The sequence below is a fragment of the Rhinolophus sinicus genome, linkage group LG10, assembly GCF_036562045.2.
Source record: "Rhinolophus sinicus isolate RSC01 linkage group LG10, ASM3656204v1, whole genome shotgun sequence".
NCBI classification, from domain to species: Eukaryota; Metazoa; Chordata; class Mammalia; order Chiroptera; family Rhinolophidae; genus Rhinolophus; species Rhinolophus sinicus.
In genome coordinates, this window is record NC_133759.1 from 77,850,712 (window position 1) to 77,994,890 (window position 144,179).

Sequence of the window (144,179 nt, forward strand, 5' to 3'; positions counted from 1 at the left end):
AGTGAGTACACTCCCTTCTCTGAGCACCTGTCCGCTTAGCAGGCACTTCTCTGGGTCCCTGCTCTGCTGGACAGAGGCAGTGTCTCACCTGCCTTTGCAAGAGGCCCCAATCTGAGGCCTCATTCACAGGAAGGACCCAATAAGTCCTTGTTGGCTATTGGATTGCTTTAAATACATGTTTCTATTCGCCCCTCACCCAACAGGTTGTTTATGCTGCCAGGGCTGACCACACAGGATCTATCAGTGACTAATAGGCAAGAGGCCCTGCCTAACTTGGGCAAAGTTTGGGGGTACATACCAAAGTAGAGGCCAGCCTGGGGATGGGATGGGGGAGTGGGGAGTTTGTAGAGCCAAGACAGCTGGGTTTAAATCCCAGTTCCACCACCAATAGCTGAGTGACCTTGGGGAATACACTTTACCTCTCTGTGCTGTAGTTTTCTATCTGTAAGATAAGGATCATATGACCGGCCTCATATGGCTGCCAAGAACACACACACACACACACACACACACACACACACACACACACACACGCAGCAATTATTACTGTCGGTTTAGTCCCATTTGGAGCCACAGCGCTGTTAGATCTCAGATGTCACTTAGGTGAACTCATGGAAGAGCAGTATGGAGATCTGGGATATTCAGGGCACAGCCCAGCTGCTGAGGGCAAGGATTGCTCTTTACAAACAAGTGCAGGGTGGGGGTGGGGGACGCAGTTTGCCTTGTGCAGCCATGTGGTCCCATGACCCGAGTTTGGGCCGGGGGCTCAGGCACAGTGGCAGTGTGACAATAGGATTAGCTGCACAGACCTCACTGCAAGTCTCCTCTGACAGCTTACAGCCAAGGGGAGGGCTCGGGACAGCCTGCAGGCTTCCCCCCTCAAAGAATAATTTCATTTTTGGTAAATTTTACTAGCTACAAATTTGTCTTTTGAAAAGAAAGATGTATGTGTGCATTTCAAGCGGTTCCCTGCAGTTACACGTTTTTTTTTTTTTTTTAAGTAATAAGCTGTTTTCTTTTCCCCCTGTAAACATGAGGCTGACATCAGAGAACAGTTTTTGATCCCAGTTTTAAAACAAGCTGGGTGGTTTGGAGCTGATGGGAATCCCAGGCAGCTGGTTGGCTCTTTCCTTCTGTTTCATTGAAAAGAATTTCTTCAAGGAGCCCACAGCTCAAGGGCACGATGCACTTAGGATTATTGAAAGTTTAGAAACATTTAGGTGATTATGGTAAATAATTCACGCAAATCCTGCCCAACGCAATTTATTCTTTTGTGCAAACACAAGGAAGAGCAGAAGTCGGCTGTCCTTTCCTCTTTACTTCCCAATCCTTTCAGCGCCATCTAGTGGAAGCTCTGCGCCAGACACCGGATTTGCTGCTCTGGTGTTCCTTAGCCAAAGCTCAGGAAATGCCATTTAAATGCCTGGAAGCCAGGGGGTGGCTCAGGTGGTTGGAGTGCCCAGCTCCTAACGCAGAGATCGCCGGTTCGATTCCCACATGGGCCAGTGAGCTGCGCCCTCTACAGCTAAGATTGTGAACAACGGCTCTCCCTGGAGCTGGGCTACTATGAGCAGCCGGAGGTTGGCATGAGCTGCCGTGGGCTACTGTGTGCTGCCAGGAGCGGCCAGCGGCCAGCAAGAGCTGCCATGAGCTGCTGTGAGCAGCTGACTGGTGACCAACTGTCTCAGCCAGGGGGCAGTGCAAGGCTCATAATACCAGCATGGACCAGGGAGCTGTGAAAAGATAATGATAAACTCTCTTTTTTGCCAAACTCTAATTAAAAAGTAGAAATATGTAAGCTAGACCCAGTAAAGATCTTGGAAAAAATTTTTTAAAGACTTAATAACACCTTACATTTAGGAGAAATTTGGAAAAATCATCTTTTAGGTTTGAGTTAGAAGTAATTGTCTTTTCATGGAAGAGTTTGGTTAAAGAGATAGAAGCGTCTTCTATGCATTTTAGGCAAATTTAGATGAAGGCCAAAGTACAGTCTGAAGCAAACAGTATCTTTGTTATGCTGAGTTTATGTAATAAGGGTTTAGCTACTCTGGTCCAGCTGGGATCTTTTGATTTAAATCTACATCCCTCAACACCCACAGCTGCGAGAAGGCATGTAAAAGCTGGCAGCACATCTTGGGGACCTTGCAGGTGGCACCTTGCCCTTGGAAAGCTCCTGGCACCAGGGCCCTGTAGGAATGGCACCCTGTCCTGTAGAAATGACAGTTCCAGTACAGCCCTCGCAGAGCACTTGAGGCCCCTGCAGCCCCATCTGGCCAGTAGCCTCGGGGCACTGGGTCCAGCCTCGAGCCAGAGAGACCAGCAGGAAGGGGCAGGTGGCAGGAGAGTGCTGGCCTCAGAGTCTGAAGACCTGGGCTCTAGTGCCAGCTTGCCACTTGCCATCCGCCTGGCTTTCATTATGTCTGCTTCTTCATCCATGAAATGGGAATAACACCCTTGCGCACGTGTCACAAGGATGAGAGACTTTACATGAATTCCCTCCACCCACCATTAGGGCCTGAGGATGTCCCCCTTTCCCGGCTGCAGTGGCTGCCATGGTGCTGCATGGGTGTGGGCTGCCCCACCCAAGTCCCCCCATCCTGTGACGAGAGAAGCCAACTGACAGGTCACGGGCACAATAACTCAAAATACGTCACAATAACAGTTTAACATTTTACTAAATCAATTCACACAAATTCCAAATTTGCAAATATAATTAAGGACAACAGATTCTGTTCTGCTTTTTAAATCTTTCATTTTTCAAATCCATTAAGACAAAAAGTAAACAAAAATTAAGTCTGCGCAAATTCATGATTTTTCTTCTTGAGGAAAAAAAAAAAGGAACATTATAGTAAAAAAGAACGCCACTGGGTGTACAAGAAAGCACCACAACACACGGTTACACAACGGGCTTCTTGGGTCCGGCCACACGTAGACACTGCTCTCCCCGCTGGTCGGCGCCAAGCAGGATTTCATTAAAATAAAACTATAACATCTCCTAGGTTACACTAAAGTCAGACACGGTCTGGAACACAGTGCTTAACACCAGTAATGCCAACTATCAGTGCTAACGTAAAAACATTTTAGAAGGTCAAAAACAATTAAACTGGAAACCAAAACCTTATTTTCCCTAGATGAGCAAAATTGAAAATGAAAGGGTTCCCGCCTCCCAATAGGAGTGAAGGGTTTTTTTTTTCGTTTTTTTTTTTCTTCTCTTTCTTTCAAATCGGAGGCCGGGGACGCGGTGCGGGCTGGCTCTGTGCTTCCTCAGGCTAGTTGGCATCCAGCTTGGCCATTTCCTGCACGTAGATGCCTATACTCTCGCTGTCGAAAAGCACGAAATACACCGTTTTGATGGAAGAGGACATTGTTGACACGAAGTAATTGGAAATGGCCTTCAGGATCAGCTGGGCTGCCGTCTGCTTCGGGAACCCGTTCCTGCAGGAGCGAGAACAAGGGCTCAGCAATGAGGGAGGCCACAGCGGCTGCAGGACCGCGTCTGCCCACCCACCACCTCCCTCCAGGAGGCCCTGAAGGCCGCGTGTGTGGGTCAGTGTCCACGAGCAGTGTTGGGTCCTGCAGATGCTCACAGATGTGAGAAAGCCCAGTGCCCACCAGACAGGAAGGACAAGTGGGCAGAGAACTGGGACCCGCGGAAAACTGTTCTCTGTGCTCAGAAAGGAGGTATGCCAGCAAGTCGCCTTCTGAAGGGCAGTGAACAGCGGACGAGATCTGGGTTCTGTGGCATGTGAGGTGCATTAAGTCTCCCGAGGCAGCGCAAGCTCCCACGGCCCTTTTCCCAGCACCACTGTCACTAGGGTGGGGCTTGGGACACAGCCCAGGCTCCCAAAGGTCCCCTGTGGGTCTCAGCGCCAGGGGACGGCTGGAAGCTGGCACTTCTCCAGGGAGCACACTAGCCCCCTCCACACAAGGCAGGATGCGCCCTTCACACTGGCCCTTAGATTTCACGGGCGCCAGGCCGCTGGCCAGGAGCCCACTCCCAGAACACACCAGCTTGTATGTCCCCAAAGGCCGGGGTGTCAGGGAGCTGTGGGTGCAGGGGAACAACTCCGGGCCAAGTGGACTCTTCATTTCAAGGGAAAGCATCCAAGTCTCCAAGCCAGATTGGGGTGAATTCACATACATTTCCATTTAAAGAAAATGTGACGTGACAATTTGGGAAGTAAGGCCTCAGAACTTAAGCAAGAATCTGAAATCGGGATCAGAAAGGTTGGCACTCTTTGCTTCGTGTGAGCCCGAGGCTGTTCCTGGTCAACACCACAGATGCCCGAACCAGGTGACCCCGAAGAACAGTGGGAGTCATGTGGCAACTTGCCTAGGCTGGTGTAAATAACGTGGGCTTTGGAGTCAGGGAACCTGGATTCAAATCCTTCATTGACCCCGGTTGATAGCTAACGATGCTGAGGACGAGAGCTTGGGGCCAGTGTTCATGGGGATGTCTCTGTTCCTCAGCAGATGTCTTCACTCTGCTCTGAGCCTGTGGATCTGCTGGTATCGGAAGTGCTGGACCAACCTGCCGGTTTCAGCTGGGACTGTCTGTCAGACTGGGTACCTGCTGCCAGGTGAGAGGTTTCTTAGAACACTCCTCGCCTCACTAAGTGCCAGGAGTTCTTACCCACCTTAGCTGTTTCCTTTAGAGCCACACTCGTTCTGCTGTCCGTGCTCAGAGCATTTCGGAGGCACAGGAGAAAACTGTCCTGTGACTTGCATCTGATCAAACAGGGTTTCACCCAGCTTGACAGTGGGCCCCTAGTAGCTTCTAGATGCTTTAGAAGTCAGCCCATTCTTAGAAGACAGGGGTGTCGCCCAGGGCATGTCCCCTGGAGTATGTGCAGAGGAGCCAGTGGGCGACATGGGGTGCCACCGGGAGCTGGAGCTCCTCCTCGGCCACTAGGCACACCTGCAAGGCAGCCACACACAAGACTGCCGAGGGGGCAGCAGCCCAGAGGTGGAAGGAAGCCTCAGAGGTGTTCCAGCCAGGACAGAGTATCAGACAGGCAGAGCTTCCTCCCAAGCATGCCCTGGGGGCTCTACCATCAGAACTGGGGTGACCAATAGGTGGGCTGGGCTGGACAGGGGGACAGTGCAGTGAGAAGGGCTTTGCTGGGTGTGAGAGGTGGGGACCCCACGTGGCAGGTCATTCCCCTCAGCCCTTCCCCACTCTGGGATCTGCAAGCCCAGTCTGGGAAGCAGCTGTTCTCACCACACCTGGCGTAGACGCCTTCACTATTTCACAGGAGTCGAGGAGCACACAGGATAGGAAGGGCCTGAGGAAGTAAACTTCACCTTCCACCCTGGGGGGCATCTCTCTGGTGAGCATATTCTTGGGAGAATGTGTGCAAGGGAGTGTTGTGGGGAGCCCACCTCACCCCTGTAGGGTCCACGAGGGACCCACTCCTGAGAGAGGGGCCAAGCCAGCTTTTGGGGAGGAGAATACAGAGGCAAAGGGTCACGGGGTCATTGGAATAAGGGCCCATTTTAAGTGTCTCACAAAGCAAATGTTTATTTTCCTGCTGTAAAAACAGCTGCTCATCCCACTGGTTTCATCCCGGTGAGAACGGCCTGAGGAGGAAGCAGCCCGTGGCCAGACAGGCAGCAGTGGGAATGCAGGGAGGGTGTGGCAGCACAGGGAGCCCGGCCCCCTGCTGGAAGCTGCCTGTACTCCAGCCAGGGGAACGCGAGGGCTCCTGGGCCAGGCAGAGCTCGGTCTGCAGACATGACCTGGCCGGGTCGAGGTTGAGCAGAGCTGTGAGAACTTGATCGCTACACGAGAAGCCCAAGACCATGCTCCACTCCCCCCACAAGGGTACCCTCCTGCCTGTCTCTGCCTCTCACCTGCACAGGTGCGCTGGGCTGAGGTGAGGCCCTGTGGAACTTCCTTGAAGAGCAGTTTGTTGTGTGGCCTGATGGCATGGACTGTCTCCTGTGGCCCCAGCATCCTCTGCCCAGCACTAAACACATGCCAGTCACTCCCGCCTGTGCCCCGCACTTTCTGACGGACTTCCTCCCACAGCTCCCCATTCCTCTGCCAGGGGCCCCGGAAAAGGGCTCTGTGATTCTTGGCCGGGGCATGTCCTTTCCTGCCCCTCTACATCAAGTTTTCAATGTGAGCCTGTATCTGGACTGCAGAGGGCCTGTGGGGAGTCTGACTCAGCAGGTGTGGGACCACCCTGTGGCACCCTCTGTTCTACATGGAGCCCACATACAGTCTGAGCTCACAGGCTGGGCCCAAGGTGAGAGCCTGCAGGTGGACGGGGCAGGGATCAAAGGTTTTAGACCCGCAGTGCCACCCCTACGTGCCCCACTGTGAATGCAGTGTAGGCTGGTTTGGCCTTGTCCGTCAAGGGGGCTGCTGGGTGAGCGTGAATCTGATTTGCTTCCAGGAAAGTGTCTTGCTGATGAACCTGAGCCTCTCTGCTAGGCAGCCACAGCCTAAGGAAGAAACCCCGTCAGGGGACTGGCTGCAGTGGACCGCCCAGGCCGCCAGAGGGAATGCAGGTAAGCGCTTCCCTCATGTTTGCAGGTGGGGCCCAGGGTGTTTGCTTGTGGCCACAGCAGGTGCTCCCACAAGAGTGCTTCACAGTCAGAGCCCCGTGCCCTCGAGATGTGCGGCTGGGGCACACAGAGCCGAAGCCACAGGATCTGAGTCTGCGCGCTGCCTCTGCGCCTCGTTTTCCCCCTGGTGAGACGAGTTAGGTAATCAAAGTACCTATTACCTGGGGCGGCTGTGTGTACTGAACAAGATAAAGCACAGAGCCCTCAATCCATGGTGTTACTGTAAACAGTGTTCTGGAAGGGTCTTTCCAAAGGTTCACACAGTGGAAAACTGCCTCCCTACCCCAGGCCCCATGACAACTGACTGAGTGACTGCTGCTGTCACTGCACGTACCCTGTGCGAAGTGTTGGCACCAGGCCCGCAGACAGCTGCTATCCGGGTCTGCGATGCCCAGCCCATTGGGAGGGCAGCAGGGGCCGCAGCAGGGGTTCCCCGGTGAGAGCTGCTCCCTCACTGGCTGCACAGGCACAGCTCCGCTCATCACCTTCCCTGCTTGGCCATGTTTCTGTGCCTTTCTCCATCATCTCTGGCCCACTGCCTGTGATAGCCACTCTGGCCTAGGCTGCACTCACTGTGTCTGCCTTCTGGATGAGGCCAGATGACACCTCCTCCGAGACACAGAGCAAAGAGGGCAAGGGCTTCCGCTCTAGAGTCACATTTGGGTTGAATCTGATTTGGACTGGGGCGTCAACCTCTCTAAGCATTAGTTTCCTCAACTGGAAAATGAGTCCCTTCGGGGTACACATGGTGATGCCCCTCACACTTCCCTGGGCCCTGAACTAGCCTGCTGTGGCTATAGCATGTGTCTTACGTTCCTCTGTGCCACGTGCTTCGCACCCCACACGGAGTTTATCTTAGACTTTGACCTTTGTTTTCATTGGCCTTACTTTGAGCAGACTAAGATGTCTGAGTTTCCCCTGAAGTCCTTCCAGTTGTGTCAGGGACAGTCTCTCCCAGTGCCTTGGGCCTCAATTTCCCTAGGCTGGTGCAAAGGGACCCCATGGGCTATCTCCATCTGCTGCCCTCTTGGGCCAGCCTCCTCAGTGGTGGCTGGGGGCTGGGGACCGTGTACGTTGGTTGCTTGTCCCGCCATCCCATGTGGATGGCAGAGATTTGGGTTCATAAAGCCACAGCGCAGAAGAGGTGTCCATTCCTCTAGCTCTGCTCAGCCCCCTCCTTGTGCAGGGCATTGCCACGCATCCCTGTGCCTGGTGAGCTTGCCCTCCAGGGCTGGGCAAGGCAGACGCACAAGAATCAGGCCCAGAGCTGTGCTGAGCAGGCCAATCAGAGACCTGGGGGGAGGGGCTGTGTCTGGGGGTGAGGAAAGTCCACGTGGGTTTCCTGGAGGAGACAGACTGGGGGCCTGCCCTTGAAGGCTGGGTAGGAGTCAACGTGGATTCTAGATGGAGTCTGGTTCTCTCGCTGGCCCAGTCCACCTGTCTAAAGTATGGCTATTTGGGAGATGGGTAGGGCTGGATGTCTTGGAAGTTTGAGTGACTCGGGGAAAATGTCTGTCACCTGTGTGGACACTCTTCTGCTGGTACTAGGTGTCCCTCACACTGTGTTCCTCACCCCCTCCATTTTTCTATGTTCTGACTTGGAGTAACTGCCTGTCTGAAGTTGCCCCAGCCGGAGGCCACTCCATACAGAGGCAAAGACCAGGCCATCAGGGTCCAAAGTTGAGAGCAGGGGCTACAAGAAGGAGAAGCTAAAATTCAGAAGGGCACGATGGGCCATCTGCCCCCCAAGGCTAGAGAGGAGCCCAAGCAGCACACCTTAAAAGAAGAAGCCTCTTACCATCTCTCCCTCAAGGGCTCGCGTGTTTTGGGTTGGTAAGTAATTCTCCCCAATTCAGTTTCTCCCTGTCCTTCATATTGCTCTTCTAAGGCTCATGCCTAGGGGGTGCCAAGGCTGATGGCTGCACCTGGTCAGGGAATTCCAAGTGGTGTTTCCAAGGCTCCCTAAACCCACTCAGAGACAGTGCAGGCAGTGGGGTGATCCTCCCGTGGGATGCGTGGAGATGGGTCTGCTGACCCCCGGGGGCAGGGGTTCCAGGTACATCCTCTCACGAACGCCTAAGGCAAGGGCCGCTGACCAATGCTGCTGGCCCTACCATGCTGTGTGACACTGCTGAGTGTCTCAGCCCCTCTGAGCTTCCGATACTTTGCCTATGAGTGAAATTAACAGCACTCCCCTTGGAGGCTTGTTGTGAGCAAATGCAGATAAAGGGTTGAGCACAGTGCCTGGGACTCAGTGAATACCCATAAATGGTAGCTTGAAAAAGACAAACAGGCTTTCCTTTTAAGCTCATAAATCTAAGGAGAGTTTAATCAAGGCCCCAAACTAGCTAGTCCCTATGTACTGCCCCTCCGGAGAGGGGTCACCCCCTAATGTCAAACAGAGCTGAGGGAGTGGGGGTATCCATAAATATTGTGACCAGACTGCCCAAGGACAGGATGTCCAGATGCCTGAGGTGGCTTCCAAGGCTGGGGTTCCACCCCCAGGTCTCATTTGCCTCCAATGGGCGTGCAGATTGGCCTGGGGGCCGAAGGGCTGAAGGAAAGGTGTGTAGGGCCGTGGTCATCCTCCACCGGGCAGACACCGGACCTCAGCACAGAGAAAGTGAGCCCACTTCACCACCATGTTTGCATTTATATTGTTTTAATTCCAACATGACTTTTATGTTGGAGACATTGGATGCCACAAACAAGCTGTTTTATTTCCCCTCCTAAAACCCACTGTGATTTACTGGCCGGCTCTGGTGTAATCCCATTCTTTACTCATGAAAGAGAGGGCAGCTGTTTACATGGCGCTGTAGGGCAGGTCTGCCCGACAGATGTGGGCCCGGTGGCTGTGCACATGTGCTTACCGTTGGAATTCCGCCCTCTTAAAAGCTTTCAATTGATTATTTCTTAAAACATTTTACTCCGTGAAAAATGTAAATAAGTTTATAATAACAGATGTTCTTTTATGAGAATTACTTTTATGCTTCAATTAGAAATGTCCCAATAGCCATATGAAAGAGCGTGAAATTATTACCTCCAATAAGGGCCCTCTTGCTCTCTCTTTGGGAGCACCTTTCATCAGAGTAGATCAAAGTGCATCTGAAACACTAATTAACTGGACCTCAGAACCGTCTGTGAGGAAGGGCCAATCCTAGCCTCACTCACTGATAAAGCAGGCCAGGGACAGAGAGGGTGATTCATTTACCAAAGGTCACACAGCAGCTCAGTGCCAAAGAACAGACCTTGTGAGAGGTGGCGGCATGGGAAGGTGGAAGAAGCTGGTTATTTACGCTCTGATCCAAAAACATTTTGTTAAAGAAAAGGTCCTGAGTTGACTCTGGGACTGACCCTGGCACCTTAGGGAACCCAGGCTGCCTATGCATGTCCATGCCTTCCTTGGGGACTGGGAGGGGCTGGTGGCAGAGACCCAAACAGACTCACAATCTGAACGGGGAGCCCTGGGCTGTGGCCCCTTTTGGGCCCAAGATGCCAACAGCTGCAGCTCTGAGGCCAGCTTCCCTTTGCTCAGTGGCCAATCCAGATTGTGAGCCTTCCCGAGGCCTGGGACGTAGACCTCAGCAGGAGACCCTGGTGATATGGTGGGGACCTCAAAATAACACAGCCCCAACGGGTCCTCACATCCTCATCGCAGCAAGAGTTCTCAAAGCCCCCTCCCTCTGAGAGCCCCTTGCATTTCCAGAGCAGCCTTGAGAGATTGCCTGAGGGATTACCGCTTGTTTTACAGGACAGGAGTTGGGCTCCAGGTCAGGGTAATTTATGTGCCATCCCTCAGCTGGTTAGTGGCTGAGCCGGAACTTAACTCAAGGCCTGACCCCATACCAGACCACGGCGCTGCTCTGATAGGCAGGGATGTGGCTGGTGGTGGCTGCCCTGCTGGCCCCAGCAGCTGTTCAAGGACTACACTCATCCAGTGGTGGCCCTCAGGGTTGTGTGTCTGTCTGAGGGGCAGTTGTGCTGCTCCCCGGTGAGCCCACCTGGGGATTTTGCAGGGTGGGAGGTGGGATAGGCCCAGCCCTGTTTCACTCACATAATGGCCCACTCAGTTCCACCAGGTCTTGTGACAGAGGCGGGACAAGCCGGTTTGGGGAGGTGAAGGACGTTTGGGAACACAAAGTTAAGAGGCAGAGGGCTTTGCCCAGAGACGGCTGTGGGTTGGGGACAGAAGGGTAACACAGCTACAGGCTGGTCCTGGGACGGGTGCTCTTACTTATAACCCTGCATTCACAGTTCCCTGTCCTCCACTCACTGAAGGCTCAGTGTCCTTCAGGAGTCACTCTGAACCATCATGTCTGAGGTCACGGTCTGTGACATACTGTCACAGCTGAAGTTCTATATTGTCCTTATGCTTCCTGTGTCATTACATCTCTTCAAGCCATCCCTCACCGTTGCTTAATGTTTGCTCTCTTCCCTATTTCTTGCTCCTGGTCTCTTAGATGGAGGCAAGTGCTTGAAAGCAGCCTCTGCTGACCTTGCACACAGTGAGAGCTCCACAATTACAGGCGAAACATGCAGAGAATACATCCCCGACTGCCATGGTAACAAGCCGGTTGCCCTTACCTGCCACTGCCAATAGATGGAAACGCAATGGACTTCAGCTTCTTATCGTCTGCCAGGGCCAAGCAGTTCTTCACTGTCTTTTCCAGAAGCTCCTCACACTTGTCTGCACCCCAGACCGGACTGTTACAGTGGATCACAAACTTGGCAGGCAGGCCATGGCCTGCGCTGACAGCAGCTGGAAGGGATGAGACAGGAACAGTGAGTGTTGCCCTCTGCAAAGCACACAGCACAAGATGCCCACACAGACCTTCTCTCCAGCTGCCTGGGCCCTCCGGGGAGGGCCACCACTGCGTTGTGGTTCCTAAGCTCGAGCTGGAAACTGCTCAGCAGTCAGTCTTCTCTGACTGCTGAGGGGGTAGTGGTGCCAGGCCACGACCCACCCTCAGAAAGCTGGCATGAGGATGCATCACCCCCAGGAATTTTAGCCAAGACTGTAGTAAGCCCTCCCAATACCCTCCCAGAAGGCAGAGCCGTAGCCATCGAAGTTGGCCAAATGTGTCAGAATGTTTGCCTTTTGGGGTCTCCAACTCCCCTTCCTCAAGTGGATGGACTCGCGTGCATACATAATTATGACGTATCTATAAATCTCCCAGGCACCTATTAGGAAAGCAACCTGACTAGCACATCTGCCGTCCTGTTCTTCTCCCTGACTAGTTGATCCTGTTTAGTTTGGACAGAATTCCTGTGTTTAGGACGGAACTGTTTTCTTTTCCTAGAAGAAGAGCCTTTTTCCAGCTACACGTTTCCATGGCAGACCCGCCTCTGCATCTCTGCCCCTTGTCAGATCCAAAGACAGTGGCCTTGGGGCTACTGCTCACCAGGAAATGGAACACACCAGCCCAGTGTCTCCCAGAGCATGTTCCAGGATTCCTGTCCCCAAAGATGCAATGCAAACAAGGTGGTTCCAGGTCCCAAGGGTTTGGTGCAACACGGCCTGCTCTGCTTCCATCTAGGCGCACACTAACGTCTCCACACCATTGTGACACTAAGACACCCAAACCTTTGGGTTAGATTGTTTCCTGAACCCATTTTGTGAGGAGCATCCGTCAGCACTAGCCAGGGGGCATGGGGCGTTAAGATCGTCTCACTAGTAGAGACTGGTGATTTGTGGGTAGAGTCTCATGGTGCAATAGCAACAGCTCTGAACCAAGAGTCACGTGTTTGCGTTTGCGCCCGCGCTGCACTGACTAGAGACCTCTGGGCTGAAGTGTTGACCTATAGAAACATAAGATTGGGGAATTTAATCCATTGGTCTGTCCACATGAGAAGTCACTGCTAAACTATCCCTGGTCAAAGACTGGAAAGCAGCATGTGGACAGTGGAGCAGGGGTATGTTTTTATTCTTTATACTTTTAAAAATATTTTAAAACATTTTCTAAAATAAATCTTAAGAACAAACATGTTTTTGTTATTGAAACGAGCACATCTACAGCCATGCTAAAGCTAATGGGTGTGCACCTGCTGAGTCTGGGGCACAGTAGCACCTCTAGTCACACCTCATGCTGAGGGTCACCAAAGGGGCTCGAATTGGAGCACCGGTGGGAAGGCTCTCCGGGCTGGCTGGCACAGAGTCGTGCCAGGGAGGGGCTAAGGAAAGGCCAGGAGCCCTGGCGAGGTAGTTATGCAACGTGTCCTCCCTCGTTCTAGGTGGGATTGCCTGAAGAGCTTGAGAACTGTTTCCCCCCACCCCCTACACAGTGCCATGCCCCTTGTAGGCAAAACAGACCTGATAGAGCAGCAAAGAGAATGGCATCCTCTTATCCCCACCGGCCCCATGACTAGCCCAGGCTGGCAGGTCGTGTGTAGTCACTGGGGAAAGCGGGGTAAGGCCCAGGGTACCCTCTGAGAGAGGGGTTGTGCGGACATCACAAAGTAATTGGTGATGCCCGTATTTAATTAAGATTCATTCGAAAAACAAGCTGGATTTGAAGACAGAATGGCACTAGTGACGCTCTAGTGAGAAGAGAAACCAGAGCCCAACGAGAGGGCAGGAAGGGCCTGTCCTTGCACAGCTGTGGGCTGAGCCAGGCCTTACCCGTTGTCTGGACTCCCCACCCTCAGGAAGCCTCTGCCCACCTGACATTCCAAGCTCTGGGCTGGTGGCAGTAAGAGGTACCCCTCCTCTAAGTTCTTAACAATATTTCTCCCCATATCAGATTTCAAGTCATTTTCTTATCTCCTGTATCAGGAAAGGTAGAACTGGCAAATGAGAAGTGTATATTTATATTTTTCCCATTAAAAACACAGAAGGCTGAATAAAAATGATTAATTTGCATCTCTTACTAGCAGTTGAGCACATGGCTTAGTATCACTGTCCCTAATACTCAGATCTTAAATTTGCCAAGATCGGCTTCTGTAGTTCCTTAAAATTTGAGGTCTAGACATCAAACATTTAGAAGCTAGTTTAAGTAATACAGAAAAAAATTGGAAAGGCAATTTTCACAACCGTTGAACTCCCCAGACTCCGCTCATAGACGCGTCTGCCTTGCCACCTCTGAATTCCAAGTTATCTCATAACACATTCCCTAATTCTGCCCATGGCACACTCAAATGAGCCCCGTGCTGCCCCATCTTACCTCCAGCTACTTCCAAGGGCCCATTCTTTTTCCGGAGCTCCAAAACAGCTTCTACAAACTCCTTGCCACCTTTCTTCTCCAGCGTGTTTCCTAGACAAGGATGGGGCGAGGTCAGACTGCCATTCTGGTGGCTCAGGGCACACAGACACTTAGCATGTCAGATGATTTCATACTTTATATGATCTGACCAGCTAAATTTCCAGATGGCTGCAAAACAGGAGCTAAGCCTTGGCTGGGTCACAAGAGTGAGATTTAGAAGGGATTCACCGTCGGCCAGTCACTACTCCAGCATTCAGCCCCTTATTTGGGGGGTGACTCAGGGTGATCCTGGATGAGCTGGAGATGGGAGACGCCTGTCCTTTGCGAGCATGCCTGTCCTACATGCTTTTTATCGGCATGAGAAACCAGATGGTGCTGGCTTCCAAGGCTGAAGCCTTCCCTGGATTTTCTTCTCTATCTCTGGGGAAAACCCCCAAATAAGGAGGTTTTAGAAGAAGCATACCATGCCCCCATCAGGCAGCTAGCTCTCCTCCTGGCAGCAGGCCCAGAAGAAAGCGTTCAGATCTGGCCACCTTTGGACCAGTGCTATTACCATGCTTAGTTTCTATTTTGCAGCTTTGACATCATACGTGAATACAAAAAAAAAAAAAAAAAAGGAAAAAAAAAGAAGGCCTCAGACAGTATTTCCTTAATCACACTAATGATTCAGCATCATTTTAGGTAAAGGAGAGCAACATCAGAAGCAGAGCTTAAAGATGAACTTGTATTATATAAAAGCTTAGAAAGAAGGATGACTGTTTGGGATCAGATGTTTAAAATTGCAGTGGAGGTAGGGAGCAGCTTTCCTTATGCATTACGGTCCTTGCTAAGTACTCGACTTCTGCTTATGGCAGCCAAGTTCCCAAACAAGATCCCCAACACCTGTAAGGACGGTGGGTTAAATGTCTCGTGTGGGACAGCAAACAGCACCAAAGTGAGAAATTAACACCGTTTCAAGCTTGGCCAGAATGGTGTCTCAGTCTTCCTTAAGCTCTGATTCCTCCGTTTTGCACATTTTAAAGGACTTTTCCTCACAAGAGGGCAGAATACTCCCCTTAAGATTCACCATTTGCCTTGGAAAATTCAAGGTGCACCTGGCACATTCTGGGATGGCTCGGCCAGGGTGCGTGGAGTGCAGCAGCCCACCGTCTCCCTAATTCACTCTGTGATGTCTATGGCTGAGTGTCTTAGAGAAACCTGACTCCTCTGTGTGCTGACCCCGGGAAGTGTCCGGAAGGAAAGGCAGACAGGCTGGGCCCTGTCACCAATAACAGCACCAGGGCTAACAGCGCGCACTGACCCAGAAGCCGCCTGACTCTAGGAAGTCTGGGGTGCGTGCCAATGTGGCCCGCGGGCCGGCACCCACAGGAGCTCTTGGCTAAGAGAAGGCCTAGCTTTCAGAGAGATGAACGTGGGATCCTTGAGGTGGGGATCCAGCGTGCCTCCTCATTCGCCCAGACTGTCCTCATGCCTTCCCGTTTTGGAAAGCAGTGAAGGAGGCGTTACATGGCAGAAGTGGCAGCTGCTGCATGTTTCTGACTTTCTGACAAAGTTCAGCCTCAGAGACAGTGGCGGAGTGGGCTTGAGGGAGCAGGCTCGCACCTCGTGGCTCGGAGACCCCATCCCATAGGGGAGACTTTTGAGGACATAAGGCAGGTGAGTGAGGCCTGATTACAGGTTCACCTGACATACCCATGCGACTGAGAAAAGCGAACCTAGTGGATCCCAAATGCTGCTGCCCAGCTGCACCTGCTCTAGCTTTCCCTCCTTTTAATCCAGTCTCCAGCCTGAGGACACAAGTGGGCTCCAGGCAGGACTACGTCAGGCCCTCATTTTCCAGCCTACGTACCCTTTGGGGAGAGCTGGGAAATGTGGAACGGAAAATCAGGACTATGAATACTATCAACTCCTTTCTAAAATATAAGCTATTTCTTAAGAAAATGGGCTGGTTTACAATTAAAGGTGTCTTATCTTAGGAAGAGCGTTTACTTTAAAATTTTTACTTATAATTAAATCTTGCTTTAATTAGAAGTGAAATTTGTGAATTAAAATACACTTAATGCATTTCCCAAACTTAAAAACTGAACCCTAGATTGCAGGCAACCCACCCAGTCAGGACTTGACCTCTACACACACACATGTATGCACACGTTCATGTAGACACACGTGTACTTTTTAACAAGAAACAGGCCCATTTCAACTGTATTGTCAACACTCTTAATGTAAGACTCTTGCTTTTCAGGCTTAACTTCAGGGTTAATCATGAAGCAATTGGCTTATTTGCCCCCAAGCATAAACATGTGTTACTCCCAAGAGAACAAGAACATTATTTCATGCTTAGAAAGCAGGCATCAATATCAGTGTTCAAAACAGCCTAAGCGAAAATTTAGGCTTGGACAAATGTCAGGCTAAGCCTGTGGTCTATTTCACTGTTAGAAAGAACTTTCGATGGTAAAGTTAATCACGGGGCTAAGCATTCCTGCACTCGCATTCCCTCTTCCAGCGGTCTCGGGGCTCGGGAATTCACTCCAAATACGAGAAATGGAGTGGTTACATCCTAGCTTCCTCGTTTCCCCTCTCACACATCAAAGTGGGAGCTGGAACCAATTGAGACCATGTATGAATCTGGTTGCTCACTGGTTTGGGATTGTAAAGGAAATCTGGGTTCAGTACTAGATTGGACTGGTTCACGGAGAAAAAGCACAGAGGTGGGCTTTAGAAGACCTGGGTTCTGCTCCTGGCACAGTCTTTCCTCCTTGGCCAGTCAGGCTGTCTGGACCTGCTGAGGTTTTGTCCAGCTGTGACAGTGTCAGTGAGTAATGTGACCTTGGGCAAGCTCTGGGACCCGGGTTCCTTAGATGTCACCGATGTCATATGTTTACTCTGTACTACCAGTGGGCTGAGCACAAGCAGACCAGAGGCAAAAGCATTATTAGCACTGTCATTATTCCAATGAAACCAGCTTCGGTCACAGTTCAGGAAGGACTGGGCTCTTGGGGGGGGGGGGGCACAGTTAACTGCCTGTGACCCTCCCAAAGCCTCCAGCTTTACCCCCTAGGGTGGCTAATCCTGCTGAATACACACCTTCCCCAGCCAGCCAGCTGCCGCAGGTCAGCCAATGCTCCTCTCCCTGGGCCCAGGCAAAATACTTTTACCCAAGAACTTTCATAATTTCCATTTCACCAAATATCCTGGATGGCAGGATGAACCCAGGCCTTTGTCACTCCTGGTTGAAAAATAAGTCCTTTGCTGTTTATTTATATATATTCCTCCAAATAAGTATTTCCCTCCCACCAAATTTTCATTTGGTTAAGAAAGGACGCAGCCTGACTGAGGAGTGCTTACACTCCTCTAAAATCTTGTCAAGGGGGAGTTTATTTTAATTACCTACAGCCTGGTTTCACTTTGCCTGGCAGACTTGGCGAATCCTGACTTTCCAACCGGTCTGTCTTTCCATTCATGTCCGAAATCCAAAATGCCCGGGAGAGCAATTAGCCCAAATCACAGTGCCTGGAGCAGACTGAACAGCAGGCTTTGCTAGTGACATGAAACAGAGCTGGACAGCCACAGAGTGCTAAACTGCTGCCCTTCCGGTGTCCAGGACACTCAGGAAAATCCTGGGAGCCTCGTCCTTCAAGATTGAGTTCACTTTTGCCCTTATTAGAAACGTCTCCATTCTCTCTGGAAGCTGGTGTTTGAATCTACACTCAGAATGCTGTTCTCGGGACGAGCACATCTACTGTAAAAACCACACATATAGATGAGAGCGAGACCATAGGTAAGGCGGGCACCAAACAAGGTGCTTTGCCTATTATGTTATTTAAGGCAATTCCCATTGGCACCACTGTTTTACAGATAGGGAAACCGAGGCATCAGGGTGCTCATTGACTTGCCCAGGCCCCACAGCCAGTAGATGGTGAGGCTGGGATTCAGCTCTGTGCTTTTATTGCCATCACACCGCTGCCGCCTCCTTACGTCAGCACCTGGGCACGTCCTTAAAGCACTATCTGACGCTCCTGCAGCCAGTCAGCACCCCGCGTGCTCTGGGCCTCAGCCCACCCTCAGCTATTTACCACCAGAAGCCAACTGGTGATCTGTGTCAGCTGCTGGGGACAGGGCTTTGTGGGTCTAGGAGAGTGTTTCCCAAGAGTGGTCTAGGGACACCACATCAGAATGAGGTGACTTTCGGACATGGAAGGCCTGGGAAGCCCTGGGTGTGGGAGAGTGCGCTGGAAGTGCCCTGTGGACCCCTGAGGCTGTACGGCCATTGTCAGGGATGAGTGTGCTTCTGACACAGAGAGGTGTGTGGGGCGGAGGGCTGTGCAAGGGCCTCTCTGTGTGGTCTAGGATGCACTCGACCGATCACCCTTGCAGCTAAAATCATGCGTGAACCCAGTCTCCACCAAAGCTGTGCCTTGTGAAGCCAGTGAAGCCAGGCTATTACTGAACCCGTTTCCGAACCAGAAGCGTGCCCGTCGGGGAGCTCCACGATGCTCCCTGGCTGACAGCTCGCTGTCTTTCTCGCCTTCGCAACCCGGGGCCAGGAGACCTTGGGAAGGTCAGGACAGCTGGAAGTGTGAAATGAATGCAGCCCTGTGTAGCTGTCAGAGGATCAAGCTGTCTGCGGCGGCCGCCTGCCCATGCACACACACACGCGGCAGCACCCACTAGGCATTACCTACTTCACCACCGGTGTTGAAGTCAGTGTTTGTCGGGTGAACGACAGCATCACTGTCGATCGAGGCAATGTCAGCCTGTACAACTTGCAACTATAACAGGTAAACAAATGGATATCAACTGTGTTGGACCGAGACCCACGCACAGGCACATTCAGCAACGCCCCATGGCGGGGCTGGCCTACCTGGTCGATTCCAAGATAGGAGCCCAAGGGGCACCGTCCACGAGGTGTGCGCACATGTGGATGGGGGTGAGGAGGAGGAATAGCAAACGTGACATGTTGAAAGTAAACATTTGAATGACAAGTCCAAAAAAAGAGAAACACACACATGAGATCATTTCCAAAGGTTAAAAGAAATAAAACAACGAATGCCCCAGTTCACTTCGCAAAAGCCTGTAAAGCTGGCACCCCACTGAGAAGGCTACTAAAACATGGCGTCTGTTTGTTTTAAAAAAAAAGTGGACTATGAGGCCGACCAAAACAATAAGTTTCTCCATTTTGGCAGCAGCAGTCAACTTTCCAGGTTTGATTTTTATCCTTGGGATATTCATCGGTTTGTCTACCTTCAAGGGACATTTCTGGAAAACTGAGAAAACAGTATAGGTATGCACGGTGGACTGCCTTTATTTCCCCCCCTCAATGTGTAAAACTATTTTTCCAGGCTAACTTCTTATTCTACGTGTATTTTTTTTTAGCTAATCCTATTTTTATGTGTTTTACATATAACAGAATAGGATCCTTGCAGTTTCTAGCTTGTAGCCTCCCCCCCCCCAAGTACCTGTAAAAGGCAGAAGAAAAACAAATCAGAGCAGGGCATTCTTGAGTCCCAGTTCCAAGGTTGTCAGCCCACTACTGTACCCAGTTTGTATGGTTCTCGCCTGGGCTCTAGAAAGAGCATCTCTCCCAGTAAGGAAATCTGCCGTCTTAAAAGGCAGCCCAAGGTGGGAGCTAAAGGTACACAAAAGGCACACAGGTCAGCATCAGGCATGTGGCGGCCTCGGGGCGGGCATCTGCCGGCTTGCTGCCCCTGGCAAGGCTCACAGCGAAGAGGACAGGAGCCTTTACATGCAGTGCCTCTGAGCTGACAATTCCTCTGTGCAAAGATGAAGCCACAGAGTGGGACGCCTGAGGGGTAACCCTCAGCTGGCCCTGAAGCCTCCACCCTCCTGAGCAGGGAGATCCCGTGGCCCTGGGACAGAGCCTTCCTCCATAGGAACTGGTGCAGAAAGAGACACTGCCCTTCTGCTTAATATCGTCCTCTAGCCAAAAAAATCCATTAGGTGGCATTCAGTCATATACTGTTTTCAGTTGTAAATAAAGTGGAAGAAGTCACAATAGGTGGTAAATTTTGGGGAAAACCAATTTGCTGGTAGATTAAAGACAATTACATACTGATGCAGCTTGTCTCTGTTTTCAGGTGATTTCAAGCTTTGTTTGAGCGTCATTTCTAATTAAGGCTTAAATGGAGAAACTATCATTTTGTAGTTACCTGAGATTTTTTTCAGTTCTACAAAAAAAACAAAACCAAGTTTTTAAAAATCCCCCCAAGTAACCAGCAGTCAGTGTGATCATTATGGAAGAGAATTTAGACGGCAACATATTTACAATCAAGGGGAAAACAGCCAATCGCACTTAATGAAACATTATCAGATCACTTCCATCTGGAGTAGCTTGAAGTAAGTAGACATTCAATGCCTACACTCGAACATTCATGTTGGATTTGGGAGTCTGGCTTGACCATCTGGAGTTCGAGAAGATGAAGAGCCTAAATTCTGGGTTCCATAACTTTTCACCTGACAGCTGGTGGCGCCAAACCCCATCCCCAATTACCTAGGTCATCTTTAAGGTCAATGTCAGCATTGGTAGGATTGATTATGGCCTCCACCTCAAAGCCGGCTAAATTACTGATTTCACTGTGAATAAGGTTCAGCTGAAAAGAAAAGCATGAGGTGGAAAATAACAGGACAGCCGGGAAGTCACAGAGAAGTGAGCCTGGGACACAGACGAAGGGCAGTGAACACTCCGAGTGCACTGGGCACAAAGGGGAACAGGGAATTACTAGCTAAAACGGATCCACTTCTAACAAAGGACTCAAATGTCAGGACGTTGAAAGGAAGCAAGCTAGGCTGAGGGTCCAGAACCTGGTGGGTGATGCTTGGGGCAAAAGAGAGGCATAAGCTATATCGGACTGATGGATCCACTTCCCTTTAAAGGAACTTGTGATCTAGGGGCCAAAGAAAAGCAGCTATCAGGACCCGGGACCAGAGTACTCATTGCTGGGTGAGCGTGCCATATGTGACTGTCGTCTCCTTTGAGTACTGGGATGGTGCGGAAGTCACAGCTGGTCTGGGTAAACCCCTAGCAGCTCTGCCATCTCCTCCAGTGGCCACGGGTCTTTAAGGCTGTCCCCATCACCGTGACTACTGGCTGGCTGGCTCCCCTGTCCTGCTCAGGGGTGGCGAAGAGCAAGCATGGTCTTTTGCTCAGTAACATCTAATTTTATGTGTCTATTAGTCATGTAGTGCTGAAGTGCTGATGAAACCCTGGGAAGAGAAACAGCAGTTCTCTAGTGAGACCCTATGTCCCTTAAACGGTTTTCACCTTGTTAGTGAGGTTACTCAGAGGCCCAATGGGTCCAGCATTTTCCTTGAGTGTGTTTTATGAGCACCCAACCAACTGGCTCCTTCTAAAGAGCCAATGATGTCCTTCCTCGCCACTGTTATTCTGCTGCCATAGCAACCTTCAGTATGAGAGGAATCCTAAGTGTAGATTCGGCTGTCGGAGGGGAGATGGGAATTAGCTGGTCCAGGACTACTGTCCTGGGTGCTATTCTTCCCCTTCTGTTCTTAGCTACCAGTGCCTGCGGCAGAGCTCTCTCTCTCTCTCTCTCTCTCTCTCTCTCTCTCTCTCTGAAGATGCTCGTTCTTCAGTGACATAAATTCCTAACAGCTGCACCAAGAGCCCGCAGAGGAGCCAGTGCCCAGGCCGGCTGAGATCCCAGCTGGGAGAGCCGACTGCAGCCCGCAGGGCAGTCACCTTGCTCTAGGCTCTCACTCCAAGGACACTTGGCAGGAAGACTCATGGCAATGGAGCTCCAAGTCACTGCATTTCTGGGACCAAAGATTTTGTTGAAAACAAAACCAAACAAAAACCCTGACACTCTAGAAGCATCAGAGATATAAATCTACATTTCTGACTCCCAGAAACAGTCAGTAGATTCTCAAAAAAGGGACCTGCGTAGACTAAAAGCCATCATCCTTTGGGAAAGAGCAGCTGTGGAAATAAATTTGGTCATATGGCCGGGGAAGGACTCTGACTAGGCCCTGCCACAAGGCCGTGGTCGGCATTTTCAGTTTGGACGCAAAGAGAAAGAACACGTTTTCTCCACTTGGACTTTTTGGGGTGATGGTTCCCAGCACTGCAGGGTGGTTTAGGGGCCACCCACACCCCCGGAGCCAAAGGAAGCCCACTGGGGGGATCTCACATGGGGAAGCTCTCGGAAGCACAGGGCCCTGGTGCCAGGACACAGGCACAGAAGACAGACGAGCGTCAGGGGCCAGGGTGCTAACTGCCTGGTTCAGGGAGAAGCGGGGTGAGTGGGCACAGATGGGGGTCTCAGTGTAAGGTGAGTGAACGTTCAGGATTCAGGACAAGGTAAAGGTTGATTACGATATCAGGTAAGTACTGTGTTTGACTTCAAGCAAATACTGTTTATAAAAACTCAAATTAAGCCAACATTCCCTGCCCCCCCACCCAAAACAAACAAACAAAAGAACCCACATTGTGTGAAGCGGCAGGAGGTTATGAAGGTAGGAAGGAGAAAAGGGGGAAACACCTCACTTGGTGTGGTGTGGATGAATATACATCTGTGAGATTCCTTTTTGGTTTGTTTCTAAAAACTGCACACGTTCAAATCCTTAAAATTCACACTGTATTTTTTTCCAATTGTATAGCTGCTTCTGGACTTGTACTCAGACATGCCTCACTGGAAAATCAGCTATTTCCATGGACTCCAATTCAACTAGCCAGGCAGACCACAGTGGCCTGTCTCTGATGCTGCCTGGGGAGAACCACCCCTCTGTCTATGGAAGGGGCTCCCTAGGGAAACTGGGGGACTTGGAGGCTTTGCTGAAGTGAGGAAGTGCTTGCCAACAGAACTCAAGTTTCTCGGAGAGCTCCCACTGCACTCTGGACTCGGCCTCCCTCCTGACCGGAGGCAGTGGCCCTTGGAAGCACAGAATACTGCAGCTCAGGGAGCCACTGCCACCAGCGCAGGAGCTGGGTCACTCCGCACACCTGAGTGTTGATTTTCCAGCTGTGCTCTGCTGTGAGCCAGGGTGAGCCCCAGAGCAGTTCTGCTGCTATTGAATGTGTACAAATACGTATTAAAAAACAACAACACACCTCTGAATTATAATATGAAGCGTGTGTTTGGTGGGGAAGGGGTCTGCGTGTGGGTGTCTGCGTGGGAGAGCAATGGGGAGGGGAGAGGACAGACTGCTTCAGGCACTCTGGAGAGATAAAGGGGTCATCAGCTTGGCTTGGACAGGCGGACGCCAACGGTGAGATGATCATGAACAGAGACAGTAGCTGCCCTGGACAGGAGAAGACAACCTATGAGCATGGGGTGCAAATGGGCCATGGAGGTGCATCTGAAAAGGTGTGTCCAGGGGACACACGCATAGGCCTGGGAGGGGCAAGACATGTGCCAGTCCTTGGAGGTCCCTAGCCCCCCACCCCTACCACCCAGGATCAAATCCGACTGGGCCTCTCAGCCAACAGGGCATGTGGCTGTCTGAAGCACATGGCAGAGCAGGGGAAATCCGATTCCTGGGGAACTGCGAGAATCCCAAGTTCAGTCTGGTTTTCCATGAGGGAAGAGGGTCACAACAACTTCAGAATTAGAATAAGATGGCCTTCTTTGTCTCATCATTGGGAAAGATGGAAAGCTAAATTTCAAACCACAGCATGGGGGCGTTAAAATATCTGTGAAGACTATTGTCCATTGGAGAGAGTGACCAAAGGGTATTGCCAGTTATAGAGCAGAAGGGGGTCCCACTAGGCTGCGGAGGTGAAAGAACCGGCCTTATGCCAAGCATCCTTCAAGATCCCTTCCAGCATGGGGACCTGCTGATTCTAAGCCCAGCTGGCTCTGCTGTCGCCACCTCTGATGTCCAGAGCACCCAGGTCTTCACGCTAAGTGGGTAGGCCCACGTCAACCCCTGTTCTCTACTCAGGATGTGAACCTGTCAGAGAACAAGCTCCTTGAGGGCACAGAGTGGATTGCCTCCTACGCCGAGGGCCACACAGTGCCTAAGACAGTGCTCAGGCTTCTGTAGGCACACAAAGAGAGTTGGAACTGAACGTCCAACATCCTGACAGAAGTCTGACATGAAATGAACATCTCCCTTCCCTTAAAGCAGGGCTAATGGAAATGCCAGCTCAGGAATTGGATCCTTGGCCTGGCTTAGACCTGAGGGGGCTGAGACAACTTGGCCAGCCTGGAAAGGAGGCTGGCACCCACCATTTAGGACAAGTCAAGAGGTGGCCTGCCAATAATAGGGAGGGAGCTGATGATGGCTTGGCGCTACTGGATGGACATCCAGGCTGCCTTGACGTGACCTACTTGGCTACAAAAAATAATACAATCTTTTTTTTAATGTAATACCATGTTTCCCCAAAAAGAAGACCTAGCTGGACCACCAGTTCTAATGCATCTTTTGGAGCAAAAATTCATATAAGACCTGGTCTTATTTTACCATAAGACTGCGTCTTATATAAGATCGGGTATAATAATATAATATAATATAATATAATATAATATAATATAATATAATATAATATAATATAATATAATATAATATAATATAATATAAATAATAAAAATAATAAATATAATTAATATAATTATAATATATTAATACATTAATTTTTGCTCCAAAAGACGCATTAGAGCTGATGGTCCCACTAGGTCTTATTTTCAGGGAAACACGGTATGATCAGAAATTTAATTTTAGGAAATGAAAGTGATTGCTATAGACTATCCAGTTGACATGTTTAGACTCGCCTGTAACTGACCATTTTGGTGTCTCTCACTCCTTCCAAATGGACAAGGCGGGGGAAGACTGGCCGGTCTCATTTCCCCATGCTAATCACATGGAAGGCAACTCTTTCCTTGTCCCCAAAGTCTGCTCCAACTAAGCAGGATGGGAAGGGCAATGTCTTCCCTAGAACTGAACTAAACTCCTCAGGGAGTACCACTTTTCTCTGGCCCACTTTCAGGCCCACTCTCCTGCCTTGCCTCTGGGATGACAGGACTCCTTCATTTCTACTATGCTGTTCACCCTGCATGCATCCCAGCCCAAATTCCTCCAGAAGCCTCAGGTTTCAGGCTAGAACGTGTCACACAAAGACAAGGACACATGTGGGCGCTGATGGAGGCCCAGGAGCTGAATCACCACTCTTCATGGCTTAGTCAGTTTCCTAAACCACCTCAGACGCCAACAGTCAGCCACAGGATGGAAAGCCCTTTCCTCCTCATTGCTGCTCCAAGAGCTGCCTCTCTCCTTCCAGTTTTCCAACCCCAGAAGTAGGGTGGCAGAGGGATCTGAGGGAGAAGAGCCATGGAACGCCACCCCTGCATTTAGTGGCCTACAGGCCTGCAGATGCAATTCTGATGGACCGGGCGGCATGAAGCTTCACTCATGCCCTCCTTACACTGCCTTCCCAACTGCCTCAAATAATACTGACCCTACTAAATTTACTATCACTGACACAGATTTATAGAAATACACATTGGAGGTATTTTTTTTTAATTAAACCATCAGGTTTTTAAATCTCTGAAAAGGGGCTGCAAATCTCCATTGAACCACAAAGCAAAAACATTTAGTCAGTTCAGAGTCATAGCAGTTTTCTTTTTGAAAATAATTAAAAAATGTGTGTGAACATTGGATAAAAATCATAGAGTAATGAGGACGATTACTCCTGAGACTTCAGTATGTGAAATATATCATCAACAACAATGAGATGCCAGGCTCCTAAGCCGGAGCCGGCTTCTCCTGTGAGTAGCTTAGCAACCATGCCTTATGTGACAGTAGGGAGCAGAGTATCACCTTTCTCCACCCAGCTTGCTTGCAATATTCAAGCCTTGGTTTCGCTGTCACAGGTGGAAAAAATAAGACTCAGAGAACACAGGGTACCATACAGTCATCGTTCTGAAGTACCTTTTGGAAACATTTCCTAAAACCCAAGTCACAATTAATTCTGTAATAACATTTTTAAAATGTGCTTTATGTAGATTCATTATGTGTCAGTTTTATGACTCTTGCCCCTCTGGCACTATATGCCATGACTTTCACCTCTAAGTAATGGCCAAGAAAGGGCCACAAAGAAGTACTTCAAAATAATGGTCCAAACTATAAACACTCATCCATCTCCTGCTGCAGGGGCCCAGGGGCCCAGAAGGGCTGCTAGCACACTAGCGTCTAACACTGGTACCCAGGCTGACTTGAGGTGCCGCTTTATTCTGTGATGCCTCATTTGAGGGGACATGGTTCACTCTGCTAAAGGGTGTCTGCAGTGTTAGAGTTGGGGGTCCCTGGTTCTGGAGGTGGGAGGCGTGGGTCATTAATCTGGAAGCACATTTAACGCAAAGGGTGGTCCCATGGTAGCTTAGTGTTTCGTTCTCATCGCTGACACATAACTGCTATGGGAAAGAAGGCAGGTGGGCAATCAAGTTCTGTCCTCAGCCCCTTCTCTTACAGCTCACCACTCTACACTGCGTTCCAGCTCAACCGATTCTCCCTCCAAAAGTCAGACAGGCACATTACTTTCGTTTGTCAAACCTACTTCTTCCATTTTCCTCTATGTCTTGAATAACATTAGATGACATGTCTGTAAATGATTCGAGTATCAATACTGCTCTGTAGCTTCTGGACTCTCCCCTCCCCAGCCCTGAGTGGGGTATAGTTAGTATTGGCTGGATTTGTACTTTCTGGTACGTTCATGCCTGTGGTGCCTGGGCCTACGGCCTGAGACCAGGTGTGCCCAAAATGGAGACAATGATGCTTCTGGTCGCAGAGGAGCTAGCAAGGGTGTGTGTAGCCTTTGCCGCCTCCCTTCTAGGGTTCACGTGCAACACAATCCAGACAGGGCCTCAATCCCAAGATCAAGGAGGGCAGGAAGGGCATCTCCATTGTAGGGCTGAGTGCTGCTATTGTAGAAACATTTGAGTTCCCCCGGCACGGGGTGTGAGGCGTTCTGGTCTGAGGTTGGCTTTGGGGCAGCCAGCAGGAGGTGGCAAGAGCACTGGGAAGGGAGAGGCCAGGGTCGCAGCACCCAAGGCTGGGGTGGGGGGAGGGAGGGACTGACATATGCTACCTGCTTAACAGGCTGCCAAGCCTGGCTGATCACATGCATCAGGGATCTGAGGACACAGGGGTGAGTCCTAACGAGCAGGGGTTTCCACACACTTTCGTTCGAAACAAGGCAATTTAGATGACAGGTCCCATTAACTTTCAATATATGACCCAATGGGGGTGTTAAAGCGTGTGCAAGAAGACCCCGGTGGTTGCCTTCACTGCTGAGTTGGCATTTTCTAAATAAATAAAAAAGACTTCAAACAAAAACTTTCAAAGCCCCAGACAGATGACAACTAGTGCTGCTTATTTTTTTCCTTTGAAAAATGCATACAAAATACAGATACTGGTTATAAAAGGTAAACTGCAGTGGTTATTTGCTGGAACACAGAGTCCACCATTGGAATTGCACCAGGAGAGCCTGCCTTGGCGACAGGGAGCGGGAAGGGGAAGGAGGAGCAATGACGTGAGCAGGGGCTGTGTCACCGAGATGCAAAAGAAAACTGACAATGAGGTGGTAAAAATGATGCAGCTTCAGAACCAAGTTGTTAACCATTCAAATGAAACACAATTTACATGGGAGGTCAAATTCATGTCTTTAATCTTTTTTTAAAAAAATTTTAAGATGAAAAAAATTAAGAAAAGTTTAATTCCCTTTCTCTCCATCCCTATTTTTTATTTTTTTATTTTTTTTGTGTGTGTGTTACTAGAGAAAGATTAATTAACTTTCACTCTCAGGTCTTAAAAGCCTTTGCATCATTTTTATTTTCAACAAAAGCGAATCATCTTTTACAAAACCATGGCGTCTGGAAGGTTGCGTCACTGGGGCAGCTGAAAACATATTGCCCACGGTTAACAAAACCAAACGATTGGCTCGAGGAGTCGTCAAATGGCTCAGTGCACCCCTTCCGTACATCTAGAAACAACCCCGCCCCCTGGAGAAGGGGGCTCTACCTTCAGTGCCCACCAGAAGGCATGGGGTGCGTGCTGGATCGTTCCTTTTCCAGGACCCAGTTTTAACTTCTGGCAGTTTTTCTACTCAGGGCTCTGTGATGAACAGATTATCCCACGTAGGCAGCTCCTTCCAAAGACTAACTGGGGTGTCCAACCCCCCACAGGAGCCTTTCCCTCTTCTTTACCACAACCTCCTTTTCCCGCCTGCCAGTCTCCCCTCAGCACTCCCGCCACCACCCTCCCCGAGGCTCCTCCTGAAGCCGCCCCCAATCTCTCCATCCACATCCATGAAGCCTGAACCCCTCTTTCCCAGGGCCCATGAACAGACAAGAATGAAAGTTTGCCTACCTTCTGGCCCAGGAAGAGGCTCTTGGTGGAGAGGACTGTGAAGCCATCAGCGGGTGTGCCCTCGGTCGTACTGTCGGCACTGGCTGCCTTGCTGACTTCTCCCTGCTTCTTCTTGCACAAATAGAAGAGTCAGTATGTGGTGTGCACAGGCAGAGACCCCATGAGTCCTGGCTTTTCTAATAAGGAGGCTGCTCAAAGGCCTTGCCCATAATACTCTGGAGAAAACAGGAGACTAAACCCCAAGCAGTTCTCAGCAGTTCTCAAAGTGGGAGCTACAGGCTTATTTTGAAATCCAACACTTCTATGATGAACGTTAAGTTGTATTTTCAACACGTTATATTTCTTTAAAAGCTATTTAAAGGCAAAATTTTACAAAACTTTACAAAAACTTAGAACAGAACCGTTTTCATAAATTTAGACCAAGTAAATGTCTCTTAATGTCTCTTAATTAAGGGTCTTCACTTCCTAGATGTCTATACACTATTCAAGTTTGGGGGGGGCGGACAAGCTGTTCTAGGTCATTGGTTCTCAAAGATCCACAAAGCAGACCAAGGACCATAACTGTCCACACCTGCCCCCACCCCAGGAGGTAAGACACTCCCACTCTCCTTCATGAGACTCAGCCTTAGAGCAGGATCCATATAGTAGCACTTGGTGAACCCATCTGTCCCCTGGGGACCCCCCCACCCCTGTTAGTGGGCATGGATCTCCACATGCTTCTGGGCCTCTAACCAGCATGACACAGAATGAAATATGTGTACCCTGGGGTTCCCAAGAGCCTTCCAAGGGGTATGTTTCCAGATCCCCAACTTTCTAATGTACTTTTTTCCTAAAACTGATCTTCCCTAAGAGTGAATATGCCTGTGGTCAAGGTTTCATGCCAGTTTCATGCTGGGTCTCCTTGCACAACCACCCTTCTCCAGCTTTCCAGAGTAAATATTAGCACGACATACTCCTGGAGGAGGAATGCATGTCATTCCCAGTCTTACATATTTCTATTAAGGGTGAGGCTTTTATTAGAAATGGATATTTTGAGTCATTTGGAGATTGTCTGCATTCAGATATATTGTACAGTGAGTAGAGTGGGGACCATGGCAATTTTTGTTTAGATACTAAACCTTTTCTCTTCCCCCAATTATTATCAAAAAGTACATCAATCCTGAGGGAGGGTCCAGTGGGAGTAAATCAAAAAGTAGGACTTCCCGCAGTAGTCACAGCCAGTCCTCACTGCCAATCAGATTGAGGCTCAATCCCACCCATTGACATGACAACAGCAATCAAGGTTTAACTACAACAGGAGGGCACACACAACCCACACAAGGGATACCCCTGGAGGACACAGCTCAGGTGAAAAGGGAGACTGTGCCACTGGGCCCCTCAGGACACCTACTACATAAGGCCACTCTTCCAAAACTAGGAGACATAGCAGATCTGATATGTAGAAACAGACTCAGGGAGGCAGCCAAAATGAGGAGACAAAGAAACATGTCCCAAATGAAAGAACAGGACAACACTGCAGAAAAAGAACTAAACAAAATAGTGGCAAGCAATCTAGCAGATACAGAGTTCAAAACACTGGTTGTAAGAATGCTCAGTGAACTTAGGAGAAGAATAAATGAACTCAGTGAGAACTTATACAAAGAAACAGAAACCATAAAAAAGAATGAGTTACAAATGAGCAATACAATAACTGAAATGAAGAATGTATTTGATGGAATCAACAGCAGATTGGATGAATGAGAGGATCAAACTGTGATCTGAAAAACAAGGTAGCGGAAAACACAATTGGAAAGGCAAAAAGAAAAAAAAAACTTTAAAAAATGAGGATAGTTTAAGGGATCTCTGGGACAACATGAAGTGTACCAACATTCGCATTATAGGGGTACCAGAAGGAGAAGAGAGAGAGCAAAGTGTTGGAAACCTATTTGAAGAAATAATGACTGAAAACTTCCCTAACCTGGCAAAGGAAATAGACAACCAAGTTCAGGAAGCACAGAGAGTCCCAAACAAGATAAACCCAAAGAGGCCCACACCAAGATACATCATAATTAAAATGCCAAAGGTTAAAGACGAGAGAAAATCTTAAAAGTAGCCAGAGAAAAGCAGTTAGTGATGTACTAACTGCTCCCATAAGACTTTCAGATGATTTTTCAACAGAAACTTTGCAGGCCAGAAGGGATTGGCACGAAATACTCCAAGTGATGAAAAGCAAGGACCTACAGCCAAGATTACTCTACTCATTTAGAACGGAAGGAAAAATAAAGAGTTTCCCAGACAAGGAAAAACTAAAAGAGTTCATCGCCACTAAACCAGTATTATAAGCAATGTTAAAGGGACTTCTTTAAGAAGATCAAAAATATGAATAAGAAAATGTAGGAAAGAAAATAATTCTCACTGACAAAGGCAAACAAATAATAAAAGCAGTGGATGAATCAACTATAAGGCTAATACAAAGGTTAAAAGGCAAAAGTAGGACAATCATACGTAACTACAAAAATAAATTAAGGGATACACACAAATACACACAAAAGAAGTGAAAAATCGTGACAAAGACATAAATATAGAGGGGGTGACCAAAAATTGTAATGATTTTAGAATGTGTTCAAACTTAAGTGACCATCAAAATAGACTGCTATAAACATAGCTTCATATATAGGAAGCACATGTTAACCACAAACCAAAAATCTATAAGAGATATACAAGAAATAAAGAGAGGAATCCAAACACAACACTACAGAAAGTCATCAACATAGAAGAAAATAGAAGAATAACAAAGGAACAGAGAAGAACTAAGAAAAAAAGAAAAATCAGAAAAAAACAATGAATAAAATGGCAATAACTACATACCTATCAATAATTACTTTAAATGTAAATGAACTAAATGCTCCACTCAAAAGATACAGGGTAGCTGAATGGATAAAAATACAAGACCCTACATATGCTGCCTACAAGAAACCAACTTCAGATTGAAAGAAACACACAGACTGAAAGTAAAGGGAGGGAAAAAGCTATTTCATGTAAATGGAAATGAAAAAATAATACTGGGGTAGCAATACTTATATCAGACAAAATAGACTTTAAAACAAGAGAAAAAGGAAGACATTTCATATTGATAAAGGGATCAACCCAACAAGATGACACAATTCTCATAATTCTTGTACCCAATGTAGGAGCACCTAAATGTATGAAGCAAATATTGGTGGACATAAAAAGCCACAGTAGGGGACTTTAACACCCCCTCGACATCAAAGGATAGATCATCCAGACAGAAAAAAAAAGCAAAGAAGCAGCAGCCTTAAATGACACATTAGACCAAATGGACTTAATTGATATTACTATTTTAAGGACATTTCACCCGAAAGTAGAAGAATATACATTTTTCTCAAGTGCACATGGAACATTTTCTGGGATAGAACACAAGTTAGGCCACAAAACAAGTCTCAATAAATTGAAGAAGATTGAAATATCAAGCATCTTCTCCAACGACAGTGGTATGAAACTAGAAATCAGTTACAAGAAAACTGAAAAACACAAACACGTGGAGGCTAAATAACATGCTACTAAACATGAACGGGTTAACAACGAGATCAAGGAAGACATCAAGACACCTGAGACAAATGAAAATGAAAACACGATTCAAAATCTATTGGACACAGCCAACGTAGTTCTAAGAGGAAAATTTACAGCAATACAGGCCCACCTCAAGAAACAAGAAAAATCTCAAATAAGCAATATTACCTTACACCTAAAGGAACTAGAAAAAGAACAAGGCCCAAAGTAAGGAGAAGGAAAAAAATAACAAAAATCAGAGTGGAAATAAATGAAATACAGTCTAAAAAAAAAATAGAAAAGATAAATGAAATCAAGAGTTGGTTCTTTGAAAAGATAAACAAAATTGATAAACCTTTAGCCAGACTCACAAGAAAAAAAGAGAGAGAGGGCCCAAATAAATAAAATCAGAAATGGAAGAGGAGAAGTAACAACTGAAACCACAGAAATACAAAGGTTTATAAGGATATCCTACAATTATATGCCAACAAATTAGACAACCTGGAAGAAATAGATGAACTCCTCAAAACATACAACCTTCCAAGGCTAAATCAAGAAGAAACAGAAATTCTGAACAGACTGATAACTGCTAATGAAATCAAATCAGTAATCAAAAAAACTTACAACAAACAAAATCCCTGGATCAGGTGGTTTCACAGGTGAATTTCACCAAACATTTAAAGAAGAATACTGATCCTTCTCAAACTATTCCAAAAAACTGAAGAGGAGTAAAGGCTCCCAAACTCATTTTATGAGACCAGCGTTACCCTGATACCCAAACCAGCCAAAGACACTACAAAAAAAGAAAACTATAGGCCAATATCCCTGATGAACAAAATATTAACAAACCAAATCCAGCAATACATTAAAAAGATCATACACCAAGTGGGATTTATTCCTGGGAAGCAAGGTTGGTTCATTATCTGCACATCAATTATTGGAATCCACCACACTACATAACAAAATGAAGGATAAAAATCATGTGATTCTATCAATAGTTGCAGAAAGAGCATTTTACAAAATCCAACATCCATTTATGATAAAAACTCTCAGTGAAGTGGGGATAGAGGGAACATAATAAAGGCCATATATGACAAACCCACTGTTAACATCATACTCAACGATGAAAAGCTGAAAGTTTTTCTTTAAGATTAGGAACAAGACAAGATGTCCACTTTCACCACTGTTATTCAACATAATATTGGAAGTCCTAGCCACAGCAATCAAACAAGAAATAAAAGGCATCTGAATTAGAAAGGAAGAAGTAAAACTCATTATTTGCAGCTAAGATGATACTATAGAGAGAGAACCCTAAAGAGTCCACCAAATAATTATTGGAATAAATGAATTCAGTAAAGTAGCACGGTAAAAAATTAATATTCAGAAATCAGTTGTAATACACCCATAACAAACTATCAGTAGGAAAAATTAATAAAACAATCCCATTTACAATTGCAACAAAAAGAATAAAATGCTCAGGAATAAATTTAACCAACGAACAAAGACCTGTACTCAAAAACTTATAAGCCATTGAAAAAAGAAATTGAAGATACATCAAATGGAAGGGTATACCAGGCTCATGGATAGGAACACTTAACATCATTAAAATGTCCATATTAACCAAAGCAATCTACAGATTCAGTGCAACCCCTATCAAAATATCGAAGGCATTTTTCACAGAACTAGAACATATGATCCTAAAATTTATACTGAACCACAAAAAACCCCAAATAGTTAAAGCAATCTTGAGAAAGAAGAACAAAGTTGGAGGTGTCATGATACATGGTATCAAATTATACTACAAGGCTATAGTTATCAAAACTGCACTTTACTGGCATAAAAACAGACATATAGATCAATGGAACAGAACAGAGAACCCAGAAATAAATCCATGCCTATATGGTCAATTAATCTATGACAAAGGAAGCAAGAATATACAATTGGGGAAAGACAGTCTATTCAATAAATAGTGCTGGGGAAACTGGACAGACACATGTAAAAGAATGAAACTGGATCACTTTCTTATACCATACAGAAAAATAAAATAAAAATGGATTAAAGACTTAAATGTAAGACCCAAAACCATAAAACGCCTAGAAAAAAACGTAGGCAGGAAACTCTTTGGCATTGTTTTTAGTAATATTTTTGTGGATATTTCTCCTCAGGGAAGGGAAACAAAAGGAAAAATAAACAAATGGGACTATATTAAACTACAGTTTTTGCACAGCGAAAGAAACCATAAAAAAAGAAAGAATAAGAAAGAAAGAAAGAAAGAAAGAAAGAAAGAAAGAAAGAAAGAAAGAAAGAAAAGAAAGAAAAATGTACTGAATGGGAGAAGATATTCATTCATCAATGATACACATAATAAGGGGTTAACATCCAAAATACATAAGGAACTCATAAAACTTAACACCAAAAAAATTATAATTAAAAGATGGGCAGAGGACTTGAATAGACATTTCTCAAAAGAGGACATACAGATGACCAATAGACATATGAAAAGATGCTCAAAGTCACTAAGCCTCAGAGAAATGCAAATTAAAACCACAATGAGATATCACCTCACACCTGTCAGAATGGCTATCATCAATAAATCAACAAACAACAAATGTTGGAGAGGATGTGGAGAAAAGGGAACCCTCGTGCTCTGTTGGTGGGATTGCAAATAGGTGCAGCCACTATGGAAAACATTATGGAGGTATCTCAAAAAATTAAGTATAGAACTACTATATGATCCAGCAATTCCACTTCTGGGTATTTATCCAAAGAAACCCAAAACACTAATTCAAAAAGATATATGCACCCGTATGTTCACCACAGCATTATTACAATAGCCGAAATATGGAAGCAACCGAAGTATCCATTGGTAGACAAATGGATAAAGATGTGCTACATATATACAATGGAATATTACTCAGCCATAAAAAAGAATGCAATCTTGCTACTTGCGACAAGATGGACAGACTTACAGGATAGAGTAAGTGAAATAAAAGAGAAAGACAAATGTTGTATGATTTCATTTATATGTGGAATCTAAAAAACAAAATAAACAAACACAACAGAAACAAACTCAGATACACAGAACAAACTGATGGTGGCCAGATGAGAGGGGGGTTGGAAGGATGGGTGAAAAAGGTGAAGGGATTAAGACGTACAAATTGCCAGTTATAAAAAGTCATGGGATGTAAAGTGCAGCATAAGGAATATAGTCAGTAATATTATAATAGTTATGTATGGTACCAGTTGAGTACTAGACTTATCACGGCAATCACTTCATAAGTACATAAATGTCTAACCACTGCACCCAAAGCTACTATTGTATGTCAACTTTATAAGAAATTTTTTTTAAAAGATAGTAGTAGGAGAAAAACATTACAGATGGCCATGCCTTTCTGCAGGACGAATCTTTATAGTCAATGCAAAGCAAGGCTTGTGCCCTATTCATTTGCCCACTTAGGATGCAAATTCACTAACATACTAACATTTTTACTTACACTGAAAAATAAGGTCTAATTTTGCTGAGTGCTTTAACAATAAAGACTGCTTTGGCATTTAGGTTATATGGCTAACATGGAACATTTTTCCATAAATTAAATGAGCTAAATCTGAAGCACTAAGGTTTTAATATAAATAAGACAAAAAGCACTTTATCAAGAAAAATGGTAGTAGAAAAGATATATTAAAGTTACCACTATTTTGGTTTTCCTAATTCTTTTCAGTGGACAGGTTTGTTTGATACATGAAAGAGAAACAGGTATAATCAATAATTGCATGGTAAGAAGTCTTGGTAAAGCTTTTTTGATATCCTTTCCAGGAAACAAGAAAGGGGCAAGCTGGATAACAAATCTTTTCACAAGTCAGCTGTTTCTAATTCTGTGTTTTCAACAAAACTGAAGAAATACTAAATTGAGTTAACAGCTGATAGATCATTAAAGAATAGATTGACGGCGCTTAGTTAATGGCAATGTACCAGTGCTGGTCTCTTAGATGTGACTAACACACCAGGGTTATGTAAGATGTTAACAATGGGGAAATTCTCCGTGCTGTCTTTGTAACTTTTCTGTAATCTAAAACGATTCTAAAATAAAACATTTACTAAAACAAAATGATGACAGATTACTATGTGATTTTTGGCCTATAACTCAGAAAGAGTTCAGGGGATTGAGTGACGTTGCTCTAACAAAATCCTTTCCATTCCCATTTAATTATTTTTTTGTGAACAAGATTTTCCAGGCACTTACTTATACCTATAAATACAAAAATACAGGATGCTGAAATCTGTCTCATTTTAGCATTTAGTAACATTCATCTTTGAATAGGTGAGTTAATTGAAAAAACTCTATCTCCATCCATCCCATTATAAGATACAATTTCAAGAAAACACTTTACTTTTTCCTTAAGTTATTAAAATTCATAAAGTATTTTTCAGTTTGATCAATTGCATATTATTAAATGTTATAACTATCCAACCCTGTAGAATTCATAACATTTAGTGCTTTTCTGAAATTTTTTCAAAATAAGTTTAAATTTATATACACTATTTTTGTTGAGATCAATAAAATAGTATAAGCATAAAAATCAGTTACATTAGGATAAAATTTTGTATAGCAAGGAAAGGGAAATAAGGGCTCAAGGGAAAAAAATGTCAATTTTCCAACTGTTACAAAGAGTCTGTGTTATTTTTTAAATGATAGTATATCAAATCATCACAGTATTTAGATTTCTTTGGATACACTTGAAACAGTTTTCTTTTTAAATGTCAATATTTATTATGTACCAAAAATTATTCCCTTTGCAGATATTTACATTTATTATGAAAAGTTCAGCTGTCAATTTTGAATGTGGGTGATACAAAGATTTTAAAAACTCTTTCAGGATGTATGCAAGTAAAAAATAAAAACCACTGCCCTACTGAGTGAACACCACACATACAAGAGGTGCTCAGTAGACACTCAGGAATGGGATGCAGTTGATAGGTAGACAAGGATTTAGCACTTCTGCCCAAGGACACTTAGATTTTAAAAGGTGAGAAAGTCCTGACAAAATTTCAGCATCCAGGAATTGGAGCTGGTTTTATTGGGTGGAGGAAAGCCTGAGAGCTTCCCTGTACCCAGATACATGTCAGCAGCTGCCTATGCAGCCAGGTTATAAGATTTAATCTGTGATAATTAATACTGGTGACTTTCAGCAATAATACACACACACACACACACACACACACACACACACACAAACACCCTCCCCACCCCACACACATACACATGAATATTATTCAGCTACAAAAAATAAGGGAATCCTGCCAGGAAGCCCAAGGAGTTCCAAATAAGCTGAATACAAAGAAACCCACACAAAGACATAATACTTAAAATGTCAAAAGTTAAAGACAAAGAGATAAACTTAAAGGCAGCAAGAGAACAACAACTGGTTACATATAAGGAACCCCCGTAAGTCTATAAGCAGATATTTCAGCAAAATCTTCGTAGGCCAGAAAGGAATAGCACAATATATTCAAAGTGCTGAAAGTTAAAAAACAAAAACAAAAAAATCTTCCAACCCAGAATACTCTACCACCCAGCAAAATTGTCCTTCAAAATTGAAGGGGAGTTAGTTTTCCAGACAAGCAAAAGCTAAAGGAGTTCATCACCACTAAACTGGCTTTATGGGAAATGTTAAAGGGACTTCTTTAAGCTGAAAAGGAAAGGTGCTAGTTCGTAACAGGAAAACATATGAAAGTATAAATCTGACCGGTAAAAGTGGTGTATTAATTACTTACAAAGCTAATGTGAAAGTAAAACACAAAAGTACTAAAAATAAGTATAACTACAATAATTAAAGGATACACAAGATAAAAAGATGTAAAATATGATATCAAAAACATAAAATGTGGTGGGGGACAGTAAAAATGTAGAGAGCTTTAGATGTGTTCAAAATTAGGTTATCAAAATATAATAGACCATTATAAATATGAATTGTTATATGTAAGCCTCATGGTAACCACAAAGCAAAAGCCTTTCATAGATACACAAAAGAGAAAGGAATCTAAGCATACCACTAAAGAAAATAATTAAACCACAAAGGAAGAGAGCAAGAAAAGAACAGAAGAACTTCAAAACAACCAGGAAATAATTGACAAAATGGCAATAAGTGCCTATTAATACCTACTTTAAATGTAAATAAGTATTTATCAATAACTACTTTAAATGTAAATGGACTAAATTCTCCAATCAAAGACACAGAGTGGCTGAATGTATAAAAACCTAAGACCCATCTATATGCTGCCTACAAGAGACTCACTACCGATTTAAGAACATACAGACTGAAAATGAAGGGATGGAAGAAAATTTTTCCATGCAAGTGGAAACTAAAAGAAAGCTGGGGTAGCTATACTTATATCAGGTAAAATAGACTTTAAAACAAAGACTGCAGTAACAGACAATGAATGGCATTATGTAATGATAAAGGGATTGGCCCAACAAGAGGATATAACATTTGTAAATATTTATGCACCCAATATAAAAGTACATAAATATATAAACCAAATATTAACAGACCTAAAGGGAGAAATAGTAGGAGACATTAATACCTGACTTTCATCAATGGAATGATCATCCAAACAGAAAATCAATAAGAAATCATCAGTTTTAAAAGGCATTATATCAGATGGACTTACGGATATATATAGAAAATTCCATCCAAAAGCAACAGAATACACATTCCTCTCAAGTGCATATGAAACATTCTCCAGAACAGATGTGAGGCCACAAAACAAGTCTTAATGAATTTAAGAAGAATGAAATCATAACCAAGCATTTTTTCTAACCATAATGGTATAAAACTAGAAACCAATTACAAGAAGAAAGCTGGAAAATTCACAGATAAGTGGAGATTAAACAACACGCTGCCAATGGGTCAAAGAATAAATCAAAAGAGAAATAAAAAAATACCTTGAGAGCAATAAAAATGGAGCTACAACATACCAAAACTTATGAGATGCAGCAAAAGTAGTTCTAAGAGGGAAGTTTATAGTGATAAATGCCTACATCAAGAAACAAGAAAAATCTCAAATAAACAACCTAACTTTACAACACCTCAGGAAGTAGAAAAAGAACAAATAAAGCTCAAAGTTAGCAGAAGGAAGGAGATAACAAATAAGGAAATAACATCAAAGTGGAAATAAATGAAATAGAGTCTAAAAATACAACAGAAAAGATCAATGAAACTAAGAGCTGATATTTGAAAAGATAAACAAAATTGACAAACTTCTGGCTAGATTCACCAAGAAATAAAGAGGACTCAAATAAAATCAAATGAAAAAGGAGACATTACAACCAATACCACAGAAGTACAAAGGATCATAAGAGACTACTATGAACAATTATATGCCAAAAAATTGAACAACCTAGAAGAAATGGATAAATTCCTAGAAACAATCTACAAAGACTGAATCATGAAGAAATAGAAAATGTAAACAGATCGATGACTCATAAAGAGATTGAATCAGTAATCAAAAACCTCCCAAAAAACAAAGTCCAGGACCAGATGACTTCTTGGCGAATTCTACCAAACATTTAAATAAGAATTAATACCTATCCTTCTCAATCTCTTCAAAAATATAGAAGAGGAGGGAATGCTTCCAAATTCATTTTTCAAGGCCAGCAATACACTGATACCAAAACCAGTAAAAGGATGCCCCAAGAAAATTACAAGCTAATGTCCCTGATGATTACAGATGTAAAAATCCTCAACAAAATATTAGCAAATCAAATTCAACAATACATTAAAAGGATCATAATTATGATCAAGTGGAATTTATTCCAGGGAAGCAAGGATAGTTCAACATCCACAAATCGATAAACGTGACACAACACAAATGAAGGATAAAAATCATATGATCATCTCATTGGGTGTAGAAAATGCATTTGACAAAATTCAACATTCATTTATGATAAAAACTCTCAACAAAGTGAGTAGATAGGGAATGTGCCTCAACATAATAAAGGCCATATACAAGGTCTGACAATTAAGTTTGTGAACTCATCCTAGAAAAAGTGCTACATACCTCATTGCTGAATATCACTATGGTCACCTTCGATGTACTCCCCTTGGGAATCTATGCACCAGGCCAGTGCCTAGTCCACCCTTCAAAGCAATTTTGGAACTCTTTTTCTGGAATGGCCATCAGAAATGTCGTCGTATTACCCTTGATGTCCTGAATGTCATCAAAATGTCTTCCTATCAATAGTTCCTTTATCTTCTGGTAAAGAAAGAAGTCACTGGGGGCCAGATCAGGTGAGTAGGGAGGGTGTTCCGATACAATTATTTGTTTACTGGCTAAAAACTCCCTCACAGACAGTGCCGTGTGAGCTGGTGCATTGTCGTGATGCAAGAGCCATGAATTGTTGGAGAAAAGTTCAGGTCGCGTAACTTTTTCACGCAGCCTTTTCAGCACTTCCAAATAGTAAACTTGGTTAACTGTTTGTCCAGTTGGTACAAATTCATAATGAATAATCCCTCTGATATCAAAAAGGGTTAGCAACATTGATGCAACAAGTTCGTAAACTTAATTGTCTGACCTCATATGACAAGCCCACAGCTAACATCATACTCAATGATGAACAGCTGAATCCTTTTCCTCTAAGATCAGGAACAAGACAAGGATGCCCATTATCACTACTTTTATTCAATACAGTATTGGAAGCCCTCGCTATAGCAATGAGGCAAGAAAAATAAAAGGCATCCAAATCAGAACAGAAGTATAACTCATTATTTACAGATGACATGATATTACATATAAAAAACCCTTAAGACTCCACCAAAAAACTGTCAGACCTAATCAACAAATTCAGTAAAGTTGCAGAAACAAAATCAATACATAAAAATCTGTTGTGTTTCTATACACTAATAATGAACTATCAGAAAGAGAAATTACAAAAACAATTCCATTTACAATTTCATCAAAAAGAATAAAATACCTAGAAATAAATTTAACCAAGGAAGTAAAAGACCGGTACACTGAAAACCATAAGATATTAATGAAAGAAATTGAAGAAGACACAAATAAATGGAAAGATATTCTGTACTCACAGATTAGAAGAATTAATATTATTAAAATTCACACTGCCCAAAGCAATCTACAGAGTCAATGCAATCCCTAGTAAAATTCCAATGGCAATTTTCACAGAAATATAGCAATCCTAAAATTTGTATGGAACCACAAAATACTCCAAGCCAAGCTAATCTTGAGAAATAAGAACAAAGTTGGAAGCAACATGCTTCCTGTTTTCAAACTATATTACAAAGCTATAGTAATCAAAACAGTATGGTATTGGCATAAAACAGATACACAGGTCAATGGAAGAGAACAGAGAGCCCAGAAATAAACCCATGTATATTTGTTCAATTAAGTTGTGACAAAGGCACCAAAAATATATAACAGGGAAAGGATAATCTCTTTGATAAATGGTGTTAGAAAAACTGGACAGCCACATGCAAAAGAATGAAACTCTATCCCCCCTATCTGACACCATACACAAAAGTCAACTCAAAATGGACTAAAGACTTGAACTAAGACCTGAAACCCTAAAACTTCTAGAAGAAAACATAATGGGTAAGCTCCTGGGTAAGGTCTTGGCACTGATTTTTGGATTTGAAACCAAAAGCAGAGGCAACAAAAGCAAAAATAAACAAGCAGGACGACATCAAACTGAAAAGCTTCTGCACAGCAAAGGAAACCATCAACAAAATGAAAAGACAACCTATGGGATGGGAAAAAAACATTTGCAAATCCTATATCTGATAAAAGATGAACATCCAAAATATACAAAGAACTCATGCAACTCAACAGCAAAAAACAAGAACAAAAAAAATTCAAAAAATGGAGAAAGGACCTGAATAGATTATTTTTTCCAAGGAATACATACCAGTGGCCAACAAGTACATGAAAAAGTGCTAATATCACTAATTATCAGAGAAATGCAAGTGAAAACCATAGTGAGATATCACTGCATATCTGTTAGGAGGACAAGTATTATCAAAAAGACAAGAGATAACAAATGCTGGCAAGGACATGGAGAAAAGGGAACCCTTGTGCACTGTTGGTAGGAATACAAATTGGTACAACTACTATGGAAAACAGTATGGCAGAGGTTCCTTAAGAAATTAAAAATAGAACTACCATATGATACAGCAATTCCACCTCTGGGTATTTATCAGAAGAAAATGAAAACACTAATTCGAAAAGATATATGCACTCCCTCATGTTCACTGTAGCATGATTTACAATAGCCAAGATATGGAAACAACCTAAGTGACCATCGATGAGTAAATGGATAAAGAAAACATTTTGTGTGTGTGTGTGTGTGTGTGTGTGTGTGTGTGTGTGTGTGTGTGTGTATATATATATATATATATATATTACATATAGTATATATTACATATTTTTATATAATGGAATATTATTCATCCATAAAAAGGAAATCCTGCCTTTTGCAACAACATGGATAACCCCTGAGGGCATTATGCTAAGTGAAATAAGCCAGATAGATAGACACATACCATATGATCCCACTTACATGTGGAACCTAAAAAAACAGAAACAAAACAAGCTCATAGGTACAGAGAACAGACTGGTGGTTGCCAGAGTTGGGGGGGTAGGTCAATTGGCTGAAGCAGGTCAAAAGGTACAAACTTCCAGTTATAAAGTAAATAAGTCATAGGGGTATAATGTACAGAATGGTGACTATAGTTAGTGATGGTATATTGCATGTTTGAAAGTCACTAAGAGAATAGCTCTTAAAAATTTTCATTGCAAAAAAATATTTGTAACTATGTATGGTGATGGATGTTAACTGGACTTATTGTGGTGATCATATTGCAGAACAGTAAGTCCTCAATGCCATCGATAGGTTCTTGGAATGGCAGCGAAACAACACATAACAAGACTAATTTTACCACAGGCTAATTTATATAAACAAGAGTTAAGTTCCAAAAGCATCTCTTAATGTTATAAAACGTTATTCATGTATCTGCTGTATATACCAATAGCAAGTCATTATGTTTTACACATAAAACTAACATAATCTTATGTGTTCATTATATCACAATAAAAAAGAACTCTTATCCATAACATAAAAGGAACTCCTGTAAGTCATTAAAAATGGATAACCCAATTTTTTAAAAATGTATAAAACATCTGTACAAGAGAAAGGCCAAAATTCATTTGAAAATTTGCTAAAGCTAATTGGACATCAGGGCAATACCCACCCACCAGGCTGGCTAAAACTTAAGCCTCAAAATACCACTACTTCGGCAAGAATGTAGAACTGGAACTCCCATATGCTGCATTAGGATCATATATTTTACCATCATCCGGGAAAACTATTTGGCACTACCTACTAAAGCTGAACATATGAATACCCAAGATACCACAGTTCCACTCACAGCTACACTCCAAACACAATGTAACATGTGTGCACCGAAAGGTGTGTGCTTTTGCAGCAGGAATATTGGTCGGAGCCTCAAACTGGAAACAAAAGTCTCTCAACAGCAGAATGGATAAGCATGATGTGGTACACTCAAACAATGAAACGCGCAGACCTGGTGCTAGCTGCCACATACAAGAACCTAGATGAATCTCTCAAACACAATGTTAAGTGATAGAAGACAAAAAGAGAATATAGACCCCAGCAGAACTGAATTTACTATGAAGATAATAAAGGCCCCTTAACTTGCTCAGCTTCCAAGGCCCTGAACCTAATTTTGTATTTAGAGTTTTATAGTTTATTTAAATAGGGTCCCCAAAATTGTTTAAGCTTCAGACCCTCATGAGAAACTTCTTTCCTCATGCTGTACAAAAAATAAAAAAGTCGTGGAATACATATATGAGGATACACAATGGAGTATTCAGCCATAAAAGTGAAGGAAATCCTGCCACTTACGACAGTATGGATGAAACTTGAGGGTACTATGCTAAGTGAAATAAGTCAGAGAAAGACAAGTACTATATGATCTCACTTATATGTGGAACCTTTAAAAACAACAACAAAATCCAAACTCATAAAATAAATCAGATTTGTGGTTTCCAGAGGCGAGGAACTGGGAGAAGGAGAATTGAATGAAGGTGGTCAAAAGGTACAAACTTCTAATTATAAATAACGACTAGGGATGTAATTAATGTGCAACGTGACTATAGTTAACATTGTTGTATGATATACCCAAAAGTGACGAGCAGATCCTAAGAGTTCTCACCACAAGGCAAAAAAACACTTTATAGATAAGATGACAGACGTTAACTTATTGTGGTGATCATTTCACAATTTATAAATCAAATCATTATACTGTGCACCTTAAATGTATACAGTGATGTATGTCAATTACATCTCGGTAAAACTGGGAAAAAGAATGCTGCAGAGGGTGAGAGGTAGAAATTTTAAGCAAATATATCTCATGAATACACACATTTCATGAGGGACCAGAATGTGATATTAAAAAATTATTTTAAGCTGTTGCCCAACTCAGCCTGCAGTAGGTGACTTTGCAGCCCTCCACCGTCAGAACAGAGGGGTTTCTGCCAAGGGAAGTGATCCATGGTCACAGGACATATATGTGATACTATGTTTAAACTCTGAAGTTCTGCATTTGACTTCTGGTCTTACTAGCTGCATGACCTTGGGCAAAGCGCTCACCTTCCCAGGCCTTAGATGCCTCATCAGGAAATGCGACTAAGGCGAGGGAAGTCCACATTAAACAAGGGGCTGAGAGAGAAGGCGGTCAAACCCTGCAAGACAAGCCCTTCCTTCCTTCCTGGTTCTCTGCAGTCCATCCAGGGGTACTTTAGGTCCGCAGCTGTCTTGTGAGATGTCAGCACATTCAAATCATAGTAATTATGCCCTAAGTTTTTCATAAAGCCTGTAGCCTGGGATTATGCCCCTTCCTAACTTTTTGGTACTAAAACGCCCTTTCTTTTATGATGAACTAATGATGGTAGGAGGTAGCTTCTTTTCATATTCTAACTTGGCGGGAGGGGGAGGAAGGTAGCAAGAAAAACTCTGCCAATCTCCAAAATGACTGACTTTTTAGAAGTTTATATTGTTCTACAAATCCCAAAGCTCCCATGTATTATACACACACCCAACTTTGTTTTCAGCAGCAGAAAACCCATGAGGTCAGAGTCAGTGGGAGACATATTTAAGAACTGGAGAACTGAGTATCCAAAAAGGCTTACTACGTAAAATCGACCCAAGCTTACCTATGCTGTGTCTTTCACTCTGATGTTTGAACTGCCAAAAATCTCATTACAAAGCCAGCAGAATCTTACAAGGATGGCAGCTTCTTAAAAGAACCAATCCCTTTCTTTGGCATCTTTACCAGAACACTCATCACTCAATTTGCAACTTAAATATTTATTTCTCAGAAAAGAGGTGCTCTACCAAAATCATCTTGGGCTTTGCCAGGCGGTAAGGAGCAAGCCTGTCTTCATGATCCAGGAGGGTGATTTTCTATGGGGTGGGGGCAGTTGGAATGTTGGTACTAATAAGTGTTTGGTTGAAAAATCCTAGGTGAGATAACTGTTCATCCAAATTCTTTGGCAAAAAACTATCTTCTTGTAGATTCCCTAAATATTATCCTAGGACTCCTAGTATTATAAATACTCTGACCTGGGGGATTCAGGCATTTGAAACTTTATCTTGAGAAAGGTCCCAGGCTTCCCTGACCACCAAAGGTGTCCATTATGGACACGGTAGGGTCCTCACATGAAAACTCGGTCCCGTTCTCTGTGGGAGGAGTCAGGCGTGCTCCCACCTCAGGCCCACTTGCTGCACCTCTGTCAGGAGCTCTCTCTTCCCAGTCACTTGAATGCCCAGATACCTTACTCCCTCAGGTCTCCATTCAGGTGTCACCTTCCCAGAGAAGGCTCACCTGACCGCCTATGGAAAATAACACCGCCTACGCCATCACTCCACTTTATTTTTGTCATAGCACCTGCTCGCCACTCCCCAACCTTCTGGAATGTCTCTGTCCCCCTCACTAGCTCAGAGCTCACTGAGCACGGGAGGCAGGCAAGGGCCTTTTGTTCAGTGCTATACCCCACTACTGAGAACAGTAACGAGCACGTGTAGACTTCATAAATACTGGTCCCATGAATGCATCTTCTTTAAACAACTCGGTGAGAAACATGACAAAAATGAGGTGGCTTTTGAAATTTCTTAATGGAAAAAATGCTCTCTGTGTGAGCAACAGCCATTACAGTTGAAAATAGACTGCCCCGCGGTTTAGCTTGAAGACGTTATCTTACAGAAACTCTTGTCCATGAGCACAGACCCACATACAGTGATGGTCTCTGTGGTACTGCCTGTCAGAGTGCATGCCAGAAACAACCAGAAGTCCGTTGGTAGAGAACTGGGGACACTGGTTTGGCACACCATGGAAGTAACGAGAGTCACACTATGAAACACTCAGCAGCTCTACATGCCCAGACATGGCAGCACTCTGCTAAGGCAACAGCAGCAGCTGTTAACATTTGTGCCAGACATTGCTATAAGCACTTTACATGTACTCTCTCTTAAGGTTCCCAACCACCCTGTGTTATAGCTCCATTTTACAGATAAGGAAACTGAGCTACCAGAGAGGTCAAGTCACTTCCCAAGGTCACACAGCCAGGAAATGGCAGAACTCGAATACAAAGCCAGCTGTGCTGGCACCCTTAATTACTATGCCACCCTGCAAATACAGTGGGTAACATGATTTATATACATATATATTTTTAAGGTAGAGAGGATGGGGAAGGCTTTACATATTATATGCTTTTACATGCATACTTTCTGCAAGGATACATAAAAACTCATTACAGAGCCTGCTCTAGAGAGAAGTCGGGGGACTGTGGTAGGAGTGAGATTTTATTACTACGTACTGTTTTGTACCATGCAGATTCTTACCATATCACCTAGTCAAAAACACATTATGGGAATATTCATAGTCACTGAATTTTAAGGCTGGGATGGACCCAGTCATTTTATTGGGAGAGGTGTAAACTGAGGCACAGACGTGCCTGAGGCCACCCAAGTAGGAAGGCAAAACCCTAAGGCACTGCCAGGGCCCCACACTCCTCGCCCCGTGGGTTCTGTTGCCTTTTCTATTCTCTCACCATTTCCACTATAGCTGACTCAGCTGTCACAACTGGAGACTTTCAAAAGCTTCCAATTACGTAGAATTGGGGGGAAAATTATGATTTGGAATTCAAGTGTTGACACTTGAAAAATACCAAGTCCCTTTCACTACAAGTGCTTTAGCATGTTACTAAGGCTTTCTCTGCAAGTCTCTGGAAAGGTTATTTTCAGAACATTCCACTTAAACGTGGAGATGCAGGGTTCTCCACTGTTTCTGGGAGCTGACACCACAATTTACATTAAACAAATGTTTTGAAAATTAGCTGTTCACGGTTCCAATTTCAGCATCCCCCAGGGTTTAATGTTAGCCAAATACTCATACAGTAAGCAGACAATGTGTTTTATTGTGTGGAAGAAAAACAGACCACCATAACAGACTTCCTGCTTTTGTAATCAAGGGAAATGTTGAGTGTTCGAGTGATTATTGGCATATGGTTATTAGAAACACTGAATTCCAAATATAGCTACTAGGAGCTAGACACACACACACACACACACACACACACACACACACACACACACACACACACACCTTCTATATTTCAAGTCCAAAGAGAAAGAAAAAGCCCTCCTAATTTTTGGTCAATTGGGAAGTTCAGAAAGTCATCAGCCCAAACTACTAGGGGAAGAATCGGGTGAGAGGGAGCAGGGTTCAGCCCAGCGTTGTTGGACACACTGGAGTCAAAAAGGCTGCTCACACATCAACGAGCAGGGGTTCTGAAGGATGGAGCGCCATGGCTCTGGCCACGGCTACAGGAAGGCGAGGCTGAGGGACTTGTACCTGCCCTGCTGGCCCCCAGTGCCCAGCACAAGGGGCCTTGCTCTGGGGGCAGCCAGCTCCCTGGGTCCGTCATCAAGAGATGACAGATTTGGCATCTTCACCTTCCGTTTTAACATTTAAAAACGGTTGCACAGGCCCTTTCCCTGCCTTCCTCATCCTGCTCCTCCCAACTACAAATGTTGAAAGGGGGAAAAGAAACAGTTCAATGCGCTAATTTTATAGTTAGCAGAAATGAGAACAGTGCATTCTGCGAAATCCCCACCTGGCGCCAAGCCTTCTCCAGGACTTGTGAGCTCGGTGGACTGCAAGCGTCTGGAAATAAACTTATAGGATGCTTTTCAATATCGGGTTTCTCTCTCAAAGACCTGGAAGTGATTCAGAGCTGGGTAGAGTGGGGCGGGTGGCCTGTTGGCAAGAGGAATTTGGACTCTGTTTGTTTTCAGGGAAGCATTTGTTTGTACGCAGAAGGATGTACCAAAAAATATAGCCTCTTCCACCTGAACTAAAGAAGGCCCACAGTGTGGATGGGAGGTTAGAGGTCAGGGAAGGTGCCCCCACGTGGTGAAAGCCAGTCCGTCTGAGGCACAGACAGGCCAGGGACCTGATCTTTGGACCGGCTCAGAGGAGGGGACATGCTGGGAGCGTGGCTCCAGGTCAGGGCTCCTGGAGCCTGTCCTGGGAGGTGACCTCACCATGTCACTCTGGTGCGAGGCTTTGGGCTCCAGTAGAAAGAACATCCTGAAATGGCAACCTTAGACCCCATGAGGCATTTCCAAGTTTTTATTGAAGGTCTTACAGAATAGGGAGGACACCTTCTGCCAGATGTCATTTCCTCCTAGTCTGGCTGGAGGCCAGAAGGATGACTTCTGAGGGGCACCACAAGGCAGGGCAGCCTTAGGATTCATTTGATTAAAGACGGAGTCTTAAGTGCACCAAACCTAGTTTGTTGGCCCTGGAGCCAACTGTGTCAACAGCTGAGAGGCAGGCCCAGCGACAAAGGAACACCCTAATGAGAGGGTTTCTCTCCCCACAGAAACAGCAGCACTGAGGATCCAGCCTCAGTCCAGAAAAGACCTGAATAATGCCTCTGTGTTACTCCTTCATGAGGCAGTCATTCTAAAAAGCAAACTGCCTGGTCTGTCTCTGGAACATGCTCAGAGGAGGACACACAGCCATGGCCACACAATGTTGGTACTGAGAGTGCCAGGGGCAAGTGGGCAGCTAGCTGGCACCTCTGGGCAGGACTCCATGGCAGCTGTCCTAGGACAGGGGAGCTCCTAAACACACAGGTCCCTTCTCACAGGTGTGGGCACCCCCTGCAAGGCCAGGCACAGCATCCTCCCATCCTGACCTGCATGGCACACTCCCTACATCCCTCTTACCCCAAATGGGGGAGCCCAGTCCCCCGCATGTGTCCAGACTCTGGCCACTTGAGCAGAACTGGGCCCTCTGTAACCAGCTCCCAGATGCTCCTCCGTAGTGTCTCACCCCATCAGTGTTAGGATAAGCCTTCAGCAGGAAGGGGGCTCCTGGACCCCACCTACTCACACCTGCCCTGCTCCTCCCCACACACCACTGCCGAATCACATACCTTGGATTTCCGGGCCCCTTTCTTGCCTCCTGCTTTCTTAGACACGGGCTTCTTCTGGGACGGCGACTTGGCCTTTTTGGCAGGGGGTGGTGTGATGATGGCTTCCAATTTCCCTTTGGATCCTCGTTTCTTTGCTAGCAACTCGGGGTGGATGTTTGGTAACACGCCGCCACTGGCTATGGTGACTCCTTTTAGCAGCTTGTGGAAAAACCAAAGTGGCAGATGGTGAGCCAGACCACCCTGCCCTTGGCCTTGAAGAAGTCAGCCCTGCCCACCCATGCTCTGGATTTTGGCTGGTAGGGCTCCTCTCTCCATGGCATCTACACGATGCTGACAAGACCCAGACTCACTACACAGGGAGCAAATCTTCAGAGTCCAAGCCACACACCTTATTTCCTCCCCAACCCCAAGCAGGCATCCAGGAAAACCACCACGGGGAGGGGGACAGGGAAGCTGCTAATAGTCCAAAATGCAGTCCATGCTTTTGATAGCCAGCCAAACACCAACCTCCCTTTGCACAGACAGCTCTGTCTCTCGGGGTGCATGAGTGCCTGCTCAGGTGTCTGGGGTGGGGGCGGCTAGGAGAGCCCCATACCTGATTTAGCTCTTCATCGTTGGCCACAGCCAGCAGGATGTGCCGGGGCGTGACCCGTCCCTTCTTGTTGTCTCTCGCTGCATTGCCAGCCAGCTCCAGAATCTCCGCTGTGGGGAGCAAAGGGGAAGAGCATAAGGTCAGAGCATCCGAGGATCGCGGGCATCCTCCTGGCCCCCACTCACGGTGCCGGGAATGGGCGCAGGCAGCGGCTTCACGAGGCAGCTATGCTGAGGTGCAAAGCTGCAGGCGGTCTGCCCGGCACACTTTGAGTGGAGTCGCAGAGGTGCTGAGTCAAACCCCTGGTCCAACCCTTTTGTTTTGGTGATAAAGACACAGAGGATTAGAGAGAAGGGACCAGCTAAAGGTCCCTCAGTAAGAAGGGGCAGGGCTGAGACTTGAACCTATTTCCCAGAATGGGGCTGCCTGCAGTCGGCAGCCAAACGTCACCAGGACCAACCCCGAGGAGACAATGGTGTGGCCCCCAAGACTGAACGTGCATCCTGAGCAACAGGTCATGCCTGGGTATATGGGGCTTCAGGGGGCGGGGGCACATTACAGGTGCTGAGTAAGTCTCTGCGGATGGAGTCCATGTTGAATGCCTGCACATTCGCATTCAAAACTAGAAGGATCTGCCTGGACTCTGCACAGTCAGCGTCATAAAAACATAAAACGGAAGAGGTGGGGTGTAGCAGGTGAAAAGAGGCTACAGAGACATAACAACCAAATACAATGTGTCAATCTGCCATTGGATCCTTATTATAAAACAAGCTAAAAATGTCATTTTGGAGACAACAGAGATTTGATTAGACAGCGGGTGCCAAAAAAAATGTATACACATTTTAAGCAAGGAAAAAAACTGTATTAAAATTGTAATACTTAGTATATACCGATAATCAGAGGTATACATTTTTTTGGCACCCTAGTAGACTGACTATCAGACACTAGCGGATTATTAATTTTCTTGGGTGTGACAAAGGTGTTAACACTCTGTAGGGGACATCCTGTTCTTAGGACACACGTGCTGAAGTATTTAGAGGTGAAGTGTCTTGATATCTGCGATTTACTCTCAGATAATTCTGAAAAGTCTACAGAGTAGAGCAATTATGGTGAAATGTTGACAGTTGTTAAATCTAGGTGTACAATGTAAGAGCATTCCTCTTTCAGCATTCCATAAATTTGGCATTTTTCAAAATTAAAAAAAATAAACCATAGTAGGATATGAGCCTACCCCCTATCTGGTGCTAAGTAGCGTTTATTCACCTGTCTTTTGGGGCAGGCTCTCACAGGACAGAAAGACACCACAGCACCAAAGATGGGGAAATGAGAAGTGACCTCTGTTTCCTCCTTGGGGGCACAGTTCTGGTCACTGTCAATCTCATCCCCTCATTTCCTGATGAGAAACACAGACTGTCTCAAAGTGTATCTTACATGCCCATTTCTGCCATGGCTCTGCTGTCACGTCCTTCGAGTCCACCCCACTGGGCCCAGCTGAAGTCGGACCTCTTCCTGGTACTAAACAATTTCTAATATTTAGGTTATGTTGCAAACACTAGATGTCTCTGGCAAAGTCAAAATTCAGAATCATTTAAAATAGCAAAAAAATTCTAGCTACATGAAAATTAGGTGTTTAAAATTTGTAATATTACAGGTATTCCTTGTTAAGGCAATAGCTGAACCCAATGTGAAAACTGCTCTGTGTATAAAGCTGAAAAGCTGCTTGGCTACTCCTGCAAACTCTCATGTTGGTGGGGATGAAAAATCAGTCCTACCTTGAACACCAGGTTCCTCCCCTAACTCCACGGCAGGAATTCACTTACTCGGTAATCGCCACACTGAGGACAATCACTTACTCGGTAATCACAGGACACCAGTGGCACCTGCCTGCTCCATGCTCCGAGGCCACAGAGTCCCCCACCATGGAACTCACATGTGAAAGTCACTGGAGTGAGGCCCGTGAAAGAAGGGGAGACAATCAGGACCTCTCTGACGTTCACCCGTTAGTTTCAACAGAGCTGTTCCCCCTACAGCCTGTAGTTTCACTGAAGCTTCCCTACAGGTGGTCGTGGCAGTGAGTCCCAGTGCCCCACAGAGACGGTTCTGTCTTAGCCAAGCAGAAAAGGGTGCTTGGGATGCCTACAAGACATGACCTTAGGCCTCAGGTGCCCTGAATGTGGAAATGCCTGCCTGGCCAGCCCAGCCTGCCTTTCCTTCTATGTTCACGGAGCAGGTAGCACACCTGCAATGCTCTTGCCCTGACCCCCGGCTGGTAGGGAGCCAAAGCAGGGGTCTGACCTGACGTGAGCACAGACCTGGGAGCGAGGGCACAGGAAGGAGAGCCAGCCACAGCTGTCACTGGGCTGGAGCCTGTGCAGTGCGGCACGAAGGCTGGAGAGGGGCAGCTGGCAGAGCAGAGCTGGTGCCCACTTGGCTGACTTCCTAGCCTCCACCATCCCACCCCCTCCCCAGCCTTCCCCCAGTTTCTGAGGCCACTGGGAAGCATGTAAGGGCCAACAGTATCTGGAGAGCCAGAATATACAGGAGTCAGGAGGATTACAAGCTTTTCCCCATAATGTGCTAAGAATGCTTCACCTGGCAGAGAGAGGGAAGGAGGGTGGGAGGGAGGAGGGGGCGGGGGAGAGAGATAGAGAGTGAGGGAGGGATGAAGAGAGAGAGAGAGAGAGAGAGAGAGAGAGAGAGAACAACCCACAGTGATGCCCTAAGCGCATGCCTGTGGCAAGAAGATAATTTGAAATTCAGTTTCTCAGGAAAGTGGAGAGGGCCTGTTTCCTCTTCCTGCCTGGAGTGTTAGTGGAAGGCTCTCCCCATGAGAGGCACAGTGGCTGCTGGTGGGATACAGGAGAGGAGGGATGTGGTCTTTACATTTTCGGCAGTGATGCTCTGTTTTTGTGCAGGGGAGATGGTGGTGCTGGGTGCAAAGACCTGGAGGGCGAGAAGGGGTCACCAGAACCCTGAGCGTTTGGCCCCGATTTGGGTAGCAGACAGGAAGTATGTAACACAAGGAAGTAAAGCCAAGGAGTGATCTGTAAGTAGCACCCATGGCTGAGAAACCTGAAGAGCAATTCTCCAAGAATTCCCCGACTTCTGTGAGCTTTTTTGCTTTTTATTTTTCCCCCTGAACTCTCACTTTGTGGCTGAAACTTCCAATGGCTTGAGCTTCTCCACTTGGGAAATCGTCAGGACTGTGCTCACTTACTGCTACCACGTTTCCCCGAAAATAAGACCTAGCTGGACAATCAGGTCTAATGCGTCTTTTGGAGCAAAAATTAGTACAAGACCTGGTATATATTATGTTATGTTATATTATATTATATTACATTACATTATATTACATTATAAGACCTGGTCTTATATTATAGTTAAATAAGACCGGGTCTTACATTAATTTTTGCTCCACAAGAGCATCAGAGCCGATTGTCCAGCGAGGTCTTATTTCCGGGGAAACACCATCATTCTGTGGGTTGGGGCTGCCAGCCTGGATCCAGCTGGGAGTGACCATGAGGTGGCTGTGGAAGGCTGAGGGAGGTGTGTGCAGTGCAATGAGCCGTGTTTCGCTCGGGCCATTCTGCTGCCTGCTTCACCAAGGAGCCAGAAAATCCAGGGCCCTTCCTTTTTGGAAAACCCCAGCTTACCTTCGAACAGCCCTCAGCCCTGTGGGGAGGGAGGGGAGCTGTGCCAAGTGGGGAAAACAAGGAGGGGCACAGCTCCACACTCCTGCTAGTTGAGCAAGAGCCTTATCTTCTGTTCACTCTCGCCTGTTTGCCAGAGGGACAGTTACCATAGCAACTCCTTCCTCAAGGGACACACGCAGAAGACAGAGCACCTCAGAGACACACCTTGTATGAGGAGTGTGTGCCCTGCCCCGCCCCGCCCCTACATTGCAGCAGGCAGAGGGCTGCCACAGCCCAGGAAGATGGAGGACGCACTCTGACTGCTACCCTGTTTCTCCGAAAACAAGACCTAGCCAGACAGTCAGCCCTAATGCGTCTTTTGGAGCAAAACTTAATATAAGACCCAGTCTATATTATGTTATGTTATATTATATTATATTACATTACATTATATTACATTATAAGACCTGGTCTTATATTATAGTTAAATAAGACCGGGTCTTACATTAATTTTTGCTCCACAAGAGCATCAGAGCCGATTGTCCAGCGAGGTCTTATTTCCGGGGAAACACCATCATTCTGTGGGTTGGGGCTGCCAGCCTGGATCCAGCTGGGAGTGACCATGAGGTGGCTGTGGAAGGCTGAGGGAGGTGTGTGCAGTGCAATGAGCCGTGTTTCGCTCGGGCCATTCTGCTGCCTGCTTCACCAAGGAGCCAGAAAATCCAGGGCCCTTCCTTTTTGGAAAACCCCAGCTTACCTTCGAACAGCCCTCAGCCCTGTGGGGAGGGAGGGGAGCTGTGCCAAGTGGGGAAAACAAGGAGGGGCACAGCTCCACACTCCTGCTAGTTGAGCAAGAGCCTTATCTTCTGTTCACTCTCGCCTGTTTGCCAGAGGGACAGTTACCATAGCAACTCCTTCCTCAAGGGACACACGCAGAAGACAGAGCACCTCAGAGACACACCTTGTATGAGGAGTGTGTGCCCTGCCCCGCCCCGCCCCTACATTGCAGCAGGCAGAGGGCTGCCACAGCCCAGGAAGATGGAGGACGCACTCTGACTGCTACCCTGTTTCTCCGAAAACAAGACCTAGCCAGACAGTCAGCCCTAATGCGTCTTTTGGAGCAAAACTTAATATAAGACCCAGTCTTATAGTAAAGTAATAGCTAGCATTATATATTATATTCTGTCATGTTATATTATGTTATATTATATTATACCCAGTCTTATAGTAAAATAAGACCAGGTCTTATATTAATCTTTGCTCCAAAAGATGCAGGAGAGTTGATTGTCCAGCTAGGTCTTATTTTTGGGGCAAGATGGTAACAAAAGCAGGAACCCAGAAATGAACTCACGCTTTGCCAAGTACGCAGTAATACCCACCCTGTCATCCTGGTCTAGGTGTGGAAGCAGAGATCATCAAGGCTTCCCTGGAGAAGGGAGGGCTGCCTGCTGCAGGAGACAGGGAGGTGCAAAATGCCTGCACTGGACAAGATGGAACACTCCCCCCATCCGCCCTCCAGGGCCTGCTCCAAGGAGGGAGCGAGGGTGCTGGCTGGGAGGAATTAGGGCAGGGCACAGCCACCAGAGATTTACTGATTAAGCTTCCTTCCTAGTAAGTGATCCTGAGCTTGGTCATGGAAGGCCAGGCTCCGGGCCAGCCACTGCGCCCCGAGCCCCCTGGCATGGGCCCCCCACCAGCAAGGGGGCTGCCTCCTGGGCTGGGCCAGAGCCAGCTTCAGCTCTGCTGCAATGGGATGGACACCACACCTACCCACAGGGAGGGTTTCCTGCACTTGATGTAGCTTGTGCTTTGCAAGGTTTTATGCATCTCTGAAACGTTTACCGCTGACTGGCTTAAGAGAACAGGAATCCTGAGCAAGAGAAGCAGGAAAGCACCAGATCTACAGATGCCAATCCTTTTCTCCACAGTTTCCAGAGCGCAACTCTTGCATCCGCCCTTGGAGGGAGACTTCAGGAGCCACAGCCCTAGGGGCTGTAACCAAAACAAATGGAATCCATATAAAAGCACTGGAGGAAACTGGAAAGAGCAGTCAGGAGAGGAAACAGACCCCTAACCAGCTTCTCCACCTTTCAAGCCAAATCTTCCTGGCCAGTGACAGTCTCATTTTGTTACCAGTGACCGACACTGGACTGGTTTGGGGCCCAAAGCACTTGGGGTCAGCTCTGGAAAGGACCCTAAGTGTGGTTAAGGTCCCCCAATTATAAGCGCTGCCAAGGGGATAGGTTGAATGAGTAACCCTGGCTAGCTAGTGAGTGCATTTTAAAGATCTTTTTGTTTGTTTGAAGATCTAATTTGCAAGAAACCCCAGCATCTCTGGTTCCCACTCCAGTCTCTGGCAAGCCCTGGGCTGATGGCGCCATTTGTAGTTGCCTGGACCAGCGCTGCAACCTGTTCTGTCCTCAGAGCAGCAGGCGTTACAGAGGCACCCGTGGGCCCAACGTTCCCCAGACGCAGTGAGCACTGTCGTCTTAAGGCCGCTTGACAAGATTCTCACAGCCTTGAATAATGGCATTATTTGGCAGCCTTTCCAGCTACAGACCAGCTGTCTGAATGTGAATACCTTTGACAGGTCTACTTTCCAAGTTCACCCAGAGACCAAAGGCTTAGAGTCTCCCCCCCCCCCCCAAACATCTTGAACTGAACCATATCTGTTGTACTGAAGCATTCTGTCTATCTTCCTTTGGGGAGATGAAGTCATGGTTTGCAGAATTAGACTCCTAACAGCTAACAGGTGATGTATGGAGGCTGCGCCAAATTCTAAACACAAACCTTGCAAAGGAGAGTCAGGGGCTTCTACTGAGCTGTTTGAAGCGTCTCCTCTAACAAAAGAAATATTGAAAATAACAAGCAGAAATCAAAGAAAAGCCAATGTTCACGTAATCCCAAGGAGAAAACAGATATTTGCTACAAAGCCAACAACATGACAAGGAATCTGTTTATTGTATTTCTTTAGACTCATCAGGCTTCCATCAGCAGTTCACAGAGTTCAGAACTGTTATCCACCTTCCCTGAAGGCTTTAACCCAATCAACCCCAATCGGAGAGTGAGCGCTAAAGAGTTTCCTGTGGCCTGACTGCACCAGGGTCCTTCAATTCCCTCCTGCCCAGAACCCACTGGCCCACACCCCGCCTTTTCAGGAGATGAGTGGCAGGGTCTGAAGCCTGCTGAGCTCCGGGCCCAGGCTGGTGGCCACAGCACGGCTCTCCAGTCTGCCTGTCCCAGCGGCCTCCCAGGAACCAGAGATTCCACACAGAAAATAAAACCGACGGCCGTAATCGAGGGTGGCGTTTTCTATGCACAGTATAAGGTATTTCTTTTTTAAGAAAGAGTCATTCTGTTGCTTTTCTGCAGATGTTCCAAATTGGACACGTTTGTCCATTGCTGTTGAAGCCCCCATTACAGACCCCGTGCCCCTAAGGACCCGTGAGCCACAGGTCTGGGGTCAGCATCTGATCCGGTCTCCCACCTTCCCCACAAACTCTCCCAACGAGATAGAAACATGGCTTACTTGGGGAGTTTCTCAAGTCAGCTAATTGTTTTTCATATTTCAATGTAAAAAATAACTTTGCATTATACACATTCACAAAGAGGAGATATTAGGATTCTTGGCAAACATTACCTTCACCTAACCCACCAGCCCAGTGCATGAAGACCTTCCCTTTCAGGAAAGCCTTTCTCTACCTTCCCCAAATCTCTAGCGCTTCTGTGTAAGCTCACCTCCTTGGTCTGTCTTCAGCGGAGGGCAGTGGTTACAACTGGGGGCCTGCTGTCAGACAGCCTGCACCCCAGGTGTGCACCCCAGCTCCCGCACCTAGCTGCGAGGCTCGGCAAGACATACCTGAACCTCGCTCAGTTTCCCATTCTATAAAAGGGGGGGTGATAATTGAGGTCACATCTAGGCTTATGAGGATTAATGAGTTACCAAGTTACATGCTATCCATGAGGCCACAACCATACACTTTATCTTTTAAAAAGTATAGCAGGCTTGATTTCCAGGGGAAGAAAACTAGACTTGCTTTTCCTCAGTTCCCTTTATCAAAATAACTGATGGCTGGCTGGGTAGATGGATGTGCATGAGAGCAAGAGGAGGAGAAAAGCAATATAGAAAACCTCCCCCCATAGTTTACTCTTTGCTGTTACACTTAACAGTTTACATGTGTTTGAAAAATGCACTTGAACCCGCTTAACCTCAGCGCTGCCAGACGTGCGCTGATGGAACACAGCACCCAGGGGGGCCCCACAGGCAGTCTCTGCCTTGCGATGGGGTCTGGGGCTTTTGTGTGACCCCAGCAGGGTGTGCCATGCACGGCAGGGGCAGCACCAAAGCCAGCTGCTGAGGCAGCACAAGTCAAGGCCTCAGGAAGGAAGGTGGAAGGAGGAGGTGCCTTGGGAGGGCACAGAGAAACCTGCTGTAACCCAGGGCCCGGCTGACAGCTGGCCAAGGCCCTCTGCCCCACCCGTCACTTGCTTTCAAGGACTCTAAATTAAAATACAAGGAAATGGTTAATATGTATGTTTGTTTTGATATGGAAAATCACAGCCATTTGTTCTTAATTCATCTCAGGAAGGGGTGAGCAATCAGAGATGTCTGCTGAAATGAAATGATTTGAAGAGTGTAATGTGAAGAGGAAACTCACTCAAAGAGCCCTGACATGGTGCCGGTTCCCAGATGGACTCTGAAAAGGGGAAACAAGTTGCAGAAGGGCGTGTGTGGTGGGCTGCCACCGTGCGGGGAGCAGAGGCTATACCTGTCATCCATGCTTACACATCCTTCATGGAGACGTGGCAAGGCTCTGCGTCCTGGGAGTGCATCGGGGCTAGATCAGAGGGACACAGTTTGCTCCACCCTCTTGTGTGCTGTTTATCTTGTGCACAGTTTATCTTTCCAAAATGTAAAAAGTAAAATGAAAACACAGTAAATGAGAAGAGGCCGCTATGCGGTACCCACCCGTTTGGCTTTTGCAACTACATGTCCCAAGCCCCCTCCTGCCCTGACACCTGTCCCAGCCTGCTTAGTCCTGCTTCTTGAAGAAAGCTCTGAGCACATGAAGACTTCTGTAGTTCTTTTCATGACTGATTATTTTTAGAGCAATGTGAGTGTGTCACAGTTGGGGAGGCCCACAAGAGGGAATGCCACTCCTGAGGTTATCTGTAATAGCCCAGCCCAGGCCCAATCTGCCCAAGTTCATTCCCAATGTCGAGGGCCACTTGTCTAGAGGTTTGCCCAGGCTCTCTCACCCAGGATTCCACCTCCCCTTCGCTAAGGGGGCAGTGAAGAGACACCAGGCAAAAAGCTTCTGGCCCTGCCATCCACCCTCCGCGCTGCTGAGAGATACGAACCCCCAACACCCAACCAGGCACTGCCCACCCCCTCCGAGGATTCTGGCTCCTCATGGCAGCCCTCAGGCCACCTCTCGCCATGAGTGCTTTTTCCCCAGGACCTCACTTATCCTGTTGCTGCTACAGCCAGCACCTCCGACCTGATCAGACTGCCCCTTCCCTAGAGCCAGCACACGTCACTCCACGGCCATCACCCCTCTTCTGCTCATACCCACCTCCTTCCTAAACTTTCCTCCTTCCTGTCAGTGATGACTTGTCCTTCCAGGCTCCTCCCTGAAGGACCTCTGTCCTTGGTCCACGCCAGGCCACAGGCTTGTCTCCAGCCTTTACAGCCCACGTCTGATATGCCCTTTGGTGATCCCCTGGGCCCCTCAGGGCCTGCCCTGTCAGGAGTCCATGCTGGCTCCTCAGCCAGGCTGTGGCTCCGTCGAGGACAGGACCAGCCTTGGAAGACTGGGCACGTACCATCCTCTTGAGACATCCACTGAAGAGAAAGGAGATGTAACATGGACAGAGTGGCCCTGAGTCCCAGGCCTCTCCTTCTCACTGCTGAGGTCTCAGCTCTAATAGCGAGCCTGAAGGAAACGCTCTTCTAGAGATGGGTTACGGGGCTGAGTGACTTCGGAGAAATTATTCAAACTCTCAAAGCCTCAGTTTCCTCCTAAGCAAAATAGGTGGTTTGAAGAGTCAGCGAGTTACTAAATGTGAAGCATGTGCTCAGTGCCTGGCACACAGTAAGTGCTCAATAGATGACAGATGTTTTATTAAATTGCTCTGTCTTTGCCTAGCACTCAAAACACCACCACAATTACAACAAGCCACAATCTGAATCTAAAACAGAGACTGCCAGGGCCTGGGGTGGAGGTGGGAGGCAACACACACTCGCGCACGCGCGCGCGTGCTCTGCTGCTCAAGCTAAGTACCCTTATTTTCCGAATGAATAGCAGATATTGACTTTCAGCAGTCAATATCCAGATTTACAGAAGCAACAGATAAGTGTTAACCAAAGACCACTGCAGTTACCAATTACCACGAGGAACATCAGTCAGGATACTGATGGCCAGGGAAGCAGATTAGCCCTGGAGTTCCAAATGGTTCCTGCCGGCAAGAAACATGAGCTCTGGCCGGGAAGGAGCCTCCTTCTAGAAGGAGGACATTTATAACTGTCTTCTCTAATGGCCTGTCGACAACGTCCCCTTGAGACAAGTGGGGGTGATATCAATCCCGTGAGAGGACACCTGAGTGTCAGGCACCATCGCCAGCCTCTGAAGTACCAGGCAACACACACTTTCTGGCCACTGGATGGAAAGCACTTGCTTAAAAAGGAGGAAGGTGGGGTGGAAATGAAGGAAGAGACGGAGGGAGGGTCAGCGCTGTAGGCTGGCTGAGCAGCCTGGCCAATCTGAGGAGTCTGTGTCCTCTTCTTGGCAACCAGAACCAGAGGGGGCGGTAGGAAGAGACAGGGAGATGGAGGGAGGCTGGCTGTGGCTAATACCCTGTGGGTTTGTCTTCTTGCTGGAACTTATTTATAGCTCTGATGAGCGGCTTTTTACTTTCATGATATTTTATTCTGGGTTGATTACACATAGAAGCCCTCAGGTAGAGAAAGCAAGCAAGGGGTCTATTAATATGTTTTATTAGTTTTGATATTTTAACAGGAAAATATTGGGAGAGAAGATGTGTCGAATTCTTAACCCGTTTCCTTTTCCTCTCAGTAAGTAAATAGTTCTTTTAAAGCCACTCTTGATGGTCACCCACAGAAGAACCCTGAGATGCTGCTATTTTCATCGGTTGGGCAGCTCCTGGCTTCCTCTGCTTTTCAAGGCATAGCTGAGACGTTCTCAGTGGCTTTTGTGGCAGAAGTGAGAGATCAGCCCTTGAATACATCCAACCCTTCCTGTTTGCCACCAACAGCTACCCTTCCACTTGCCTCTCCTCAGGCAGGTCCGGCCCACCATACCCTGATGTTAATTCTAATTATACTTCATTAAAAAATATCCAGGGTCTAATTCAGTTCTCACCCTCATCCATTTCCTGGTAGCATCTGACATTACCAACCCTCCCTCCTCCTAAAACTCATCCACTTCTAACCGGTCCTCTTATCTTTCAATAAAAAAATCTATTTACTGAGCGGCTGCAAAGGTCAGACTTGTGCTGGGAGCTGAGTACACAATGGTAAGAGAGGGGTGGGGAAGGCCAGTCCCAGCCAGCCCTGGGGTCATGAATACGGCCTGGGATATGCCGGGCCCACCACAGACACTCAATACAAATCTGCTGAAATCATCAATGATTGTTTCAACCCCCAGCACCCAGCTCGGCACCCTGCACTTGGTCAGAGTTTGGTTAACTCTTTCGTAAATAAGTCATTACAGATGAATAACTAAACAAGGGAACCAGGCATTGCAGCATTCAAGTGGCGAGGAAGGAGGGACGTGCAGGGACATTCTCAGCACACTGGCCTGGGAATGTATTAGAACATGTATTAGAACAAACACTCAGGATCCATGGCAGGCGGTGTGAGCTACAAAGCTGTCGTCCCAGGCAAAGGCAGCCGCGTGATGAACCAGGACCCAGACAAGCCTCACTTCACAGTCTCAGGTCAAGACTCAAGGTTGACAGAAGGGACCGGGGCGGCAGGGAGGTTAGGAGCAGATCAAGGATCATCAGATTCTTCCAACCAAGATTTTGGCTTAAATTTAAAGGTCATCCTCTGTGTATCACATGTACCCATTATCCTGATTCACTATTTTTTGACATTTCATTTTCTAGATATATTTTGAAATGAAAAGGGAAAAGAAGAATCTTTAGATAGATATATAACACAGATAAGAGACAATAACGTTGATTGTCTCCTGGGAGAACTGGGTGTGCAAAAGAGCAGGGAGGGAGATCACGTCTCACAGTATGTCCTTTGGGAACACGTGAATCTTACCATTCGTATGCAACACCTATTAAAGAAAGTAATTACTCTCCATAAAAGTAAAAAAGACAATGAGAGACCCATCAGATATGAGAAAGATATTATTAAGTATATTACAGGACAGACCAAGGAAAGAGAAAAAGTCCAGAAATAGCCCTAATTATATCAAAAAACTTCATGTATGATAAAGGTAGCATTTCAGATCACCAAGGAAGAGGTGGATTATTCAATTAATTGTGTTGAGATAACTGGGTAACCACCTGGAATAAAATTAAGTTGATCCCTATCTCACACTATACATCAGGATAAATTCAGAATGGGTCAAAGTAAAAGTGTAAAATAATTAAACCACAAAAATACAAAGCAAAAGCATGAAGGAATTCCTCTGTAAACTTGGAGAGAAATAGGATTTCTGAACAATGTTAATTCTAATTATACTTCATTAAAAAAAAAATCCAGGTCTAATTCCAAAAGAAATAGACTCATAAAAAATTCAGATATTAGGATTGTTCAAATAAATATGGTAATCATTTCACAATGTATACGTATATCAAATTATCACATTGTACACTTTAAATGTATGTAATTTTGTCAATTATTCCTTAATAAGTTGAAAAAAAGACTTATTCTGATAAATATATAGCTACGTATAACATATTTAAAGCAAACTTTGAAAATGAAGAGGTTATAAAGAATGACCAAGCAGATTCAAAAAAGAACCAAATGGAACTTGTATAAATGAAAAGTATCAAAACTGAAATAAAAAATTCAGTGACTGAATTAAACAGCAGATAAGACATAGATGAAGAGAGAATTAAACTGGTAGACAGTTCTGGAAGATTGGTCAAAAATAATCATCCAGAAAGAAGTCCAGAGAGACGGAAATGAAAAATATGAATGAGATGAACAGATATGGAAGATAGACTGAAACCTTAACATATGTTTGTGTTTCATAAGGAGAAAGAGACTAGGATAGAGGCATTGAAGAAATAAGAGCTAAAAACTTTATGGATGAGATAGACATGTTCAAAATCAGAGCCTGAGAAAGTTTATCACCAAAAACCCTCACTAAATAAAATTCTAAGGGATGTACTTCAATCGGAAGTAAAGTGATCCCAGATGGAAGGTCTGAGATGAAAGAGCCACACTTAGTTTCGGTCGCACCTTTTTCCTTGCCTGAATCCAGAAGCAGGTTTTATAGTGCTTTTCCATTGGTCCCAGCAAAAACAGAACCCTTGATATGAAACTTGTCTATGCACGTGCAGACCCCAAAGGCAGAAAGGAAAGTTGCGTATTACCCTTCAAAGGGAAATCGTGAAGCAACAGTGCAACTCCTTGACCATTGAGGATTTCTATGCAACATGGTTTATCTTTAAGAAAGCCGAGAGGTTTTCAACAAATGGTGCTGGAACAACTGGACATCCACATGCAAACAAATGAATCTAGATACGGACCTTACACCCTTCACAAAAATTAACTCAAAATGGATTACAGACCTAAACGTAAAATGCAAAACTACAAAACTCCTAGAAGAAAACAGAGGAGAAAGTCTAGATGACTTTGGGTTTGACAATAACTTTTTAGATACAACACTAAAGGCACTGTACATGGAAGAAAAAGTTGATTAAGTTGGATTTCATTAAAATTAAAATTTTCTGCTCTGTGAGACACTGTAAAGAGACTAAGATGACAAGTCACACACTGGGAGGAAATATTTGCCAAAGAAAACGAGGAGGCCTTTCCTTTCTCTGATCCAAGTGATATATTCCAACCCCCGGCCCTGGGAGAGCAGGGGGAAATGGGGCCATTGTTTCATGAAGTGAGGCCAGTCGCATTTACACTGTGCTGGACAAGCTCGTGGACTCTTTAGGAGGACGGCATGCAGACTAGATAAAAACTTCGTTTTTGAGCTCTACAGCAGACACATGTTCCCTGGGAGGGGTGTGAACTCACGCTGCACTGCCACGTGCACATCTTGGGAGCGGCAGTGAAGCAAGCCCTGGGGAAGTCCAGCCCGGGGTGGTTTCCACGCGCCAGCCTCAAGCCCCGAGGTCTGCCCCACCTGGGTCTGCTAACCAGCTGCCATCTGACATCACGTCATCAGGGAAATGTGGAAGGTGCCGAGCGCTAAACTGCTGCTTTCTCAAACACTCCTTGTTCCCCGGGAGACTGAAGGAGGACTGATGGGTAGCATATGCGGGGAGCATCTCCTAAATTACTGCACGATCTGCTTTGTAAGATGATGCGCAGTGATGATGTTCTGTGATTGGCTGTCAATGAAGATCATCAATAGCAGGCGTTAATAAAAACAGCTAATTAAATGAATAATAAAAACCTAACTCTCATGCATGTACACATATACACAAAAGGCATTCGGTGCCAGCTGCTGTATCTCTGGGCAGCGGGATTATGAGTTTTAGCTTCTTAAATTCTCACACACAGGGGGCAGCCTGATGGCTCAGTTGGTTAGAGCACGAGCTCTGAACAACAAGGCTGCCGGTTCGATTCCCACATGGGCCAGTGAGCTGCTCCCTCCACAACTAGATTGAAGACAACGAGCTGACGCTGAGCTTCCAGAGGGGCGGCTGGATGGCTCAGTTGGTTAGAGTGCGAGCTCTCAACAACAAGGTTGCCGGTTCAGTTCCCACATGGGATGGTGGGCTGCGCCCCCTGCAACTAAAGACTGAAAATGGCGACTGGATTGGAGCTGAGCTGCGCCCTCCACAACTAGATTGAAGGACAACGACTTGGAGCTGATGGGCCCTGAAGAAACACACTGTTCCCCAATATTCCCCAATAAAGTTAAAAAAAAAATTCTCACACACAAATTGCTCATATAACCACAAAAAGGAATATGCATTTAAATACAGTCTGTACACACTACGTACCCAACACACTAGAGTTTCAAACTTCAGGATTTCCAACTTTTTTCTAGCTTCAACCTTCTGGCTTATTGAAATCCTTCGTCTTCTCTTTCCTGTAGTTTTCTTGTCTGTCTGTCTGCTTTTAAGAAAATGAAGCTGGCAAAGGGCCTTGCAGAACAATCAGCATGTGGGGTGCTGACAGCCTCAGGGGAGCACGAATGGCCAAGAAGGTATAGCAAGAGTTAGCTGGGTCCTGGCCTGATGTGTTAGTCAGTCTACGGCAGGGGCGGTCACACGAACAAGCAAGAGACGTAGGAATTCAAAGGGCCTTGGAGCATCAGGGAGCCAGCCTGACTGTCCTCTTCCTGCCCTATTTTTAGCTGTGTGAGTACAGAGCACACTTGGGTGTCTCGGATAAGAAAGTGGTAAAGAGGCCAGGGGAAGTGACAGAGCCAAGTGCAGGCTCTGCCTACCGCAGCCCCCACGCTTGTCAGAGCCTTTCTTCCCCAGGCCAGAAATGCCAAGTGTGTGGATGTTTGCTGAAATGAGGGTGCAACAGGAGGTGCAGCTGACAGGAGAGGGCTCTCCCTACTGCACTTACAGGAGACGGGGGCAGGGATGGAACGTGACCCAGTGACTAACATCAAAGGGATGGGCTACATCTGACCCAGGTTACAGATCCGAAATCAAACGAGCTGAAACTTGGGATGGGGGTGATCCTTTCAGTAGCCAAAACCAGGCGGCAATGTGTATTTTTAACAACCATCCCTTTTCCTTGGGGTTTTACTGCAGGATGCAGTCAGGCACATGGGCCAGGCCTCATTCAGTCTATAAAGTGGTCTTACGGTCACCCAGGGGACCCCGCTTATTCCCCAGGTTGGAAGCGGGCCCTGTCAACTTCACCAAGTGAAATGCCGTAGGCAGCTTCAGACTGGAGTGCCTGCTGTGATGGGGTACCAGGGGACTGTTAGAAGTGTGGCGGTTCTGGTCTCTGGCAAGAGACAGGAGAGGGAAGACCATGGTCCGAAACATGGGGGGTGGGGAGGGGCAGGGCTTGGGAAAATGGAAAAGGAGTGGGGGGTTAAGAATATGCACATCCAAATACCCTCATCATTTTGTGGATTAGATCCAAAGAAGACAGAAACCTCTAGCCACAGCTTTACACTGTGAGAGGTGGAAACGCACGATGACACCAGGTTTTTAAACAGACCAGAGCTTAGGTTCCAAATCAGCAGACCTCTCACAGCGGTCCCCGTGGGAAGGCCTATGCTTATTACAAAGTGTCAACATTCAGCCTGGAGAGCTGGTAGCCAGGGCTTTCCATCCTCCGAATGTGGAGAAATCCTCTGAGAAAGGATTTGATTTTTGCAAACAGGCTTAAATCCTAGGAGGTAAGTTGGTAGAATAAGGTGTGTTATCAGGCTATGTAACAGGGTTTCTGGACAAAAAAGAAAAAAAGAAAAAGATGTGATCACATATCGGTTTAGATTTGATGAATAGGAACCAGGACTATTCTCCCAAGGGTTGGGTAAAATGACTCCAAGAGCACTTCCTCCCCCGGTAAGTTCCTTGGGCAGGGACTTTTCTCACAGATCTCAGTGTCTGGCACAGGCCTGGAGGGTGGTAGGCCCTCCCTGAGTCAGTGCCTGAGCAACTCAGCTTAGCAGAACAAACGCATGGCTTCTGTTAGTCCCACTCTCTGTCACGCTGTCACAGCAAGCCAGACCAAGTTCATTCTTTATGGTGACTCTCGATTTTGCTTCTTCACTCAGCACGGCTCACAGTGCCACTTCTCATGGGCTTATCCCACAACAGTGTCCCCGTCACTGTACTGTGTCCAATGCTTACAGGTGTTCCTGGAAAGCCTTTTGTGATAAAGGTTTGGGAACCACTAGGTATCAAAGTTTCTTCCCTTGGGGATTCACGGTGACACCAGTATGTTAAAAGTTCTGAAAAGTCCTACAGTAAAGAAAGCTGTTTCTCGGTGCTTCCCAAACTAAAACAAGTCCCTTTAGTGAGGAACTCATCAGTCATCCCTATACCCACCTCAAAAGAGGGTATGTGTAGGGGCGGCCGATGGCTCAGTTGGATAGAGTACGAGTTCTCGACAACAAGGTTGCCAGTTCAATTCCCGCCTGGGATGGTGGGCTGAACCCACTACAAATAAAGATTAAAAGTAGCAACTGGACTTAGAGCTGAGATGCACCCTCCACAACTAGACTGAAGGACAATGACTTGGAGCTGATGGGACCTGGAGAAACACACTGTTCTCCAATATTCTCCAAAAAAAAAAATCATTAAAAAAAGGGGGGAATGTGCATCTGGTCGACTCCCCATTTCGATCACACAGCCCTATTTTTTGGTGGACTACCGCTTACATTTTGCCAACACCTCAGTCCTGCTGCAGTTTGAGCAATGCTGACCCAGAGCCTTGGCCGTCAAATCACACACGTGCTCTTTGCTCTTCCACATACTCCCCCCCCACAGTGGGACTGAGGTACTGATCCCTTAGGTCTGCCCTATTCCCCTACTGGTGTGTGGGCTTGTATGTCCCCAACATCAATGGCAATTCCACTGGGGTCAAGGCCGTGTCGCGTGCTGCTTATTTCACATCTCCACACTTGCCAGCGCTGTGCAGCACGACGCTGGGCACGGCCCAGAGACTCCAGAGATGTTCCGAGCTGAACTCACGTCATGTTCCCTTTCAATATCAGTTACGAAAAAAGTACCACAGTATTGTGGGGGCAAAGATGATACCTCAAAGAAACTGCCGCAGTTCCCCCATAATACTTACTTTTATCTATCGTTTATTGAATGTTTACTATGAACGCTGGCTAAATTCTTGAGATGCAATCATCAATTCTCACAGCAACCCACAGAGATGGGGCTTCTATAATTCCCCTCGGCTGGAAGGTCAAGGGCAGAGAGGTAGAAAATGAAGTGAGGCGCAGGCAGCCCTGACACTGAGAAGACAGCAGACAGCACCATCTTCCGCAGGAAGAGCTCTGGGAAGAGCCCAGCACAGCTGCAGAGCCAGGAGCACAGAGCTGTGAAGAAGGAGCAGTCTGATCGTCAGACTCAAGCTTGTTCCAGGTGTTGACTTTTCCTTTGAAGTTCGGCAGATATTGGGTTGTGGACCCACGAGTAGAAACAGATGCCAGCTTGAAGTTTCAGAATAAGACACAAGGCTACAACCTCCACCCCACATCCACCCCAGCCTGGGGTAGACCCTCAGGAGGGGTACTTGTGTGATCCCTCAGCCCTGAAACATGCTCTTCCCAGGGGAGCTCGATGGGCTCTGATGGCCCCGGCCTGCAGGGCTGCTGCCTGCTCAGACGTGCTGGTCTGGCCTCAGCTCCGGCCTAACACAGGCCCAGGGCTGGGTATGCTCAGCTCCTGGCTAACTGGATAATCCTTCGAGAGGGTTCCCATGAACATGCCAGGAGCTCAGGACAGAAGTGGCCTTTGACCAGACCAAAGAGTTTGGTAACAGGGCATCTTGGTGTTGAGGGTGACAGCCTTTAGGAGGAGGAGTCAAGTGGCAGCTTTAACAAACCAGAGGGAGTAGGCCTGAAGCTGCCAAGACCTTCTGCAGGTACCTGGTGAGGCCCAGTGGGTTCTGACCAAACGAGAGGACAACACCCAAGAGTGGGCAGTGACAGCTCCCATCGAGATCCCTAAGGGAAGTGGGCAAACCCCGCCACCTTGGCAGCCAGAGCAGGATGACTGGAAACTCCTTTCTCTTTGCTGGAACCTGAATGTAAGTCAGCAAGTGGGCACTTACACACACTGTGCCAGCACGGAGACGCTCTTCACGTGCATTTCATTTCAGCCGGTAATAACCCTATGAGACAGTTATGTCATCCCCGTTTCACAGACAAGGAAACCACAGCTCGGAGACGTGAGTGACTCGCCCAAGGCCACGACTGAGACACGGCAGCTGACAGCAAGGTCTACACTCTTAACCACTGAGCCCCACTGCCTCGATCTGGTGTCCACTGATCATGCCACTCCAAGTGGTCCCCAGGGCTGGCCACCAACACGTCAGCTCCCCGCTCCAGAGCCACCAAGGCCTAGGTGGGCCCGGCAGCTCAGCACTCCTCCTAGCCACGTGAGCATCCAGACCCTCCTATGTCATCTCTCAATGGGGACTTCTGAAGGCAGGAGGCCTGGCCCAGCCTCCTGGCCTGACCCTTCAAAAGGGTCTTGTGTGGCAATGTCCATCGCCATGCCTGCAATTGTGTATGCCATCTGTAAGAGTCTGGGCCTCACACACAGGAAGTCAATCCCTCCATAGGGCGCTGAAGGTGACAACTAGATGAGCAGGGCAGCTCCAGCCCACAAGCGTCCTCCATGGAAATGTTTTCTGACGCCCACTCACAGCACATGCGGGCCTGCATGACCACCACCTTTCTCTTGCCTGGCACTGTCTCTGGACAGAAAGCTCTTTGGCCAAGGGATAGGTCTTGTTCTGGTTCATAGCCCAGTGCCCGACACAGCACAGCTCTCAGTGAGGACCTGCTGAGTGGGTGGTACTTCCCTCAGATGCCTTGTGTTAGAGCATGAGGTCTGGGCGACATTCTTGACGAGGCCCTGAGCTGCTTGAGGGCTGGTACCCTGGCTTCTCCCTCTTTCCATGTCTTCCCAAGCTCTGGGAAAAGGCCGATACCCAGTAGGAGCATCGAGCATGAACAAAAGGCAGAGCCCCTCTTCCAGCTCTCAGGGCTGCTTGGCACCATATTCTTCTCTAGGTCCCAGCTGGTGTCTCCTCCTCCAAGACGCCCTCCTGAGCCAGTCCATCTCCAGGCGCCCAGCTGCCCGGGCCCCCTTGGCCTGTTCATGCCCTTCGCGCATGTATCACAGTCAGTAACCATCGGGGGTCTGGGCTGGGTGGTCCTTTCTCCCCAGTGGACCAGGAGCTCCCCGGGGACAGAGACCACTTCTGCCCTGATCACTCCTCTGCTCTCATCCGAGCCTGGCATGGCGCCTGGCACACAGCAGGTGCACAATAAATATGTGGAATGAATGGAGAAGGGTCTTCAGTGAAACGAAAGCGAAGAGCAGATTAGAAAGAGAGCTTGTCCACCTTTCTTTCTCACCCACAAACCCAAACCAAGGCTCTGGACTTCCCTGTAGCCACCGGCTCCCACATCCCAGCCCAAGGGGCGCAGGTCACCTTCCGAGAGCAGTCAGTGTGGGTACAGCGTTGTTCTAAAGGCAGAACAGAGCAGTGTCCTCACTGGACGTGGCCCAAGAGCTTAGCTCCTATCCCATCAGCAGGCAACGGGACACAAGTGGCCACAGCAGTGACTCAGCACTGCACTAACAGCAAGACACCTCCCGAGGCAACTGCCACGCGGGCCAGGTCCCATGTTGGGGGCTGGCATGAGACAATGGTCATGGCAATGGCTCGGCACTGCAAGCGGCCAGAGAAAATGGTTCCGATTCAGCGAACTATAACCCTGGTAAAACTTGAAAATACGTATTATTCTTTCATATACAGCGGCTAACACCAGAGGAAGGATTTGCTGTGAGCTACTTTTCCAGCCCTAGTGATGGGCTGTCCTGACCATTCTCGCTCCCTTTTGGGACCACACACCTGTGATAAGTAGGGACAGGCGCGACAGGTCAAGGTCTCTGGCCCCCAGAGAGCGGACCCGCTGACCGCGAACTCATGAGCACTCTGCTCGGTTTTAGAGCCAGCCAGGCACAGACAGGGAAAACATACAGATTCTCTGTGTGGCACAGGCACTGGTTACCTTGGCTACGATGGAGCAGTGGTATTCCCCTATCCCAGGCCCTGCAAACTACAAAGAGGAAGCTCGATGGAAGAAATGAAACTGATGTTGTACGTGACCTAACGACCGTGTCTACGAAAACCCCCGTAATAGGGGCATCGCGGTGTTTGGGAACCAGGAAACGGGCTGGCTGGGTTTGCACATTGTGCCAGCTTTCCCATTACGGTCAAACAAAGCCCCTCTGGCTCTCACGGCAGCCTGGAGTTAGTGGAGTAGGACTATTGTCTCCATTTGAGTTGTAAGGAAATTGGGGTCCAGTGAGGCTAAATGACTCATTCAAGGTCACATAGCATATAAACTGCCAGGCCAGAACTAGAAAATGGCCTCTGATTTCTATCTAGTGACTTTGCCCCGGTCTCCCTGGCTGGCTGCCAATGCTACACATGGCTTGCCTGGGTGTGTCACATAAATTCTGGGCCTGTTTCTTCATCTATATAGTGAGGAGAATCAGGCCTAGTTCATGCTATGACACACCAATTATGACTGTGTTGTTCACAGGGGAACCTTGGGTCTTGCCTTATTGAGAGACCTGGAGAACAAGAAGCAATCCCCTCTCGGATGCCCGACCATATCACTTTGGAAGAGGGACTTTGTCTTGCTAAGGATCAAGAGTGCCCCCTCCTGCCACCTACATTGATGGTGGATGGAGCAGTAAGTGGTAAACACATGACAACAGGACAACAGAAGGTGGGTCCCGTCTCAAGTCCTTACTGGTTATAGGTAACACCAGGCAAGTCCTTTCATGCATTGAGGACGGTTTTCTCATCACTAAAAATGGGGTGGTATCCCTGTCCAGCTGACCTCCCACAATTGCTATGGAGCCATTAATAAGACCAATAAGATTATACCTATGAAAAGGTCCAAGGAACCCCTGGAGAGATGGCTGATTCTAAGACGGAGGCAGGGAAAGTACACAGTGAGATGAGACTATCCCATAATGTCAGAAAGCAAGGAAATGCACAGAAACTGATGGCGACATGGCAAAAGGACACGAGAACCAGCTTGAGGGTCAAAGTTGAGACATAATGAATATGACAAGATAGTGTATAACCCACTAAATTTTAAAAATCCATGAACCAACATTGACAGCACAAAAACAAAAAGAAGGGAAGGACAGAAGGAAAGTCCTTCATTACAGAAGAATGCCAATTAATAAATGCAGAAGACATGACAAATAGAAAAATCACTGTTTTGTAACCACCGTGGTAATAACAGATTCAGGTAAGATCGTCAGGGAATGCTAAAGCCATTGGGTGAAAGACTATGATTCAGGGTGTGCAGAAATCTGCAGACACCACTTTATTTGAATGACCAAACCGAACATGATCAATGACAGGACAAAACCACATGAGGTGCGTCCTCACGTGACACCAGAGAAGGACTCAACATCACTTACGCAATTCTTCTCCTAAGATGTTCAAGCTGAATCCAAGCATGAGACCAACCCAGACCGAAGGGACATTCTGCAAACCAACTGGCCTGGACTCTCCAAAAATGCCCGTGTCATGAAAGATTTTTAAAAAGTTGGTGAATTGTTTTACATTAAATAAGACTAAAGAGACCTGAGAGCCCAATACAACGTCTGACTCTGAAACGGGTCCTGACTCAGGAAAAAAAGCTAACCAGATTTATGAAGGGCATTACCGGGACCACTGAGGAAATTTGAAAATAAACCATGTAATATAGGACAGCCAAAAATAAACGTACACGTGTGTGATACATACGCACACAGCAACACATGGGGTGGGGGGACAAAAGTGTTATCTGGTGATCTAGATGAGGACGTTCACTATATTATTCCTGTACCTTTTCTGTAGATTCAAAAAGTTGCCAACTAAAAGGAATCAGAAAGTCCCATCAGTCCTTGGAAAGCCATTAGAACTGCCGCACTGGGAGCCAGTGGTGTCGGCGGTTGACTCGGGCACTCACCTGTCAGGTACTCAAGGACGGCGGCCATGTACACAGGCGCCCCCACTCCGATCCTGTACTTGGGATGGCCTTTCTTGATGTACCGCAGCATCCGCCCCACAGGGAAGATGACTCCCGCCTTGGCGGACCGGGAGGTTTTGGTGGACTTCTTCTTCCCGCCCCGGCTGGACATGGCGGTGGCCCTGACTGTGTCCCTGGCGGAGCTGGGTCAGTGAGCAGCACACTGTGGAGGGAAGAGGCACAGCCGTCAGGCCCGTTGCAGACTGCACATCGTCCCGTTCCCCTTACACTCTGGCCCCTGCAAGAAACAGGTCCGGCCAGCAGATGCCACCGCCTGCAGCCGCTGAGCCCTCTGAGCCCAGTTGACACACTCCACTGGAGCGCTTATGGCCCCAAAGAGACAGCTTTTCACTGTTTTATACCATGACATTGATTTTATTGGCCATTTCCATTGAAAGGTTACTCTGACAATAACTGCTGTTAAGTGTCTTGCCTTTATGCCGCATGATGTAAAAGAAAATGGGATTTCTTGGCTACAGTCTATACACTTGTTTAATAATTGCATTTTCATAGACTTGAGACCAGGGCTGATCAATTTGCTGAAGGCTTCATAAAAAAAACCAAAAAAAAACAACGATGTCACCTGCCCCTAGAATGAAGCACTACAGCTGGATGTCTAAGTTCTTGGATGACGGCAGCTTCTCTACCTTACGATCCTTCATCTGTGAGAGGGGAACAGCTCACAGGAGCTCAGTGGGTAGCCAGGTGGGAATAAGATGCCCTCGGAACACTGCCAGCCCGCCAGATGGGCCTGCCCTTCCAGAAGCGTGGTTCTCTCCCTGCCCCTCTTCCCAATGCCCACCCACAATGCCACTCAGTCCAGAGGATGCCCCACTTCAACACCTCATGTGGGGTTCTCTCCTGTCCATCCCAACGGTGACTGCGTCCAGGCCATCACTGTCTTAACCACAGGATCACACACAGCCCCAGAAAGGGCCTCCCCACCACTGGCCTCCAGGGGCAGGGCTATCTTTGTCCACAAATATGAATATGCCATGGCCCTGTTCTTAACAGGTTTCCGTGGCTGCCTCAATTCCCAAGATAAAGTCGGGACCCTTGGCCTGTCATGCAACGCCCTGGACATCTAGGCCTGGCACGGCCATCCAGCTTTACCTTGTGCCTCTTATGGTCACACGTGTTGCCCCCAAATGCCATCTTCTGCGGTGGCTGTGCTCTCTGGCCAGGACCCCTTGTTAGCCCTCACACTTGGTCTCTGCCCTCTGCCAACCCTTCCTTGAGGGCTCGGATCAGCTGCCCCATCCACATGGCATCCATGCTGGGCACCCCCACCCCCATCCCCCACCCGCCGTCTCTCCCATCAGGCTGCAAGCTCTCGGGGCTGCCCCTGACTGTGTTCCCAGCGTAGCACTATACAGTAAGGTCTCAAATGTTTGCTACAAGCATTCAAGTCATCCTGCGTTCACTTCAGGAGCTGTGCTGGGGAATGGAGGCAGCAGTGCCTGGGACAGTGGTGGTCCCTGTCCTCCTGGAGCTGATGGGGAAGACAGACAATAAATAACCCTGCAGTCATTTAAGTAAGAACGGCAAGAGGCCAGTGCCGAGCGCTAGGAGAGGGTGGTGACAACGCCTCAGCCTATTCTGGGGCACCAGGCAAGCCTTCCCTAGAGGACATTTATGCTCAGACCATTGGGCCAAATGGGTAGGTCTCCCATTTACTAGTAAACTGAGGTCAGGCTCGCTCCATGGTGTGTGGGCCCCTCCAGCCCCAACACTCCATGCCTCTGACTGTGGAGGCCACAGAGTCAGTGGTCCTTGTTACTCTGATGTCCAACCCCGTATTGGGGACACACCATGGTCCACACCTAACATCAATGTGAGCCCCACCAGGACCAGTTCCAATCATCTGCCTGACAGAGACAACCAAACAGCAGAGGGCAGCATTCCTGGGCACTGGGGGCAGCTGAGCTGATAGGCCCAATGGAACAAAGGTGCTCAAGCCCTGGGTCTTGATGTTGAAGGGGGCTGAAGTCCCCTGGGATGAGAACCCTGTATTTCACCCTATTGAGGGGGCACCAGTCTGGAAATATCACTGAGTGGGAAAGCGAGTCCCAGAAGGGTCTCAGTTGTTCTGAAACAATTAGTTGGCTCCATTTTTCGCTGTAATGAGCTCTGTTTTAAAACATCCCCTGCCAACAGGGACCCGTGCTCTGAGCAGGAAATGGTATGTGTATATGTTTGTGCACACGTGTGTTTGCAGGGAAAGCTGTCACAGGGTGCCCTAGCAGTCTTTTGCTTTACTTACAAATGTGTCTCACAGAACAACCTAACATCTTCGGACTAAGAGCTCTCAGAGCTGAATTTCCCCTCGCTCAGCAGGAGAGGCCTGTGGTCAGTGATGATTCATGCAGCTCAGCCCTGGTCTCATTGGAGCTCTGATTTCAGCTCTGTCTCCACGAGTAGCTGCCTGGGTATGCTGGGGCTGCGTCTGTGGGGACCGGACAATGTCCTGACCCAGACAGGAGCCATTAGCATTTGGGGACCTGATGAGGCCTAGACACTCTTAGTCCTTATAAATGATGCTCCTGATGCTTCCCTGTGACTGAGGCCAAGGGCCGTCACATCATCCACGTGCTGCTGACACCCAGGCCGCTGAAACCCAGAGCTCTGCTCTGACTGCCTGCGGCAAGGGACCACTTGTAAGTCCTTGAATTTCTCTGGGTTTCTCAGCCTCATCAGTGGCAACACCATGCATCAAGCTACCAAGCAGGAGTCCACCTGGCCCCTATCTCTGCCCACTTGCCCAACACCCAATCATTAGCCAAGCTCTGTTGAATCTACCGCCCTAACTTCTCAAGCCTCTTCCCTTCTCTTCATCCTCCCCACCTGGGTTCAGCTCTACTTCTCACCTGTTTCCCCAGCACCTGTCTCTCTCCTGGACACCAGGGGACCTTTGCCCGCTTTGCTGGTTCCCCCCCCCCACCCTGAGTCAGCCACAAACACCATCTTTCAACTACTTCTACAGCACTGCTTCCTGCCACCCCTGCCTGGGCTCAGATGCCCCAGGCTGCCCTCAACTTCCTTACCTGGGATGCTGTGCCCAGAACGTCTTTATACTTGCTGCTTCTTCTGCCTGTAACACCCTTTGTCCTCCTGCCTACCTGCTGAGCTGATGCTCATGAGCCCTCTTCTTGGATCTGTCCATGGACTTGAATTGCTCTCCGTTCGCTGTTCCCAAAGCACGTATCTCAGCACATAGCTGTGTGCCTGCCTTCCCAGCTTGACTGAACTGCAAACTATTTGATGCCAGACACTGTAGTCACCTCATCCCCTGCTCCCTGGGTCCCAGGAGAGATCTAAACTATCATGATACTCAAGTGCCACTCTGCTGAATGAAGGACATCTTCATGTCTCATTCTCAGTCTGGCTCCTCTCTGACAAAGCAGCCCCAAGTCTTTGTCCCCTCCCCCAAGGGGGCTGTCCTGCAGAGAGAGATTCTGTTCCTCGCCCCTCTCCATAGTCTTTCTGCACTTCTAATGCTAGATCCCCAAACAGCAGCCATAACTATGAGAATTATAAGCTATGCAACTTCCTGACATCCAGTAATACGAGGTGATTTTAAAAGCACCATTCGGGAAAAATCACCTTGTAGCTTGCAGTCTCCAGATAAACCCATAACCGTGCAGGTCCACCCTGCTCTTCAGAGGGCCATGCAGATACGGGCAGCTGTGGCCTGGCACCCATGTGGGGAGAGAGAGTAGCTGTGACAGAGTGGCCGTGGAGCACTGTGGTTAATAACTCGAATTCCAAAGTCAGACAGACCTGACTGAAGTCATGGCTCTGCCACTTATTGCCTACGTGTCCTTGGGCACGTGATATAACCCCTCTAAGCCTCTTCTCTCATCTGTCAAATGGAGGCGATGATAGAATGAACATCAGAGTTGAATGAAAGCCTGCATGGAAGAGCCTGACACTCGCCCACCAAGTGCTTGGTAAATAAAAATGACAAGGTGTGTAAGATGAAAAAAGGCTGCCTTCTTGAAAAACCGGTGTTGGATAGTTGTAGTGGTGAGGGTTGCGCTAACTGCTACAACAAGTGAGTCCCTATAGCTTCTTTCTCACTCATGAAAAGTCCAAAGTGGGTTTCCACGACTGTCCAGGGTTTCTGCACAAGATGACTCATGGATCCAGACCCCTCCCATCCTTCCATGCACAATTCCCAGGGCGACCACAGGACGGAAAAGGCCATGGAGAACACATGGAGGTTTTCAGGGGCCAGGCCTAGTTGTGAGGCACACACTTCTGGCCATGATCCATCAACTGGAACTCGGACATGCGGCCACACCTAATTGCAAGAGAGGTTGAGAAATGTCCTCTATTTGTTCAAAAAAAAGAAACAGCCAGCCCCAGTCACATGACAAATGAACCTGAAAGCTGACCCTAAAGCCAGGGTCTTAATGACCAGCCAAAGCCTGCGGAGCCCTGTCTCACCCCTATCCTGCAGCCCACCTCTTCTGCGGGATGGAGAGTCCTACATCGTAGAAAAAGTGGCTTCTGAGGCACTGAGCTTCTCCTCAGGGCACAGCTCATAGGAGAAACAGCCATACTATCATGTCAAACTGACAAAGCTGTGTCCTTCGTTCCTGGGCTCAGCATCTAGAGGACACCCCACTCAGGAAACCAGAAGCCCTCAGCCTGGTCGTGGGCCCAGGTGCTCTGACGAGAGTGACAGGTGTTCACGCAACCTGGGCATCCATCCCCCTCGTTATGTTCCCATACATTCGTTTGGCAACCTTTCTGACTGTTATCAGGGCAGGAAATGAAGATTCTGTGGTTGGTCCTGCAGGGATCTCTGTGGTCTTTATCTCTGCAACTCCTCCAACTATAAATTAATCACAACGGACAAGAACCTTGTTGGCAGAAACCCAAAGCTTACCCAGAGACACTCTGTGGGAGAGGGGGCTGTACAGAGATGAGCCGGGCTTGAGTGAGAAGCCAGTCTCTGACCACAGGCCCCTCAATACTTGAGATGTGACCGGGACAACGTGATCTGTCGTCATAGCACAGGACTGAGTAATTTGAACCTGGCTGTGAGGACCCAGTAAATAAGATGGACGTGAAAACCCACTTATCCACCCAGTGAATAAGTGGAGTGAAAGTCCTCCACTGCAAGGAGGGGCCGTAATGGTGAGGACAGCAAAGGGCCACCCTACCTCCCTACCACCCCGCTCTACTCCTCCCCAACAGGGCAGGCACCCTAACAGGCCCCTGACAGCACTGTCAACAGCCTGCATTCCCTCCTCCACCCTTTGGCACATGCCGCCTGCTCAGTCTGGAACACTGTCCAGCCTTCTGTCTGGGACAATCTAGAGAGTGGTGCCAATGCCTTCCCTGGTGATGCAGACTCATCGAGGAGCTCTCCCCTCTGCATTCCTGCCTTGTGACCCCCAATCGCAGTCTAATTTGGGGCAGCCCCATGAACACAAGGCCCTGCTGATCTCCAGCCCATCTAGCAACCAGGGCTCTAGCAAGCTGAATTGCTCCCCGTTTCCTCAGTGGACATTCCAGCTGTGGCCCCTGAGCCCAGCTAAAAATCCCTTATAATGTCCCTAGGTCAGCACCATTCTTGAATATGTTCCATTGCTTTTCTCAATCTTATTTAAAGTGCTATGCAAATGCAGTTTCCAGGCCTTCCTTCCAATCTGATTGCCTCTCTAGATGCAATTGATATAAACATGCTAAGGCCAACTGCCCCACCCTTAATACTTGTTACCCTGTATCATCATCGCCTATTTGCTTGTCTGTCTCGATGGGATGGACCAGTCAGCTCTGTCCACCACTGTATCTCCAAGAACCCACCATTCCTCCTGCTACGTGATGGCTCTCAAATGCTGGCTGGCTGGTGGCTGATTAGCTGGCATTTACTGTGGATGGGGTTCTCTCAACAAAGACGAGGGCAGCATTTCCAAAGGCCAGAGGAGTTTGTGGCAAGTGGGACACCTATCAGGGACCTTCTCTGGGACATTCATGTACACATATCCGGCCAATCCCTGTGGGAGCCCAGACCCTCAAAATCCAGGGAGCTTATGGAACTAACCTTGGGGATTCCCAGGAAAGGAACACTGCAATTGTCCTGACAGCTGAGGTAGGCAGCACGCAGAGGCCTTCCAACTCCCTGACAATGCTATGGCTCCAAGGGCCTCTCTTCTTACCACTAGACTGGCTCGGTAACACAGACCTGAGGAAAATACTTACCTTCCTCACATCTGTAAGAGACTGACCTCTGTTAAAGCTGCAGCACAAACAAACTCTTAATCAGGGCACTCACAAAACCACTGGAGTAGTCAATCGTGACGTCTTCTATTATCTAAGCAATGAGCGCATGCATATTGACCCTGCACAAAATATTGATCAGAACTGCTGCAGAGCTGCTCGTCAGCCCTGTCTCCAGCACCTGAGGATGGAGGAATCTGAGCTATCAGTGCTGAGGGAAGACTGCCCCCTTCTTTCCCTGCAGCTGGATAAATGCCCACGTGTCCACATGCATTTGTCACTTTCCCATCAATTCCAATCACGAAGGTGAAAACGGAGACAATTCCGAAGCGTAGGACACTAACCCTATTTACGGCGTTCTCTTCCATTTACTCCCATCATATCAAATGATTAACGGTGTCAATGCTGTCACATCCCAGAGGCATGTGGCTATACTACACAACTATCATTCACAGAGCTGGGGTTCACAAGCTACACTCTCATTGGCTCAGAACAGAAACGTGCTCTGGTTATCTAGCCAATCAGGAACAACATCTCTCTCCATTCATAAAGCACCGCATCATAAAGTGAGCCAGCATTATTAAAGAACTGAGAGTCCACCTTCAGGGAACCCAGGGATTGCAAACAGGGAGAGAAGGATAAATTGAGATAGGAAATAAATCCTAAACTGCACATTTTGTTCTGACAGACATACCTCCCTCATGTGTTAGATTTTCAGTGGCGGGGAAAAAACAAAACCCAAACACGAGTGTTATTCACCACAAGCAGGAAACAGTTTGCAAGAAGTTAGTGTGGGGTTAAGATTTCCCCTCTGCAAACCCTCTCCGTGGTGTGCTTCCCCAGCCTCATCAAAGGAACTGGCACTGTATTTAGATAGCAAGGCACTGTCTGCCTGCTTCACAAGGAAACTTTCCTCACACCCCCCTCTTCCTTTTAAAGGTTCTGCCAAACTCTAAGATAACCACTCCAATGGAAAACCATCAAAGGTCAAGTTAAAATGTGAGCTTCAGCAGGGCAAGACCCTAGTCGGGCTTGGCATCTAGAAGACAGTCAATATTTGTTGAATAAAGAGTTCCCAACACGAATAAAGAGTATCTGACCATTTCTCTCTCTTGCCCAGAGCCTTCAATAGCTTCTTACTGCTCTGAGGATGAAATCTAAATCCCTCAATGTGTTTCTGATCATGACCCTGTGTGATTTGGCCCGTGAGGTTCTCTAGCTTTACCTGACTCCCCCCTAGGATCCAGCCATCCTGAGCCTGTCAGTTCCCCGTATGACCTCTATTCTCATTGTTCTAAGAATCTGCGCACGAGGTTCCCTCACACTTGTCCCCACCTGCCCTTCTCTGCCCAGACAACTCCTGCTTGGCCTTTTTGTGCCTGGTAAGGGCTTGCTCCTGGCTAGGCTACCATCCTGGGGGACACGATGGGAACAACTGTGGCCTCCTGCAGTGACCTTGCAATGGCTGCTAGCCTATCTTCTCTGCATGTCAGCTTCCCAAGGACTGGGCATTTCTTGATCATGGTTCTGTCCCCACTCCGACCCCAAATTAATTCTCAGGAAATATTTCTTGAAAGACTGCAGCACGCTGATCTCCAAGCTTGAACCAAGCAAAAAATCTATACAACTCTTTGGTATGAAGGGCTGACCTAGTCGGGCTAACACTCACAAGAGCTGACATGGGGCCCGATGTATTTCTAAACCTACAGAACTTGGGGAAGATCCATAGGACAGGTATGAGCCCCCCTCACCCCTGCCCCTTCCCAGCCCATGTGCCAAGAATGGGGTTCTGAAAAACCCTACAGAAGTTCAAAGGCACCCTCAAATGAGAACTACAGGCTGCTGTTCTGATGAACACAACATACAGATTATTGTTGGGTTTTGTCAGCTTGCGGTTTTCAGTTTGTGCTTTCTTTAAATAAATCTCCTTTAAATGACTTGGGGCAGCATTAGTTCTGCAAATACTAGAATACATGTACTCCAAGCCTCTCTGGGGAAAGAATGAGGGCTCTCCCAGAGTTCTGCCATCTCCAGGACGAGAAGAAATGGCAGACTGAGATGCACCACTCCCTGACCCTGGCCAATTTGGTACAGACCAAGCCAGTGACTTCTGGTGGTGTATTAGAGTCACATGTGATGGTCCAGACAACTCTCAAAGTTTAGTAAAATGTGAACTATTCCTTCCTCATTCTCAAGGCCTTGCCTCAGACAATGTTCACGTACTTTAACTTCTTCCCTCCTTCTTAATAACTTTACAACTATTAACAATGGTAACAGATTAAAACAAAACAGAGTGGAGAGATTTCCCCCTCTCCTAAAACTAGAGGGGGGAAGAATTTAAAGTCTTGGGGGCTTGAAAAAGAAAGAAAATAGGTTGAAAAATGTATTTCTCCTCATCAGAGAGCCCCTTGTGCAAGATGGAGATGCTACTGGCCAACTGTAGTTACTTGTGCACAAGGGGTATCAATTCCAGTTGCAGGCATGAGGTGTCCCATTTCAGAGCTAATAACTCCTCTGACAGTGGAGTACCCTAAAGGTGGCCTGCAGTAGGTAGATTCCATCCAATTTACAACTGGGGCCTCCCACTCAAACCTAAAGCTGTTCAAAATTCCCAGAGTCCCTGGAGCAGGGAGCCTTAGAACAAAGCACTTCCCCACTCTTGAATGTAAAACCTCAAACCACAAAGGTGGAAGAAAAAGAGAAGCTAGCAGGAGTGCCCCTCTCACTGTCTTATTCTTACCCGCTTTTTATCGAATCATTAAAATCTTACAAGAACTTCACGGTAATGGTTAATTGCCCAATTCAAGGTCTGTCTCCGCTATTTCTACAGAAGCCTCTCACTTTCAGATGTTGGGGAATATTTCCCCTAGCATCTTGTCGTCTAAAAGAACCTTCCAAGCAATCTACTGACAAGATCCTGGAGTGATCTGTGGTCCCTGCAGGAGTGGAGGTGGGGCGCACCATCCACACACCTGTTGTCTGATGACCCGGCCAGCAGCATCCTGCGGACTCATCTCGCCACCCCCACCCCACCCCACCCTCAGCGAGTCTCTTCTGGCCTTCTCCACCCGGGAAGCCTGCAGTCTTCCGGAGTCACCTTAAAAAAAAACAACAACTCCCAACCACAAAGCAAACAAAAGGCCGATCAGGAGCCCAGCTAGAGAGGCAGGGGTTCCCGGGGCCCCTCTCCAGCCAGTCCATGGACAACCCCTACCCCTTCTCGTCCTGGCTCCAGTCCCGCGAGTATCCCGCACCCCACCACCCTGCCCTCCCAGCACATACAGAGCCAGGCGCCTACACCGCGGCCACCTGGGTCTCGGGCCCGACTTATTGTGCGGGGCAACTCGCGGGCTGGGCTGGCGTGGCTTCACCAAGTCCAGCACCGCGCACAACCGCTCCCGGGCGCCCGGGCCCTGGTCGGCCAGCCAGTGCCGCGGGGCCTCCTCCGGTCCCAGGCCCAGCCGTCGGCCCGTCCACCCGGGGAAGGGTCGCCCGGGGAGGGGCCCCAACTGTCTCCTTCCCACAAAAGCGCCCGGGCAGGAGGACGCGGTTGTGAGAAGTTGGCTTCCGGGTTTGCTTTTTGAACAAAACCAAAGGGAATCCCGCACGGCACAGGCAGGGCCTGGGAGGGCGCCGTGTGCACGAGGCTCTGCCGTGGGCCGCGCCAAGCCCGGCGGCCCGAGGTGAGCGCCAGGCCCGGCCGCTCCCAGGCACCCGCAGCCGGAAGAGCGCGGCGGCCGGACCCGGACGGCGGGGACGGGGCGCGTGGCGAGGGGGTCCGCGCGGCACTTACAGGCGGCTCAGCGGCGGCGGCAGCAGCAAGGTGTCCGGCCTGTGCCCTCTTGGCCGCTCGCGCCTTTTCTCTCCGCGCTCCTCGCTGGTCCGCCCGCCCGCCCGCCTCCTCGCTTCCCGCCCGCGCGCCCCGCGCTCGCCCCCTCCGCCCGGCTCCGCTGCCGAGTGAACTGGAACCAGTCACCGCGGCCCCGGGATTCCCATAATGCACAGCGCGCCGCTCGTCACATCCCATCCCGTCCCTCCGCGTCCGTCCACCCCTCCCGCGCCGTCCCGGCCTTGACCCCAGCCCCGCGGCTGATCGCTCGAGAGCCTTCGGCGCTCTGCAACTTGGACGTTGGTCGGTCTGTCCCCCGGCTGCATGGGTCCGGCCCTCTGCCCTCAGTCATTCGGCCCTGATGCTGGACGCCGGATGCAGGGTCCACCCGATCCCGGGGCGCGCCCTGGACAGAGGTGCCCCGGCAGAGCGGCATCCAGCGCGCGTCTCAGCCTGTGTGTTTCGAGTGACACTTATTGAACGCCTACTGTGTGCCTGGCCCTCAGCATGGGACTCATCCCTAGAAGCCATCCTATTAACCCAGGGAGGGAGGCACAACTGCTGTTACCAGCAAGCACTTTTCCCTCCCCAACCAATGCAGACCTCCCGCGCACCTCAGAGCCCCACGCTGTCTTTAGATACAAGCCTCCAGCAAACCTTTTCTTCCCCCACGATCAACTATTGCACTTCCACTGCCCTGGGTTCTGCATTGTGACCCCCAGAAGTCTGGACTTGCTTTGCACACGGAAGCCGTTAGTTACTTCGATTCAGGAAACGTTCACGATAGAACCCAGTTGAGAGTCACTAATGTAAACAGTGATTCCTTATCACACTCAAGTTTTAAAACTGCGGACAAGCAGAAAGAGGAGGGCCGCTGTAAAGATCATCTCTGAGTTCCTGGATTGGTTTCTCTCCCGAAGGCGTTAGTGCCCCATCCCGGGTACTTAAATAGGGGACTTAACCTCTTCTCCCTTCCGCCTAAGTGTAGAGGGGAAGCTACCTGAGCACCTAGCTGTGGACCAAATTTAGATAACAATATACACCCTGCAGAGTTGTTGTGAGGTTCAAGGTACCGCTGCTCATAGACCTCTCTTAGCCCTCCGGCTGCCCCCTAGTGCAGCAGTACCTTTAGCATGCTTTACACCGGACTTGAAAAGTTTGCAAAGCGGAGTCCAATACAGGCCATATATGGATTCATTAATTCAGTTTAGCAAAGTCATACTTTGGGCACAAATTTGGGTAATGAAGATGAGGCAGTGGGGTGGAGTTTCAAAAAAAATTAATACTTTCTACTGCTTCATCAAGGACATTCTTAAGTGAAACTATTCGGATTTTTTTCTCTGAGTGCTTGGCAATAAAGAATAAAATGATTATGAGTACAGTTTGGTGCCAGAGCTGATCTGTGCCAATTCACCAGCAGTTTTGCCCATTATTGTTTTTGCACCATTGGTGCAAAGATCAAGACAGTGAAAAAGCTAAATAATGTCTTAGCATTATTATGAAAAGTTTGGACCTTGTGGATCCCAGGAAAGGGTCTCAGTGACCTTCAAGGGTCTGCAGACCTCATTTTGGAAACACTGTTCCAAGTATCCTGTTAAATATACAGTACCACTGTATATTTTACCAGTTTCTTCTTGTGGTTGTTTTCTTTCAGACTGTTTCCGACTCTATTATAAAGACCTGATGAATATCCTTAGAGATACACATTTGTGCACATCTGACTGTTGAGGATAAGTTCGTAGGAGTGGAATTGCTGGATCAAAGTTTGAAAGCTTTATCACAGATGGTCAAAGGGCCCTCCCTGAGAAGTCCAGGCAGAGCACCGCCCAGTGGGCAGGGCAGGCCTGAGCATTCCTGCATTTCCTCAGCTCCTCTTTGCCCCACCCTGAGTGTCCTCTAAGACCTTTGATGATCTGAGAATTAAACAGTGGGGTGTCACCACGTCCCTGGGTTTAGCTTGCCCATGTTTGTGGAAGGGCAGGGTGGGTCTCCAGTTAGTTCCTAAGTTTTTGATCAACACACATCAAGCTAAGAGGAGTGAGTGTGTGTGAAGGAGTGAGGGGATTCCAGGAAAGAAAGAATCTGGTAAACTTCTCTCCACCGTCATCTGCCCCACAAACAGACGTGCTGTTTTCCACGGAAGAGATGCATGCGTCATCTCTGCAGGTTGGAGCCTTTCTTCCTGACTTGATCACTTCAGAGATAAGTTCTCTTTCTTTCTCTCTCTTTGATCAGCAATTGACAGCAACGTCTGACACGTTCCCTCCTTTTCAACAACTCCCAATCCCTCCTGTCTTTGTTAAACAGTTAATGCCCTTCTCTTGGAGAAGTACAGGTGAATATTTACCCTTAATGAGTAATAACAAAGGAGCCAAGGAAAACCCTCCTGGGTGTATGTTGGAAGAAGGAGGGCTGTATTATGCTCTTCAGGCCTAGAGACATCTCTAAATTTAAATCCCTCCTCCACCCTCCCCGCCTCCCAAGTTAGAGCTGAACTGAAAATAACAGTTTGAAGGATTTAGGCTACCTGTAGAGAATTAGTACTCAAAGTGTGTTCCACAGACCACTGTGAGGTCCCTGAGATCCTTTCATGGGGTCTGTGGGTCAAAACTACTTTCACAATAATAATACTAAGGCCTTATTTGCCGTTTTCACTATGTTGACATTTGCAATGATGATAAAAAAAAAAAAGCACTGGTAGGTAAAACTGCAAAACACACACACACACACACACACACACACACACAACAGAGTTTTAAAACCTACGCATGATGTTGTAGCATCATACATTAGTGATTTGAAAAATATTGGTTTACTAAATGATACTATCTTATGTATCACTTAAGAATTAAAAATGAATATATGGTGATGGAAGGAGAACTGGGTGGTGAGCACACAATGTGATATACAGATGATGTATTATAGAATTACATACTTGAAATCTATGTAATTTTACTAACCATTGTCACCACAATAAATGTAATTTTTTTTTTCCAAGTCAAGTTGTCCTTTCAGTCTTAGTTATGGAGGGCGCAGCTCAGCTCCAGGGCCAGTTGCCATTGCTAGTTGCAGGGAGCGCAGCCCACCATCCCTTGTGGGACTGGAGGAATCGAACTGGCAACCTTGTGGTTGAGAGCCCACTGGCCCATGTGGGAATCGAACAGGCAGCCTTCGGAGTTAGGAGCAGGGAGCTCCAACTGCCTGAGCCACTGGGCCGGCCCAATAAATGTAATTTTAAAAAGGAAAGAATTAAAAATATCCTAAGGAAGCAGATTTTTAAATTTTTTAGAAGTTTGTATCTGCCACCATGAGCTTGACAGCTTCCCAATACTTAAAAACTTTCCTGATGAGATTGGTGGTAATTTTAACTAATATGATTTTTTGATGTTGTGTGATAAAATCAGTCAACATTTGGAAAGATCTTATATATCTTAGTGATACATATGATAGTATAATTTAGTGAACCAATATTTTCCAAATCACTAATGTATGAAGCTACAACATCATGCATAGGTTTTAAAAAAAATCCATTCAAAATTCAAGATAAATCAATGGATTTAATGTCACAGAATGAAAAGTTCAGTAATATATTTTAATATTCTACATAACTACTAATGTTTAAGAAACCACCATTTGTTGAGTCTTGGTGTAGAATCAGAGAACAATATCCAAAATTATCTGCAAAATTATTGTAATACTCCTACCTTGACTACATTAAAAAACAAGACAAAACTTTTGCATAGAAAAGAAAACACCGTAAGAAAGTCAAAAGACAAGTGACAAACTAGAAGAAAATATTGGCAAAATATAACACACATAAAAGCTTTTGTCTCTGTCTTAATCTGCTCAAGCTGCCCTAACAAAATATCATAGTCTGGGTGACCTAAATAATATAATTTTCTCACAGTTCCTAGAGGCTGGAAAGTCCAAGATCAAGATTCTGGTACAGTTCAGTCTATGGTGAAAGCTCTCTTTCAGAGCACACTGCCATCTGTCCTCATATGACCTTTCCTGTGTGTGTGTGTGTGTGTGTGTGTGTGTGTGTGTGTGTGTGTGGAGAGAGAGAGAGAGAACATAAACTCTGGTGTCTCTTCTTCTTATAAAGGCACTAATCTTATTGGATTAGGGCCCCATCCTTCTGACCTCATTGGGGGTAAAGGCTTCAATATGTATTTGGGAAGTGGGGGGACACAATTCAGTCCATAGCAGATGTACAGAAGTTGCCAAAAAAAAAATGTATACACATTTTAAGAAAGGAAAAAAATGGTTTTAAAATTGTAATAGCCAATATATATCGATAACAAAAGATGAATACAAGTCATGTGTATACATTTTTTTTTTGGCACCCCCAGTATGTGTTTATTTATAAAGGTGAGGAAAGAAATTCTCTTCCTTTCGAAGAATGTTGAATGGTAATTACTAAAGGTAGAGGGAGTGCTGGAGTTGGAAAATCAGCACATTATAACCGTCATAGTAAAGATTAGTTTCAGCAAAAATCATCAGTGGATACTATATTAATTCCCTATTACTGTTGTAACAAATTACTATAGATATTATAAGATGAGTCCTAGACATATAAACAAGAAATTGCTTTTCTTATCTTCCCAATCATTTCAAGACCTTAGAATATTTTAACTTACAATCTTTTAACTATCTCAACTTTGCATTATTCTCATGAATCTTCTATCTATATTTTAAACTCCATAACATTGCTAGAATTATTTGGTATAATTATGTTATGTTTACCCATATATTTACCCTTTCTGGTGTTTTTCATTCTCCTTGTATACCTGTTTCCATGTGGGTCACTTTTATTTTGCCCCCCCCCCCCCGAGAAAAACACTACCATTAGTGCTTCTTTTAATAGACTTGCTGGAAACTAATTCTCTCAGTTTTTTCTTCTTTAAAGAGGCCTCAAAACACCTTTATATCACCTTCATCAACTAGAAATTCTATTAGGGAAAAATCCAAGCCTTTACAGAGTAAAGAGAAGAGTATAATTAACTCCCCGTATATGCATCACCCAGCTACTATATACAATGATCAAATTCTGACATTCTTGCATCTTCTTATACTCCCAACCACTCCCCACCTTGATGCTGCTGCTGCTGCTGCTGCTGATTTTCCACACTTCTTTTATTTTAAGGAAAAGTGTGCATACATGGAAGTGCACGCATTTAAGCCATGCAGTTTTGACAATGGACACACCACGCAATTGCCTCCTTTATCACGATACAGAATGTTTTCATCACCTTAGAAAATTCCCTTGAGTCCCTTCTCAATTAATCTCCGCCCCCAGAGGCAACTATTGTTTTGATGTTTCTCACCTCAGATTGTTTTTTACTTGTTTTAGAATTTCATAAAAATGGAATTATACAGTATATGTCTCTTTTGTGTTCAGTTGTTATTGCCCAACGTAATGTTTGGAAGATCAATCTATGTTGCTGTCTATATTAATAGTTAATTTATTTTTATTGTTGAAAAGCATAACATTGTATATACATATATCGTACTTTGTTTATTCATTCTCCTGTTGGTGGATATTTGGTTTTTGGGTTTTTTTTCCAATTTTTTGGTTATTGGGAATAAAGATGTGATGTGCATTCTTGTACCCATCAGTTCATGAACATATGTTTTTATATCTCTTGGATAAAGACCTAGAATTGAAATTGCTGGATGAATGTGTAAATGCATATTTAACTTGATAAGAAATTGCCAAAAAGTATTTCCAAAATGGTTGTACCCTTTTATATTTCTACCCATAAAAGGAGATAATGTTCATCACTTTTTCGCCAACTTCCTACTGGCCATTCACCTATCTTCCTTCGGAAAGTGTCTGCCAAGTCATTTGCTTATTTTTATGGGTTTTTTTGTCCTTTTAATTATTAAGTTGTAGGAGTTTTATGTACTCTGGATACAAGTTCTTTCTCGGTTATATATTTTGCAAGTATTTTCTTCCAGCTTTTGACTTGCCTGTTTATTTTTTTTATGGTATCTTTTGAACAGATGTTGTTACTTTTGATAAATTCCATTTTATCAGTGATTTATTTTATAGTTATAGCTTTCTAGTTTTATCTAAGAAATGTTTGCCTAGCCCCAGATCATGACAATATTTTTCTTACTAGCTTTATAGTTTCAGCTTTTACATTTAGGTCTTGTGTGGAGTGTGAGGTAGAGAGGTCAAGCTTTATTTTGTCTCATTGGATATTCTGTTGTTCTCTCACCATCCAGAAGTATGATGAAGAAAACCTCTCTTTCCCTGTTGGTTTGATTTGGCAACTTTATTGAAAATGAATTGACCACATAAATGTCTCCTGAAAAAAAAAAAAAAAAAGCGTATTCTGCAGTCATTTGGTGAAAGGTTCTCCCCTCAGTGAAATCTTACATCCTTTGGTCTGCATTGCCTCTGCAGTGTTCTGGTGCATGTGAACATATGACTTTTATAAGTTGTCTGATTTTCTAGGTTTATTTAGTGAGAGCTTTGCCTTGCCACAAACTACTTCATCTACCTGGAAGTGGAACTCTTTGGGTTGAATTTGCTGTAATGATTCTAATTGCTGGATCTAGATGTTCTTTCCTTTCATATGAATCCCAGGGTATAAATGTCTCTCTAAGTCGAGGTTACTATACCTCACAATATCTTAGTTGGGACCACTATAACAAAACCTCATAGCCGGGGTGGCTTAAACAATAGACATTTATTTCTCATAGTCCTGGAGGTTGGGTGCCAGCAGATATGATGTCTGGTGAGGCTCTCTTCCTGGTCTGCATACAGCAACCTTATTGCTGTATCCTCACTTGGTGGAGAGAGAGAGAGGGCTCTGGTCTTTTCCTCTTCTAAGGCCACTAATCCCATCATGGGAGCCCCACCCATATTACCTCTCATCTAAACCTAATTATCACCCAAAGGCCCCACCTCCAGATATTATCACATTGGATATTAGGGCTTCAATGTATGAATTTGGGGGGAACTCAAACATTCGTTTCGTAGCACACAAATTTTAGTATGCTGTATTTGCATTATTATTCAGTTAGTCTCTCCTCTTCATTGTGATTTCTTCTTTGATCCACGATTTATTCAGAAGTATATTGCTTAATTTCTGAACATTTAAGTACTTTCTAGTAATTTTATTGTTACTGATTTCTAGCTTAATTCCAATTAAGCTGTGGTTAGAGACTATCTTCTGTATGATTTCAGTTCTTTGAAATTTGTTGACATTTGCTTTATGGCTCAACATATGTTCGATTTTGGCAAATGTTCATATGCACTTGAAAAGAAAGTATATTCGTTCTTTCACTGTTGGGAGGTGGTAGTCTATGTATGTTATTTAGGTCAACCTTTTTTTACTGTATAGTTCAATTCTTCTAAATCCTTACTGATTTTTTTCCTGCTTGCTCTATAGTGACTGAGAGAACTATGTTAAAATCTCCCACTATTGTTGTAGATTTGTCTTTTTCCTTTTTAGTTCTGTCAAATTTTGCTTTTTATATTTTGAGCCTCCTTTATAAAGTACATACAAATTTGGAATTGTTATATTTCTGGTGAATTGACCCTTTTAACATGCATTATGTATTTATCTGTAGTAGTGCTTTGTCTTGAAGTCCACTTAGTTACGCCAGTTTTCTTTCAGTTACTGTTTGAATTGAGTATCTTTTTCTATCGCACTATTTTTAATAATTCTGTGTCCTTATAGTTAAAGTATGTATTTAAAGAAGCATTTGGGTTATGTTGCTATTGTTTCTAAATCTACTCTAACTTAGACTTTTAATTGGAGCATTTTTCTTCTTTATATTTAATGTTATAACCAATATTTGGGTTTAAGCATTATAACTTGTTATTTATTTTCTATTTGCCCCAACTCTTTTATGTTCCATTTCCTTTCTTACTCTTTTTTATTGTAAGCACTTTTTATTATTCTATTTTTATTCTCTGTTAGTTGTTAGTTACCCATTCAGTTACTATTCTATTGGTGCTAAACCTAGACATTACAACATTCATTTTTGATTTATTAAAATCTAATATAAATGAATATTTTTACAATTTCCCAGGCAATATAAGGATTTTAGGGCATGTTAACTCCATTTATCCCCCTTCTCCTGCCATTTGTGCTATTGCTGTAGTATGTTTTAATTATGATGTAATACAATTACATGTGTTTACATTATTAACATTTAATATGTGTGATTTAATTATAAGTAATGTTAGATATATATTTATAATCCCACAAGACATTATTATTGATATTTTCAACAGTGAAAATTCATTTGGTGTAACCTACTTGTTTACTCTTTTTTTAAAAAAATAAATGTCGTATTTAAAATAGTTTTAGATTTACAGAAAAGTTGCAAAGATATACAGAGAGTTCTGTATACCTGGCACCCGCTTTCCTCTACTGGTAACAGTTTACACTACTATGGTACATCTGTAACAACTAAGGAACCAACTTGGTACATAACTATTAACTAAACTCCATACTCTATTCGGATCTTATTTGTTTCTCCCTAATATTCATTTTCTGTTCCAGGATATCATTTCATATTTAGTTATCGTGTCTCATCCTCTGGTCTGTGAAAGTATCAGATTTTCCTTGTTTTTGGTGACTTGGAGAGTTTTGAAGAGTACTGGTACTTTGTAGAGCACAGTAGATCCTCCCTTACATACATACATTCTCCCTTCTGCTCTGCCTCACTCCCCTTTCTTCCTCACTCCAGCTTGCCTGCCAGTGTATTTCCTAGAAAAGCATCAGTATGCAAGCTTCGGCCTCTGGCCCTGTCTTCTAGGAAATCTGGGCTAAGATTCTCTTATTCTAGGTTACAGGTCTTTGAGATCTCAACTGAAAACCTGCACTGCTCATAATATCCTCTCCTGACTGCCAAGTCTCAAACTCCAATTTTTGTTCCTGCAACCCAGTGAGAGATTGTCAAAATTTTTGTTCAGCTTCTCAGCTGCCACTTTCTGATGAGTTGTTCCACCAAAAAATTCAAATTAGCAAATAGCTCAAAGAGAAAAGGGATGCCAAAGATTGGGCTCAGGTTCCAGGGTTCCCCTTCTCTTGGAGATCTTGCTTCTAGAAATTCTTGGTTGCTCTTTGATGATATCAAACAGTTTAAAGATATACATTTCTGTCTTCTTTTCTAGTTATTTTTGCTAGAGGCTTCGTCTAGAGCAAAGCTGGCTCCCCATTCCAGGAAGCAGAACTTACAACGTTGGGTTTTAATAGGAAACCACAAGGTATTGCTGGAGAAACTACTGTTTTCTTATAGACTCCTGCAGGTCCCGGGCCCGAAAGAGAACAAAATGGGCTCTGTCCTCTCACCTGCCTCTCTTTTTATTTCTGCCTTTTCTCATTGTCTTCATTTTCTAACAGCTCTACACGTTTGGATGTTTTTCTGGAAGGTAATTTTAGTACAATTTTCCCTTCTTTCATGAAGCTGGACCTTTCAGCTGGAGAATTTTTATACATGCAGGAAAAATACAGGCCGACTTAGCGCTGGAACAATTGCAGGGGCGATGGAGGTGAGGTGCACACATCTCAAAGACACTTTTCTCAGTTTCCCGCATCCCATCACCCAGGGTCCTTTCCACAATCCTGGTGTCTACCTCCTCTCTCTTTCCATAAATGCTGACTCCATTTTTCCCTTTCACAAGGATTCGGTTACCATTACGTGCATCAGCTATTATATAGTATTGCCCTCTTGTGGTGCAGAACTGTTAGCCCCTGTGTTAAATGGGCCCAGAATGCTGCCGTTCTCAGCTTTTCCACAACAAAGGAGGAGAAAGAACAGTTTTTTAAAAAGGACTGCCAACTCTCACATCTTATGACAATGAGTTTTTTTTTTCCCCTGACCTTTTGCCCTAACTCACCTGGGAAACTAGTGAATCAAACCTGTTACAATTGTTTCTTAATTAAGAGTCAAAAGGCAAGAGGTTACTTTGGCTTCTCATATTTTTTTAAATGCTCTAGGTTGAGAAGGTAGGGGTGATTTGGAGAATAGGATTTGCTTAATTTCAAAATGGCTCTATTCAGGGTAGGCTAATTTCTGAAACAAATAAGCTATGCATTTCAATACTTTATGCAATAAAGTTCATACCTTGCTTATGCAATGTCCCATCATAGGATTTCCTGGTCAGGTGACACTCCTACATGGTTCTTTTCCACATGATGTCACAGGGATCCAGGCTTCTTCTGTCTAATGGCTCTGTGCTTTTCTAGGCCCTCAGAGAACTCTCCAGTGAACCAGTAGATAAGAAAAGGTAATCAAGGGTTATGGGAGGGTTTATGGGCAAGACATGAAATTTGTATCCATCATTTCTACCCATTCTGGGCATTCCGTTGGCCATAATCAAGTCCTATGGCCACATTTACCTGCAAGGGAGGCTGGGAAGTGTAGCCTAGTGGAGGACTATGTAAAGGAATCTGTAAATAGTTTGTGAACAGCTACAAGTCTCTGCCACAGGTCTCATGTGTGTGTGTGTGTGTGTGTGCGCGCACGTGTCTGTGTGCATGTGTGTTTCTACCTTCTGAAGAGAAAGTAAAAGGAATGGCTCAGCTTTTGCCAAACAGCTCTCAAACCTTCTTGGCTCTTTCATTCCTCCATTTACTCAAACCCTGAGTTGACAGCAGCACTGGATATGGTTTTTTCAGCCTGTTAGGACTCAATTAAAACATGGAATATTTTCCTGGTCCTGGAGGAAGTCTAATCAGCCAACATTATTTTTAAGTAAGCTTTTTATTGAATGTTTTTACATAATGTAAAGAAATGCAAAAAGAAAAAGCCCATAAGTAATCAGCTCAATGAATTTTCCAGGGTCAATTTAGATATGATTACCACCAAGATCAAGAAATAAAATATTACCTACCACTAACTCAGAAGCCAACAGATAAGGGTAGATGGGGGAGTTCTTGGTGATGAGGGGGGTATTCTAAGGGCACTAAGTTGCTGCCACATGGTTTGGGCTATGATACCTCCTCCTTTAAATGTTAAATGTTAAAGATTTAATAATAACCACCAATGTAATTATAACTAATAGGAATGCTTAGAATACACAGAGTACTTTTTCTCCTTTATTTTCCTGAAAGCAGTGCTTAAGAACCGGTTTCAAAATCCTGCAAACTTGGGCTCAGGTAATGGCTCCACTACCCACAAGCTGTGTCACCTTGTACAAGTCCTTTTACCTCTCTGGATGCAACTGAAAAATAGGGATGTGAGGCACACTTATTCTCAATTCCACCCTCCTTCCTTGGGTAGCCTGGAAAGCTCCGCAGACTCTTTTGCAGCTAGAATTTTAGATGAGAACTAACTCTCACTAGTTGATGGTTTTCATGGGAGGTTTGGAAGGTGGAGCTGAGGGAGGCCTTTTCCACCTGCTAAGATAAGCTTGGTTATGGTGAGCTTAGAGGCAGCCAAGAAAGATAGTGTGGGGACAGAGTCCCAGAGAGCAGTTTCCAGGCTCTTGGTCTCACGTGGAAAGGTGCTGGCTCAGGTAGTAGATGGCCATCAGCTGTGGCTAGTTGGCCATCAGCTGTTACCAGTTAGCCAATTAGCCCCTGATATAACTGCTGCAGCTGCGTTGGTTGGTCTGTCAGTTGGTTGGCAGGCAGAGAAGCAGATGGCATGTTGCAGGTCGTGTGGATCCAGCCTCCAGTGAGACTATAGTGGTATGACTCCCCTACCTACGGCTCCGTGGGTGTTCCTTTTTGGCCTCACCATGTCCTGCGTTCTTATGTGGGGAGCGGGACTAGAGGCCCTGCAGGCCGGCCCGCACGACAATGGCCACCAGCTTCAGAGTGGGAGAGGTGGTTGTGACAGTAACTACGGTGGCAGCAACTGCAGCTTTACAATGTCGTAGCTATGTAATGGGTCCTTACATTCAAGAGCTCATTGTCACCCTTTGTGTATGCTCCTCCAGCCCTTACCCTACTCTCATAAGCATTTGATTCCCTATTCAAAAATCCCCATTCTGCTCGAAATGCCCAGAATAACTTCTGTTTCTTGCATTGAACCTAACTGACACAGGATAATTATACTGCTCATTTTTTTAGGATCCTAGACAAGCTATGATTCCTGTCACAGAAGCACTCACTCAATGGTCGTCACTAATGATCGCCATAAGACTCAGTGTTTAGCTGTTAAAATTCTGGGGAAACCCGTTCTGTAAATTCCATCTTGCCACCCACCAGTGTTAGCAGGATTTTTTCCCACTTCGTTGTTTTTTTTTTTTCCCCCAAGCAGTCAGCAGGCATCTAAAACAAGAGAAAAATGATCCTTGGCTAATGGTGCTTCCCCCTTATGTTCTTGCCAACAATTCGTGTTGCCTTAAGAGATTAGGCCCTTTTATTGCTTGCCTCATTGCCCTGCTGTCTGCACCAAAGTTACGTCTTGGCTGGCTGGGCATGTCCTTCTGATGGAGTCCAGGCCTGTTGCACAGAGAGCAAGGGGGTTATTTGATCTCTCGACTGTGGCTCCTACAAGTCCCATGGAGAGTGTGCTTACCCACAGAGCTCTGCGAGGCTAATTGGCCCGGTGTAGCCAAAAAAGCAAAATTGTTACTTCTGGCAGGACTTGGCATTTGGAAGGGGGCAGCCCTATGGTAGCTCAGGGGTCAGCTCTGGGTCCCACCCAATCCTTCCCAGACACTCAGAAACCCCACAGCTAATGGGCAGCAGGGTGTTGTGGGATCATGAGGGGCATCACCTGCCTCCAAAGGATATCACTCAGCCTGGACTAAAGTCCTGGAATATAAGAAAACCCCTCTGATTGGACATCTGTTAAGATGCACGCAAAGCCTGAGACCTTCTTGCCCGCTGAGTGCTGTTGCACAGATGCTGTTGGTGGGAGGGCAGAGAAGTGACTCTTCCCGCTCCCGACTCATTTTTTTTTTTTAATTAAACTGTTGGATGGCATTTTTCCCCACTGTGCATTCTCAGTCCAGCGCTTCCTGAAAGGAAAATTATCCTACAAAGCCAACTCATAAAATCGTTAGACCCTGGAGAGAGGCTTCAACTCAGTCCCTCCATTGGCAAAACTTCACAAGAGTGAAGTCCCTGACTGTGGGCTATCATAGCTCTGCTGTCACCAACCCTGTGCCTCTGCCCCCGGCTCAGTCATGCTCACCTGCCCAGTCTTCTCAGATCTCAACCAGGCCCTTACAAGTCCCAAACTTCAAATTCACTTCGGGGTTATGCGGTGCTCTTGATGGACCTCTGAACTCAGCACTAAGAACCAGTGTTTGTTTAAAGAAGAAGGGGAAGGAGAAGAAGAATTAGAAGAAGAAAATTCACTCTTTAAAAAATGACAAAGAGGTTGCTATGGAAGGCAGTGTGGAGATTCCTCAAAAAATTATGAATAGAATTACTATATGACCCAGCAATCCCTCTCCTGGGTATCTACTAAAAAAACCTGAAAACATTTATCCATAAAGACATATGTGCTCCAATGTTCATTGCAGCTTTGTTTATGGTGGACAAGACCTGGAAACAACCAAAGTGTCCTTCGATAGATGAACGGATAAAGCAGTTGTGGTGTATATACACAATGGAATGATATTCTGCCATAAGAAAAGATGAAATAGTGCCATTTGCAACAATCTTGAGATTATAATGCTAAGCGAAATAAATCAGACAGAAAAAGTAGAGAACCATATGATTTCACCATATGATATGTAGTATATAAAACTGAAAACAACAAAAGAGCAAGACAAACAAATGAAGAAACAAAAACTCATAGACACAGACAATAGTTTAGTGGTTACCAAGAGGGTAAGGGGCGGGTGTGGCAGATGAGGGTAAAGGGTGTCTAATACATAGTGATGGAAAGAGAACTGACTCTGGGTGGTGAACACACAATGTAAGATATAGATGATGTATTACAGAATTGTACACCTGAAATCTATGTAACTCTAACAATTGTCACCCCAATAAACTTTAATTTAAAAAAATGACAAAAATCCCTTCCCTTTATCCCAAGTCCCTATCTCTCTTTGTTGCATGTTCTGTGTCCTTTACACACGGCAGAGTTCTCCAACTTTAGTGTGCATGAGAATTACCTAAAGAAACCACAAGGAGATACCACTTCACACCTACTAGGTTATAGTCAAAAACACAGAAAATAGCAAATGTTGGGAAGATGGAGATGGACCCCTTGTACGCGGAAACATAAAATGGTGCAGCTGGTGGAAAACACTTCGGCATTCCCAGAAAGTTAAACAGAATTACCACGTGATCTAGCAATTCCACTCCTAAACATAAACAGCAAAAATTTGAAAACAGGGGCTTGAACAGATACTCATACACTAATGTTCATAACAGCATTATTCACAGCAGCCAAAGGTGGAAACAACCTAAGTGTCCATCAATAGAATAGGTAAGCAAAATGTGGTATATACATACAGTGGAATAGTATTCAGCCATAAAAAGGAATAAAGTTCTGACACATGCTATGAAATGGATGAATCCTGAAAACGGTTATGCTAACTGAAATAAATCAAACGCAAGAGAACACATATTGTATAATTCCACTTACATGAACTACCTAGAAGAGGCAGATCCACAGGGACAAAAAGTAGATTGGAGGTTATCAGGGGCAGTGGGAAATGGAGTTATTGCTTAACTGTTTGGGATGATGGAAAAGTTTTGGAAATAATGGTGAGGATTGCACAACAAATGTGATGAATGCCTGCCGCTGAGTTGTATGTTTAAAAATGCTTAAAATGGCATATGTTTTGTGATAAATACTTTACCACAATAAAAAAAAAAAATTACACAAAGATCTTGCAGAAATGCCTATTCCCAAGACCTGCTTCCGGACTCCAGTCAGTAAGTTCAGGGTGGGCCCCACAAAGTGCCTTTTTGACAGGCTTCCCAAGTATCTCTGATGTGGATAATCCAGGGGCTTACTTTAGAAATACAGGTAGATGTCAACAATGCGAACTGCCTTTCTTGTGAAAACCAAGAGAACAAAAAGAGGAAGGAGTGCTCGCAGCTTTTCAGAGCTTCTCCTGAAGACGGAGCACTCATATTTTGCAGGTTGGGACAAGGAAAGGTAGGCCGCTCATTGCATAGGCTGAGTCAGGATGGGTGCACTGGTCTCCCCAGGCTGTATCTGAATGTGGCAGTCCTGGGATAAGGGGACTAGCAGGGACATCATAACCGGCGCTGTGGCCCTGAGATCCAGGGCTTTGTGGAACAGCAACTCATCTCTATGTTGGCACTGTACCCTTCCCCAGACAGGTTGTTCTGCGGGGTTCAACAAAGGCCAGAGGCAGGAGGTAACCTCCTCGGGTCCTGACTGCTTCTTGGAGTTGGTCATGCCATCTTCTTTGTCCCTAATATTCCTTGTGCCAGGATCAGGTTTGTGCTTCAGTGGTCCACGCTCTCACTTCTGGTATTTTTCGGGTAATTGACACAAATGACTGTGTTTTCTGAATAAGTCTTTCCTTGCAGGTAAGTAAGCAAATTACTAATAAGGAGAATGACCCTGAGCAATTACAAAACATCTCTGTGTCCTTTTGTTGCCTCTAGCAACCAGGGTGTTCTTTGAACTTGGTTTATTTCCACCATGATGCCCTAAGACTCAATTTCAGAAACTGTTCTAATAGGTCCCATCCAGAGTAAAGCACAGAAAAAAGCCCAGTCTGGAAAGTCAAATATAATGGACTGTTCATCTTCAGAAGGGAAAGAAGAGGCAGGAAGGAGGCTTACTCTTTCATCCCACTGATTTTTTGTTGAATCGCAACCAGGTACTGTCCCCGCACCAGTCCTTTGGGAAGTGGCAGTGAACAAGACACAGCTTGTACCGACAGGGAGCTCAGTCCAGGGTGGGGGTGGGTGGGAAGTGAGATTAGGGAACCAATGAAAACTGGCAAAATATAAAATAGTTGATCAGTGGGCAGGGTAGGGGTATAGAGGGAGGGCCAGTGGCTTGGCCTGAGGGTTCAGAGATGGGAGGACTCAGAAGACTTCAGAAATGAGGGGATACTTTGAAGAGACTCTTGAAAGATGAATAAGGTGTTGTAGGCAGAGAGGACAGGCTAAGACTTCCCTGCTTTCCAAGCAGAGTGAAGAGGATGGTCTGTCAATGGGGAGGAAGGAGTGGATGGGGGGAGGGGAGGCTGGAGAGTGGAAGGCGGCTGGGCCCCTGGGGCTGGTATGAGACTGGCTCCTCCAGGCAGTAGGGAATAGCACAGAATTCCCAGCAAGGCACTGATGTGGTCAGATTTGTGGGGGGCTTTGAACGTATGAAAAATTTAAATGGAAGTGGAGAGTATACTGAACCTCCATGAAATCATGCTTACATTGAATAATTATTAATGTTTTTCCAAATTTGCTTAATGTGTTTCTTCTTAGCTAAAATATTTTTAAGACAAATCTAGACATCTTAACTACTCCCTTCTAAAAACTTCAGGGTACATGCTTTACAGTTTTGGGGGTTTTTTTAAACACAACTACACTACCATTAATTACCACATCTCACACAATTAACGGTAATTTTTTAGCATCTAACACCAAGTTCATATTACAATTTCCGAGGTCGTCTCCCAAACGCTTTAGCTTCAAGGTTGATTTATATGAATCAGGATTCAAATCAAGTCTGCATATTGCATTTGTGATTTTTATTTTTTATTTTTTTTTAAGGAAGATCACCCAGAGAAGGTGAAATATGAAAGACTCAAGTCCCCTGGCTTGGGAGAGAGGTCAAATTGCATTGTTTCAGTTGGAAACGTGGGTCTGGAGTTCAGGAGAGCAGGCTGGGCTCGGATCATCTCTGCGTTCCTGGGTGAGAAGAGGGAGGGGTCCAACACTGGGGTGACCATCCCTGAGAGGTGGTGGCACAGGGATCTTCAGCAACCTTCTAAGAGAGATGAGTGGGGCTTGCCTTTGGCGGATTTGGCTCAGGGCTGGATCAAGCATTGGAAGACAACCTAAATATTTGGTTCAGGGGCGGGGGGCTTGTAGTAACTCTGAGGGCAGTGGCATTGGACTGATGAGGGTGGGGGTCCTTCTCCAGTGTCCTGAGCAATGGATGGGGAGAAGGCCCCGAGAGGAGAGGGATGTGGGCGGCTTTTTCAGGAGGCTCCTCGAGTGAGGGAGGGAGTCCTGGCAAAGAAGGCTATCTTCAGGGGTGGGAAGTCTGCAAACCTCTAAAAGGCTGAGGGGCCAGGGCTTGTCACTAGAGGAGGAGGGGAAGGGCTGGCAGTGATGAGGGTAAACCCAGACCACTTTTTGGAAGACAGTCTAGGACTACATATCAAGCTCTTTAAAGTGGCCTTAACATTGAGCTCGCCCACAGACACTGATGCTAAGGACAGAGTCGGAGAAGCACAGAATGCTTTATCTAGGAGGTTTGTTGTTGCCTCATTAATACTAGGAAAGGTTGTCAGTAGCCTGCATGTATAACAGTAAGGGTATGTTTATACACGGGTTCTCAGCCTCACACTGTTGACATTTAGGTTCGGATAATTCTCTGTTGAGGGGACTGTCCCAGGTACTGTAGGATGGTTAGCAAGATCCCTGATCTCTACCCACGAGATGCCAGTAGCCACCACTCCCCTGAGGTTGGGACAACCAAAAATGTCTCCAAACAGTGTAAAATGCCCAGAGGGACGGGCAAAATCGACTCCAGTTGAGAAGTACTAGGTTAAAGCATCATATATTCATATGGTGGCATATTACAGAGTCACAAGGGTCATTTTCAGGAGTCATTAAGGATGTGTGCACAAATCCTTACAATACAAAAGAAAAACATTTGCACATATAATTTTATATACAAAAATACTGCTAAATGTATCAAATGCACACATATCACACGTGGAAAATGTGGAAAGGAAATATACTAAAACATTAAAGGAATTACCTTGGGATAGTAGGATCAGTGACATGTTGCCAATTTTATGCTTTTTCTTTTTTTAAAAATGTGTTTTTCTATACTGAGCATGAATGTTTTATATTTATTTTTTTTTTACACACAGTGTTGCTATGGACCCGACAATTTATTTTAAGGAATTTTATTAGTGACTATAGCATACATGCAGAAAAGTACACAAATTATAAGTGCACAGTTCAGTGGATATTCACTAATGCACCACATACCTGTGTAACCAGCAGCCAGATCAAGAAACAGAACATCACCCGCCTCCCAAAAGTCCCCCTTGTGTCCTCTTACAGTCACGATCACCTCCAAGCGTGACTCATTTTCTGACTTAAACACCATAGATTCCATTTGCCTCTTTTAAAACGTTGTGTAAACAGAATCACACAACGTGAACTCTTTTGTGTCTGGTTTCTCTGGCTCAACATCGTTGGCGAGATTCATCCATGTTACGGTATGGAGTTGTAGTATATTATAATGAGCATATATTATTTTTAAAATCATAAAGCTATTTTTAAAAGATGGCAGGTGGCAGCTATTAAAAAGCTGGGATGCTTTCCACTTCCCAATGAGTATTCTACAGTCTTACTGCTGGGGGCTGGTCCTGGCCTCCAGCCAGGTTGCCTGGCCTCTCCCAGTTGCTTCTCCAGGACTAGGAAGGATTTATGCCGATCCCCCCATCCTGTGGCTCACCACAGTCACCCATGACACATATTTGTGCTTGAGCCCCTTGATGAGGAGACCAATCACACAGGACGAGGAGGGGACATGTGCATCTTGCACAAAGCTGAACAGGAAGTGGGGCCGTGGGCGTCCAGGATGGGGTCAGGTTCTCCTGAAGCGAAGGGCTTCACCTCTTGATTCTCCTGAGGGGAGGATGATCCCGTGGTCACCGTCACTGACATGTCACCGGCAGAGAAACAGAAGTTTCCTCACAAAGTTGCCTCATCTGATCTCCTGGCTGTCACATTCCTCAGTATGACGCACACATAGACACTTGTTTGTTCCTCGTAACAACCTTATGAAGGAGGGGATCTCATGATTTCCCAGTTTAGGCACCACAAGACTGAGACTGAGAGAAGTTAGCTTGCATGAGGGTACAAGCTGGGCTTTGAGCCCAGATGTCTGCGACTATAGTATGGTCTCTCAAGGCCACCTCCCTGCCCCTCTTTTCAATGGCTGAGATGGGGAGATGGGGGTCATGACTCGATTTCCAGGGATGGATTCAGGCTGTTGACCTGGTTCCAGCCTGCCCTATGGTCAGGCATCTCAGAAGATGCCTCAGTTGGTTCGACCAGAAAACGGGTAGCTCAGTAACTTCCTTCTTTTTGCTCTAAGCCCCACCTCCACTAAACAGCAGGAATCTCTGGAAAAAATGTACTGGGAAAACGGAGGTATTTTTACGACTCTCTCCTCACCTAAACCTGCTGGCCCAGGACAGAGCGCAGACCCTCTGGCTCTGACCGTTATCCGATTCTTTGGACCCAAGCCGCCCCCAGCTTTGATGTTGCCTCGGTAAATGTCCCGGAGTCACTGGTGGGCTCTGATCTCTCCAGCACCTAATAATTCAAACAGCCCGGGGTAGTGAGCAGCTAATCAGCTGGGCAGCCCTTGCAGCTGCACAATGAGGTCGAGGGGAAAGGGGTCCCTTTTATTCTTAGGGTCTCATTTCACAACCTGATGGCCAAGGCAGATGCCACCGTCCACTGGCCCAGGGAAGGTTAATTCCTGAAAGTCCTTGGGCAGGGATGTGCCTGGCCAAGGCGGCCGGTTGCCCCGCTTGAATCATGGCTGTCCTGGCCAGGCCATCGGGTGGGAATTAAAATTTAATTTAGAAAGTCCTGTCTCTGCGGCCCTGGTGGCCGTCGTCTAGGTGATTGACTGGCTGGTTTCTTTCACCTTCGCACGCCTTGGGTTTTTACTGGCGGAGGAAATGAAGGCTGAACTGGGGCAGGAAATTCCATGTACACAGGTGTTTCTCGTTAGCCCCGTGCACCTCACCCAGGGGCACGACTCGGGGCCAGGGATGCCCGTGTGAGCCCGGGGCCTCTCTGGCCTGGCAGCTGCTATGGCTTTGCATCGAGAGAATGCTGGGCAGGGCACTCAGGCCATCATAGGGCACACAGGGCTACCAACAAATTGTCCCCTGCTTGGGCCCGAGAGCCCAATGACCGCCCTCCACTAACACAAGATCATTCAGGCCACTTGGCGAGAGCCACCCCAGCCTCTGTGCTTGCAGTGGGCAGCTGGTGGCACCAGGGCCTGACCTGAGAGATTAACAGCGCCCTGAGGTGGTGTTTACACATTGTAGCCAGCACTTCATGTGGCTGACCTGCCCCCATTTTCACATCTTCTGAAGGGCTTACAGATCCAAAAAGCACGCCCTCCTTGCTTAAAAGGTCTCTGGAGGGGTTGGGGAAGGCAGCCTTGGGCTTGGTTTGGGATGGCCATCTGCAGGGCTTATTTCAGAAGCTAGAGAAGCAGCGTTCCTCACCTCATAATATCCCCGGCTGCCCATTGGGGCATTTCTACCCATTTGTCATTCACTGCCTTGGGGAAAGGCAGTCAGGGCTTCTGTTAAACCCATGGTGTACCTGGAGGGAAGAGGCATGCCAAGGAATGGCACAAGGAGACATACAGGGTGGCTATGGGCAAATGTCCACCCCCACCCCACCCATCTCAGTTTTCTCATCTGTAAAATGGGAATCCTAGGAGTAAACACTACTGGGCTGACACACAGGTGAATGAGATACTATCCCTAAAACATCGGGCCCACAATGGGTGACTAGCACACAGAGAATCTTCATGCAGCTCTCAACTGGGTATCCAATTCCTGGGAACGTCCCCAAGGGAACTGTTCTAAAAAAATTTTTATGACTAGTTTAAGGTATTTAAACACAGCAAAAAAAAAAAAAAAATGTAACCAATGAAAATGCCCATCAATTAGTTATCGACTGAGGTGTGTCATTGCTGCACAAGTGATTAGCCAATGCAATCAATACAATTCTGAAACCATGTAAAATGCCCAGGGAATAACTGGAGAAATCAAGTCAATGCGTCCTGATCACAACTGTGGGAAAGTGTGTGCTCTGATGAAGATTGTAGGGAAATGTAGGTAATTGTTTACTTGAATATATTTAAGTCATTCAATATTTAAATGCATAATTAAAAATGAAAATTCAATAAGAAGAGTGATAGATATGAATGTGTCTAAGTTATCGAGTTCCTACTAAGATGAGCACCTGTGTCATGGGTCCAGGGTGAGATGTACGTCATCCCAAAGGCTTGGAGGAAAGCCTATGGCTAAGGCCCTGCCCTGGCGGGACACAAACACAGGGTCATCAGAATGAGTGTAGCCACCCACATGAGGTTCCAGGGTCGGGTAGGGCGTCCTGGGCATTCTGGGGGGAAAAGGGACTGAGCCCCATCATAGCCCATGATCCCACATACTTGGTACTCCCTCTGCCCCTGTAGCCTGGAGAGGAACTGAGACCCTGAGGAGAGGGGGAGTGTCCTCTGGACTCTGACCAGCACATGGCTGCCCCTAGCTCTAGGGTAAGAGAAATGTTTTCATTGCTGTTAGGCGTTCCAAGGCTGCGCACCTGAGCAGCACTATAGAAAGGAACTCTTATTCTGAGTGAAACACAAATGAATGGCTGTCATATGTGGCTGCGTAGGTTGGGAGGTGGAGGGGTCCTAAACTCTCAGGGGTCCTAAACCCTGAGAGCAGGCTAACTTGTCCTCAGACCTCTGCCTGGTGGGCAACAAGACACAGAGGGTGGGTGTCTCTGTCCTCCAACAGACTTCCCATCGTTGAAGGCACAGCTTCGTCCTCCTCCTACCTTTTCTGACCAGCCCAGCCCTTGCCACTCTGCACTCGGAGCCCTTCTAGAACTTTGATGTATCCCTGAGTCCCTAGAGGGCAGGGTCCAGACCTCACCCTTTCTCTGCCAGGTCTCCCCTCCCCCCAGCCTTTCAGAATGGATCTCAGTACATTCTTACTGAATTGCCACAGAGGCAAAATAACGGTTGGAATAACGGCAATGATTTGTGAATTTCAATTCCTCTTCTAAAACCACTTGCAGATATTTCTGCTGCATTCCTCCCCTCCCCACTCCCCCAGACAGGAATTATGAGACAGTAACTCACATCCCTTCCTTTGCATCTCCTGCTCCTCTTGTGGTTATCAGTGTGGTTACTTCCGGGGGCAAGCCTGGCCCTGACCCACCTGCCAGCCCCTCACGCCCCACAAGCACATCAGACAGGGGCATTGTCATCCTGGAAGGAAGGACAAAAGAAGATAACTTCTTAACGTTGAGCCCTTGATGTAGGTCAACTGTGCTAGATGGCTGCAACACAGCATGTGAGGCAGGCGATACTCCTGCTTTACAGATGGCAGAAACTGAGGCTGGGAGACCTTGGTCTCCTGCCCAAGGTCACCAAACTACTAAGTGGTAGAGCCAGGATCCAGACTTCAGCTGTCTGACTCCAAAGTCTAGGCTTTTCTTTGCTCTAAATCCCTCCATTCAACCTTCGCTTTTGTCTATGGAATTCTAGGAAGTGTTGGTTCTGTTTCTCATCAGCAGGGCCTCACGCTCCCCATGGAGCAGGGTCTCTGGGCATTTGCACATCATCCCTAGATGCAAACCTTGGGTGTGCAGAGCCTCATCTCAGGGTCCAGGATGGCCAGAACCAGCTGGAATCAGAGGCGTTCTGACCCCTTTCCCCACCACATGGAAATGTCATTTGTAGTCTGCCGGCTGTAGTTGGAGAGCTGCCTTTTAGGTGCAATGAGTCAAAGGACCACATGGAAACACTTTAGCCTGAGCCAGCACTAGAGAAGCCCTGGCTCACAGCCATAAATGGCGGCAGGTCCAATAACGCTGAGCTCCAGCCATGCGTGTTGCCAAGAAGTCATAGAGGTTTGGAGGCTGACCAGCTCCTCCAGCCCACGCAAAGGCCCTGCATGGTGCTGGGCGTGTGGCTGCTTGGAACGTAGGTTCCTCTTCCCTGAGAGCAGGCCCTCTGCCCTGCGGGCTGAGTGTCTTGATGGTGACATGCTCTGTGCTATGGCTACCTTGTGCGAAAGGGGAGAGGGTCCAAATCAGGGGACCATGGGCCTCTGAGGTTATATGCAAGTTCTTGCATGTGCCTGTGTCTGAAGAGCAGCCATGGCTGTTTCTGCATTTTCAGAGGTGTCCAAGACCCAGAAAAGGCCAAAGACCCCACTGTCCAAGAGCCTGCAGCAGGAACCAAGGGATTAAGCCATTCAGCATGTCCAAACATACAATCTCACCCCTGAGACCGCTGGTGGAGGGGAAATGTGCCGGGCTGGTGCAAGCATGTGAGGGTGAGGAGTGGGTACCCAGGTCAGGTTGGCTCTCAGAGCAGAATGCAGCTCCTCCTGACTCCCTTCCCACCGTGACCACACAGGCTGCAGAGAACAGTTCCCCCCTAGGCCTTTGGGGAAGATGGCCTCCCCCACCATCATCTGTGAACCTCATCTCCAAGCTTAGAGCTTCCTCCCCAGGTGGGGGTGCCCCCTCTCTGAGCTCCAATTTCCCCATCAGCCTAGGGCCGTATATCTTCTCCTTTCTCCTGGCTGCTTTATAGTTTCCTGGAAACACCTTCCCTTAGCACTTCGAAATGTATCACTTGAAAGCATCTTAACGTTAACCAATGTGATTCTTTTTTAATTTGAAGGGGCTTATTTCTCCAAATGGCTTTCCTGATCATATAGGAGGGCATGCTCCCTAATATTAAACTTTTTCTTTAAAAAGAGCAAAAAAAATGACTCACATCTGTTTGATATTTAATTCAAATTGAATGGCAGGACAGGAATAAAATTACACTGCAAAAGGCCATAAAGCGTGATGTTTAAAAGAGCCAAGCATACCAAACCTACATGCCAGAAAATTTGAAGTGACATAGGATTGAGGGGATGTGGCCTGGGCAATGGGATGTCTTTTACCCACAAGCCAGAGGGGGAGTCGCCAAGCTAGGAGATGCTGGGAGGTAGCACGGGGGTTCACTTTGTACTGTAGGATTTTGTAGGGACTGGTTTCTAGCCACACGTGCATTTGGGGTCTGGAATTCAAGCTTCAAGCACGGTCCTGATCCTGTCTACAATCCAATGCCAGTTGTTCCAGGCTGGGAGAGGTGGCCTGTTTGGGGCTCCCGGAGGGGCTGCTGGGTAATACACACAACTTGGGTGGCCAGCCAGGTAGTGTCCTATTCTCAGTGTCCAGGAGGCCTTGGGGTATGGCTACAGCTCAGGGATGGAGTTGAAAGTCCCTTTTCTCCCAGCAGATAGATCGGACCCAGAAAGCTGTGCTTTCCTTCTTTATGAGAAGGAAATGGCCTCTAAATGCCAGGTGACCTGTCACGGCCCCCAAGCTCTGAGCGAGAGGTCCCAGGAAATCAGTGGGTGTGGTCTCTTAATATTCCTGTTGCATGGTTTAAGCCAGAGGACTGATCACAGGGCTCCAGCGTAAGCCCTCCAACTGTGAACCATTATCTGCTGACATCTGAGAAATGGTCATAGACCGTGGAAGTCTGCAACCCAAGCTCAGCCAGACCTGATGGGCTGCCCCTCCCCAGGTATGCACGGATAGAGGGGGTGGGGAGAAGAGCAAGGATCTAGCATACATCAAATGCTGCTTCCGGCACTTACCAGCTGAGCAAATTTGGTCACGCTTCCCCTCTCTGAGCCTTGGTTCCCTCATCTGTAGCACGGGATGGTTTAACAGCCTCATACGTCATTTTGAATACCTAATGTAATAAATATAAACACATTCACTTCTAAATAGGAAAACGTTGTACAAGTTTCTTAGAATGGTTCCTCTGACCTCTCCAGGGCTTTGGTATAGGCACCACCTTCATTTCCAAGGCATCTTCACGTGGGTTATTTTGCACAAGGGCCTGGAACTTTTTCCATACAGCATTGTGCTGGAGCGATCTCACACTGTCTTGTGAGAACCGATGGTTAAACAAGCCCTTATTAAAAATTAAGTTGTAGAAGCTTATAGTCAAATAAACCATATTAAGTATAAAATTAATGAATAATCAAAACTCACAGCTTCCTATTTATTTTACTGTATTTTACTGTATCTGTGCTCTTGAGGTCATTTCCATTTTTACGTTTCTATCTGTGTAGTGGAAATGCTATATATTAGTGTGTTCACTATGCATCTCTTTCTAACTCCAAGTTCAGTGCCATCATCTTTGATACCTTGAAAGTGACCATGGTGGGATTTTATAGCACTGAAATCGAAATCGGAATTGGTAAACACTACAGTCAGAGCTGTTCCAGTACTTCCAGGACCTTGTGTCCAGGGTGTATGGCATTTTTTTCCCCAGAACACACTGGCCTCCCCCGAATGCCCCTCACCATTCTTCTAATGAGATCTCTCCTCAGCTTCTATTTTTTCCCCTGAGCCGAGCCAAAACATTCCCTTTGGTTTGTAATGTGTGCTGAGAATCTCAAGTGGAACTATTTTCTGTTTCAGTAACCGAGGAGCAAATCTCACAGCTCATAATTACCCTGTGGTTTTCTAACCGACACTTTACCTGGGGTGCTTAACAGAGCCTAGAGGCAGGCGTGTGCATGTGTGCATGTGCAAATGTGTATGTGTTGGGGGGTGGGGTGGGGTGGAGTGGGGAAGAAGTCAGACCACATGAGGCTTTCCTGACATTTCAACTTGAAATCTGCACGGCAACCACAGGCCCAGGGGAAGCGGAACGTAAAACTGAAAGATGGAGCCCCCTGATTATTAGCTTCCCTGCTTGGCCTCCAACGAGTGTCCACAGGGGACCATGTGTTCCTCAGTAATGAGGCCCTGGTTCTGGAAGCCTCTGATGCCAAGCATCCAGCCTGCCTGCTTCCAGTGCTCCCAGGGCAGAGCTCCAAGTTGGGGAGCTCTGCACCTCGTGCGTGTGTTTCTCAGTGGTGAGGGCTGGGTGCTTATGTTGCATCACACAGACAGCATTCATCTGGAAACAGGAAAACCTTTGGCTGATGGCAGAGGAACCCGGGGTGAGGGCCCTGCTTGGCCTTGCTGGGATTCGTCCGTGGCTCCTGGGCTCAGAGTCCTGTGGATCCAGTGAGCCCATTCACCAAGCAAACCACCCATTCTGGCCTCTCCTCACCTTGAGCACTTAGTTACTTAAAGTGCATTTTAACCTTTTAACCAGGAGCTTTGCTGTGGTTTGAGGTTCTTCTCAAAGCCTCATTCCTAAAGGTCTGCTATCACCCCACCGAAGTTCTTTCTCCCGGCTCACGCTCTTGTCATTCACTGAACAGGCCCTTACTAAGGATCTATTGGCTACTCCATCTATGTTCAAGATGGACATGTCCAGACATGTCCAAGACAGTTTCTGCCACTCAGGGGCTCTGCTGGTGGGAGGTTCCATGGCACAGAGCACACAGCAAGTTCCCAGCTGAGGAAACACCTTTTGTCCCAGAGATCACTGCCTGAAAAAACCCTCTGAGTTTCCCAACACTAGCCTGGAACTAGAAAGGAGCCAGCTCCTTTGTGGAAAAAGTCAGTCGAAGTCCTGGTAGGGTAACGATTTGGGGGTGGGCGGTGGTCATTATGAATGGCTGGCGTTTATTGAGCATTTCCAAGTTGTGCACACAAAGTTTTTTATAAGTGGTGTGTTTCAGTCTTCACAGAGGTGAGGTAAGTACTAACAGCGTTCCCATTTAGTACATGAGGAGAAGCAAACAGCTCCGGAGACGGCCGTTTCCGAGTCAGTAAGTGGAGAGCAGTGGGGACGTGGACCCTGCTCTGCTGGCCGGCCTCAGCGGTGGGAGGGGAGCGGCTTTCCCAGTCAGCTTCCCTGGGAGTGGGGTTGTGTGGGCCAGGCCAGGTCACACGCTGCTCTTCTCTGTACCTCGTTGTACTGCACTTGTCCTTTGTGCCCTCGATTTTCCTTTCTTGCAGACACTAAAGGCCACATAGGTGGAGGTGATGATGGTGAGGGGGAGACCGGTGTTGGCCTATTGCCTTCAGCAGGCCCTGGGGCCGTGGAGCCCTTTGTGCTGTGGTGCACCTCTCCTGTTCATTTTTGGTGGCCACCCCAGGGGCCTAGGCAGGACCTGAGGGGCACTGAAGTGAGCATAGTCCCTGTGCTGGCTTTGACTGTTTGCCCTCAGATCCATTGCTCTCGCTGCCCTCTGCTGCCGACCACAAGGGAGATGAACTGAAGGCTGCATTGTCTAGGCTGCTTGGCAGCTGCCTTCTGGCTCGCTTCAGCCAATGGGAGCCACTGGGGTGGCAAAGGGAACAAGCCGGGGTATTTTACCCTCTTTCTCAGCTCCTCGGAATACCTCTGGTAGCAGCTGATTCTCCTCGTTGGCTCCATCACCCCCTGGACGGCCTGTGCCTCTGAAGTGCTGGCTTTGGGGGAAACTGTGTGCCGGACAGTGCCCACTCTGGCTCTGTCACACCGCCTCTCTCAGTTGCCCCTGAAGCCCCAGGGTGGGAACGAGCAGCCATAGCAACTTCCTGCTCTTGCTGACCTCTGAATTGCTTTGCCCATGTGGCTTCTTAGTGCCTCCATCACCTGTGTACCCAATGCCATGAATTAAATTTTTGAAATACTTAAGAGTGGCTTTTGTTTTCCTGACGGGATCCTGACTGATACACTCCCTCTCCCACTTCTCCTAAAGGTGATGTAATAGGTTCCATTTTCTTAGCCCATCTGCAGCAAGCTGCAGGTGAATGGAAAAATGCTATGAGGCTTCCGAGCCCTCAGAGAAGTAATTATGGAAACCGCAGGGCTGCCTGCCTGCCTGAGCTCTCCCTCCGAAGACCCCAGTCTTTGTTTTCTTCTGCATATTCCCCACCCCTACCCCTGCCTCTGCATCTTTAAGACCTCTCTCAGCTGGGCCTCCTTCCAGCAGTGAGAACGTGTGACCTGGGGGCTTTGGTGGTACCTGCTCTATGTCAGCTCCGCGTTAGAGAACATGGAGAGGAGCAAAGAAATAACAGAGGAGGAAAGAAAGCCCCTCCAGACCCCACAATCTTTCCCTCCTTCCTGCACTGTGATTTGATTTTGATTCAAATCTGCCCTTTCTCAGACTCATTCCTGGTCTTTCCAAATGCCTGGAGCCGGGCACCGTGGCTTCAAGTGCCCCTCGAAGAAGGGGGGGAAATGGAGACCATGTTCCTCCAGTAATAAAAAAAGGCAGAGAATAGCAACTGCTCAGGAGTGCTGGCTTCGTGTGGGAGTGCAGATTTTTGTGGAGCAAGCCCCCACGCCAAACGGCACTGGGAAACCCTCTCAACTCACGTGCCTAAAGAAGAAAATAATTAAACTCTTCTGTCCGGATCACCTGGCTCCCCACATCCCCTCACTTAGGATGTTTCATTCCCACTGGAGCATGTGATTGGAAAACAAAGGTAAATGAGAGCAATTTATTCCTGGATCATTTTTTCCCCCAGCAGGATTAAAGCTGCCTCAGCCATAAAGAGTTTACAAACTCTGAAGAAAGATAATAACTTCCCTTCGCACAGCCCGGTCATGGGGAGGTAATGCATGTTTCCAATCAGCTGAGAATGTAACTCAAATGGTAGGTTTTATTTTACTTTAATCCGCCTGCGAGTTCACGTTCAAGGTAAGAGGGATCACAGCCCAGCAACGAGAACAGAGTTCATTAACTGTGGCATCTCTTAAATATGGAGAAGCTGGGTTTGTTTCCTCCTTGTCCCAAAGCCTGGCATGGGCTTCAGGGGCCTGGGGCGCTGATGAGTAACTGGAGCACGGGAATGCAGGTAGAGCTGTCGCAGTGAAGGGAAGCTGGAGGATCGGAATGGTCCTGTGTGATTCTTCGGGAACCTGCTAACCTAATGGCAGCACCAGCAGCACCAGATGCCGTGGAGTGCGAACCAATGGAGAAGAGGACACAGAGCAGATCTTGAGAACAGAGTGTACAGAGTAGGGACAGTGGAGGCAGGTCTCCCAGTCCAAAGCCCAGGGTGGGGGTCTGGGAGGTTCATGCCGGTGGTGATGAACCGTCCACATTGCCGTCCACATTCCTTCTGTACGTCTCTGCTGACAGCCGCCTGGCCACCAGTGGGCTGCTATGGAAAGACTTAGTTCTGAGTTCCCGTCTCAGATCTACTACTTAGTCACAGGGGGGCCTTGAGCCAGCCCCTTGACTATATCATATATATCTTGCTTTACACATGTACAAAGTGACCATCCATTTGAGGGGAAGCAGAAATGTTCCCTTTATCGGTCTACTGCGAAGCCTTTAGTGCCACTCTTTCTACAAGGAAACTCACTCTGTGGGGGCCAGGATTGCCCTCTCCAATCCTCTCTTTGAAAATACAGACACCTCCATCAGGGTGACAGCTTAGCTTCCTCCAGACACAAGGGAATCTCTTAAAGAGACAGCTCTGGTATGTGTGGGCAGGGTGTTAGTACAGGGAGGGTGTTCCTAGTGTGTGTTTGGCGAACGGGGTCTGCATGAGCTGGTCTCCATTGCACTGGGGTGGAGGAGAGGGGTCCAACCAGAACCTGTGGACACGTGGGCTGCAGGCCAAGGCTCAATCCAGGCAGCCTGACTGCTACTGTTTCAGTCTCTCCCGTGGTTTCCTGGAGTGCCTGTCCCCTACATGTCTCTGTTTAGGGCAGGAAGTGCTGTTTGAGAACTATCCGTTGGTGATATGGGGCCCTGTCACATCTGTCAACCTTCCTCAGCAATCACCACAGAGAATTCCAAACACCCAGAGTTCTGGTTGAATTTGGGCTGCAGAAGCTCAAGAGCTAGGCAGAAGCACCAGCCTTGTTCAGCCCCGGCCAGGGGGTCTGGGCTGCCTCCACGGAGACCCAGTACATGTGAGACACATTTGCCTGTTCCTACCATGTTTCCCTGAAAATAAGACCGAGCTGGACCATCAGCTCTAATGTGTCTTTTGGAGCAAAAATTAATATAAGACCCGGTCTTATTTTAATATAAGACCGGGTATAATATAATAAATACAATATAATATAATATAATACCAGGTCTTATATTAATTTTTGCTCCAAAAGATGCATTAGAGCTGATAGTCCAGGTAGGTCTTATTTTCGGGGAAACACGGTACTGTCTTCCCATGGCTTGGCCAGCCCTCTTCTTGTCCTACTGCTGCAGGCCTTGGTCCTGCCCTTGCCTGCCCTGGGAAACCTGGCTCACGCCTTAGCACAGTGACTGCTTCCCTGAGTACCTGTGCCTGCCACCTGCCTATCTGTCCTCTGCCCAGCTCCATTATGGCCACCAGAACACAACAGTGAACGATCCGTGGTCCTGTCTGCATGGAGCTTGAGGTCTCACAGAGACAGACACGGAAACCGTGGTCACGCTGTGCCAATATCCCACATGGGACTGTCCGTGCTCAGCCATGGCCTTCCTTGCTCCAGGCTGTGGCCAGGATGGCGCTGTCGGATGCATCCGCCATCACGGTACTTCGTCGTGCTTTTCATGTCTCCCTTGACATGGACTCGAGGGGATGCAGTGTCTCTCTTAAAGACAGGTTAGGGACACTCCCATTCTTGGAAAAGCAGAGGAATGTAGGGTTAAAATGCCTTACAGGACACAGGGGATGATTTCTATATTTCTACACATCATCTCAGAGAATTGTAGTGCTCTAGGGTATGCCTGAATGTAATTGATGTAGCTCTTTAGCAGGGGCTGTGTGTGTGTGTGTGTGTGTGCAAGTGTCTATGTACATTCAATTCATCCACTAGATATGACGATGAACGCTAACCTTACTGAGCACTGGTGGGTTCCAAGCATTTCTCTTGGCGCTTTACATGTAGTGCCTCATTTTATCTTCACTGTGCTGTTGTTTCCCATTTTTCAGAAGAAACTGAGGCACAGAAAGCTTCAGTCACTTGTCTAAAATCACAGCACCAGTAAGAGGTAGAGCCAGAATTCTAAGCCAGGCAGCAGTGTGACTGCAGAGCCCCAGTTTGGCATCACCACTCTGTGTGCGTGCATGGGTTTGTGTGTGTGCACTCAGCCACGTGAGCTACCCTGTGTGTGGGAGCTGAGAGAATGCAAAGGGCCTCACTGGCCTGCTCAGGCTGTCTGAACAGGCAAAGGAAAGTGGTATCAAGTGCATAGACCGGGGCCCTAAAGCCAACCTGATAATTCCAGCTGCTGGAGAAAGTGGGGTGGGTGTCAGAGATCTGATTTAAATGGGTTTCTACTCAAGAGAAACAGAACCTATGGGGGCAGCCAGATGGCTCAGTTGGTTAGAGCCTGAGCTCTCAACAACAAGGTTGATGGTTCAATTCCCATTTGGGATGGTGGGCTGCGGCCCCTGCAACTAAAGATTGAAAACGGCAACTGGACTTGGAACTGAGCTGCGCCCTCCACAACTAGATTGAAGGACAACGACTTGGAGCTGATGGGCCCTGGAGAAACACACTGTTCCCCAATAAAAAATTAAAGAGAGAGAGAGAGAGAGAGAGAGAGAGAGAGAGAGAGAGAGAAACAGAGCGTAATGGATAAAAAAGGTGAAAGGGAACATAGTCAATAATAATGTGATAAGTTTGCACGGTGACAGATGATTACTGGGCTTAGTGTGGTGATCACATTGTAAGGTATAAAAATGCTGAGTCACTATATCGTACACCTGAAACTAACCTAATATTGTATACCAACTATACTTAAGTGAAAATAATAATAATAAAATTATTTTTAAAAAAAGAAAGAAAAAGAAAAATGGAACGGAACATGGAGGGGAGCTTTGCTGTCTTGATACTTGGTACAAGACAAGCAGTGAGTTTCCTGGAGGAGATTTCCGTGAACCGACAGAGCCTGACACAATAAGCAGGCTATGTCTTGGCTCTCTTCTACCCTGTCATCCTTCAGCCTGCTGTGCAGTCCATCCTGGGTCCCGGAGGGCCTCATAGACCCTTCACCCCAAGTGGCAGACACCCCCATGCAGACTGCTTCCTCTCATAGGCCCCCAGTTGGGAGGGGTATATTCCTTCCTGGAGGGGGAGAACCTCCACTCAGGGGCAAAGGTTCCCTGGTGGAGCAGGGGAGCCGTGCCCTGGAGACCCTGCGATGCCACCAGCCAGCCTCCTCTCTTCAGGCTTTGATGCTCAGGTGCAGTCTCCAGGCTATGGCTTCTCGGTTCTGTATGGGGGCTGCTGCTCTCTAAGGCATAGTTTGGGGAACACTTTGGCCTGTGGAGGGATCGTTGTTGCATTTACCATTTGTATGTGAAATATAAAGGAAGTTCCAAAACAGTGGGCATCATCAGACCACACTACACACAGCTCTGCTTGCCAGCTTTGGCAGCACGTCTCCCATTCTACAAACCCTGAATATTGGACCTTCTGGTACAAGGGACAGGATAAAATCCCCTCCTGACTGCTCACCAGCTCCATGGCTAAAACAAAATCCTTCACGTGGGAATCGCAGAGCGCGGATGAGTGCTTGGGCCCTGCAGCCAGTCTGCTAGGCTTCCAACCTTCTCTAGCTCCACCTATGTGTCCAAGGTGAGCCCTTGGGTCTGGACCTATTAGGTTCCCTCTCTCAGGTCTCATGATAGTAGGTAACCTTTACTGAGTACCTACTGTGTGCCAGGTGTTGCACTGAGTGCTTCACATGTGCCACCTCCTAAGACCCTCATAAGAAGTCCAGCAGGTGGGTACTATTATCTTACACATTTCCAGAAGGAGACATGGAGACAAAAACAGGCTAAGTCACTGGCCCAGGATCACACAGCTGATGAGTGACATGATGTTGGACAAGATACTTACCCTTTCTGAGCCTCAGTTTCCTTATCTGTACAGTGTGCTTAATACCATTGTCTATCTGGGTGTTGTGAAGATTCAACAGGGCAATGCACATGGCACCTAGCAGAGCGCCAAGCACATAATGAGCACTCATCAGACATGGCCACTTAACAGGAGAGCTCACTTAGCTTGAAGAGCGGAAACGCAATGTCCATAGCATTGATCACAGTGGTGACCAAATAACGAAGGGATTAGTTCTTGAACTCATGCCTTTCCTGAGTTCCTTTAAGTTTCCTGAGGGCAGGGACTTTGTCAGCCTTGTTCACTGCGGGTTCCTGAGGCTTTGCACAACATCTGATGCAAGGTGGGTGCTCGGTAACAGTTTGTTGAATGACTGAATGAAGGACTGCTTTGGGGGCCTCCAGGGACCATTCATAGCATTGGACAGCTCTCCCCTCTGAGCCCTGGCTGTGAGCTGAGTTTACTCGCCTCATTGCCTATTGACGGGAGGCTTCCCAGGCCAGGGCAGGCCTGGGTCCTGCCCACTGCTGTCTTTCCCATGGAGAAGACGCTCAGGGCTTGGCACTGCAGTTGATCTCACTTGTGGCCTGCCCTGGGTACAAAAGGGTCTTTCTTCTTGGATGGTAAGTGGAGAGTGTTGAAGGCCTTGTTGGAGGTGGTTAGAGACCTCAGGATGTGATCCAGCCAGGGTCTAGCATGATGGCGACCATCTGTTTGTAGGACCCTCCCCTCCTTACACAGGGGAATGTTGTTTCTAAACCACACTCCTAATCACCCCCTCCTCCCCCACTGCCCCAGAATGGCTTGGAGAGTGGCTGCTTCTGCTCTGCTCCTCTGTTCACTGAGAAAACTATCCCACCCTTGGCCTGCCTGACGCCCTACTAGCCCCTTATTTGGAAAGACCACCTTATCCCATTGGTATATGACCCACCCTAAGTGAAATAACTGCTGGGCTGAATTCTTCTAACACAAGCTCTCAAGCCACTTTCTCATAGAATTAATCCAGAAAGAGCCCAGTGTTCTGGGAAGCCATCCTTCCCTGAAGACCTGTGCCCTCTGGTCAGCCAAGGCTTTGATTCAGAAGTGACAGAGAGTGAGGGTGAGGAGGATGATGGTGGCAATGAATTTCCAGAAAGGCCCAGCCTCTAGCTCTCCATGCCCAGGATGTCCCGAGCTCGGCTTGCATCCCTTTCCAGAAATGTGAGCCCCACCTTTCCAATTTCCTCTTACACCTCTTCTTTATTTCCCGCCCCGGCCTCTGCGTGACAACGTGGTGTGCATGCAGCCATCTGGGGATCAGGGAATCCTATTGGGTATGCCAGCTTAATGAAATACTTCAGTTTATTAAACACAGGCTTCCCTAAGCCAGAGTGCCTGTGAGTATTTGAAAGCCCAAGGTAACCCCCAGCTACCACAAACGTAATTGTTACATGTGTCCATGCATTCCTGGAGCAACCTCAAACTCCGGCTTTTAAGCAGCACACAGAATTAGCAACATAAAGTAACTCCTAGTTAGACAAGACTTGGAAATGTGGGGAAATGTTGAGAGGGGCTTCTAGAGGCCCTTGGGGCCTCTAAAAGTATATGAAGTTACCATTACCTTGTAGCTCTGGAACCGCGAAGGGCGCTACCCCCACCCCAGGCTGTTCCTGTTTGCAGAATCAGTTCATTATTAGCCAGGCAGGCCTTGCTTGTCAACGTCGCATCGCATGATGTACGTAGCTCAAATATTTCAAGTCCTGTTTCAGCCAAGGCGTGCTCTCTGCAGTGGCGGGGCGAGCAGAGCGTGCCGTCTGCGGGCTCCCTCCGGAGCTATATTTTTGTTCCTCCTCCAGGGCTTGGCTGTCCCCAGTCTAGAAAGGGCCATGGAGAAAGTCCAGGTGACCTGGAGCCTGCTGCTCTGAACCCAGGGCAGGCAGCGCCCGGGGGGATGTCTTCCCATTCATCAGTCTCTTCCTCCTGGGGCCTGTAAATCAGCGGGGAGGGACTGACATGGAAACAGCAGACAAAGTGCTCCAGGGAGGGGCCTCCTTCTATGCGGACCACCATCTGCACACCGGAGAAGGCGACCCTGTTGACGGGACTCAGGCCGACCTGTTCCAGGAACCTCAGGGTCAGCCTGTTGACCCACACGCAGCCCCTGCGACTCAGGGCCTTGAGGCTGAAGACCAGCACATTGCTGCCCATCTCCCGGTAGGGCTCCAGGGACAGGTGTTGGCGAGAGAGGCGGGGAGCTGCAGCTGGAGGTGGGCTTCTGATCTGCGCCCTACCAGCAGTGGGCTGATGTCATACTGCATTCGAGGTGGCACCGCGGCGAAAATGGCTGGGTCCTTTGTGGGGTGGTGTAGGCTCACCTGTAGGACCGTGTGGGGTCTCTCCATGGACGGGAACCTGAGAAAGATGGAACACAGACACAGAGGTGGGCTTGGAGCCAAACACGCCTCTGACTCCCTGAGCCCAGACACTCTGGCCCACCTCAGGGACCCTGGACCACCTCCAGGTGAACAGAGCCAAGGACTGACCGTGGACACTTATCCTGGTCAATCCAGGATGGAGGAACCAAGGCCCACTGGTTGTAGCCCCAGCTTCACCTCTCCTGTGCTCTGGGAGTGGGGCATGCCACCCACCCTCTCTGAATTTTAGTTTTCTTCTCTGTAATATAGGTAGGTCTGTCCTTATCTATGCAGAATATAAGGCATTCCAGCTTGCAGGGTGAGGTTTTGGTCATTTGGGGACAATTTGGCCCTGCTTCATGGAAAGGGCAGGACAGACAGACAGGATTCACCTTCCTTGTATCCGACAGGCACACAATGAACCCTGGCTAAGCCTTCCTCTGACCAGCTGTTGGGGTTAAGCAGATGTGAGAGGAGAACAAGTACTGACACTCCCAAGCACGCAGCTGGGGGGAGAGACAGGAGCTTCTAGCATCAGGCGTATGAAGGGAAGCCCCGCCTGCTCTGGGGAGATCAGAGAGGCTGCCTGGAAATCCGAGGAAGAATAAAAACAACTACCACATTCCAAGTACTTCTTATGGGAAGCCAAATGTTTCTGGGCCTGAATGCCACAAGCATCCCACCCTCACTGTCTGGGGCAGAAGACAAATCCTGATGAAGAAGGTCTCTCGCTCAAGAGCAGATCGGGCTCCATGGAGAGCAACCGGCAGTATCTGCCACAGTGTGAAACACACTCTGTTTGTCCCAGCAACTCCATCTCCTATAATTTGTCCTTTAGAATCTCACTGGCACATATGGCAAGGCCACTTGCCACTGTCAGCTTTGTTCCTACATGGATTTGAGGAACACAAATTCTCTACCACAGCCACCAACTCCGTGTGGCCCAGGACCTGCCCCCACCTGCAGTAGGAGCCAACTTTCAACAGGGCTGAGTGCATTTAAACCACTGATTATACACTTTCCCAGCACCAGGCTTTTGCTTACACTCTTTTTCCTACTAAGAATGTATCTTCCATCCCAAACTCTGTGTCCAGACCCTGCTCTTCCTTAAAGGCCTGGTTCAAACATGACCTCTTTTATGAAGCTCTTTTCCTCTCTCTGCCCTTGGACCTTCACAACAGGGAGACTCCCCCTGGGCAACTGGCCCAGCACCCTTTCGGTCCATCTTTGCACCACACGTCAGAGTTCTGTGTCCTTGTCCTGTCCTCCCTGTGCCACTCTGCTCCTGTCTCCTGAAAGCCTCCTGAGGGCAGGGTGTGGTCTGAGCTGCCACACTGCCCTGTGTCCCACTGCCCAGTGCAGACCGAGCCTGGCCATAGCAAGTGTCTGGGTTGGCGGCGGGGGGGCAGGGGGGTACATTTGCCAAATGGCTAAATGAGGAGAAGCTCACATACATAAAATCACATTTAGATATGCCCCAAATTGGACTCTGGTTTTAAAGGCTGTGGAACAGGGAGCCTGTCACATGTGGTACAGGCTCAATGTCCCTCTGAGCCGCCCCCCCTCCCCCATGACCCTCTGCGCTTCCTGCCTATGAATGAAGCTGGCTAATGGTAAGGACCTTCCAGTCTGATGCTGAGGGGTGGGCCTCTCAGGACACCCCCTTTTCCCTAACACACACACACACACACACACACACACACACACACACACACACCCTCCATCCATATCCCCCTCTGGCCCAAACCTGTGGAAAGCCTCTTCCTGAGGTGTGTGATGTAAGCGAGGCCCAGGGCAGCTGGGCTGGGTATCCAAGTCCTCAGGTCTGGCCAGAAACTCAGCGTCCACTCTTAGGAATCAATCCCAATCACTCAGAAAGAAGGGTCCACCCCTGCTCCTGTGACCTTACTCTCTGCTCCGCTGAGCACTCCAGAGATGACAGAAACCCCCACCACAGCAGGCACGTCTTCTATCTCCAGGACCCCAGCTGTTCTGGGGAAGCAGAAACACAGGCCTGCCAATGCTGCTTCTAGGAAGACAGGAGGAAGACACTCTGGGGTGTGTGCTCTCAGCCTCAGCGGCCTCCTCCCCTCACTGTGGTTTCAAGTCCCTCTGTCCTCCACCTCCCTTACTGGCAAGGGCACATCTGGCTCTGGCACTATAGCTGTGAGCTTTCAGGAGGAAGTGGATCCAGGCTGGGGCGCTTCTGGGGATGGCAATTATGGCTGTGGTTCAGGGATGTGATGTGTCAGAGGCCTCAACAGTTTTGTTGCTTTCTTCCTCTTTCCCCTTTAGGAAAGAAAATGGAAGTGTAATTTCCTATTGCAGAAGTACAACCCCACGGCTGAGAGGTTGAGAAACCCCAGCCTGGGACCCCTGCTAGGAGAGGCCCTCTGACAGATGGGTTCCCTCCTGGGTTTCAGCTCAGCCAGTCTCTATGGCTCGTCCCCAGTGTCCAGGGTATCAGCAACGTCCCTCTTCTCCCCTGACAGTCGGGTGGGGGCAAAGCACCCCAGGCCTGTTAGAAAGGAGAACCACTTTGGACACAGGGTCAGTGGGGGAAGCCACCATTGCATATGGAAGACTGTGAAGACAGCATTATGGCTGGACTTGGGGTGGCTGAGGGAGCTGTGGGCAACGTAGCAGTCCCTTGAGTGTGTTGGGAAAGGGCAGGGCCTCAGGGGAAGGGAGAAAACAGCCACTCACACAGGGTGGCCTCTTCTGCAGGAGGACAGCTAGAAAGCCACTTTCCATGTCCACCACTCCTGGGCTCTGCTGGCCTCTGAGGGCAGTCTGGAAGATAGATACTTGTTTAGCATTATGGGCTCTGGCTGTGCTGGAAGTAACCAAATGTCATGATAGTGCTAATTCTTCACCTGGCACAGCTCTTTATAGTTTACCAGTATGTTTATATTGCCTCCATTGTACCCACCAACCTGCCAGGCTGGCGATAGACATCTCATACAGGGGGCAATTGAGGCCATAAGAGGGACAGAGCCTGGCTCAAGGCCCCAGAATGAGCTAGGAGTATAATGCTTCCTCTTTTCCCCATCAAACCCCACCCTGGGACTCTTGGAGGGTATACAGGTGAGGGGTGCAGGCCAGGGAGATACCGTGTTCCCCCCAAAATAAGACCTAATTAGAAAATAAGCCCTAGTATGATTTTAAGGATGATATCCCCTGAACATAAGCCTTAATAAGTCATTTGGAGCAAACCTTAATATAAGGCCAGGTCTTATTTTCAGGGAAACATGGTAGATGGAGTTAGAACAAGGGAGAGGTTCAGCCAGGCCTCTTAGGCCTTCAAGCAGGCCCTACATGCCTGTCACGGGGTAACAGAAGGTGGCTGGCCATGTTCCAGAGCCTTTCCTCTCTGCCCATTGGTCTCCCTAGCCCAGGCTGCCTAGTCAGCTCCATGTCTCTGAACCATGGAAAAGGGCCGCCTCCTCAGGGCTCCCCACGTGCACTGCCTTCCAGTCTCGATGATACGCAGATGTCCCTGCCCTCCAGGAGAGAAGGGCACTGGGCCATAGGCAGACGACTGGCAGGGGGCTCTGTTCCCCCGAGGCATATGACCTTGGGTGAATCCTGTCCTCCTCTGGGACTTAGTTTTCCTCCCTTGGGAATGGGACACCCCCTCCCCGCTGCCCCTTGCAACCATGTCTCAGTGAGAGGAAGGCTATGCCCATGCTCCCAGCCCTGGCATGAGAGAGTGAGTGGGCAAAAGAGATGTATTCATGACCCCTGTGGAACCTGGTTCAAAGCTGTTCCCAGCAAGAGGGAGAACTGAAACAGCCAGGGAATTCATCTGTCAAGAGGAAGTCCTGCCCAGGCTGCGTCTTCCACAGCCCAGGAGGAAGTCCTGCTGGCAACTGGCTGGCAGTCCCTGAGGGGCGGGCGAGAACAGGGGGAGTGGGGGTGCTGGGTTTGTTCTGCTTGGCCCCCTCATTTAGGACAGCCTCCTCCAGTTGGTGCTGGGATCCTGGGGAGTGTACATCAGAGAGCAAATGTGCCCCGTCATGTGCTCCTTGGGGAACTCAGAGACAGAACAACAGCTTCTGGGGCTTCCTACAATGGTGGGCAGGTGAGACTCAGGTTGGAGGCCTGGCTCCTTCTCACAGCAACTGTGTGACCTCAACACGTTACTCAGTCTCTCTGAACCTGATTTCTGCTCTGTAAAATGAGGGTAATTTTTGGTGTGTGACGGCTAAAAGAGATGTGTGCCAAGTGCCAAGAACACGGCGAGAAGTTGATGAATGAGGACTGCTCTTGGCAGAACCTTTAACAGCAGAAGAAAATGAGGAGGCATCCTGGGGAGAGGGGCTTGCAGAGCAGACTGACAGCCTGCACAAACCCCAAGTTCTCAGAAGGCCCTAGGTTTTGCTTGGAATAAACATAATTTTGGAGTTGAAGACATAATTTGCATGAGTTTAAATAAATTCCACTTTTAACAATAATGAGGTAAAAAGGATGCTCTAGGAAGAATCTCCAGGTTATTGTGGGGGATGTGGCCCTAACACAGGAGGAGAAGGCTGGCTACCCATTAGGAATATAAGGAAGCTGAGATTTGCAGCTGCTAGTCAACTAGCCCAAGGTCACATGTCTGGGAAGTGCCAGAACCAGGACTTGGAGCTGGGCTTATGCATGACTCTATGATGCCTTATGGGCCGTGCTCTCTGGAGTCCAGCTGCCCGCCTTCTCCAAACACATACACTCAGCACAGAGTGGGAGCCTTCTTTCAACCCACCAAGCCAGTACAGTTACCCTTTCTCCCATGTGCTGATGGCCTGTGGCCACCAGGTGGCAGCATCCCTAAACCCAGGGGTCAGCTCTTTAGGGTAGAAGTGGAGGACCGTGAAAAAGTCTGGTGGAACCATTCTTGGGACAGCTGGGAAAGGGAGCATGAGGAAGGCCAAGTGCTCAGACAGTCCTTGCTTCTCTGACCCAAATGCCCTGAAATGGCCCAAGCTGAATCCACAGCTAACTTCGCTAGAGGACACCAGCTCATGGAGCACGGAGATAAACCAGGAAGCTGTGAGGACCAGCGGTTCCAAGCACCGGTGCTGGGACGACAGACGGGCTCAGAAGGTTAAGTCACTTACCCAAGGACACAGACTTAGCACACAGGACAGCCAGGACGAGAAGCCAGGTTTGCTCCCTTACCTGTAAAGTGGAGTAACAGCGATCCTTTCCAGGGAGGGGGCGCCAAGTGAGGAAATGCATGCAAAGCACTTAGCCCAGGCCAGGGCCTCCTGTGTAGTTAGCGCTAAGACTATGGATGGAACAGTTGTTGCTATGATCATCGGGACAGAATGCTTCCTGCCGCCATTGAGCTCTCAAGTAAGAAAAAGAGCACCTGTGGCTCATGGAGATAGGTGCTGTGAGAGAGGACACACAGGACTGTGAACCCAGGAAGGCACTTAATGCATTGGAGAGAGGCTGGGGGGAGCACCAAGGAGGGCTTCCTGGAAGAGGGGACACCTATACTGATTCCTGTAGGATGACTAGGAGTTGGCCAGATGGAACTTATAGTCTGTGGGATGGTGCATGGTGGAGGAAGATGAATCAGATACCCACCTTCTGGAAATGGCTCTGCCTCACATGCTCTGTAAGCTAATAAGAATGATAACAGGAATGGTTTTTGAATTTTAAAACAACAATAACATATTGCCATTTAGTGAGTCCTTACTGTATTCTGTGTCCTGTGCTAAGCCTTTATGTGAATTGTCTTCTTTAATGCTCACAACTCTAAGATGTTCCCATATTAATCCTGTTTCACAAATGAGAAAACCGACGCAAGACTACATAAGTAACTTACTCAAGACCACCCCCATAATTCATTGCAGAGTTGTATCTCAAACCCCCCTCTGATCTTCAAAATCTTACCCTGAACTTCTGTGCCCTATGACTCCAAGGGGCAAGCCCTTTCCCCTCCTTGGGTCTCAGGTCCCCACCTTCTTTTGATGACTGGGCTGGGCTGGGTGATCTCTTAGGGTTTGACCATCTACACTGTCCTGACCAGCGCCCAAGTGGAAAGCAAGTGGCTCTCAGAGGTGGCCCTGCTTGCTTCCTCCTGCGGTGTTCCTCCCTTAGTACTGGCGGGCCTCCTTGCAGAGGTGGAGCTGGCCAGCATGACCTGGGTGGCCTCCATCTGCTGAGGGGCAACAGATGGTGAGAGGAAGACGCCTCAGGAACTGCTGCCATTCTGGCCCATGCTCCCTCCCCTATTCCAGGGGTCCTTGCTAAGTTTAATTTAATTATTGTTGTAAATTCTTAATATATGTCAATTTCACTTACTGCTGAATCCACTAATGCCCAGATACCTGACTAATGCCTGAGGCAGTCCTGGGGACGGTATGCCTAGGAATTCTGCAGGCCTTATGGCTCTTACCTTAGAGGGTAGTCAGGCCACACAAAGCTGGTACCCGGAAGCCAGCAATTAACTCACACTTTTGACTTCTTTTTATCCACTGAGCCAAAGAGCTATTGCTTAGGTTGCTCTCCTAGCCCATGTGCTGTCCCCTCTACCTTCACCTACAGCATCCAGTGCAAAAAGGTCCAGAAAGCAGGGAGGGGGCCTTTGTGGGGAGCCCAGCCTCAGCTCCACTATGGACATGCTTCATGGCAAGTCACTTTGCCTCTCTGGGCCTCAGTGTCTGCATCTGTAGACTGGGGTAATCATGGCTGTCCAACCTCTGTTGCCTTATAGCCAATGTCTTCATTCAACACTTTGAAAAGGGTCAGCTTTCACTTGGTCAAAAGGATTTGCCAAAGGCTTCTTTCTTTTTCAGTCTAAAACCCATATTGAAGAAACACAGCTTGGTCTTTTTTAAAGAATGAAGCTGAACAGGAAAGATGGCCTCAAACACAGCACAGCACACATCAAACATGGACTTTTTTGTCTCTAATTAAGTGCAGTAAAAGCCTAGTGTAAATACTTCTAACCGAAATTTGGGAATACAGTGTATTCTATAATTAGTGGGTCTTCAAAGGCGGATTTTTAACATGCCATGAAAAACTCTGTGTGTGAGGGAGTGTAGGTGGTTCGCGGTGCCTCATAGATCTCCATACAAACCTGATATCATGTTTCCCCAAAAATAAGACCTAGCCGGACAATCAGCTCTAATGCGTCTTTTGGAGCAAAAATTAATATAAGACCCGGTATTATATTATATTATATTATATTATATTATATTATATTATATTATATTATACCCGGTCTTATAGTATAGTAAAATAGACCAGGTCTAATATTAATTTTTGCTCCAAAAGACGCATTAGAGCTGATTGTCCGGCTAGGTCTTATTTTGGGGGAAACACGGTAGCAGCGGGAGGAGGAGAAATAACTATTCCTTTGCAAATAGTTACCTTTCTAAAAAATGTGGTAAATGCACATAACATAACATTTACCATTTTAAGTGTATATTTCAGCAATGTAAAGTATATTCACAATGTTGTGCAACCGATATTCAGAACCTTTTTTCATCTTGCAAAACTGAAGCTCTAGATCCATTAAACAGCTCCCCTTTCTCTCCCTCCCCCAGCACCTGGCAACCACCATTCTACTTTTTGTTTCTGTGAGTTTGACTACTCTAGATACCTCATATAAGTGGAATAATATAGTATGTGTCCTTTTGTGACTGGATATTTCACTTAACATAATATTTTTAAGGTTCATCCTGTTGTAAATGTGTCAGGATTTCCTTCCTTTTTAAGGCTGAAAGCTATGCCATTGTATGTATGTAACACATTTGGTTTATCCACTTACCTGTCGATGGACACTGGTTTGCTTCCACCTTTTGGCTATGGTGAATGATGCTGCTATGAATATGGTTACAAATACCTGTTAGGTTTCTTGCTTTCAATTCTTTGGGATATATACCCAGAAGTGGGATTTCTCGATCATATGGTAATTCTATTTTTAATTTTTTGAGGAACTGCCATATTATATTCCACAATGGTTGTCTTTTTTCCATTCCCACCAGCAATGCACAAGGGTTCCAATTTCTCCACATCCTTGCTAACACTTGTTACTTTCCAGGTTTTTTTGATAGTATCCATTCTAATGGATATGAAGTGCTATCTCACTCTGGTTTTGACTTACATTTCCCTAATGATTACTGATGTTGAATATCTGTTCATATGCTTGTTGGCTGTTTGTATTTCTTCTTTGGACAAATGTCTACTTAAGTCCTTTGCCCATGTTTTAATCGAGTTAGTTGTTTTTCTGCTGTTAGGTTGTAGGGGTTCTTTATATATTCTTTATATATAGGATTTACATACACTTTCTCCTATTCTGTATGTTGCCTTTTCATTCTGTTGATTGTGTCCTTGGATGCACAGAAGTTTTTAATTTTGATGTAGTCCAATATGCCTATTTTTACTTTTATTGCCTGTGCTTTTGGTGAAAAGCAAAAGATATCCGGTGACATCCCAGAAATTACTGCTAAATCCAATGTCATGAAACTTTTCTTCTAAGAGTTTTATAATTTGGGGTCTTATATTCAATCTTTAATCCATTTTGATTTGATTTTTGTGTATCACGTAAGGATCAACTTCATGTGGATATCAGTTTTCCTACAAACAGTTACCTTAAGGTAACATTTATGACTGATGGTCACAATTGACCATATTTACCATATTTGGTTAAATAAAATATTTTACATGCCTTGGTTTCAATACGAAACAAAAAGCATTCAAATTCACCTTATAGGTTTCATTACTTTTATGTTCCCATTTTTACATTGTTTAACAGAAATACTCCTCCTTTAGAGCAACACTCCGCAGGCTCAGCAGATTGTGTTGTAACAACATAAATCTCAGGGAGTGTTAGTGGGAAGATCAATGAATCATCCATGCCCCGGGTGCCTTGCCAGGTGCCAGGTCTGCCATTTCCTGCCTGTAAGCTGGACCCTGTGCCACACACTCGCTGCACTTTCCTGGAGTCCCTGATGTCACAGATTTTAAGGGCAAGCGATAGTGGTATTCTCATGTTGTTCTACCATGGGCTTCTATGTAAGGCTGGGGCCAAATGGTCACCATCAAGCAACGTTTTTCGTGAGTTTAGACGCCAGACTCTGAGCCCATGAACAGAGTTCTGAAGCCCCCAGTATGGTAGACACACAAACCCCAGCGGTTCAAAGTATTTCCAAACTTTCGAATTTGCTCAGAATGTAAGATTCATACTAGAGGCGTGATTCTTTAAATTGTTGGGTAACACCCACGAGGAAAACGAACCCCTGTCTGCAGTGTCACCAGAAATGGGAGTTTGAGGGGCCTGTGCTGTCCACACTGCATGCCCACTCTCTCCAGCCGCTTCTAACACCTCAAGCCACCGCCTGCATCTGGAATAGTCATCGTGAGCTGGAAGAGGACCCAAATTTCCTGGAAAGAATGCTAAATCACAGAAGCTTCTGGTGCCAAGAAAAATAGCCTTGGCTGTGAGCCTCAAATGCCGCCTCAGGAAGCTGCCATTGCTGTGGGTAATACAGTCTGGCTTGATTTTGCCGAAACAAAGGAAACCTTCCATTAATTTTTGTGGATTTGTTTTGCAAAATCCAATTGCCTGCTTTTAATTCTCCTTTACCAATTTAATACAAATCCGGATTTCAAAAATCAGTGAAAGACAGCAGCCTTACCTTGGTGTGAATGACAGAGCCCACACGACCTGCATTTCAGTTTGGGACAAAGAAATGGACTGTGGAGATTTCTGTGTGTGTGTGTGGGAGGGGAACTGGGGCTTTGGTGGTAGGACCGCCCCCGTGTGTACATATGCTCTGAGCCCATGGGGGCTAATAGCTGTCTCCACACACAGAGCAGAACACAGGCTTGCCAGACTTCCCTGCTTTAGGACCTTCCCCCGCATGCCTCCAGAGCTCTAGCTCGTTTATTTGTATTTCCAAGATGGGCTTCTGGACGTCTTCCTAAGGAGCAGGCTGGGCCCAGAGGGAACTGGCCTCCTCTGTACCCAGAGGAGATACATGAGATACCCCTGCCTGCAAGGAGGTCCAAGCCCCTGCAGGAGACAGGCTCTCAGACAAGTACCAGCCAATGGGACCCATGAGGGAGTCCTGACAATGTGCCAAGACCAGCGGCGGGGTGGGGTGGGGTGGGGCTAAGGAGAGCTTCTTCAAGGACATGATGCCAAGGTCAAGTCGTGAAGAACCAGCAGGAGTTGGTTAAGTTAATAAGGAGAAGCAGCACCCCAAGACGGGGCTGTGCATGAGCAAAGGCTCACCCCGAAGTGTGAGGGAGGAAGAAATGGAGAACCGTGGGAGAAGGGGCAGGCTGCTACTTGCTCAGCCCTCTGCACAGGCACCGGAGGTTCTGCTGTTATCATTGCCCCCAGATCCTCCTATTCTTTCCCTTCAGTCTCTCCCTTGACCCTGTCAAAGCCCCAAAGGCTGGCTGACAATGCAGCATGTTGGCTCTTCATCACTTAGCTTGTTTTCCTGTGTCTACTGTCCTGTTGAGTGTCCCAACTCTTAGGGTACAGCTATAGCCCCTCATAAAGAATATGCAGTTACTGCCCCCAGGATGTGGGAAGCCATCAGAGAAAGAAGGTCCAGCATCCAGCTGTGAAGCCTGGATGGTACCAAACTCAGAGAATCTGCAACCTGAATCTTTGGAAGGCAGTGTGGCTCCGGAGGTGGGTAGACAGAGGTCAGTCCCACCTCCACCACTCATGAGCCAAGTGACTTGGGCAAATCACTGAAGCTCTTAGAGCCTCAGTTTCTCATTTGCAGAATGACGATGGATGAGGATGAAGTGAGATTGAGGTTGTGCATGTAAAGCACAGAGCGAGAAAACATCAGCTAGTGTGAGTATAGACTTCTCACACCTAGATGAAGAGAGGCAAACTGGGGATCTCCTATCTTGTGCTCTCCAGGCTCCAAGGTTTTCCATTCACACTCACACTCACATTCATGTTTTTCTCTTCCCTTCACCTCTCTCTCTCTCTCTCTCTCTCTCTCTCTCTCTCTCTCTCTCTCTCTCTCTGGTATAAAACAGATCTAAAGCAATGGCTTCAAAAAATACAGGTATATTTCTCTCTTACCTAATAGGCCAGCTGTAAGCAGTCCAGGTCTCCCAATGGTGGCTCTGCAGTGTCAGCCACCTAAGCTCCTTACAACATGTCCCTCTGCTAACCCCAGAGTATTGCACGCATCTGTGTGACTCCAAATGTGACTCACCATGTCTGCATCACGACCAGGGGGAGTGGGCTACAGGAAAAGTGCAGAACACATCCTCGTCTTTTAAAGGCGTGACCTGGAAATTGCCCACATCACTTCTGCTCACACCTGGCCTTAGCCAGTAGCTACACCTAGCTGCATGGGAGGCTGGCTGGCCATGTGCTCAGGGACAAAGTGAGGGCTCTATTATTGTACAAGAAAGACCAGGTATTGGAAAACAATTGAGTCTTCTTCCCCAGCCTGCTAGCATACTCAAGACTTCACGAGTTTGCACCTTACCTAAGCTCACAGCTGGGCTCACCAGCTATAGATTTATTCATGCAGAGGGAGGCTGACTGCTGAGCCAGCACCTCAGACCTACTTTGTTGTCAAGCCTCCACCTTCTTAGAGCGCAGAACAAGGGGACAGCCTAAAAGAGCGGCAGGAGGACTGTGATTTAGCTGTGGGGAAGACTTTCCTGAGAGAGGATCGTGCACCCTAGAAGCAGGTCGCTGTGAAGTGAAGGATGGCTGATGGCCAATCTTTGGGTGCAGAGAGAGGGATGGCTAGAGGGAGGAAGTTTTGTTTTTGAGATTTTTATTTTTCAAGTCAAAATGTACAGTATTTCTCTGAACGTTCTAGTTCTATTCTGGGATGCAGGCTCATGAAGTGAAAGGCTTTTTGCTTGTTTTATTTTTATGTAATGTTTTGAAAAGATAATATTTTCACATAGCTCACGATTTTTGAAAAGATAGAAAGAAGCAGCATGAAAAGTATCTCTCACCCCTCATAGCAGGAAACCGCTTTAATAAATGTCCTGTGTATCCTTCTTGATATTCTTTGTGAAAGCACAAGCAAACATGAATACATCTTCTAACCATCCCTCCTCTTTTCTAAGCACTGTCTGGTGCTCTGTTTGTGAGGTGTCCTTAAGGCCAGCGGTTCATATTCTCCCTGATGGTTTCTCACTCTTAAATTTTTCTCCCTGTCCTGTTATTTCACAAAACTAGCTTGAGCCATGACAACAAATATTTCATACCCTTCACGCATGACATTTTTCACATATGCTTTACAAATGTGCGTCTTCATTCTGAATTGAATGGCGTGGGAAATATGTCTTTTCCACATGGCCACTAATATAATATAAAGAGCATTTTCTCTTTCCCTCAGCCCCAGGGGGGAACTAGATCATGAAAAGGGAAAAGTGATGAGAAAATGAAAAATCCTGCCTACAGAACTCTCTCTCCGAGTGGTTTTCCAGAGGCTCCCTGGGACTGCGTCACCTCCCGAAGCATAAATCACCAATCAGACCTGGTGAGGCTGTCACCCAGTGGCCCAGTGCATGGTTAGTTCTGTTTGGTGGCCATTTGGCTGCTTGACCCAAAGTGTTCCTGCTGTATAAATGTTGGCCTCTGTCTGCTCTCGGAAGACCTGGCAGAGGGATGGGCACACATGCTATGGGCCTAGCTGTAGCAAAGACAAGACTTGCAGAGCTATGGTGTTTCTAGTTGAACTGTGGTTCAACCATTCGGAGGCAAACCCTACTGCTGACGGGTCTGCCACTGTGGACGGTAGAATGCCTCCAACACCTTTCAATAAAACTCAGGGGCTTTCAGCTCAAACTTGGCAGGCCTTTGCAAGCATTTAGTACAAGCCACGACCTGGCCTGACTGGACACCTGGGATCCCTGGATAAAACACCAGCGCCAGAGATTGGTGAATGCCAGCCTCAGCCTGCCTTTCCTTCCCTCCCTCTCCCCTATCCTCTAACGCACGACACACACAAGTTATTGATAAGTGTGGATCAGAGAAAAGAAATTTCCCCTAATCTCTTGCTCTCAGATATTTAAAAAACCGCCAAGCCCTACTCTCTATAAGAAAGCTTATTGTTTTTTGGGTGCTAGAGGGCACTATTGGGCAACTTTTGTGTGCTCAAAATGTCTTGCCTGTATATATATATATATATATATATATATATATATATATATATATATATACTTTGTTTTTTAGAGCAGTTTTAGGTCCACAACAAAATTGAGCAGAAAGTACAGAAACTTTCCATCTACCGTTACACACAGCCTCCTTCACTGTCAACACCCCACACCAGACTGGTACATGTGTTGTAATCTACAAACTGACACTGACACATTATCACTCAGATTCCATAGTTTACATTGGGGTTCACTCTTGGTACGTTTTTGGGCTTTTGACAAATCTGTGATAGAGTCGTTTCACTGCCCTAAAAATTCTCTGGGTTCCACCTATTCATCCCTCCCTCCCCACTTATCTTTTTACTGTCTCCATCGTTTTGCCTTTTGCAATCATCCAGTATGTAGCCTTTTCAGAGTAGCTTATTTCACTTTGTAATATGCATTTAAGTTTCTTCTATGTCTTTTCAAGGCTTAATAGCTCATTTCTTTTTAGCACTGAATAATATTCTGTTTTTGGGACATACCACAGTTTATCTACTCACCTACTGGAGGACATCTTGCTTGCTTCCAAGTGTTGGCAATTATGAATAAACCTGCTGTACCATCCCTGCGCAGATTTTTGTGAGGACATATTCTCAACCTATAGGAGCGTGATTGCTGGATTCTTGCCTGCATCTTTAGATGGCAGGATGCTCAGTGAGGTAGGCTGTCCCACAGTCAGTCAGCTCACTGAGACCCCAGCCGAGCCCCTCCCTCTACAGGGCTAGAACGCCCCCCACCTCCCTCCTGCAGAGTCCCCGCTCAGCTCTGCAGTACGTGCAGTCACTGACTCCTGCTAAAGCCTCCCAATAAGGAGAATTTCTGGGAAATTCCTACCCTGGAGAAGCTGGTGAAAAAGAAGCCCTTTCCTGGATATTCTCAATGCAATTCAAGACTTGCTATCACTCTTGGGCCCCAATCTTCTTTTCTCAAGGAGGACAAGTCTGCTAGTGATTTCAAGGCAGTGTGTAAAGTGTTTGGAGCGTGCACTCGGAGCGTCGCAAACCGCATTTGACCTCACAGCCTCAGGGGCGGTCCTGGAGGTGCCCTGGATCCCGCCGCTGGGTCCGTCTTTTCCTGCCAGTCTGCCATACTGCCGGTAGATGGCGCTCCGACCCCACTTCATGCTGTAAGATCCCAATGTCCGCCTTGCCGGTCTCAGCCAGACTCGCAGGGAGGCGCCCTCACTTTCAGAACAAGAGCCGCTTCTTCAATAGACACTTATGTGACCCGTGGTGTGTGCCGGGTGTTGTGTGCATGGTCCAATGGGGAGGACGAAGTCAATGCAATTTAGTGTGACCATGACTAGGACAGGAGGGTCGGCTTAGGGGCTGGGGGAGCACTTCACTGGTGGCCTTACTCGCCGGGGTAAAGGCTGGAGTTAGGTTCTCATAGGACTGCCCTGGGGGATGTTCGGGACCACGCACCGCCAGACACACAACTGGGGCTCAAGAAATGAAGAAGAGTAGACGAGGGCTTTCCGGAGGCTGCGTGGAGAGCGGACATGAGCGGACATCAGTGGCCCTGAGGGCAGCACCAGAAGTAGCAATAGCGGCAGTGTGGATGTTTCCTGGGGACTTTTTAGCTCCTTAGAATTTCTTGATGGCGCTCTGGGCACCCTCTCCGAAGCTGCTGTCTCCCCAGGTTTGAGGGTGTCCACCACAGCCAGGCCTCGGGGCTGTTCCCAACCCTCGAAGAGCGATCCAGCCGCCGTGGAGGGGCTTGGGTTGACAGCAAGGAGAAATACTGTCCTCATTCAGTCTCCGTCATGTGGCCGGCACTATACTAGGCACAGTTCCCTGTATTATCCTCACAATAACGCTTTCAGGAGACATTATATTCTTTGTTAGGCAGATGGAATCATGATGGTTCAGAGAAGGAAAGTCTCAGACCCAGGTGTACACCAGGTGAGTGGCAGATGAGGAGTTGTGTTATTGGCACATGAAATGGGGCGCTGGGGGGGACTAGTGTCATCCATCCCCCTTTGCTGGTGCTGGACAAGGGGCCTGTTTGTGGTCATATGAGTACAGAGCCAGCCATTACCTCTTCTTGAGCCTGGCCAGCTCCTGACCACATGCACCATCAAGCTGTCCCTGACTCAGGCCCCAGACAAGCTCTGCTTTATCACCTGGCCACCTGGCTGCCCAAATGCACGCTTCTGGGGGCCAGAGAGCACAGAGAGCAGAGGGTAGGGGGAGGAGGTCCTGGGGGAGGTGTCCTCTCAGGACTACAGCCCTTCCTGTCCTCCTATAGGACATGGGTCACCTGACCCACGTTGGAGGGGCTCCTGTCTTTACACTTTCCTGGCCCTGGTTCCTAGTTGAAGTTCTGTGTACGGCCTGATTTGAGTGCAAGTCAACCAATAATGACCACAACCCACTCCATCTCTAAACCCCAGTCCCAAGCAACTTCTCAAAGCCAGCCCCTTGAATACTCTCCCAGCCGTGCTTGATCCCCAGTCTCTTTTTTCTTCCTTCAAATAGTTCATTATTTTGCATGGAGATTTTGCTTTTCTTTGACTTTCTTTTCTTCATATATAACCTGATAAAAAGGGCTCCGTTATTTCAGAATATATTCTGGGCCCTATTCTGTGCTCAATTACACACCATCTATAGTTGATTTTCATGAAATTTAAATGACAAAGAGGGACGCTTATGTCATTTCTTCCTTATAAAAATACACCCTTGAAATCCTCTCTCATTGGAAAGCTGCAGCGTGTCCGCAGTTTAACAGCTTGCGTGTTGTGTTTATGTGCTCCCTCATTAGAAGTGCATGCAGAGTGAGGTATGTCCTGGTAACAAGAGCTCAATTCGCGTTCACTGTCCCCACGTGGAAACAGACTGCCTGGAATCCCAGGACGCGGCAGCATTTGATGGTCTCTGCAACAGTGTCAGGCCAGAGCGACCTGAAACAGGGAGGGCTGTGGCTCCAAGGAGAGCGTGTGTCGTCAGGGGTCCAGGAATCTGCAATGAACCAGATGGGATCTCTCAGTGGCAAGACATTAAACCCCAGACTAGACTTACTACTCATGAGCCCCACATGGCAGTTGGCAACTTGAGGGTCTGAATGCTTAATAGCCCAGGTGGAAGAAGGGTCCTGAAAGCTTGACCAACGTCCTGGAACTGAAGGTGGTGGCTAAGAAACAAGAAGGTTTGATGGGACCCCTTTAATGGGGCTCCTCTGTTAACTATGGAGCAATGATATTTGACGTCCAATTTTAAATTTCCTCTTCTGGATTTAATTCCCCATGTGGGGCCTGGCAGAGAGGAAGGAACGAAGGGAATGTGTGCCAAGATGGTTGGCTGCCAAGGGCTGGTGATAGAGGAGGAATCTGGACGTATGGAAGAGGGGGTGCTGTCCCAGATCTCAGCCTTCATTCCTTGCATCCCAAAGCCCACTGCCTCTCTCCCTCCAGGAGGGACTCTTCACAGAGAAACCAAAGTGGTTTTCTCCAGACCAAGATCTCAGGGCTCTGGCAGGGGCCCGCTCCCCTCAGGTTCCCTTCCCATAGTAGGAAGACTTGCTTCAGTGTATAAGTTTCACACAAACTTCTTTCCTCTAAGTCTCCTCTCAAGGAAGTTGAGGCAGGAGCCAAGGGGCACCCATAACCAGAGGAGCCTTTCAGGATGACACTCCATGGTCTGGAGATGACCTCCCTGGGCCCAGCCTGTTGCCCTAACTAGCTCTGAGGAGTGAGACTTGGGCTGAGAGAACAGACGGGGGATGTCTGAGAGGAGAAACGCCTGGACAGGGGCCAGGAGCGAGGAAAGTACAACTCAAGTTTGTAAACAGGAAAGAAAGTTTGCAGCTGCTAAGTTTGGAAAAGATAGTGGGAAGTCCCCCAGAAATGAAAATATATGTTGTTGAGGGATTAGGAAAAAACCATAGAACTGTATCCAAAAGCCCCACACTACCTGGTCCCACACCTGGACAACAGTTGTGACAATAGTTAGTAGTTGAGAGTCCAAGCTCTATTAAATCAACAATGATGGAAGAAACTCTAAAATTGAATAAAAATAGAAACAACTGAATCTAATCTGTACTTCCAGTGAACAACATAACCATACAGAAGGAAGAAAAAGAAAAGTAACTCAAGTAACTTTTAAACACAGTACTTTGAATACATACCCTCGTTCTAAGGCAAAAGGAACTGCAAATACTAAACTCTACTTAGAAGGTCTGTTTTTCCCAATTTTCTGGTATTGTAGAATTAAGAAAATGAACGACTATGAAGGTAGTGTTGAGAGTCAGCTTCTCACTGTTGGAGAAGGTAGTAAAAAATATGGAATAGAGGAAGGCTAGGAACAATTCTGTGAGTTGGATTCGAGTTGTAGGATTGAAGGTATCAGAACATAAAAAACATAATATATACATATATAAACAAATATTCATACCTACATGCACACATATATTTCCTAGTACAATGTACAATGAAAAGGTCTAGAAGCAAAAATACCCCAGTTGCAATGAGCACATTTAACCTCTAGATCTTGGTTTCTAAATACCATTTCTTACTAAACAAAAGCACCAAGGCTCCTTGGAGGATGACAGGGGCAGGAAAAGTACAAGATGAGCTTGGAACATCTGTTTTGCTAGAAAAAATGATGGGGACATATAAAAACACCTCAGAAGCCAGCTGAATGAGGCTCCCACAAGTTGTATCTGGAACAATTTGAACATCAAAACAAATAATGATAATAAGAAAACTATAACCCACTGAATACAATAAAAATGAGTGAATCCATATTAGTATAAATGAATGGACGATAAATGGGGTAGAAGTGAAAATTTTTCATGCCAAGTAATGAGTGTAGAAAGAATGATTATCATTTTGAAAACATTAAGTAACGATTTAGGCAAAAATCATCAATGGATGCTAAAACTAATGGGTAAAAGTTTGATGAGGATCAGGATATCGATAGTCTCAAAGCATCTCCTCACAAATTACCTATTAATTAGAAAGGAAAAAGAGTACCTTTACAATGGAGAGTCCTGGGAGATATCACTCAGTCAAGTGATTAAAGTTAAAATCACCAATAATGGGACAATGCAACACCAAATACCTCCTCGTATGGTGCACTGAGAAGAACACATCACTTCTGTGGTGCTCCTGTCAAAATGTAAAACCTGAATCTGAATCAGAAAAGTCTATACGGAGGGACATTATACAAAATAATTGGCCTGTACTCCCCCAACATATCAAGGTCATGAAAAATAAAGAGAAGCTGAAGAACAATTCCAGATTAAAAGAGATGAAAGAGACGTGATAACCAAAAGCAATGTGTGGTTCTAGATTGGATCCTGACTGGGGGGAAAAACAGGTAAAGAAGACATTATTGGGTCAGCTGGAGAAATCTGAATACGGACTGGGCATTAAATATTATCATATGTCAATATTAAAGGCCCTGATTTTGATAATTGCAGTGAGATGATGTTTTAAAATGTTTTATTTTCTTAGGAAACACACACTGAAATATTTTGGGCTAAAGAATTAGCTGTCTACAACTTGCTCTCAAATGATTCAGCTAAAACAAAGGTGTTTTTATCTATCTATCTATCTATCTATCTATCTATCTATCTATCATCTATCTATCTATCTATCTATCAATCATCTGGAGGCTGATAGAATGATAAAGTAAGGGTGGAAAAATGTTAACAATTGTTGAATCTGGGTATTCAGGTGTTTTGCAACTGTTTTGTGTTTGAAATTATACTAAAATGAAAAGTTACCCAAACAAATGGAACATAGAATATAAGCCCTTAAACTGTTAGATGGAGATAATATCTGACTCTGAAGAAGGCTGGGATGAAATGTGTGGCATTTTGTGAGAACTTACTAAATGAAACAGTCTTATTAATAATGTCTACTTGTACTTACAATAATTTACACGGAGGGCTCATCCCTTTGCTTCTCCATGGCAACAGGGGATCTGTGTAATATTCCTGGTCTGGTATCTGATCCCATGTACATGTCCTAATTCCTCACCAGCACTGGTCCTAAATTCATCAGAACTGTGCCTCTGATAGCCTGCAACCTCCAGGGCACATGCCAGGAACCTGGAATAAGGTGGACACGCTCCCTGATCCATCCTTCGCAGATGCCTTAGGATGAGTCCAGGGGTGTTTGCCTTTGACTTAGAACTTAACACCTGATAAACAGCTTTACCAATGAATGGTGTGAAGGTGCTTAAAGGTGAAGATCGTCTTAAATGCCAGTTCTTAGCACTTGATGTGAAGGACAAGGAGACAGAGCAGAGGACAGGTGTCAGAAGCCCCGCTGGCCCTGAGTTCTGCCCTACCTGTTGCTAGCTGTAGAAACTCAGGCCGTCACTGGCCTCTCAGTATTCTTGTCTGCTCTCACTTTCTTGTTTGGAGACCCTCCAAAGAGCCACAGGCCAGCTCACCCTCCAAAGAGCCAGGCCAGTGGCTTCAAACTGCCAGCCTATCCTCTCCTGCCCCATCCCATTTTGCAGCCCACCCTTGTCTCTGAGCTGGTCAACCTCACTTCACCTGCCAGTACTGTCAGCTATCCCAGGTGTTCTCAAAGCATGTCCAAGGACCTCTAGGGGGTCCCTGAGTCCCTCACATGGGATCTGCAGGGTTCTTGCTTTTCTAGCTACATATTTGTTGAGACTGCATTTTTATATACCTCAATAACATATCAGACCAGCTTGAATACAGAAGCAGGTATGTGAATCTAGTTGTTTTTCAGTAAGCCAGATATTTTAAAAGATTTGCAAAAATGTAATGTCACCCTTCTCACTAATTTTTTGTGCTGAAAGGATAGTTATTTTTCATAAAAATGTTCTGTATTAACATTAAATGGGTTTATTATTTATTTAATTCAATTTTATTAAGGTATGATTGACAAATAAAGCTTTAATATATTTAAAGTGTACAATGTGATGATTTGGTATACATAGGCACTGTAAAAGAATTCTCACTATCAAGTTAATTAACACATCCATCATCTCACATATTTACTTTTTTTTTTTGGTAAAAACACTTAAGTTCTACTCTCTTAGCAAGCCCCAATTATGCAATACAGTATTATTAGCTATAGTCATGTGTTATATATTAGATCCTCAGACTTTATTCATCTTATAACTGAAAGAAAGTTTGTACCCTTTTACCAGCCTCTCCCTATTTTTGCCACCCTCCAGCTCTTAGCAACCAACATTCTACCATTCTACTCTCTGTTTCTATAAGTTTGACTTTTTAAGACTCCATGTATAAGTGATACCAGCAGTATTTGTCTTTCTCTGTCTGGCTTATTTCACTTAGCATAATGCCCTCCAGGTTCATAGATGTTGTCACAAATGGCAGGATTCCTCTCTTATTTAAGGCATATATGTAATTTTATATATATATATATATATATATATATATATACACACACACACACACACACACATATGTGTATATATACATATGTATATATGTATATACATTCATTCACCTGTTGATGGACACTTAGGTAGTTTCCATACCTTAACTATTGTAAATAATGTTGCTATGAACATGGGAGTACAGACATCTCTTCAAGATAGTGATTTCATTTCCTTTCGGTATATACCCAGAGGCGGAATTGCTAGATCAAATGACAGTTCTATTTTTCATTTTTTGAGGAACTTCCATACTATTTTCCGTAGTGGCTGCACAAATTTACATTCCCAATAACAGTGCGCAAGGTTTCCCTTTTCTCCACATTCTCACCAGCATTTGTTATCTCTTGTCTTTTTGACAATAGACATCCTAATGGGTGTCAGGTGATATCTCCTTGTGGTTTTGATTTGCATTTCCCTGATGATTAGTGATGTTGAACACCTTTTCATGTATCTGTTGGCCATTGGTATATCTTCTTTGGATAAAAGTCTATTTGGGTTCTTTGCCCATTTTTAAATTGGATTATTATTATTATTATTATTTTTTTGCTATTGAGTTGTATGAATTCCTTATATGTTTTAGATATTAACCCCTTATCAGATGTATGGTTTGCAAATATTTTCTCCCATTCCATAGGTTGCTTTTCTTTTTGTTGATAATTTCCTTGGCTATGCATAAGCTTTTTATTTTAATGTATCCCAGTTTTTTTCTTTCTTTTGTTTCCTTTACTTTTGGTGTCAAATCCAAAAAATCATTGCCAAGACCAATGTCAAGGAGCTAACGCTTTAAGTTTCCTTCTAGAGTTTTACGGTTTCAGGTCTTATGTTCAAGACCATTTGTTTAAGAACAAAATGTTTAATGCATTTTGAGTTGATTTTTTGTGTATGGTGTTAGATAGTTGCCCAGTTTCATTATTTTGCATGTGGATATCCAGTTTTCCCAACACCATTTATTGAAGAGACTATCCTTTCCCCATTGTATATTTTTGGCTCTTTTTTTTCAAAAATTAATTGGCCATATATGCATGAGTTTATTTCTGGGCTTTCTATTCTGTTCTATTGATCTACGTGTCTGTTTTTATGCCAATGGCCATACTGTTTTGATTACTATGGCATTGTAATATAGTTTGAAATAAGGACTGATGCCTCCAGCATTGTTTTTCTTTCTCAAGTTAGCCTTGGCTATTTGGGATCTTTGTGATTGTCCAAGCAGTGTAGTTTGTTCTTAGAGGCTTCCACTAGTTGAGGGTGTGCCAATGCCAATCAGTGTCCCAAAGGGGAGGATTGCAATAATCCCCTAGATGCAGGCTGGTTGGAAGCTGGACCTTCAGGCAGCAGCTTGTAAAGTACATAGTCAAACCCCTTTCAGGCAAAGACCCACAAATGGGTGGTTTTGCCTGTTCTCTGTGTGCTGAGCCAGGAAACGGGGTGGGGGATAGCCATGGGAGTGCTAATGCATTAAGTATTGCTTCTTTGTTTGCTATCAAGCCCCATTTGTTTTCAGAGCTCAGTGTTTTGGGGGACCATCCACTGAGTGGGAGTCTTAAAGTTGGGGTGCTATGTGTGGTGTCCAAACCCTTTGCTCCCTTAGGGAGAATCTGGGAATTGGGAGCTCCCTCCCGATTGTATGTCACTGGGCTGCCAGTGGGGTTTATGATGAGAGTAGAGTGTGTCTCAGCCTTTACTGCCCTACCTGTATGGATGTGGGTATTTTCTCATTCTCCCTATGTGTAGGAGTCACTCAGCCAGTTTCTGGGTTTCTCTCAGAGGGAATAGCTCCACATGTAGCTCTACATTTGGGGTGTCCATGGGAGGAGGGAGGTTCAGGAATCTCCTATGATGCTATCTTAGTCCCTCTCCTATGATTGTTATTTTAGAATGAACTAAGTAAATATTTCTCTTTTGATTTCTAAAACGGTAAACACCAATCAGTGTAATTCACATAAACAAAAGCTCTCTGGGGTTTCAATGATTTTTAAAAGAACTGAAACATTTGAGAACACCTGTTATAGCTCCTGACTGCATTTTAACAGGAATGGTCTAGGCTGTGTGGTAATAATAATTCATTTTTCCTCAGGGAATAGACTGAATGTAGATCCACTGTCTGCAACATTGTGGGTCACTGTGATGGAAAAAGAGGGCTAGAGAGTCTTCCACCAGCCATTAAACGCTGCAGCCTAGAAGTGGCGTGTGTTGCTTCTACTCATGGTTTATTGGCCATTGCTAGTTTCATGGCTCTCACTGCAAGGGGTGCAGGCATATGAGCCTCTCATGTACTCAGTGCCCTGAAAGAGGAACTGGTAGTGGCTCAGCACCAGACGTCTCTACCACCTCTGCTTTATTTTTCTTCATAACATGTGTCACTACCTGATAGTCTCATTAGATATTTGTTTGCTTATTGACTCTCTGCCCCCGAGTAGGTAAGCTCTTTGAGGGGAGGTGCCGTGTCTTGTCTTGTATACTGCTCTATCCTCAGTGCTTAGGACTGAGTCTGGCACATTGTATGGCCCCCATAAATGGAAATAATGGATGAATGGGGTAAGGGTGCTGACTATCTTCTCAATCTCTCTGGGTTGTTGGAGTTTCCAATGGGGGCAGAATCCAAAAATGAATCCTGAGCCCTCAAGTGCTGGGTATGCATTAGTGGGGCCTGCATATAGGGTTCCTTTTATCCAAATACGATGCACACAATTCTAGATGCTGCCGCTGGGCAAAGCCTGGTGTACCTGTGCAGTCTGTGCCGGAAGATAGGGCCTTGGTTCCAGGTAAATGGGTGAAAGATTCCCATGGTGGGGGGAGCTGGAGGACAGCCTCATGGAGAGAGCATGGCTGCATTTGGAGGTCAGGGCCCCCCTTTTCTCCTCGCCAGTCCTAGCTGCAGGCATGGCCTGGGCTGCAGCTTCTTTAAGGGATACTTGAGAACCAGCCCTGGGGGTTCCTGTAGAAATGGCCTTACAGGTATGACCTCAGGTGAAGTCTGTTAAGTATGCATCTCTGCCTTTTCCCTCCAGAATGCTAGTCTCATCAGCCAATCCCATTGGATCCTTACATCTGACATGGGCGAAGTCAGGGTGTCATTTCTAATAGAGAACGTAGTCTCGTTGGGAAGTGGGTGAAGGTCCAGGTGGTTTGGTAGGGACAGTTGGGACTTGAGAGGGAGCTCAGTGTGAGGCCCTGAGCACAGTCCAGGTCTTGCGTGGTTGACCTGTTCCAAAAGGCCCGGAGGCAGAACTCATCTGTGGATTGTCATGCCCTTGTTGGGGTAACTGGCTCAGACTTGGGAGAAGATTCCTGAGAGGGGGCCATTCACTCACGTCCGTCAGGCTCTGTTGATCCCCACATTCTTAGGGTACATATTAGTTCCTTTTCCAAACCCTGGGACACAGACTTTTGTCCTATTTCCAGGACAGGAGAGAGAGTTGGGATGATGAAACACTGGGATTTCTCAACTGTGCAGAAGGTTCATGGAAACGACATAGGGAATATAGTACTTGAAATCAGGGCTATCCGAGGAAATCAGGGGTGGGTGGTTGCCAACTTTTTCAAACTGATTCTGTGCCCACTACCAGGAGTTGCAAAAGGAGAAGACATATATACATATGGGAGAAACACTGGGAGTTCTTGGGAAGATAGTCACACAGCACAGATCATTCATTTCAGTTCTGACTTCCTTGATTAACCAAATAGCATCAAGTGCTGACTAATTAGGAAATCCCTGAATCTTAGAGCACTTGGTTAGTGACGCTTCAAAAAAACATGACGTCTAAGCATCTACTACTTTGTCTAAATACACATGAGAATAATTGTAAAATGAGAAGAAAAAGACCCAAACAGCTAGATCACTAAAGCACCTTTTGCCTGACCTGGGAAGAGAAAGGGGCTGGAGGGAGCAGGCCTTGATGGAGACCTGAGCCGAATGGAATATGAACCCCAAACCAGCTTCTATAAGCAGCTGAGTTCCATGGAGACCCCTGGGGCTTGTATCATGCACAATTCTAAATCAAAGCAAACTGAAAACACTGGGGCCTGAATTCAACATGAATCCAAGCATCCATCTTAAACTACATCTTCCTGGGACTGAACTGGTATTTCCTTCATCTGGAGCTTCCAGGCTTGGAGTACAAAGGAAACACTAAACAAAATAAAAACAAAACAAAATTAAACATAGAATTATGATATGATCCAGCGTTTCCACTTCTGGGTATAGACCCAAAAGAATTGAAAGCGGGGTCTTGAGGAGATATCTGTACATCCATGCTCAGAGCGGCATTAGTCACAGCAGCCAAAAGGTGGAAGCAACTCAAATGTCAGTGGATGAACGGATAAACAATGTGGTTCTGACACATGCTACAACACAGATAAACCTTGAGGGCATTATATTAAATGAAATAAACCAGTTACAAAAGGACAAATACTGTAGAATCCCATTTATGTGAGGTATACACCGTGTTTCCCTGAAAATAAGACCTAACCGGAAAATAAGCCCTAGCATGATTTTTCAGGATGACATCCCCTGAACATAAGCCCTAATGTGTCTTTTGGAGCAAAACTTAAGACCCGGTCTTATTTTCTGGGAAACATGGTAGAAAAGGCAAATCCATGGAGACAGAAAGTACAATGGTGTTTGCCCGGGCCTGGGGGCAGAGGGGAATGGGGAGTTATTCTTAAATGGGCACAGAGTTTCAGTTTGGGTGATGGAAAAGTTCTGGAGATGGATGGTGGTGATGGTTGCACAATAGTGTGAGTGTACTTAATGCCACTGAGCTGTACACTTAAAAATGGTAAATTTTATATTATGTAAATTTTACCACAATAAAACAAAACAACAAAACTCTTAGCTGAGGTTCTTGTTGGTAAAAGCAGGACTGAACCACGGAGTGTGTATTCTAGAGAGGCCCCTATGACCTGGGCAGCCAAACCCAAGAAGGGGTCTCCAGAACGTGGGCTTTCTTTCACCTCCGTGGGAGGAGTGCCCAGAACGGGCATCGGAGAGTGTGTGTCTGTGGGGGGAGGACAAAGCCAGGAGGGTAATTTAGAGGCGTCCTGACCCCCCAAGGGCAGTGCGCACCATTGTACTGGGATTCTACCCCCTTTGTCCCAGCACACCAATCATAAATATGCATGAATATAGGAGTCCCCTATCCTTCCCCACTGCTCCAGTTGGGCTCCCCGATAGTGGGGTAGAGGCAGGTCGTCAGAGGAGTCAGAGAGAACTCACGTTTCCAGCTGCACCAGACAACTCCCCGCAACTCAGCAGCAACCATTATAATTACCACAGGCAAAACGGGTCTTATCACATAACTTTCTCACCCCTCAGGGGGGCAGGAGGTGGGGTTTCCCTGCAACCACAGGGACTTGTGTCTTCATTCATTATGTTCTAAACAAGTCAGTAGAAAAATTGAGGCTTCTGAGCAATTTGCAGACTAATAACCACTCATGATGTGGGTCCACATAGCCCCACCACGCCAAAAAAGGAGCCGCTCCTCTCTGTCCTCCTCTTTAGTAAGAACCTGCAGATATGTGGAGAAGGAGAAAAGAGAAAAGCAGAACTGTAAGTAACCTTTCCTCTCCAGCACAGCAACTCTCCAGCAGCCCCACCGCCCAGCAACTCCTGGATTAATCTTTCTTTTTCTTTCTTTCTTTTCTTTTTTCCTTTTTCTGCTCAATGGATTGTGGTCAAGGCCATTGTAACGTGAGCAGTGCCTCGGAGGGGATTGGCCAAGGGGGCTGCGAGGGGCCCCTTTCACAGAGGGCTAATTGCGTTTCAGACCACCAGTATTCGGAGCTACAGATGTCTTCCTTCATTTGCCTAGGCAGCACAATTGGACCCATCTGTTGCATTTATTCCGCCGGCTCCCCTGCCCGCCCCCACCCCCTCCCTCTCCCCTCCCTTCCCTTGTCTGCTGGGCCTAAATTGAAAACTCATCAAAATGTAATCCAAGAGCAGTTTGGCTGTGAGCTGCTGAGAAGGAGCTCAGTGGGAATAAAGGCCCCCCGCCACTTTACACACGGGCCAGAGCCTGGGGAGCCAGGTCACAGGCAGCCTTAGGGGGGAAAGTGAGAAGTTAGCCGGCAGATGGGCTGCTCCACGCAGCCCTATAACCTGATGCCTCCGAAGAGGGGCCCTAGCAACGGGCCTGCCCCAGGCCGGAGGATGCCGCTGCCCTGGAGGTGGCGACCCCACCTCGAAGGCCTCGCCCCTGGCTCAGGATGCTTCGAT

General features: G+C 46.7%; 2 protein-coding genes across 5 annotated transcripts; both read right to left on the bottom strand.

The window, feature by feature from the left end:
• Nucleotides 1–2,656: 2,656 nt before the first annotated feature.
• Nucleotides 2,657–82,546, bottom strand: MACROH2A1 (macroH2A.1 histone). Of its 4 annotated transcripts, none has more exons than XM_074313539.1 (9): nt 82,375–82,546; nt 72,291–72,513; nt 49,790–49,896; nt 49,195–49,392; nt 28,110–28,217; nt 18,451–18,541; nt 13,734–13,823; nt 11,158–11,332; nt 2,657–3,435 (listed from the first exon to the last, which is right to left on the bottom strand). In XM_074313539.1, exons 2-9 carry the CDS (start codon nt 72,460–72,462, stop codon nt 3,270–3,272), a joined length of 1,107 nt encoding a protein of 368 aa, XP_074169640.1. In that variant the 5' UTR covers nt 72,463–72,513; nt 82,375–82,546; the 3' UTR covers nt 2,657–3,269. The 4 variants fall into 4 exon arrangements, with proteins under 4 accessions (XP_074169640.1, XP_074169637.1, XP_074169638.1 ...); XM_074313536.1 differs by lacking the exon at nt 18,451–18,541 and adding an exon at nt 20,281–20,380 and having other exon boundaries at nt 28,110–28,220; nt 82,375–82,534; XM_074313537.1 differs by lacking the exon at nt 18,451–18,541 and adding an exon at nt 20,281–20,380 and having other exon boundaries at nt 82,375–82,533.
• A 33,465-nt stretch (nt 82,547–116,011) lies between these two features.
• TIFAB (TIFA inhibitor) lies at nt 116,012–119,626 on the bottom strand. Its single transcript, XM_019740212.2, is given in 3 exon segments — nt 116,012–117,275; nt 117,278–117,432; nt 119,344–119,626. Coding segments are annotated over 2 exon segments (567 nt in total). The 5' UTR covers nt 117,423–117,432; nt 119,344–119,626; the 3' UTR covers nt 116,012–116,853.
• Between the last annotated feature and the right edge of the window lie 24,553 nt (nt 119,627–144,179).

Excerpts from the sequence above, each read along its gene's own strand:
- MACROH2A1 (XM_074313536.1), bottom strand. The coding sequence starts at position 72,462 with ATGTCCAGCCGGGGCGGGAAGAAGAAGTCCACCAAAACCTCCCGGTCC. Across the intron at positions 49,393-49,789 it reads ACGATGAAGAGCTAAATCAG|CTGCTAAAAGGAGTCACCAT; the intron begins GTATGGGGCTCT and ends TTTTTCCACAAG. Across the intron at positions 13,824-20,280 it reads TGACCTTAAAGATGACCTAG|GAAACACGCTGGAGAAGAAA; the intron begins GTAATTGGGGAT and ends ATCCTTGTCTAG.